Source organism: Armigeres subalbatus, chromosome 3, assembly GCF_024139115.2.
Source record: "Armigeres subalbatus isolate Guangzhou_Male chromosome 3, GZ_Asu_2, whole genome shotgun sequence".
NCBI classification, from domain to species: Eukaryota; Metazoa; Arthropoda; class Insecta; order Diptera; family Culicidae; genus Armigeres; species Armigeres subalbatus.
Window position 1 is genome coordinate 372,710,254 of NC_085141.1, and position 118,996 is coordinate 372,829,249.

The window sequence follows — 118,996 nt, forward strand, 5'->3', positions numbered from 1 at the left end:
ACTTGTTCGATAAAAGGATCGAGTTCGACCACAGGGCATGACCACAGGTATGACCCATGAAGCCGACTCCGATCCCTTGGACCACCTCTTATTTGCGCCTGAACTAGCCATCTATGAGTCCAGGCACCACCTTCTGTGTAGCTCCGAGACAATTTGAACGATAGCCGATAAAACGGCGTTCCAGCCAACTTCAACTTTACACATCCTCCGAACTAGGTTGTCCGGGGTAGTGTCCAGACCACATGTGGCAAGCATGTGGTCACACATTGCGCGAAAACGTGGGCACACGAACAACACGTGCTCCGCCGTTTCCTCTAAACCTGTGCACACCAAACACTCGGGCGAGGCCGAACAAGCCAGCTGCGTTACCTGCACTGTGATTTTGCAGCACGCTTAAACGCCGGGCACTTCGAACCCCCCATGGGGTGCTTGCTGTTCACAGCTTTGCTGGAACAAATCAAACAATTGGGAGGGTTCGTGCAGCATTCTGCCTTATGTCCCTCCAATCCGTAGCGTCGGCAGAGATTGCTTCTGTCAGGGCCTTTGCAGTCCCATTGCTTGTGCCCCGGATCCAGGCACTTGAAGCAAACTTCGGGTTGTTCGTATATGCTCACAGGGCATACCGACCATCCCACCTTGACGCTCCCTAACTTGACTACCTTGGAGGCGTCCGCTGCAGATAGCCGAACCAATGCTACCTGCGTCCCTGTCGGACCTTTCCGTAGCCGAACGGCTGCGGTGGGCGTCTCCACTTCACACTGTCACCGCAGTGCCGTGACGAGCTCTTCGACTTCGGTGATCTCGTCCAGGTCTTTATCCCTTAGATTCACCTCCGTCGTGAGTGCCCTCACCTTGACCGTCTCGCCTAGGACTTCCTCCGCCAACTTCTTGTAGGCGGCGCCCTTTTGCGAGACGCCCCGCTTCAGCTCGAGGATCATCTCGCCCGTCCGGGTACGTTTTATTTGACGTACGTCGGCGCCGAGTTCACCGAGCTTGACGTCACTCCTCATCGCCTTCTTCGCCTTCGAGTACTTAGCTTCGTCCGTCTTGATGACTAGGGCATCGCCCCTGGAGCTATTGGTGCCTACCCCAGACTTCTTGCTACCCTCATTCGCCTGGGCCTTCTTTTCGGCCCTTGACGTCTTCGGTTTCCTCTTGTTCTTGACCAGGGTCCAGGAGGCGTCATCCCTCTCTATTTCCCTGGTCTGGGGCAGCTGAGAGCTCTCAGCCTGCCGTAACCCCTTACCACCGTCTTTCCTGGGTGGACGGACCTTTCCAGGTCCTTCTTCCCCTGGTTTTGGAGGTACCTGGCCGGGGTTCAGCTTCCCAGCCCCACTACCCTTGTTCGGGGTAGTAACCCTCCGCGTTTTGGAGCGGCCCCCAGGGAGCTCATCCCCTGGAGACTGTCTCCCCCGTTTTTGTGTCTGCTCCGTTGGAGCAGTCACCCCCGACGTACCCGCAAATACTTGAGCCTCAGTCTGGGTAGACTTTGGCACCACCGTCTTCGCTGGCACGCCTTCGGTCGATTCGACCTTGCCCGAGTCCGCGAATCCTTGGGCCTCAGTCTGGGTAGACCTCGACTCCACAGATTTCACGGGTTCGCACTTGGCCGTCCCGACCGCCGTTTCCAGCTTGGCGTCCAACATCGACTTTCGAAGTTTCAGCAAGCTCCTCTTGAGTTCCTCACTGATATTATGCTTCGATGACGCAAAGTCGATGATGGCGTCCAGCTGTTCCGTCGCCACCTCGAAGGCCGAAAGCCCATCGCGTTTGCGGTTCATCGCTTTCACAAGCCATGGGCCGTCTATAACCTCTACCGGCGTTTTTATAGCCGAGAGGAAGGTTGAGTGACCCACGCTGGCGCTGCGCACTGAGCTGCCGACTATTGGAAAGAGGTCCACCACGCCAGAGCCCAGCATGACGCGGTAAGGGACAATTACTGTGGAGGGTGACCAGGTACCCCACAGGCTCCGTTAAAGGCCTAGCTTATTATTTCACCCCCCTGGCCATGCATCCCCTCGGCACGGGTCGCTTGACGCCTTGGGATTAGGGGTTAGGGACGATGGTCCCGGTCTAATTCGCAGTGGCCATGGGGAGGGGTCGTCAAGCCCTTGGACAAAGTCCCTGCTGCCCCCCTGTGTGTGGGTGTGTGTTTGTGTATATGTGTGAGTGTCTGTGCGCACCCACGTACCAAAATATAGCAAAAGTGTCACTCATTTTTCGGGCACTTATCCTCAACCGATTTGCTCGCAACAAGTTGCATTCGACGCAGACTTCTATCTCATTGTTTCCTGTTGAAAACTGGCCGGATCGGCCTATGGAATCGGAAGTTCTGGCCAAAATAACATTTTTATATTAAAAATCGAGTAAAAGTTTGTCACTCATTTTTCAAGCACTTATATTCAACCGATTTGTTTGCAGCATTCGACACAGAATCCTGTCCCATTGTTTCCTATTGGAAATTGGTTAGATCGGACTAAGGGCTCAGAAGTTATGGCCAAAACATTATTTTTCATTCGCACGAGAAAGGCACCATCACTGCTAGGTGGATTAATCTGGGTTTTTTTTTTCAATAGTTTCACTATTTTGACGTACAATTTATTATTTAAGTAATCTGCAATGAAACCTTGAAGATGTGCCAAATGTTGATTTTTGTTTTTCATGTAATTCGATGATAGTTGGTAGGGGAAAAATTCATTGGTACATGGACGATAAAAGCACAGATAAAAGGTTGATAGTCTTAATTATTTGATATCATAATAAATGAAAACAAAATGTGTGAACTTTGACATCAAGATATTCTTTATCAAATGATAAGACTTTCAGTCAGTCTAAATAGGCTATAAGACATTTGTTTGCCCTAGTCTTCCATACAAATACAACATGTTCTCCCCTTTTCTGAGAAACTTTACTCCTCAAGAATATTTTAAATCTCTTCATTTTTCACATTATTTGCAAATCTCGTGCTCATGCCGCCACACACAGTCGTCTCACTACAGGCCCGTGGGGAAACAGCCAGCAGGAGCAGGCAAATCGCGCGCTCTTCCATGCTGTGCATCTACCTCCATCGTGTACACCACGACCAGCTGTGCGACGTATATGTACGTACATTGCCAATATCAATTCTCACCACACAGTCTCTGCTCAGCTATCCACACTCTGCTCCACTTCGACGTGGATCTCGCTCAAGCCTTCAGTTCGCGTTTGTCAGCCGTTCGAGATGGATGTAATCGTCGGAAACAGTCTGTCGAGTAGTGTGTCGCCCGGGAAGACGACGTCGCCCCTAACCGGTAGCGGTGGTGGCGGTATTTCGTTGCCTCCGGCGGCGTCCCGGTCGCTGCGTGTGCGCACTTCGAGTACCAGTGGAAAGTACAACGACGGTGGACCGCTAAGTGAAATTCAATTGTGCCCCAGTGTGATGTCGGAAGATACCAAGAAGATGCTCCCGCCGACGACGGAAACCATCCAGACCAAGCCGTTCCCGATACGAGGTAGGTCCACTGATTGGCCGCGCCGAGAACTGACCTCGCGAGCGCCAGATAGTAATTGAGACGCGGCGCAGGCGAGCAACTTGTTGTAATCGCAGTGCACAATAACGCGTTGGGGGGCGATCGGTGCAAGAACGACCGAAGGGCAGTGCGAAGGGGAGAAGTTCAGTTGCATCGTACGATATTTTCCTCCATTTTTCGCTCCCCCTGACCGAGCGAGATGCTCAGCCATGGGGTTGGATCCATCACCATCTCGGCTCTAGGTCTAGTGCTGCTTTGTATGTAAGCCATCGATGACTACTACCGAACACTATCTCTACCTACAGTACAGTGACTGACTGCTGCTGCTGCTGCAATCAGTCTAGATTGCAATTAAAAGAAAATAACTATCACGCGAATCCATGACGATGATGGTGGCGGATAGTTGCCACAGTCGTCGTTGCCGGTTGGTTTGAAGCGGTTTTTATGCTTTTAATTGGGATCAAGTCATTTTTGGAAAGGGCAGATCATGGTGGTTGGAACTGGAAGTTATCCGCAGTATATGACTGCAAATCGTTTATGTTGTCGAAGTGTAGTTCCAGTCCTTGATTCTGTTGGTTGACAACTTTTTGATGTAGAAAAGTTAACTCTACCAACTATGTGAGCGACTACTCTTGACTAAATTGACTGTAGTCTACTAGTTCTCCCGAATTAATTTACTAATTTCGGTAACATTGCATTGGATAGTGATCGCTACGTGTATGCAATGTGGGTGTGATGTTTATCACATTTGGTCATGCCTATTCCGAATATTACGATATCGAATTTGAATGCTAAGTAAATAATATTCTCAAAATATTTACGATAGAGAGACCAACAAACGAAGTAAACTAATTCCATGCATCAGCAAGTTTCTATTCAGATGTAAATAGTCATAGTTTGGTTGTGAGTAGCAGAGCAAGAAAAGGGAACCATGGCCCACCACAACGGACACAAACACAGCGCGGCATTGAGGATGGGGATCAACGTGTGACAGTCTGATGGTGGTGGAATTGGCATTGAAATGAAGCAACGGGTAGTGGCGCAAAAATAGAACGTTTTGCTTCCCTTTTGCATTCCTATACGGAGGAGAGTGGAACAAAACGCAACACTTTGGCATTTATAAGATGTTTATTTGAAGCAATTCGTAATTTTATGTAACTCGATGTGTTCAATCTCTCAATGTAAATTGTGGTTACTTTTATTGATTTGTATAATTTCCCTGGAATTATTTTCAGAAGCGAAATCGAAATAACAATAATTCATTAGGTGTAACGTACTTAAATGTTCCTATAACTTTGCCCAACAAGGCATTTAACTAAAATGACATTTTGTAAAACGAAACATTATATTTTGGAGACATTCCACTCTCTAGCCTCAAATTTTCTATTTAGTGCAATGTTCTTTTGGATGAAAATATAGAATCACTAAAGCATGATGAATTCAAAAAAAAATATAAATGAAGCTTCGAAAAATTTGTTTTTGACAAAATAATCAAATGATATGCCGATTACATTTTATAACACTGATTTTATTCACCAGAAGTCGGTACTACATTAGGTTATAACACTGATTATAGTTCCTGAAATTCTAACATGGCCGAAACGTCGGGCAAAACAAAACTCATCATTTTGAATACATAAGACTGAGAAAACTAAAAAAATCCAGAACAAATCTTCCAGTCGACCTCCTCCTTTATCAAATTGAATATGTCAACAGTCTTAGTAGATAAAAACCGTTGTAATGCAAAAAAATGTGACTTCGGCTGTGAAGCTTTAAAAGTGCGTAATAATGAGAAGAATCTTCGAATCCCTAATTGGTTCATAAAATATTGTAGGCTTTGAAAAATTGAAAGAAAATTGTGAAAATCTTAAGGTGAAACTGTCCAGAATCCAAATAAATTTTAGCTCACATTTTCAACAAAAAAGCAACGAATAACTCACTTGTCATAAGACTTAAGTCAAGTACGGGACACTGAAGACGACCTTACTGTTGAGGTCGAAATACGTATCTGTCAAGATACAATTAAGTGGTGGAATTAAATGGGATTGTACAAACTCGTCTTATGACAAGTGAAGACATTCCACTAAAAAGCTCAAAATAATTTTCTTAACGAATAACTGTCATCTTTTTATTTTGGCTTCGCTGAGTCGCAGCAAGCGTAGAATAAAAACAGGACAGCTGCTCGTTGCTTCAGTATTGATAGTGGTGCCCTTGAAAACGTGAGATGGAAAAACATTGGATTTCGAAAAGTTCGTCCTTAAATTTATAATCTATCCAGTTTTCCGCGAGCGGTAATGGCCGCCAACTTGCCTGCGGGTTAGTCTCTGATTTGACGTTTGTGGAGGTCAACTGCACCCACCGCTCCGAGCATTCTGACCAATGTGTCATATAAGAATTCCGTTCGAATTCCGACCGGAATTCTACTTTATGTTCGAATACCGTCCGGAATTCTTTTCGCATATCATTCGGAATTCTGTTTGAATACCGTCCGGGATTCTGCTCGAATGCCTTCTTAAATACTGTTCGAATTCTTTTCGGGGTTTTGTTTGAATCCTGTCTGAGATTCTTTTCGAATCCCTTCCGGGATCATCTTCAAATCCCTTCCGGGACTCTATTCGAATCTTGTTCGAGAATTTGTCTGAATCATGTGTTCGAAACTTTCTCGGGATTCTGTTCGAATCCCATTCTTGATTCTGTTTTAATTCCTTTCGTGATTTTGTTCGATTCTTATTCGAAGTTCTGTTCGAATCCCATTCAGAATTATATTCAAATATCATTCGGAATTTTGGTCGAATCCCTTACGAGATTCTGTTTGAATCCCCTCCAGGATTCTGTCCAAATCCCATCCCGGATTCTGTTCGCATCTAATCCGGGTTTCTATTCGCATCTCATCTGGGATTCTATTCGCATCCCATCCAAAATTTTGTTCAGATTTCCGTGCGGTCGAGTCCCGACCGAATTTTTTTTCGTTCCAGATTATATAAGAATTCTGTTCGGGATTTTGTTCGAATCCTATCCGGGGCTTCTGTTTGAATCCGGTCAGAAATGCTTCTTGAATCCCATCCGGGATAATTGTCAATTTCATTCCGGGATTCTGTTTGGATCCAATTCAGGATTTTGTTCGAATTCTATTCAGGATTATGTTTGAATCACGTCCGAGTTTCTGTTTGAATCCCAACCAACATTATGTTCAAATCCCATTTGAGATTCCGTTCAAATCCCATTCGAGATTCTGTGCGAATTCGTGATTCTGTTCGGATCAAATCCGATTCTGTTCGAATCGCATCCAGGATACTGTTTGAAACCCATACGGGATTCTGTTCGCATTCCATCCGGGATTCTGTTCGCAACCCAACAAGAATTTTGTTGGAATTCCATTCGAATTCCGACCATGGCATCTCATTCTGTTCGTGTGTTTGTTTGTGTTTGAATCCCATCCGGGAGCCTGTTCGCATCCCATCGGATCGATTTCCGATCGGGATTCTGTTCAAACGCCGTGATTTTGTTCGTCTCCTATCCCAGGAATCTGTTTGAATTTCATCCGGGATTCTGCTCAAATTCCCTCCGGAATTCCGTTCGAATCTCATTCAAGACTACCACCCAATATCACCCAGGATTATTTTCGAATCATATTCGGAATCCTGTTCGAAACCTGCCCGGAATTTTGTTCGGATTCCGTTCGAATTCAGTCCGGATTTTTGTTCGAAACCCATTCCGTTCGAATCTCGTTCAGGACTCTGTTGAAATATCGCCTTGTAAATATTCTACTTGAATCCCATCCATAATTTTGTTCGAATACCGTTCGGGATTATTTGGAATTTCGTCTAAATCCCGTACAAAATTCTGTTCGGGTCCCATTCGGGATTCTGTTCGCATTAGATTCGGAATTCTGTTCGAATTCCGTACGCAATTCCGATTGAATCCCGTCCAGGATTCAACGTAATTGAATTGAATCCCGTTCAGGATCCTTCAACGTAATTTCTACGCTAATAAATCATGTGTTGAAATCCGCTTACAATGATCGGGTTTTGATTCAAGGGGAGTTGCTCAACAAACTTCTCGTAATTATTAGTTTCGAGTTCACGAAGAATTTGAGATGAATCCTGGATGGGATTCCAAAAAAAATCGAGATGAGTCTCAAACTGATCGGTTGAGATTCGAACAGAATCCCAATCGGAATTGCGAACGGGATTCGAACAGAATTCCGAATCTAATGCGAACAGAATCCCGGATGGGATCCGAACAGAATTTTGAACGGGATTTAGACAAAATTCCAAACGATGTCCGAGCATAATTCCGAACGGTATTCGAACAAAATCATGGATGGGATTCGAGTATAATACTTAAAAGGCGATATTTCAACAGAGTCCTGAACGAGATTCGAACGGAATGAAAGGAATCCGGACGGGATTCGAATGGAATCCGAACAAAATCCCGGGCGGGTTTCGAACAGAATTCCGAATAAGATTAGAAAATAATCCTGGGTGGTATTAGGTGGTAGTCTTGAATGAGATTCGAACGGAATTCCGGAATGAAATTCGAACAGATTCCTGGGATGAGAGACGAAGATGGGAGAATCTCGGAAGGGATCTGGAAAGGGATTCAAAAAGAATTTTGGATGGAATTCGAACAGAAATCCAGACGAGATTCGAACAGAAATCCGGATGGGATTCGAACGAAGTTGGCTTTTGAACAGAATCTCGGTCGGAGATCAATCCGAAACATATGATGGAATGCAAACAGACTCCCGGATGGGATTCAAACGTAAACAAACACACGAACAGAATGAGATGCCCACACAATTCCTGTTACTGGTGCGAACAAAGTCCTAAATGACATTCGAATAGAATCCCGGTCGGAATTCTAATGGAATTCAGACAACATTCTTGTTGGGTTGCGAACGGAATCCCGGATGGGATGCGAACAGAATCCCGGGTGCTATTCAAACAGTATCCTGGATGCGATTTGAATAGAACACCGAATTTGATCCGAACAGAATCCCGAATGGGATTCAAACAGAATCTCGAATGGGATTCGAACATAATGTTGGTTGGGATTCAAACAGACAGTCGGGCGTGATTCGAACAGAATCCTGAATGGGATTCGAACAAAACCCTGAATTGGAATCCCGGAATGGAATTGAAAGTTATCCCGGATGGGATTCAAGAAGCATTGCTGACCGGATTCAAACAGAAGCCCCGGATAGGATTCGAACAAAATCCCGAACAGAATTCTAATATAATCTCGAACGAAAAGAATTCCGGTCGGGATTCGAACATAAACCTGAATAAAATTTGAGCAGAATCCTGTTCGGAACTCGAACGGAAATCTGAACAGAATTTTGGATGGGATGCGAATAGAATCCCGGATGGGATGCGAACAGAATCCGGGATGGGATTTAGACAGAATCCCGGAGGGGATTCGAGCACGATTCCGGACGAGATTCAATCAGAATCTCGTATGGGATTTGAACAAAATTCCAAATGGGATTTGAACAAAATTCCGAATGATATTTGAATATAATTCTGAATGGGATTCGAACAGAACTTCAAATAAGAAGAACAGAATCCCAAGGGGAATTTGAACAGCCATTCTGGTAGGGATTCGAACAGAATCCCGGATAGAATTTGGTAAAATACTCGAAAAAGATTCTAAAGGAGTCCTGGAAGGGATTCGAAGATTATCCTAGAAGGGATTTGAAAGGAATCTCAGACAGGATTCGACCAGAACCCCGGAAAGGGTTCGAGCAGTATTTTGGAAGGCATTCGAAAAGAATCCCGAACGGAATTCGAACAGAATACCGAATTAGATGCGAAAAGAATAAACCTGAATGACAACCTTAGCAGGTCGGAATTCGAACGCAAATCTAAACTTAATCTTGGATGGAATGCGAACAGAAGCCGGGATGGGATTCGGATAGAATCCCGGAGGAAATTCAAACATAATCTTGTAAGGAATTCGAACAAAATCCCAAATGGAATTTGACCAAAATACCGAATGGGATTCGAATATAATTCTGAATGGAATTCGAACAGAATCAAGAATGGGATTCGAACAGAATCAAAAGTGAGATTCGAACAGAATCCCGAGAGGGATTCGAACACCATTCCGGTTGGGATTCGAACAGAATCCCGGATATGATTCGGACAAAATCTCGAATAAGATTCGACCAGAGGGACTGTTACCCCGTATTACATATATTTTCCCGGAAAGGATTGGAAGGCTTACAAACAGAATCCCGGACGGTATATAAACAGAATGCCGAATGAGATGCAAAAAGAATTCTGGATGGGATTCGAAAATAAACCTGAATGGCAACCTGAGCAGAATGCCGGTCGGAATTCGAACGGAAATTTAAACTGATTTTTGAATGGGATGCGAATAGAAACCCGGATGGGTTGAACAGAAGCCGGGATGGGATTTGAATAAAATCCCGGAGGGAAATCAAACACAATTTTGGACGAGATTCAAACAGAATTGAACATAATCGCGAATAATTTCTAACAGAATCCCAGACAGGATTCGGACAGAATCACAGAAGGGATTCAAACAGGATCTTGGATGGAGTTAGAACAGAATCCCAGAAGGTATCCCAACAAAATTCGTGAACAGAATTTGATTAATGGAATTTGAACATAATTACAAATGGGATTTCAAAAAAGGATTCCGGATGGGATTCGAACAGAATCCCTGAAGGGGTTTGAACAGATTCCCATCAGAATTGAGCATAATCCCATCTGGGATTCAAACAGAATGTCACCTGGGACAAAAAACAGAAGTCTATCTAGTACCTGAGATCCGTACAAAATCTCGGAAGAAATTTATACAGAATCCATGTGCTATTCGAACATAGTGACGTCTGGGCCTCGACAAAAATCTCGTCTTAGATTCGCACGGAAAATCTAGATGGGAAACGGAGTTCGATCTGGGATTCGAATAGAATGCCACCTGGAACATGGACGGAATCTCGTTTATTGATACGATTTCGTCTCGTCTAGAAAGGAATTCAGTTTTAAATTTAAACTGGTCTGGTATTCAACCGGAATGGCTCCTGGAAATCAAACGGAATCCGGTCTATGATTATCTTGATTAGGATTTGATTCTCACTTCTGGAATTTGAAAAGATTACAGACTGGGATTCAAACAAAATCTAAGCTGGATTACCGTTTAAAAAATACCGTCAGGGGTTCAAATGGAATCCTATCTGAACTTCGAACAGAATCCCACGAATTGTTCCTGGAACTCCTTCAACAGTTTGATTCACTTTCGCTGTCGTATTTTAAGAATTTTCGAAAAACATATCAAAACGAACAAAATAGATGCAAGAGTTATATGATCCTCCCTGGTGAAATTATAAAGCATCGACATGGTATAAATGACACTTAAATTGCTTAAAAACCGTGCCATTTCCAAATTTAGGGAGGGGAAATGACGGCTTTGGCAGGTTTTGTTCTACCCAGGTAACAATTTGATGCTGATTAAGCGCTTCTCTAGCTTTTACAAATCAGCCTTGATTTGAACAAAAGCTGCATAAATGGACTATAATCGTTTGTTCAGCTCTTAAACATCTAATTTTGGTGATTTTATTCAGCCATAAGTAGATTGAAAGTTCTTCGGGATGCTGAATTAAGGCTGTAGAAGCCCTTATTTTTAGGTTCCAGGAATATGAGAGCACTTCTTATCCCTGAATCTAGCAATTAATCAGCAATAATCCAGCAATTGTGGATCGTCTGTTTTTTTTTTTTTAAACAAACATAGGATCAGATGAAGCTTTAGAGTCGCTTAATCATGTTTAACTCAGCAATTAATCATCACTTATGTAGCATCACGAAAAAAAATTGTCCCGATTGTCATGTGACTCTAGATCTAGATTTAGGAAGGATATCTGTATATATACTGTTCATATTGCCTGAAATTGAAAGATACGAATTAATAATTATAATTGGGAATCGAACTTGATTACATTGATTGATAGTCACTTACCTTAGCATCTGCTCCACCTGGAATGGTACGGGTTTAATAACTTATAACTATATACATACCGTCATGTCTGAATAAAGGTTGGGAGGTATTGAACAAAGGTTGTATTGAAGCTGAATAAGCGATGTGAGTGCTTGTAAGAACACATGGATTAGCTGTCAAAAATATCAGAGCTGTTGTTTACAGTTCAGTGCTCGCCCAGATTTTCAACTATAGTGGATCTCCGGCAAAATCCAATAAAATGAAGAAAAATCCAGGTAAATATAAATAAAACACCTTCAAGGCGTGGATAAAAGTATTCTTTATTTATTTGTAGATACGTTTGACAGTTTTGCCGTAGTCGAAACGGTAGAAAATGGCAATCGATCGTTGAGTGATCAGGGAGGACAACATCGGTTTCATTATTTTCTGAAAACATGCTCTTCAAAACTTTCTCACATTTCTCACGTCTTTTTTTCAGATTTCGGTAATAAGTACCATTTCTTTTGAATTTTTTATGAGATTTTCGATTCATTTCTGGGTTTTATTATGATCCGCACAAACTTTTTGTTATTACATTCAACAGTTGAATAAAAGATTCATTGTGCTCACCATTGAATATTACAGATAAGCTGGATAGAAAGTAGTAGAGTAGATGGATAATCTTCTATTGAGTATCATATTCAGCATACGATGATAAGCTGAACAAGAGAAACGCTATATACTCAACAAGCTACTGTTCAACTTGATAATCAGCTATAAGATGAGCTATTAACACCATTAACCAACCATTGTTCAACTATTGCTCTCACTGTTCAGCTATCATTGTTACTTGGGATATTATTGTCAGGGGGTTTTTGTTGACCAAATTTGATGATATTCGGCCACAATATTCTTTGATATGCAAAGAATGTTTAGGCCAAATTTGAGCATAATTAGGGGAAACCGCCAAATGTTGAACGGCTAATTTTGACGCCTATTGTTGAACTCCCATAAGAAATGCACGTGCGTTCAACAATAGGCGAAGAAATTAGCCGTTCAATATTTGGCGAATTACCCTAGTTATAGAAAACCCGCTGACAATAATAGAACAAAACCTGCCAAGGCCGTCACACTTGACTCGACTCGAGTACAAGACACTGAAGACGACCTCACAGTTGAGGTCGAAATACGTATCTGCAAAGATAACAAAACGTAGTAGAATTAAATGGGAATGCTAAACTCGTCGTAGACGGTTGAATACATTCCACTAAAATAAGCTTAAAATATTTCGTTCTGAATATTTAAAGCTTAAGACTTCATCTTGCCTATAACCCGTCCATCTATATTCTATATTCTGACCTTTTTTTCAATTCTCCAACATCTTACCACTCTTATTTTATCGAATAAATCAATTTGCAATTCAATGATATGGAAATGCTAACACAGTGAACTCCCCCTTACTCGATATTTAAGGGACCATCGAGTTAGGGAAGTATCGAGATAGAGAACACATTTATATTTTTCGTCCAAAATATCAAACACTTTTGATAACATGTAGAAATAAGAAATATGGTTTAGGGTCATTTGACAGCATGCCTTCTTCTTCTTCTTCTTATTGGCATTACATCCGCACACTGGGACAGAGCCGCCTCACAGCTTAGTGTTCATTAAGCACTTCCACAGTTATTAACTGCGAGGTTTCTAAGCCAGGTTACCATTTTTGCATTCGTATATCATGAGGTTAGCAGGATGATACTTTTATGCCCAGGGAAGTCGAGACAATTTTCAATCCGAAAATTGCCTAGACCGGCACCGAGAATCGAACCCTGCCACCCTCAGCATGGTCTTGCTTTGTAGCCGCGCGTCTTACCGCACGGCTAAGGAGGGCCCCTTGCCAGAATGCCATTTAGCTGAATACCTTTTGTTCGAATAGTTAAAATTGATTTCCTTATTAAGTGAAGCGAGGAGTGAGATGTTCGAAATGAATAGTGAAAAGTGAGAATTGAGAAGTGAGAAATGAAATGTTTGAAGTCAGCACTTCTCACTTTTCTATTCTCACTTTTTACCTTTCACTTCTCACTTTTCACTTTTCACTAATTGGTCCTCTTACTTCACTTTTCTCATTTTTCATTTCTCACCACTCACTTCTCACTTCTCACCACTAACTTTGCACTTCTAACTTCTCACCATTGATTCCGCACTTCTCGCTCCTCACTTCTCTCTGTTCACTTTTCACTTCTCACTTCGAATTTCTCACATCTCACTTCTCAATTCTTTTTTTTATTTCAATTTTCACTTCTCACTTTTCTATTCTCATTTTTTATATCTCATTTCTCACTTTGCATATGGATGCCATATACAGATAGGGCTGACTTTCGATTCACGGCAGTATAAGTTTTTAACTTTTCGTCCAAACGGCATTCGACCAAACGGTATAAGGCCAAATGATCCGACATAGTATATATTATGCATGCGAACTGATTCTGACTACATCGAGTTAGCAAGGTGAAATGCTTTGGAAAATTACTTCGACTTAAAGAATATCGAGTTAAGCAGATATCGACTTACGGAGGTAACTTCTTCTTCTTATTGGCATTACATCCCCACACTGGGACAGAGCCGCCTCGCAGCTAGTGTTCATTGAGCACTTCCACAGTTATTAACTGCGAGGTTTCTAAGCCAAGTTACCATTTTTGCATTCGTATATCATGGGGCTAGCACGATGATACTTTAATGCCCAGGGAAGTCGAGACAATTTCCAATACGAAAATTACCTAGACCGGCACCGGGAATCGAACCCAGCCACCCTCAGCATGGTCTTGCTTTGTAGCCGCGCGTCTTACCGCACGGCTAAGGAGGGCCCCTACGGAGGTAACGCAGTATGGAAAATTCAAGGGACTTTCAATTTCATCGAGTAAGAGAAAATATCGAGTTACAGAACATCGAGTTAAAGAGAGTTCACTGTATCATCTTCCAAACTTAGACGTACATGTTCATGATAGAATTAGAGGCGAAAGTCTAGATTTGATAGTTCCGTTAGGATACGGCAGGCATGCTTATTATTCCAACGTATCGGCTTCTAATCCAAAATGTAGACCAACAAATTGCATGTCATCTAAATCTAATAAATTCTTTAGGAATGTTTAGTAAACGACGGGTATTTTTTAAATTTTTTTATATTTCGAGGGACATTATATTGAAATAAGTGAAACGCGGGACGTTTTGCGGGACACTTTTCATCGCGGGACAATTACTGAAAATGCGGGGCTGTCCCGCGAAACTCGAGATGTCTGGTCACTTTGTGTATATATTATGTTGCGTTTTTATTCACCAGGCTCATGTGCTATAAGGTGGTTATACAACAAAGCCACAAATCGGCCATCTTGGAAACCACGTGCTTTTTTCTAGTGATTTTTCAAGAGCAAAAATTGAGAAAACGACAACGCCCATGGGGATAAACCATCCGTAGATCGTTTGTTTACTTATGCTGAACAAACGACTTTAATTTCAGAATTGTACAAACATTACTACACTAGGATTGATCTTTTGATAATAGGAGTAGAAAGCCGTGTGGTGAATTTTAAATTCACCACTTGGCTTGATTGTATAATCACCATAAAGCATAACGAAACCGAATTTCTTTAGTTTTGTCCGCTGTTCGTTTCGATAACCGCGACGACGAACAATAGTCGCTTTGATGAAAACCGCTGAGCTTGATTCTGATGCATTATTTTTTGCAGTAGAGTTCGCTAATTAGGGTTTCTTATGGGCGTTTTTAATTGGGTTGAAACCCAATATTCGCTAGGGTAAAACGACCTATTATGAAGGGGTTAAGCGCCGTGGCAAAACAAAATTGATTTCGAAAATTCTTCAAAAATTAACTGTTTATCTTTTTTCACATTGTAGTAGTTGAATAGGATGCTCGTTAACTCTAGTTTCGTTTTTATCACAATAAAAACAAACTGCCGCAATAATAGGACGCAGTTGCCTATCGTTGCGATGTTTTTTGTATGTCAGTCCTATTATTGCAATATTGCATGTATTTCTTATGGATAGCGATACCACAATAATAGGACCTTAGCACTACCGCAATAATAGGCTCAAAGGAACCATTTTTTTAATGAAAAATGATGATTTTTCATCATTTTAAACAATTTTGTCAAACAAAAGGTGTTCTATTGGATAATTCGAAGTGTTTTAGCGGATCCGCAATTGTTTTGGATTAATATTAGATCCAGCATGGCCTATTTATACACTACCGCAACATTAGAGCATACCACAACGATAGGACGTTTACCCTAGTTGGTTTGAGACCGTGCTTCAATTAGCGAAAGATCGTTGTACTTCGTTGTCAACGATCTGCTTTAGAAAGTTGGCGCGAAATCTTATTTGGACGCCGCTCTCATACTAAGGAAAACATATGTAATATTCTACATTCCCGTAAAAATTGTCAATCTCAACTAAAAATAATATAAAGTTTACTGGATTGAAGATGCTTTAAATAACAAGCAGTATTCGGCGGTATGCCCAGATAATTTTTGTGATATTTCAACACATGTAAATTCGGCATTACTGGATCTTTACTTATGATTTCTTTCTGTCCATAACGGCTTTTACTTGCACTCAATTGAATGAACTTTTACTTTAAAGTACATCCCCCAGCAGTACGCACCATTTAGGTTACTGCAACTCATATGTGACCAGATTCAGTTACAATCAAGTTTGCTGCTCGAATCACGAGGAAGGAAGAATCGAAAATCGTTACAAATCATAGACAAATTGCAAATGATTGGGACGAAAAATCCAACTCTGAAGTGGATTGGTCGATGAGCGAAATCGTTGTCGGATTCCGTATCAAGAAAATTCCATATTTAGAATGTGCTGTGTCCAAATATTTTGAATATCTCCAGTTCAGGTCTTGAACACCGTCTGTATGCTTTCGGCTGATTCGGATGAGTTTCCAAGCAAACGTCTTTCCCGATTGGGACGAAGAACGATGTAGGCTGTTTGAGCCTCACTTGCAGCATTTGTACCCCGTTTGAAATGCCGAGGAAGTATTATTATTATAGCTTTATTTACGAGGTTTTCAGCCAGAGACTGGTTCACCTCTTAGCCGAGGAAGTAATGTTCCTCAAAAAACTTCCTTTCATTTACCAATAGACTTGTGGAAGAAGCGAAAGATCAGTGCTTTCTAATCCTACCAGGGAACTTTTTCCCATTTCTCGTTACCGATAAAAACTCAGTTTTTATACTACTACTAGTCGACCCTTCTCGATCTTGCTCGCGTTATTTTTCTCTACGACCTAACTGTCAAACGTTTTGTTGATTGCAGTATCGCCCTCTAGATCGATTTCAGTTCGAGCTTAATGGTTTTCTTTTGTTCAACTTTCCCAGCAAAATGTTTATATATATAAACACAGCTGGTACCAAGACGCATCGATTAGTGAGGAAATCTTGCAAATCAGTCCATCCGTTCGTGAATTATATTGCCTCAAAGGAAACGTAAACTCATTTTTATATATAGAGACAAACGCCGTTAAATTTTCAGAAGAGATCCGAACCACTTTTGGATGAAATTCATTGAACTTTGTGAGAGTGAAGAAATCCAAGGGATTTACGAAGAATTTTTCGAGTTAATTGCGAAGAATGTTCCGAAGAGAAGTTAAAAAATTTCGGAGAATTTGCAGAAGAAAATATAATTTATAAAAAAAAATTGAAAGAACTTTCTTTAGAAATTCTGGGAGTTTATCTAAAAATTACCAGAGAACTATCGAATAAATACCGGAGAGTTCCTGGAATTTTTTTTCCGAAGAATCTTTGAAAAATAGTGGGAAAAGTTTGAAAAATTTCCTAAGAATATCTGAAGAGCAATTCGTGGAAATTTTGAAGAATTTCCCGAGAAATTTCGGAAGAAATTCCCTTGAACACTCTGAAAAAAAATACAAAGAATACGCTGTACAGAAAATTATTCTCAAACTTGTTTCACTTAATATCTGGTCGAAATGTTTGGAAAGGTTTCCTCTTTCAGTGATAAGAATTTTATTACGACCGTTTTAGATTTGGTAACGTTGTGGCAGATGAACGACAAAAGAAGAAAGTTAATTTTGGACACCGATGTTAAAAATCCGCTCGTAGCTGAAAAGAAGCGCTCGTAGATAATAAACAATACAACGACCTTTTAATGTTGAGGTCAAAATCTGTATCTGTTAAATTAAAGGTGAACTTAAATGGCATGGTACTAACTCATCTTAATGCTAAGTGAAAAAGTACGTTGCATTTTGGAAGGTTATTGGCGTACCTGGTTGTGTCCTCTGCTCAGTGGTTTATTTTGTGCAGCTCTCTTCATCTGTCTAATCAGTTTGTGTAGCTGGTTAAATGGCTTAACTCTATAAACAAGTTAGCAACAGATTCAAACACTTTCTCTTTCCTTGCATGGCAATTGTTTTCGACGTGGATTTCTTGTGAATGTATATTACAGAAGGAAAGCGGGACATGTGTATCAAACAATGTTGTTATTAGCGTTGTTAAACCCGTGTTCTCGTGAGAAGTAACACATTGTCAGGTCTATGTGAATTCGTCTTCCAATAGACCGAAAACGGTAACAGGTATCAGTCATACGATAGATGAACAGGTAAATGAATCCTAACACTCATTGACTGTTTTGGGTTATTCCCTTAATTGCCTTTCCCTCATTTACCTGTGGACAAAAGGAACAACTGTAGCTTTTATAACCACTAATGCTCAAAATCTACCCGTCTTTTTCAGTCTACCCGAGCAGGAGAAACAGGCTCAATAATAATTGATTCTGTTATTGATACCATACTCTGTTATGAACTAGCCCTGCATAAGAGGTAAAATACCAAAAAATAATACCAAAAATTTATATGCTGAATGTGGTATTTCACCTCTTATGCAAGGCTAAATCATACCAATTTCTGTTATCGAGGTCGTCACTCCTGCTCGAGTAGCGCAGTGTAACGATTCAAAGCGGAATTCAATGTTGAAGGTAGATGCATAAAAAAGCCCTGATTAGGGTTCTTTCTAAAATTACGTAACGCTAAATTTGGTGATTTTGGACCCCCACCCTCCCCCTCGTAACACTTTTTGTATGAAAGTTTTATGTTTTTGTATGGATCGTAACGCTCGGCTTGACCCCCTCCCTTCCCCTTCAGCGTTACGTAATTTGTTAATCTAATATAATCTAATAGTTAATCTTGCGGTATTGATGCCTTTCTAGTTCATTAGATATATCTACAAAAAAAAACATTTCTATAACTCAAGTCAAGTATGAGACACTGAAAACGTCCTTATTGATGAGGTCGAAATACGTATCTGTCAAAGGTACAATGAAGTAGTGGAATAAATTGAATAACAAACTCTTATGACAAGTGAGATATTTCTAGCATATTTTGCGTATTAAGAAATAGTCATATTTTCAATGGGAAATAATGCGATTAAATTAGCCAATTCATGAGGGAACACAAATTGGCAACAAACCACTACATAAATCCGTATTTTTTGAATGAGTGTTGTGTTATTTCTCGGTGTTGCACTACCACAATTTAAATTTTCCGAAGGACGGAAAGAGACAGATGGCCAAAACTGGTACAGTTACCCTACTTGATTCATTCAATCAATTTTATTAACATATATGTTATACTTATTATAATAAGTGATGATTCCAAAGCATGAAAATAGTAGATAACTAGACCCAAACGAGGGAATTATATAAGCTTTATTATATCAGTTAATGAATCAATACTCGTCAATTAGTGTTGCTTTGCTAGTATAATGCTAAAATGTATTAACTAATCTAATGTTTGTTAAAAATGCAACTCTAACATACTATTTTAGTTATTTATTGAGAGTTGTAGAAAGCACCCAACCCATCATACCATTACATTGTTCTTGGAAAATAAATCCACGAATGGGTGGCGACTTCGTGTACGTGTGCGCAGCAGCACATCATCCGACGAGATGCGATGGAGAGATGGATGGTCCACCCCGGTTGCAACTTGACAAGTTCAAGGATATTTACGCCGCACGCCGCAAGTGCACCCGATCCATCCAGCCTTAGTATTACTTTTACACGGCACAATGCTGGCACGAGTTGGGAAAGTTGATGCAGCGCACCGCAGCTATATTCCGGTTGTATTTTCCGGATACGTTGCACACAGAGATAAAACAACGTTTTTGCTGGATTTAATCAAATTTACATTTCGATTTTAATTCAGAATTTTGTCTGAAAAACGGAATTAGTTAAAACGTGAAAATGCCATTTAAGTGATATTGTTCTGAACATGAACTCAATAGATTCAAAGTAGCATTCCTCTAGGTCTAGATCGCTAAGATTATTGTCCAACGGTAGCAATCTCACTCCCAGTGTACACTTGCTGAAAAGGAAAAGGCAACACAACACGATGCACTGTAGCAGGATGGGTATGGCACGCCTGGTAGTGATGCATTTTTCACTGAGATTGTGTTGGACGAGTACGCGTGCACCGAGAGCACGCTAGCTGCCACTACTTGTTTGTCCTCCGGTTTTCAGCTTTATCGTATCGCTGTTTATATTCTGCGTTTGTAGGCATTTATGTAGAATAGAAGCAAAAGTTGGAATTTTCTTCCTCTGGCTTCCCATCCAAGTAAATTGCGTTTGTGGTCAATAGATTGATGTTGAGTCGATTGCTCTATTACTTGACTTGAACAAATAAGTCTTATAATTGAAATCGAGTGTTTGAACAACAGTTTCGATCATGTTCACCACAGTATTCTAAGAATTGTAATTACGTTTAGTGAACATTGCGAAATATTAATTATTAAATATTAAATATTAACTAAAACTGGTCTTTCATTTAATAGTTGAAAATTAAATACTTGTTGGAACTTTGCAACTTCAACGATCGATGTTAAAATAATTCGAATAATTCCAATCATTTTTCCATAGGATTTGGTTGGCGTCAGCTTTCGTTAAAAATTGCTAATCTCTTAAAAATTGTTAAAATAAACGATCCAATTTCAGTAGATTGAAGAGTTGAAGACCTTGCCAAAAGATTTTTTTTTCGTTTTCTTCTATGACATTACATCGCCTACTTGAACACTACTGTTGTTTCGCAGCTTTGTGTCCATTATCATTAGGTACACACTTTCTCTTTATTAAGCCAAAGCCCTCTAATCTAAATACTACCCATAATCACCACTATGATCACTGGCGGAGCTAAGCTGAGGTACCATGGGGCTCGTGACTTACCATATTGAATATTTTCACTTAAATTGCAGGGTTGTTACGACTACGCGGATTTCGCGGATTTGGCGCGGATTTACATAACGATTTTAGGGTTTCGCGCGGATTTAGTTTTAGGTGGAAATTTTTAAGAAAGAATAGAAGCAAATCTAAATCTAAGGAAGTTTATTTGAAAATTATTTTTATGCCTATCTATGGGCTTTATTTTCTTTACCAAATGTTGTTGAGAACAAATTTACGTTTCAAGTTTATTAATTAATGGCATGCATTACACTCTCAAGCATTATTTAAACAAATGTTATGAGGAGAGATGCTCCACTTGTTGTCATTTTAATCCATTCTAAAACACGATGCACACAAACTATGTCTATTGAAGGACGTGAACACCCTTTTTCATCTTGTCAATTTCTTCGTAATTCCAAGATATTTGTCAGTTTCTGATTGGTTGTTTCTTTTACGATGAACCACTCAGCATATCATTTTCAAAAGTCATCAGGAATTCTTTCATAATATTGGAACAATTTATATTTCCTTTATAACATTCATCTAGTACGAATAAAGGTTTATACAACAATTGAAAACTCAAAGTTATTTCTGGGCTCTGTAGTGAATAGTGCTTGACTGAAAGATAATCGAGATAACAGTAAAATTTACCTGTAATCAATATTCTCGCAAATTACTGTTATCTCGATTATCTTTCAGTCAAGCACTATTCACTACAGGCTCTGGTGGGTTTTTTATGATATTTTCGGTTAACTCCTATTTTACAGGATTACCAACAGAAACCGAAGAAACTTCCTAAAAAAAATTCCACATGGACCCTATGATGATCCATGTATAAATTCCTTGCAAATAAATTTCCACAATAAAGAGGATTTCTGCAGCATTAAAAACCCGAAAAATTATAAAGGCATTTTTGGAAGAATTTCCTGGAGCGACTATTGAAAATCGAAAAGAATGCCGCATTGAATTTACAAAAGAGTTATAGCGATGATCACAGATATTTCTTTAATAAGTGCTTAAAAATAGAACCGGGAGTTTTTCCGCAGGAAGTCACCAAAAAATTTCTGCAAGAATTTCTAAAGCGATTTCCGTAGGAATTCATGAAGAGATTTCTGCAAGTAAGCTCTGAAGATATTCCGCAGATTATCTGTGGTGAATTTACTTGAACTCACGACAAAATTCCCAAATGAATTACAAATTAATGTTCTCGGAAGAATTTCCACAGACAATTTGGAGCAACTTCCGCACTTCAGCAGATCCAAGGGCAGTTGGATTTCTGCAAACATTTCCATGAAAATTTCCGGAAATTTTTGTGATGAATCGGCGCACGAAAGATGAATTTCTACAGGAATTCTCCGAGTTTTTAAATGAAATTCCAGTAAGAATGGTCAAAAAAATTCAGCTTGAATTTTTAGAAAAGCTTGTTACAAGAATTGAATGAGAAATAACGGACTAATTTCTGTTGGAGTTTACGCAAATTATTCAGCCGTATTTCTTTTGAAATTTCTAAAAATATTCCTCTGGAATTTTTGAAGGAATTTACGCTTGATTCTGACTTAAAAATCAACGGAGCTTGAGCAACTATGTTAGATTTTGTATTATTTGTTTCTTGATATGAATTCAAATATTTGTCTCACAGAAGTTTTGTTTAAAAACGGAGCTTCATTGTCTAATTCCTTAATATCTAAGCAAGTTTGTCTTGTGATCAATAACTACAACAAAGCTGCCTAATTAATTACTTTAAAAGAAATTGCGGTTTTGGCAGATATTTTAATATTTGCCACGTTTATCTTTAATCAATTATGATCAAATCTGGCCTTAACATTCATTTGTAATCAACGTACCTTGTGCCGAATTTTATAAAGTTCTATCAACAAAAAACGGAAAGTTGATGTCAACATCGCGTTTTAATTGAAGATTGACAAGAGAAATTTTACTCACCTTGGCCAGAACAAAACCAGTTTCCTTAATTTGTTCGAAACCTGTTTCTGTGTTGAGAGAATATTATGTTTGATTTGATTTTGAAGGAATTTCAACGACATTACAAGACCAAGCATTGTACGAAATGTGATATTTGTGTTATATCATTAAAAAAGTTGGACAAGCTTCAGAGGTAAGATGCTTATTTAGTAAAAAATAACAATATCGATTAAAATTACTTATGGAAGAGTGAGAAAACACCGAGTCTGAAAACGCAGAACGTGTCAGTTTTGCTGTTGGTGAAATTTTGTCAAAACAGTCGAAACCATTCTAATTTAAAGAACGGATAACTTGTGACAGAATGCATATCTGTTGTTTTTGATATAATCTGCCATAAGTAAAAGCTTCCTTCAGTAGCATTAGTTTGTCGCGGAACACGATGAATATTAAAAGAAAAAGACTCCTGCCTCAGATTCTAAATTCTTGCAAGTAATGAGAATACTGATATGAAAGCATGGCACAGGTAGCTATCTTCTCAAGGGATATTGTAGAACGTCTTCAAATCACAGAGGAATTGGCAGCTTTGATTCCAATGAGTATGGAGACTACCGGAAAAGACTGTAGAAAAATTCTTATGACTTCTCTGGAAGAACTTGGACTCTCCTTTAAAAACTGGCCTTATATCTGATGTCGCTGGCATCGTCAATCATGGGAAAGAACACTGTCATTCTAATATTTCTAAGAATGTGAATGAATAGCTTCTCTAGTAGATGACACCAAACATCTTTATTACTTGAATATAATGCTGCAAGGCACACGTCGAACTTTTATTTTCCAACATTGAAGCTTTTAAAACTAAATAAATACTTTGGCACAGTAGGTTTACTGGAGTTTTCAAGCCTATTCGCTGATTTTTGAGAACACAGTAACAAAACTTTCATTTTCTCAACTCCGTTTACTGTTATGAACAATGTATTTGAAATATTTGGAGATTATTAACCTCCAATGTAAAACAAGCCTAAATCTATACAAGCAACCTCGTCAGTAGTTCCGTTTCTATTTGCTCTTTAGGAAGTGATGCATGTTATAGAACCTGTCCCAATCTTCATAGGAATAGCTCTGGCCAATTGCTTTAGAATCAATTTTCACTACATCAATTAATGAACCTTTTCTAAATGGGCGTAATAGATTTTGACCTTGGGCTTTGAACAGCGATTGTAAAATCTCACCAAATCCTCATAAGAATCTCTTAAGAACTGTGTTCTTTATTCAGGACAACAAATCTGCTCAACACAAAAAAAACTGTTCTCTCTGGTAGTAAAGTCATATGAATGAAAAAAAAAACAGAATAAAAGTCGTTTAAAACTTTAAGATCAATCCTAGAGTGATTTTTTTTGCAATTATATAATACAACATCCGCCATTACGCATTTTTGTCTCAGGTACCCCCAGAGACCAGCAAAGGTACCCCCAGGGGTACATGTACCCCAGGTTGAGAACCGCTGATCTAATCCAAAAAGCAGTGCTTGTGCAAATAGTTTTGACTGTTCAGTTCTTGTTTAGATTCAGTACTTCTAGTGGCGAATAAGGCCATTTAGAAGGGTTGTAATACTTACTGCCGGTTTATTAGTCCTATTAGCATTTTGATACAAACAATTTCATAATTTAAAATTTTCATTTAAAATCATATTTGAAATCAGTAATAATTGTAAAAAAAAGAACTTGAAGAGAAGACGCTCAATAAATTGTTATATCAAAAATTGACATTACACGTGTGCTTGCTTAGAATTTAGATCTGGATCGCGCGGAATAGATTTCATGTCGCGGATTTGATTTTAGTCGGCGCGGAAAATATTTCAGGATCTCCATATTACGCATTGCAAGAAAAATTTGGAAGCCGAGAAAATTGAATCCGTCTCCAATGAATATTTTCCGGGCTAGTGATCAAAGGTGGCTAATGCTAAATTTACGATGTTTTGTTTTAATTTATGTTTTTGTCATTTCTACATTTAATTCAATCTAAAAAAAATAAGGACATTAGCATGTCCAAGTGCTCAATGAGCTCTCTCCTGGCCACTGCGAGATGTGGAGCTTGCCTAGGATCTGATGAAGTTGGTCAGAGGAAGAAAACATTTATGAAATGTTGGATGAATCAGCAAGCAGGTCTTTCCAGCCAGAATGATCGTGTGTCGCTGGAAGTTCACTGACCCAAATCATAGTGTTGGGTGAGATTCCTTACAAACCGAACACAATTGCCTCCCGGTTTGGCCAGGTGTAATTAGCCGTCGTATATATCGATCGCTATGAACAACATAAGAGTCTTGGGACATAAATCTGCTTGACGTTCTTTTGAATTTGATAAATATTTCTTTGGTGAACTGCTTTTAGCTGAGCCATAACACATTAAATTTTTATGCAATCAATATCAAATGTTGAGGGGCCAAACTATGGTAAAATTGGTAATTTGATGGCTCATGATTCCAGTTTTATCATAATATACATACATCAGTGCCACACGGGATCAATCCTGTAAATTACGAGTTACTTGACACCAGCAGGGTTCTGATGATTAATCTTTCCATGTTTATGCACACGTGCAAACACGTCGTTAAAATCATGGACTTCATGACAGTTGATTTGATATAAATAATGTTCAGTTCAACGCACACTATCTATGTACGATTTGTTCCATGCGGGAATTGCCCTCTGCGCGTTATTTCCGCGAAGCTATCCAAATTTTTCTTTTTCTCCGTAATAACAACCTTTTCAAAAAAATTTCTTGATGATTTTTTTTGAAGAAGTTTTTGGAGATATCAATAATATTTTTTCATGAGTTATTCAGAAAATTCAAAAGGATTTTCTCCGCATACTCCTTCAGGGATTCCTTTTAGAAGATTCTTTCAAAATCTCCTCTGGAAATTCCTTTTGTATTGTTTCATTGAAATTTTCACTCACCATACAGAATTTTTTAATGAATTCTCTCCAAAATTGCTTTTGGAGATCTCTTGAAATTTTATTAAAGCTAAAATAGTTTCAGAAGAAAAGTTTAAAGGACTTTCCGATGAAATTGCTGAATAAATATTCATCGAAATTTCTGAAAATATTATGGAAGAAACTAATGAAGGCATTTTCAATAGAATTCCTGAAGAAATTTTGAAAAAAAAAACTTTTGAATCAATTGTTGATGGAACTTCTGATGGAGTTTCCGAAGAATTTCCAAAAGAATTCCTAAAGTAATTTTCAAAGGACTAGTTCTCGAAAGATATCAGTTAGCACTTCCTCTAGGGGTCCAAAATGGAAAATTTACCCTACCTAACGAGCTCTTAAACTAAATTTCTGCGATATTTAGTCGGTTTTTCCTGGCATGCAGCCTTAATCCTAGAGTCATAACAAGGCTTTGTTTTACTACAGTCGTGAACAATAGTGACAAGAAAAGTTCCAAAATATCGAGATTACAGTCGATCATGCTTCTTCGGATAGTCTTAGGACTTCCAGGAATTGGAAGTCCCTGGAGAAACATTTCAAAGAATTCCTAGAGGCTTTGCCAATAAATTACTGAATAATTTCAAGATGATAAAGTACAGTAAATTGACAACAACGTTGATAACGCCTGACAACTGTATGATTAATCACTGTTTAACTTCTCCAATACAGTTCTTACTGCTGACACCAAATCACAATAGATATTCACGTATAGATACTAATCTCCTCCAAAAACAATATTATTAAATTGAAATGTTACCGCCAGCCTTTGCGTCCAATAGCGAATTCTCACGATTGCTAGTCGGAAATGAGCTGAATGTGGTGTTGAGGTTTTGTTTTAGCGGCGTGTAGCAAAGCGGAATAATCCACCACTGACTGCTGAGAAAGTCCTATGCTGTCACCGAACTGGTAGCTATTTTGCAATAGCCAAAAACGCAAAAAAAAGTGAATGCGTCATTATATTGCCTGCGGGTTTCTTCGGAGGGATTTCCTTCCATAAAACATTCGCTTTTTGCTACTCTTTCGCGATTTTATTCACTTTTTGCTCTGTCACTTGGACATAGCAACTGGTTGCTATTTATGATGGAAACTGTGATGCATGATGCAAAAGGCCATCAATGCTTTTGATAAAAACCCAGATTATCCAACTAGTGTTGTTGATCATTTTGTGTGCACAGATTTCTGTTTTCAAGCAGTTTACTTTGGCTCAATTTCTTTAGGAATTTTCATAGTAGCGTAGCTATAGGAGAGCTAGGGTAAAATCTGAAGGGACTGACAGTTTGCATGAATTAAGAGAAGAAACATACAGATTTCATAAAAGTAATAAAAAAAAGGACAAATCATTTTCTGAGATTTTCTTTGAATGAAGAAATTTTAAAAGGGCACAGGGTGCTTGAAGGTTACCGAAGAATTTCTAACAAACCCTGATTTATCAATAAAATGATAAATTCTTCAAGTTTAAGGCTTCCAAGTTTTTTCCAGAGATTTGTGAGTATTTTTCACTGAACCACGCGTAAGATCTCTAGCTTTCTAATATAATCCTATAAAAAGATACATGACATTCCTGAACGAATTATCAAAGAAATCTTTTTGAAAATGTGAAAGCCAAATACAACGTATCGTATGCCTGTATCAAATCTAGAAATTTCGATTTTCGAAAATTTCAAGCAGAGGTAACTAAAATTTCAGTGACAAAGTACATGGAATTCTTTCGAATGGATTTATTAAACTCTGCGCTCTAAAGGACAAGCCTTCCGGAAGAAAAAACAAATTTCAGTAGAGTTTTCACGGGTACCCCACTCAGTACGGAAGTAACGCACAACTGTCATGTCTATTATTCCAGCTTTGCTACGTCGCAGCATGCGTGAAATATAGTTGTGCGTCGCTTCTATTTTGAATGGGATGCCATTGAAAACTCGAGTGAAATTTGTTTTGGATGCTGGAAGGCTTGTACTTAAGCTCCTCAAGTTCTCTAAACTTAAAACTAAGCTTAATAACCAAATTGTAATAGTTTCTGTTAGTCGTCCCTAGCTTTTATATAAACGAGAAACGGAGATGATTCCGTTCTGATAGTACTTAGTAAGTCAACTATAAAGTATAAAAAGTTCTCTGTGTTAAATGGATGGATTTGCATATGCGCAGCACATGTTTGCGAGATCGACTAATTGATATTATTTTGTAAAAAAAAGACCCACGTGTTGTGGAGGGACTCAAACCATCCTAGTAGGAGATTGAGGGTTCGAGTCCCTTCATAACACGTGGATTCTTTTTTTGAAAATAATATCACTTTGTCTTTTTCGGAAACAAAAAAAAAACGTATGGTCGATAATAATATGTAATAATATGTAATTAGTAATTAATAATTAAATATGTAATTAATAAAATTTTCTTTGTTTTGACTCTAGAAAAAACTATTGAATTACTATAAAAAAGTAATTAAAATATAGAAAAATTAAGAAAAAAGTTAGCCTCCTCTTCGTTTTTTTACCGTCATATGAGTCTTCCCAGTAGCCTTGCGAACAAAGGCGTAGGATTGCGAATCCGGAGATGGCGAGTTCGATTCTCGGTCCGGTATAGGATGTTTTCGGGTTGGAAACTTTCTCGACACCCTGGGCATAGTGTATTTTACCGTCATCTGAGACATTAAGGATAAGTGCAAAATTGAGAAAATGTAAATCGTGTAAAAACAGGATCCAGTGTACTAAGTTAAAAAGCAGGCCAAGTTCCAGTTGGAATTTAGAGCCATCGAAGAAGAAGAAGAAGTCTTCTCAAATGATTTCACCACCCAGGACCTTGTCGAATGATCAACTCCCAGGTTTTCCTGATCCATCTGTGTGATTTTGCTCGATGGCACAAATCAACTTTCACGGATCTGGTCTGGCGTTGATGAAATCTCAACATCCACGCAAATAAGGGGAAAAAAGTCGGTTACTGAGAAAAATCTGACGCATCCTTCCGTATTTCGAAGCAATCTCGCCCCCGTCAGAAAAAAAACACTTGGATTTAAGGAGGAATATTTTCCTAAATTCTGGAAGCAATCTATCCTCGATTTTGAGAAGGTTCTTTTCCGGATTATGTGAGAAATCCTTTACAGATTCCGTGAGAAATCTATCCCGGATTCGAAGAGAAATACTTCCCATTCCAAATTTTGAGCGAGATCTTTCCCGGATTCCTCGGATTCTGGGAGAAATCCTTCCCGGATTCTGAGAGAACTCGTTCTCGAGTTTGAAGAAAAACCCCTCTTGGATTCTTGAAGGAACCCCTCCAGGATTCATAAAGAAATACATCCCCGAATGTGTGAGAAGTTCTTCCCGAATTCTGAGAAAAATGCTTCCCGGATTCTAAAAGAAAACCTTTCGGATCCTGAGTGAAATCTATCCCGATTTCTGTGAGAAATACTACCTGGATTATGTGAAGAATCCTTCTTGGATTATGTGAGAAGATCATCCCGAATTCTATGAAAAACACTTTCTTAAATCTGTGTGAGGTTCTTCCCGGATTCTGTCAAGTATCCATCTCGGATTATTTGAGGAATCCTTTCCGGATTTTGTAAACAGTTCTTTTCGGACTTGATGAGAAATCGGATAACTATACCAGTTTTGGCCATGTTCCTAATTTGGCCAGTTTCTTGCTTAACTCCGAAAATAAAGCAATTTCCGAGGGTTTTATCAGCTGTAACAGGAGATATATCTCTACGCTCTGGAAACTGATAGATATTTTTTTTTGGAAAATATGCATTTTTCAGGGTTGGTCAGATTAGGCACTAAGGTGGTCAAAACCGGTACACTTCCCCTCCTTGATAAAATTTTGATAAAATATTGAGTTACGAGTTACGATTGAGTTACCAAATTTCAGTAAACAATTTTCACGTGATCTCGATTAAAAATTTGCTAAGGCTGGCAAAATAATCCTCGCCGGATCTTGGGAGTAATCCGTTTCAGATTCCAGGAGAAATCCAATCCGGATTCCGCAGTGGAATCTATTTCGGATTTCTAGAGGAATCCATTTCGGATTCTGAATGAAACCTATTTCGGATTCCAGGAGGAATTTTTACAGGACTCGATAAAAGATATTGGAAGCAGGGCTGGTAGCGATCAATGCCGCTCAAAATAGTGACTTTAGTGACCAACGTTGACGAAAAAAGAGACCAAATAGTGACTTTCACTTGCAGAAAAAGTGACCAAATAGTGACTTTCAGACAGTGTTGAGAAAAATTAAAATCTCAAATCGCAGTACGATTTGAATCAAGCGCGAAATCTTGCGATATCCGGATCATTCAATTGACTCACCGTATTTTTTTTTTGGTAAATAGGTGCATGAAAAACTCAAGCGCTGATTTTTCCATTGACATTGCTTTCAGTTGTAGAAAAGTGTCAAAAATGGAATATCATCATGGAATTTAAAATTAATAACTAGGTAGTGAGTTACAAGTTGTTACACAAAATAATGTTTATAACTGAAACAACTATTTTGAACCGAATTCAACAGCATTTAATGTTAGTTTCAGCTCAATTGTTGTCTAACAGCTTTGTGGGAGGATCGAGTGTGCCATGGTTGGTGACGGAGGTGTTTTTTTCTACAATCCGTCATTTATCAGTTTTTATCTCGAATTTTTGTATTTCAATTTTCAAGTTTTTTGCGCTAGTCTTTTTAAAATTATTATGAGAAGGTGACAGTGTGTGAAAATGAAGCGGACAAGTAAAGAAGTACACATCATTCCTTCAAGCGTGTTCAAGATGGACTGGAATTTTTATTGGATCAGAGTCTCCGAAGTGTCTCTGAGCATCCGTTATCTCTGTACGTCATCAAGAAATTCGATGTAATGTTCCGGAGCTTGTTGGCTAAGAAGGCGTCCTGTTTAACTGTTCTTCATCTCAGCACCGGGCAGACATTAGAAGGCATGGATATAGCTGAACGAAAATTTGGTGGGTTTATTCCAATTTATCTTTAAATTAATTAATTGTTTTAAACTAGTTAACCATTTAATTTTTTATGAGACTTTGGTGAGACCATCGGGAGTAACGATGCTGATGGTAAAACTAATTTTTGTTTTACCTGTTTTTTACGCTAAAGTGGTAGAACAGGACATGGTTTTTGCTCCTTCAAATCAAATTCCAAATTGTTTCTTGTACGTTGGTTTCAATATTATCGTAAATTATCATTACAATTTAATTGATTTTATATCAGTTGATAGGTTTCATCAAGAAATAATATAAAGTTAATTGTTTCAAATTGGTTTTTATAAAAGAAACGAAAATGGATTGAAGACATATTTCTTCATGTCATTTTACTAATTTACTGTGGTAAGTTTTAAAAACTTGTTAAAATATTCAAATAATGCAATTCGGATTGGATCAATAATCATCAGCTGATTCTTGTACTACTTTTTGGAGTCTTGTTCTACATCAGTGTAATAAAATGCGAATCCGTTCAAGTATTTATCATACCAGCATCGCAATGTTTTTTTTCCACAAAACATTTTATTTTTCATGCAGTTTTCTGGTGATTGTTGATTCCATTTACTAGGTTTTTACATTTAAAAGGAATTATTCAATATCTTGTTCCACAATTGAAATTGATTGATTCGCCCATTCCTTTCCGCGGTAGTAGAAAAGAGTCAACATTCAAAATATATTTTTGGTATACTGAAAGATAAAGAGATGAGATCACCAGCGAATAAAAGTGGGGAAGATATAAATGGTAAGATACAACTATTCAAAAATATATGTATAATGAATTCAACTAAATGCGCGCTGGATTCAAAATATATTATATATATTTTGCATTCGGAAGTTTGATTATGATACCATTATCCATTTGATAAACGGTAGCATAATCAGGCGGGGCTTACTGTTAGTGATAGTGACCTCGGAGTGGACATGAAATACCAGGCACTCTGAAATGGGTCACTGGAGCTGCAGTAGAGCTAACACTTTCTAACTCCCGGATTAAATCTGACTGTTTTAACAGACAGCTTTCTTCCATAACATCACTGCCAGACAGTGGGGGTTAGTTTGTACACACACACAATTGTTGTCTAACAGCTTTGTATATGAAAAGGACACGTTATATGATAAATAATTAATATTTAATTAATTCCTAGTCATCGAATTATTCCGATTCACAAGGCTAATGTATCTATGGAAGGTTTCTCGGTCTCTAACTAACTTTTAAAAGTTTATTTTTTCAACTACTTCCTCAAATATGCTTTCCACTAAAAATTATCTGCGCGATTGAGCACTCGCGATGCGACGCGAGTCGCGACAATTCGAATTATGTCATTAGTAGTGCGCATCATGCACACGTGGATGTACTATCATGCGCACTAATCTAAATAAGTAGCGACGTCTTATAACTGCAGATATTTTAATTTTATTGAAAACAAATTTCCGATTTTCTACCATACACGGAATATTATGGCATGAATGGACTTCTTCGTAACTCTAAAAGTTACCGTCAGAATTAACAAAAAGTTCAAGCAATAGTAAATCAGCTGAATATCAGTGGCGTCACGTAACCTTTCTTTTTACCTGCGCACTGATACAAAAAATGAAAATTTTGATATTTTGACAGCCCAGATGGAAGATAAAATTATCAGAGTCGTTTAATCTAATCGTAATCTACACGCAAAAAATGTTACGGTGGAAACTACCATTTCGAGGGTTGATTTAAGAATATACACCGACGATTTTCAGCAGATAACAAACCCGTTTGATTTTACCATGCGCGCAGTAAAAATCAACTGTGGTCCTGGTGGAATGTTGTTACATGAACTGAATCAGTGGTGAATTTTTCCGAATGCATGGTTAATTTAACTGAAAATTTGTGGTTATATTAAAAACATGGCGTAGTCTACAAAATAGTAATTATTACCATGATTTTTTTTTCTGTGTAGTTATTCTACGCATTTTTGCACTCCAAGTCCTTAAATTCAAATACAGTGTACAGGTAGATTGAGGTTGGGGAAACGCCACTGCTGAAAAAAAGTCAAATGTAATCGGAACGGATGTCATGAGGAGAGTGAGCTCAATGTTGTCTTATGCTCCATTTACAAAAATATAAAAAAAATATTATGGAAGGATCAAAGATATTTGTTACTAAAAAAGGGCAAACACCTGACAAGTTTATTTTGGATATGTATTAATGAAAATTTTAGCAACAATTATCGCTCACTATTGATTAATTCCAAGAAGTTCATTTAGAGTTGAAAAGATCCAATCAAAATAGTTCAGTTTACGCTAAGGAATTTGAAGGTTTTGTAAAAGATTTGCAGTAGATTGCTTTGAGAATAGGTCGTATGTGCAAAAGAGAGGTTCTCTTTGTTCACGCTCTCTTTCGCTAATAGAAAGGCTAGTTATGATTTTTTGCTACATTTTCACATCAACACGCTAGTCAAAGCTATTGTTTTCAGATATTTGCCAAAAAACTCGAAGTAAACTTTTGCATAGTTTTGTAATAATCGAAAGAGACAGGAACCAAAGAGAGGCTCTCTTTTGCACATACGACCTATTCTCAAAGCACTCTAGAGTTAACCTTGTGAACTTGCGAATGTATTTGGATTCTTGATCCACTTGAACCCCTTCTGTTTACCTTACAATATAAAAATTCACAAAAAGTGCCATAGGGGCAGTATGGGCAATATGGACATACGGGGCAATATGAGCCACCCTCAATTTGAGCTTATTAACAAGTTTTATCATGTAAAAGAGTATGCTCCACATATGCCTAAACGTGAAAACCGCATTAAAATTCAATTCAAACATGAACTGAACATACACATTAAAATGTAAATTTTCGCTGAAAAGGCAGAATTACTATAAGATTTGAAGGTTATAAATAAGGTTTTGACACAAAACTGATTAAAATACAGGTCAAAAATTCATCATAATCAAAAGATCTATTATCATTTAATTTTATGCATACATGTTTGTACTGATACAAATTTGAATTAATTTTTTTTTTCAAAACCACTCTCTATTGGGCAATATGAGCATACCTGCACAGAGCAAAATGTCAGGCCTTAATATGCGAACAAGTTTATATATTTCAGCTGTCGAATACAAGAATATTATCATCTATGTTAGATTCATTACGGATAAAATACACCATCACATTACTGCGATTGGAACAGAAAAAAATGACCATTGACCAACAGAAATGTCTGTTCAAACGGTGAAGAGTGGAAAATCGGTTCGAACCGCTGTTGTGTAATTTATTAATCTTATTTTGTATGGAATACTCTTCACTGTTGAAGGAATATCATATTCATCCATATTACGACACTTTTCTCTCCCAAAAAACGTTTTGGATGGGTGGCCCATACTGCCCCAAATGGTGGCTCATATTGCCCCGTATAGTCGGAAACACACATTAAAATCAATACATTTTCAAAAGTTCATTTCTACAAATTCCAAACGGATTTTTCATCATACATCGTCATTTTATGAAAGGTAAACCTCCCTAGTATAAATCAACTGCATCTGAATGATGATTTTTTGAGCTTTTCAGCGCTTTTCAGAACGATTACCTTAGGTGGCCCATATTGTTCCGATTATCCCTAGAACCTCTCCAACAAACCACAGCTGAAAAGCTTTTTGCATTTGCTACTTGCACTGGTATTTACAGTACGAAGAAGTTAAAGGAGTTATTTTTGTATGGGTCCAACATTTCATTATTAAGCGAAATTTGACGGCTTCACTTTTCCCCATACTTGCACGATGTCCGGATTTTAATCAAACCTGGGTTTCGGGCCCTAAAATAGTTGAAAATAGTGACTTTTTGCGAGAAAAAGTGACTTTAGTGACTTGAGCTCGAAAAAAGAGACTTTTTAGTGACTGACCTGAAAAAAGTGACCAAGTCACTAAAAAGTGACCCGCTACCAGGCCTGTAGGAAGGAATCCTGATTGGATTTATTTCTAATTCTGGGAGAAATACTTCCAGATGGTAGAAGAAAACTTTCCGGACTGTGGCAGGAATCCTTTCTATATTCTGAGAAAAAATCTTCCCGAATTCTGAGAGAAAACCTTTTCAGGTTCTGGGATTCAGTGGTTTCCGGATTCTAAGAGTAATTCTTCCTGATTCTGAAACAAATCCTACCAGGTTTCTTGAAAATATCCCTCTAGGATTCCGAGAGATATCCTCCCCAATTTTGAGAGAAATCCCTACCGGAATTTGAGAGAAGTCTTTCTCCAATTCTGTGAGAAATACTTCCCGAAATCTGAGAGAAATTCTTCCTGGAGTCTAAAAAAAAATCCTTCCCGGATTCTGTGAGATGTCCTTCCCAGATTGTGATAAATCCTTTCCGGATTGTAAGAGAAATACTTTCCGAATTCTGAGAGAAATCCTTCCCGAATTCTGAGAGAAATCCTTCCTGATTCTAAGGTAAATCCTTCCCGGTTTCTGAGAAAAACGATTCTCGGATTCTGAAAGAAGTCGTTCATAGAATCATAGAATTCTGAGAGACATCCTTCCTAAATTTTGAGAGAAATCCCTGTCGGAATCTGATAGAAATCTTTCTCGGATCCTGAAAAAAATACTTCCCAAATTCTTCGATAAATCTTTCATGATTCTAATCTAATCTCTAATCTAATCTAATCTCATACTTGCGTAGCCAATACTTGAAAGCATCCTGGAAAATGACGGTTTCTGAATTCCGACATTTTTCTTTTCATATGGCCAGGCCAACTACGCAGTATGTACCGCAGAGATGACTCCTAGATATTGAGCGACTTCAGGAATACCTAAAGTCACTTAATAGCTTGGAATCGAGGGGAAAGGATGAAAGCGTGGACCTCCCGTACCAAACGCTTCCAATAATATAGATACCTAATATATAATAAAAATCGTGTGCGTATTTATGTATGATGTAAATCAGTTCGTTTATGTGTGTATATATGTATGTGTGTATATGAGTGTGTATGTGGGTTTATATGTGTAGTGAATGTGTGTGTGTGTGTGCTTTTGTGTGGGTGCGTGCGTATTTAAATAAATTTACAGTTTATCAAAACCTTACCTCTGCTCAATAATTCTTACGCTGAACCAAGAGCCAACACGCACTGAACTAATTAACTTTATGACCGGCCACAAAATCACAAAATTTCGGCAAATCGCGCGATCGTTCTGATGTCCGAAACAAGAGCCAACACGCACTGAACTAATTAACTTTATTACCGGCCGCGCAATGCAAATCACAAAATTTCGACAAATCGCGCGATCGTTCTGCCGTCCGAAACAAGAGCCAACACGCACTCCTTCGAGAAATCTTTCATGATTCTGTGAGAAACTCTTCCCGGGTTCTGTGACAAAACCTTTAGGAATTCTGTGAGAAATCCTTCCCAGTTTCTGTAAGAAACCATTCCCGGATTCAGAGAGAACTACTTTCCGAGTTTTGAGAGAAATTTTTCTTGGATTCTGAAAAAAATACTTCCTGGATTCTGAGACAAATCCTTCCCGGATTTTGTGAGAAATCCTTCCCGGATTATGTGACACATTTCATGCATTTATTCAGACTAAGGCCGAAGTGGCCTGTGCGGTATATAAGAGTCTTCTCCATTCGGCTCGGTCCATGGCTACACGTCGCCAACCACGCAGTCTACGGAGGGTCCGCAAGTCATCTTCCACCTGATCGATCCACCTTGCCCGCTGCGCACCTCGCCTTCTTGTACCCGTCGGATCGTTGTCGAGAACCATTTTCACCGGGTTATTGTCCGACATTCTGGCTACGTGCCCGGCCCACCGCAGTCGTCCGATTTTCGCGGTGTGAACGATGGATGGTTCTCCCAGCAGCTGATGCAGCTCGTGGTTCATTCGCCTCCTCCACGTACCGTCCGCCATCTGCACATCTGTTCTGTGACACATCCTTTTTGAATTCTGTGAGAAATCCTTTCCGGATTCGGTGAGAAGTCTTTCCAAGATTCTATGAAAAATATTTCCCAGATTCTGTAAGAAATCCTTCCTGGATTCTGGGAGAAATTTTTCTCGAATTCTGAGAGAAATCTTTTCTGGATACTGGAAAAATCCTTCCCAGATTCTGAGAAAAATCATTCCTGATTCTGAGAGAACCCCTTTCTGGCTTCTGAGAGAAGTACTTCCCGGATTATGTGAGGAATCCTCCCAAGATTCTGTGAGAAGTTCTTCCCGGATTCTTCGGGAAGTCCTTTCCGGATTCTGAGAGAAAATCATTCGGATTCTGTGAGACATCATTCCCAGATTTTGAGAGAAATCGATGCTGAAATTTGAGAGAAATCATTTCCAGATTCTGAGAGAAATCTTTCTTGGATTCTGAGAAAAAACATTTCCGAATTCTGTAAAGATTCCTTTCCGGAATCTGTAAGAAATCCTTCCAGGATCCTGTTACGTGTAAATCCTTATTCTGTGAAGAGATCTTTCCGGATTCTGAGCAAATTCTTCCTGGCTTCTGAGAGAAGCCCTTCCTGAATTCTGTGAGAAATCCTTCCAAGATTCTGTGAGAAATTCTTCCCGGATTCTGAGAGAAAACCTTTCGGATTCTGAGGGAAATCCTTCTCAGGTTTTGAGAGAAATCGCTGCCGGAATCTGAGAGAAATTCTTTCCGGTTTCTGTGAGATTGCTTACAGATTGCTCCCGGATTTTATGACAAATACTTTTAGGATTCTGTGAGAAATCTTTCCCGAGAATCCTTTCCGGATTCTGAGAGATTTTGGAAGAATCCTGGCCGGATTTTGGAAGAATCCAGTTAGGAGGAGGAATCCAATCCGAATTTCGAGGATGAATCCGATCCGGATTCTAGAAGACATTCACCCCTATATTGAGAGGATTTTATCCTGAATTTTGGGAGGAATCCTTTCCGGGTTTTAGGGGCGAATCCTATCTGGATTGTGGGTGGATTTTTTCTTCTGATTCTGGGAAGAATTAGGAGTGGAATCAGCCTTGGATTCTGAAAGAAATTCTTCCAAATTCGAAAAAAATCTAGTCAATAAAAAAATACGAAGGAATTCATCCATGATTCTTAAAAAAATCTTTTTGGATGTTATTGGACTATGTGTTGATTCTTATTTCTTATCATTTATGAAGCATCGCTTGCGACCACCTCCCCCTCCCCGCGGTTGAATTTATAATCATTTATGAAGCATTTTGGTGATTTTACAAAAATAAAAAGACCAATGAAGCTCATTTTGAGGGTTTCCGGACATCTTAGACGTGTTCCGGGATGGTGCTTCCGAGAAAAATGGCCTTTTTTGATCATTTATGAAGCCTCGCATGTGAGATCTCAAACTTGATTTGATTTTTCAAAAAAAGACAAATGAAGCTCATTTTGAGGGTTTCGGGACAACTTGGACATGTTTAGGAATCTTCCGAAATGGTGCCTCGGGGAAAATGGCTATTTTTGATCATTTATAAATCATTGCGACATTTCAAACTTCATGATTTTACAAAACAATATCAATGATGCTAAATTTTGAGGGTTTTTGGATAAGTTGATCATCTCCCGGAATCTTCCGGAACAGTGCCTCCCTCCGGGGAAAATTACCAGTTTTTATCATTTACGAAGCCTTGCTTGGGATACCTTAAACTGCATGGTTTTGCAAAAGAAGATCAATGGAGCTCATTATGAGGGTTTTTAAACAAGTTTGACATGTTCCGTTATCTTCCGGAATGGTGCCTCCGGAGAAAGTGACCATTTTTAATAATTTATACAGCCTCGCATGCGACATCTCAAAATTTCATGATTTTACAGAAGCAATGGAATTAATTTTGCGTGTTTCTGGACAAGTTGGACATGTTCCGATGCCCCTGGTGGAAATAGCCATTTTTGATCAGTTATAGAGCCTTGCTGACGACATTGTTAGTTATTTGACATATTTAACATGTTTCGGAATATTCCGGATTACTGTTCCTCCGAAGAAAATACCTATTTTTATCATTTTCAAGCCTCAGTCTACAGTATGTCAAACTGCATGTTTGAGTGATTTTTCAGGAGTCTGAGAAGAATTCTACCCGAGTTTTGAGAGGAATTCTTTCAGTATTTCAGAAGCATTCCATCCTAGATTATGAAAGGAATGCTCATGTTTAATATCCGTATGCTTTATGATGATCGGGTCGTTTGATTGAAGCACGATTGAGTGGTTAAGGGCGAGGGGCAGCCAAAATAGAACTCCTCTCTGCGCCTTTTAATGGAATGAATATTTTTGTTTGTTAGAAATATCCTACAGTCAAGGAAATAAAGAGTTTCTAGTGATTTTATTTAGCGATTTTCTTTGCTTGCGAGTCCCGTTCCAGCTCTAAGCTGAACATTGACAACAAATGAAACAAGACTACTGAAAACCTTTATCTAAAAGTAAGGCCTACCAATCTTAAAGTAACTTTTCGTGAGCTGGAAGATTCTGTTTAATCAGCCTTCATTTGCTGTCTAACTGGAAAGTAACACCTTAAGTACTTTTTGTCGCACCGTGGGTTAGCACATGGTGTCTCGCTTTTCATATCGCATTACATACCTAAATATATCAATGTAATTAGGAGAATATCTTTAAGAAGAGACTCACTCGTAACATCTTACCCATATCGTAATGAGCCTTGGTATCATATTCTATAAGGTAAACCTGCTTATGTAGCAGCCAGCTTTTGATAAATTGGCTGCTTCATCACCAGGAAACTAAGCTGATGCAATATTTATTACGAGCAAACTGCTCCTAGTAATAAGAAAATCTCCAAGCTCCTAGCCACGCATGAAAAAATGAATTCTGTCACAGGAGTAAAATTTCCTTCCGTTTATTAAGATAGCTGCCATCAATTAGAATTATGTATAGCTACTCGAAGAAAAGTATTACTTACAACAGTATCGGTGGGGTAGGGAAAGGGTTAATATTCATATTTTTCTGACTTGGATATAATCTCAATATTAAGGGACATTTTAATTTTAATTTCCTGAACAATGTTCATCTTGATTATTAAAAAAAAGTCCCAATTTATATGTAAAATAAAAAGAGACTCGTTACCATCCCCAATGTCACCACCGATGACGGTTGTCGTAATTGATCAACTAATTTGATATTTGATTGGTATGAATACATCGTACCAACGGAAGCCATATCTGTTCGAGATGAGGAAGAAACCACTAGTTGCAATAATCTCAACCAGTAGTCTTCCACGCAATCCACTACCCAGGGCATGGTACAACGCTTATTCATCGATCATCAGTGCCAGAGCAAACGATGTGCGGGAATCACGCAAAACAAAACAAAACAGAACCCCAGGCTGGCTATCAGTGCGATGTTGTTGTTTGGTTATCGATAAAACCCCGTTTCGCAATCGCCTAAACCCGCCGATATGCCTGGTCGAATCACCCGCCAGGCAGCAAAACCCAAACAAAGCCACTGTCTCGGCTATGGAATGAGGAGACGACGATGGGTTTCTATAACAAATAGCCTATATATTGTTTAGATAGATTTACCATCCGCCGGGGAGGTAAAATTGTATATGCTCAGTAATTAATTAGATAAATGTCATTAACTTTATTACTGCTGAAGAGCTATACAAATTAAAAATAAAGTAATTGACCGTTTACATGATCATATACAGGAGTAGAATAAAAAAATTCCTCGCTAATTTCGGATTTATTATTAGGTGATTACTTATCTGCCTCAAGTCGTGGCCAGCTAATGATAACAACGATAACAAGCTCTTGAAATAGCCCGAATCGTGTTGGTATGGGATTACACATATTGCGCCGAGATTGGTCTGCGTGTGGTACCACCTCCTCTCTATGAGCTCGCTGTTATCCGTCTTCGCACTTGTCGTCGACGAGACGCTGCTTGATGAAGGGATGAGCGACAAATTAGTGCCATGCCAACCAACATTCTTTCAATGTGAGCCCGTCGATAATGACGACGCGGACGGGTCCAAGTGCGAATGCGATAATTGATTACATTTTGGAACCGATAACCCCCGGATGTAGAAACGGTAGCTCTGACCTTGATGGTGCTTATGCGACCCTTGGACTGGCACCTGCAGCCTACTGCGACTATACAGAGTAGACTGCTGCACTCTAACCTGTTTTTAAAATTGATAAATCGCATTTGACGTCAGATTTTGGTTTTTCAGGGAAAGAGGATCTAAACTTTGGAACTTTGGAAACCAACAAAAAACAATGATTACTTTCTTGTTACCATTCAACCTTTTTCCCTCACTAGCGAAACACAGACTGTTTTGGTCCTTAACATTTTAGCGCATCCCACAGATTTTAGCATTTCATACTTGCTACAATATTTATTTATTCATACTTCTCAAAAACCTAAGACTTTAGTGTTTTATTTTTGTCTGTGCTTTTATGTTTAAGTGCCGAGAAGAGAGAGGATATTGCTATGAAATCTTATTTTAAAATTGACAAATAAAACATTATAAAATTATTATTGAACATGCCTCTTTAAATACTAATAATGACATAATAGACTGAATACTCGAATGTAATTCGTTCAAGAGCTGAATGCCTCTTACAAAAAATGAGCTTTCATAATTCGATGTTCTATGTCGTTTGATGTGAAACTTTCTGCCTCGCTGACTTCTTAGTGGATTTAACTTGGAGAGTAAATATGGAGGATTTCAGTTTAACAAATTTATCAAAATTACAGCCCATTAGGAAATGTAATGTAAATGAGTCACACTGGCATATCGATTAAGTTTAAATATAAAACGAACACAACAATTCGACGCTACTTTAAGTCGATTTTTGTTAATTTAGATAAGTTTAGCTGAAACTTGAGTAATGACAAAACCACAAAACAAAAGGTGTGGATAGATAAGAGTTTTGAAAAGCATAAGCTTGATTTGAGGATTGAGTGAGACAATATGCTTTGATTTTAAGTGTACATAATGTTTCATATATTTTTCCACATTGTTTCAGTATGAACGAATCCCATTCAAAATTGCGCTGAATAGTAATTCCCAAGCTCAGCACACTATCAGAAAATTCTATTTTATCATTATCTAGGAAAATATTGGGTTCGCTTATCATATTTCTGCAAGGCAGTTATTTACCAAGGCTTCAATTTCGCTTAGGTCAGGATTAGGGTGGCTCAAAAAACACTTTTACAATTTTGTTGATGGGCCGCCCTCTTATTCGGTTCTATTTGATGCCCTGATTATCCGGACAAAATTTCAGCCAAATCGGTCAACGTTTGAGCGGTGCTAAACTCCTCGGAAGTTTATATGGAAAAATGCATGCAGAAACAACCAAAAACAGTGATTTGCAGTTGAACGGCACAATTTACAATCAAGAACCATGATTCTAATTCAGTTCTTGTAGGATTAAATACAGAATGTTATGCTGAAAACCGCGAGAAGATTAGAGTTTATTAAGCAAAGATATTAGCATTTTACTGGAGTGCTGTAGGGGTGAATTTATTTCTTTTCAAAGGTGAAAGAAACGAAATTTGCTCAAACCCCACTTCAGAGAAATGCTAATAACTTACCCGGGCAAACTCTAATCTTCTCGCGGTTTTCTGCACAACATTTTGTATTAAATTCTTCAAGATCTGAGTGAGTATCATGGCTCTTGATCATAAATTGTGCGGTCCAACTGCAAATCACTGTTTTTAGATGTTTCTGCATACTTTTTTCCATATAAACTTCCAATGAGTTTAGCACCGCCCAAACGTTGACCGAGTTGGCTGAAATTTTGTCCAAAGCATCAGGGCATCAAATAGAGCCGAATAAGAGGTCGGCCCATCAAAAAAATTGAAAAAAAGCTTTTCCCATACTTAACTTAACAACAATTACTCCATCACAAAAAAAATAGTCATGAAATGATGTTTTTGTTTACTAATTTTAAATTGTCAGTGGGGCCCACCGCGCGCTAACTCCAGAGATGTTAGCCACCATTTTTTCCCATTGGAGAGATAGGCGATGACAGTAGGGTGGTTTTAATACCAGAACAATGATTTAGAGTGTGGGTTCCCAAAACCGTGAGACGCGAAAGATAAAACGTGATTCATACTTTCGTTGGATGATTAGAGTACAACAAATTTACGAAGCCAATGGCCTTCTTTTGTTTGTTAAATACAATGACAATTTCTTCGAAAAAACTTTCCAAATCTTACCCAAATGCAATCCAAAACTAAGCGGTGTTGAACTTCATTACTAAGAAGATTTAAGAACAACATAATAAAGATGAGAAATTCCATGCTAATCCAAATTCAATCCAACGCTAATTTTATCCAAATCTAATTCAAATCCAATCCAAAGCCAATTCAATCCAAATTTAATCAAAATCCAATTCAAATCCAATCAAAATCGAATCCAAATCCAATCATAATCCAACCAAAATCCAATACAAATCCAATCCAAATCCAATCCAAATCCAATCCAAATCCAATCCAAATCCAATCCAAATCCAATCCAAATCCAATCCAAATCCAATCCAAATTCTAATCTAAATCCAATCCAATTCTAATGCAAATCCAATCCAATTCTAATGCAAATCCAATCCAATTCTAATGCAAATCCAAACCAAAATCCGATCCAATCCAAATCCAATTCAAATCCATTCCAAATCCAATCCAAATCCGTACATTTAATCCAATTTTTAGTTTCGCAGTACACTATTAACCATTTGGCATCAAGTAGTACTGCTAGCCAATAACTCCAAACTAATCTTACGCATAATAAATTCGAACTTCTGAATAGCTTTGTAAAAAACCGGCAACTATATTAATTTTTCAATTTCCAAGATATCTGCTCTTTCAGGTAATCTCGCTATGGCTACTTTAGTCAGTACATTCCAAGATAAATTTCTAGATAATATTCGTTCGTCCGTCAAGGTGCTCCCATCCCTATCCCGCTACAATTGGGCTCGCGGCACGAAGCCTGTGCGGGATGCGTTGAGCTTCTGATAGAACTTGCGTGTTTCTTGAGAACGGCACAGCTGTTCCATCTCCTCGCACTCCGCTTCTTCCAGGCGGCGTTTCTGCTCCTGAAAAAGGCGGGTCTGCTGTCTCCGCTTCCGTCTGTAACGTTTCACGTTCTGCCGGGTACCTTGCTGCAGCGCGACCGCCCGCGCTGTGTCCTTCTCCTCCAGAATCTGTCTGCACTCTTCGTCGAACCAATCGGTCCGTCGACTTCGTCCCATATACCCGATGTTGTTCTCCGCTGCGTCGTTAATGGCTGCTTTGACTGTATTCCAGCAGTCCTCAAGAGGGGTCCCATCGAGCTCACTCTCTTTCGGCAACGCTGCCTCGAGATACTGCGCGTATGCAGTGGCGACATCAGGTTGCTTCAGTCGCTCTAGGTCGTACCGCGGCGGTCGTCGGTACCGAACATTGTTGATGACGGATAGTTATGAGATATTTTGGGCAATCCAAACTGTCATTGAGTTCGGGACTTAAGTTCTACAGCTGCAAAAACATCTTTTGATATGTTGGCGCTGGTATATTCAACTTTTTTTTTAGTCTTTATTAACGTGATTTTTCAAAGATGAGAAGTTCATCACTTCGGTATATTCAACTGTAATAATCACATACATATAATAGCTTTGAGAAAATTTGGGTTGTTGGTTACGATATATTGAAGCTTTGAGTGACGGAAACCCAAAGTAACCATTAGCACTATATTTTATTTTTTCGGCAATATAAAGCTATATAAGCCAGGCTCTATATGGCAGTATCAAACATTTTCGCACTGTGACAGTGTTATAGTCGCATGATATATTCTGGAAAATGTACGGCTGTGCCTGTAGATCACATGTTCTGAACCCAAATACGGTTTTGATGACCCAGGATATCCCAAAATCATCAAAATATGTCTCTTGATTTTCAAGAATGTATTATGCATATGGATGAATACATATCCAAACTTAAAGCGACGAAAAAAGCTAGAGTGGTGGCTGTGGATAGCAAGTTCTGAACTCAAGGACAGTTTGAATAACCCAGGATGCCCCAAAACCAGCTTACCATGTCTCCTCGTCTCCTGGGATATGTTATGGATATGCTTGAATACATATCCATTTTAGTGACGAGAAAAGCTAGTGTCGTAGATCGCAAGTTCGGAACTCAAGGACAGTTTGGATGGCCCAGGATATTCCAAAACCATCTGACCATGTCTTTTGATCTTTAGGAATATGTTATGGACATGGTTGAATACATATCCAAGCTTAGAGTGACGAAAAAAGCTCGCATTGTAACTGTAGATCGCAAGGATAATTTATTACATCCCAAAAAATATTTTTCAACTTGATATGTCAGTTCTCCATTAAAAATCACGAAAACAAATGGAAAATATCAAATTTACTGCGTGATACCGCTTAGAAAAATTGTGCCTGAAAGGGTTAAACGAGAACTATTCAAAATATATTACTCATTACCGATATATGATAAATTTTAATGTATTTTATCAGAAAAATGTGAACAATCTAATGTAAATTTAGAAAGAAAAAAAAATCCAATGATATGAAAAAACGAGGGGTGAGTGGAAATGATTCCATGAATATCTAACGAGGTGTCCATCTGTTTAAAAATCTCAAATCGGTTTCAACATATTACTCGGCAAATCCATTCGATTGCTTTTGGACGTTTGTATGAACCATGTGTAAATTTATAGTAGCGCGATCTAAGCGAGAATTACTAATGGGAGTTTAGCTGCAAGGCAAGGCTATTTAACGCAATTTTAACTGTTTGAAACTAAAAAAGTTGCGGATAGTTGCAGCTATAATGCATACGATTTCGTTACATCCAAAGCAACGATTCTGTTGATGTTTCAGGGTGGAACTCGTTGAAACTTTTTTGTGAGCTCTAAATTACTTTGGATTTAAGGATTTTTATCGAACAATATTCCAACAAACTTGAATTTTATGTTTCTCGAATACAAAGTCTAATTCAACAAATTCGCGTTTGAAAAAACATTAACTCAAGACAAAATTTTCAAAACGACTTATCTGCTTTTGTAAACAAAGATTTAAACGACGATTTGATGAATCTGATAGCTATCCACGCAAACCAACACCATCAACACGGAGCGGAATCCTTCACCTACCTATTGAGGGTGTTGGCTTGCGTGGGAGAGCGATCAGATTCGCCAAATCGTCGTTTGATTCTTTGTTTACAAAAGCAGACAAGTCGTTTTGAAAATTTTGTCTTGAACTATTACTTAATATTACATCTTTCACTTATGAGTTTTAGATTCATGCAGTATAAAATTCATAGAAACGTGTTAATGGAACATGCCACATTAGGGAAAATTTCTGATTTATTTATTTCTAATAATACATATAAGTTTTTGGGCATCTCGTATAATGAACGGAAGATTTCATTCAAGTTGGTTTGAATAAAAACCCAATGCACCTTTTGCCCCACTTTATAGCCCCGTTTTCATAGAAAACAACCATGGCCAAAGGTGGGTGATGTTCGATGGACCATCACAGATAATGATAAATGTGACGGTGATTGACCGGGTTGGTAAACAAACAATTAAAGACCGAGTACGGCAGGACCCGCCGATAAACGTGGCAGCGCTCGAGTGGAATCCGGTTACAACTTGTGAATAGTGACGCAACAAAAGGTGATTAAGAGTTGTTTGTTATAAATGTGGCTATTCTGAGTGGGTTTAGTCACACGGCATAATAACACAGTTTAACGTCAATCGACTGGAATATTGGAACCCGGGCAAGGCATTGGTCAAGGTTCGCTTCAAATTCCACAATTTGATGGATTTTTTTCAGAAGCTTTGTTGGGATAGCAATGTTCAAGGTACTCGAGTCAATGGTGAGCTAGATCGGACGACTTAGTCTTCATTAATGACTTTAAATCCTGTTTATGTTTTTGAATGTGATACTGTAGATCTGTTCAAACAGCTTTAAAAAACCGAAACTAACAGATAGATTTTAACTTGGCACGATTTTGTCCTATATTCATACCATAAAAAAAACCTACCAAAAGTAAAACAATTTTGTAGGACATACATCGATATCGAGTTAGTTTATTGCAGTTATGTTCACAAATTATGAAGTGCCAAAGCTTATTTTTTATTATTTTTAAATAATTCGTTGCGTTTGGTTTGTAGGATTCGCAATATGTATTGCCAGACTCCCTTTCCGATTATTTAATTTATGGCTAACACCTTGCCCCCACTCAGTCAAACGAAAGCTTTTAATAAATACAATAAAGTGCAATCTGTGCCATAATCCTTCATTTGCCATTCGCGACGAAGCACCACGCGAAAGCGAAAGTCTTATCAGGCGCGACAGGGGCAAATACGCAAATCCTTATCGGAAAGGAGGTCGGATGTTCTTGGATCGGTTCGGAAAAGATTGACAAATCTCTTACGTCTGGCGGGAGCGAACGCGCGGTGCGGTGTTGTTTTGTTATTGTTTCTGATTAGAGTTTGAAAACAATCCGGGAGATGATGGGATTTACACACATACGTATGTTTGCCCCGATTGATTTCTTCTAGGTATAATACTTCACTGGGGCTTTCCTTAGCCGTACGGTAAGATGCGTGGCCACAAAGTAGGACCATGCTGAAGGTGGCTGGGTTCGATTCCCATTCGGTCTAGAAAATTCTCAGGTGGAAATTTTCTCGACATTCCTGGGCATAAAAGTACCATCGTGTTAGCATCTTGATATACGAATTCAAAAATGGAACTTGGCTTAGAAACCTCGCAGTTAATAACTGTGGAAGTGCTGAATGAACACAAGCTGCGAAGCGTCAATGTCCCAGTGGGGAATGTAATGCCAATATGAGAAAAAGAAAAACTTCACTCTCTCAAAAGCGCTTTCTGATCTTAATCTCTATTTAGAACATTTTATAATATATTTAAAGATAAACGCTCATCATTATAAAATATTATTTGCTTCAACGAATAACATTTTAGGGACAGACATTTCGACACTTGTTCTACTTCTCTAAAAGTGGGCACGAATCAACAAGTAGCGATAACGTCACGATTGCAATTCGTAAAAAAAGAAAAATAAATCGCTATAAGAAAATCCCAAAATATTGCCGAACCATGACCTCGAATATGCGATAATTATTTAATTCGGCACCGCACACTGTCCCGGCCAACAGCTGGTTGTTGTCAGGGAAAAGGGAGAACAACAACTGTTCGTGAGATAACAGCGAGAAAGAATACTAAAAATATACGATGGTTAACCTTCTTGGGACTCTCTACATTTTTGTTTATGCAAAATAAAAAACAACTTTTGAATTTGGGCAAAAAATCAATGTTTTTTGTGGGTTGTGTTATCAATTACCTACCTCACCTAGAATTGTTTGATTTGAGCAAAATATTTGGTTTTTGAATGGACAAGCATTCCATTAGTTCCAACCTGTGCTTGTGCATCGAATTTACATACCGCGAATGGTTTATTTACTTCGAACCAACAGATGCATTTCGCACCTTTTATCTGGACGCATCATCATCGCAGGTGACCGCCTCTAGATGTGTGTCTATAGGAAAAGTAGCTTTTAGTTAGCACTTTGCGATCACGCGCCTCGTCAGCACTGGGGCGCGTGGTTCGGTCGTTCGTTGTTGGCTCTGCCAGTTGGATTCAAGTTCCACCCGGGCGGGGGAAGCATTTATCGATAACAACATGCAGTAAGCGTCCTATAGAAAGCTATACTGCCTGTAACCGCATAATTGTCCCATCTTTGCTGGGTTCCTATTCATATGGGACAGATATCCGATTACAGGCAGTATATGCGTCGGGAATGCCTCAATAACGTGACGATTGAATGGGAATGGGACACCCACATGATGATTCGATAGGGGAAGGGGATATCGGAAGTTGGCCTATATGTATAACAGAAAATCCTATAGTGATCATTGAATGGAATTTTGTTATTTATAAGGCATTTCGATAACTCAGAAATTGGCATTTCTGATAAAAAAAAATATTTAAAGAGGAGACGTAAATATTTAAAATCAACACAATAAAATATCTTGAAGATCAGACTATTTTAGACTATACTCTTTAAATCAAGGGGTGGTTAAGAGCCGGTGTCTTGTTTCAAGATATTCCTCACCCACCCCCTGTGTGATTCATCTCAACAGCTACCAAGAAAACAATTTGCAAACTGGTTTGATTTCGTTGAGATGCTATGGATGGGAAGATGGTCTGAAGTGCGTCGGTGGTGTCGTGAAAGGGCAAGTGGTTTGCTCATCTTTCGTAATAGTCGGAGTAATAACACTAGGAAAAATGGTCTAATATTTGCAAAAAAGTGATGAAAGAAGGAGTGATAAAGTTTAAATTTAATAAAAATCACTAAAAAAAAGTTTTTGCGAAAAAAATGGGGGTTTCAAGCGCCTTCTTTGGAAGCCTCCTTTCGAGAGGCTTTGGAAGCCTCCTTTCAAGAGGCTTTGGAAGCCTCCTTTCGAGAGTCTTTGGAAGGCTCCTTTCGAGAGGCTTTGGAAGGCTCTTTTCGAGAGGCTTTGGAAGACTCCTTTCGAGAGCCTTAGGAAGCCTTCTTTCAAGAGACTTTGGGAGCCTTCTTCCAAGAGGCTTTGGAAGCCTCCTTTCAAAAGAATTCAGAAGCCTCCTTCCAAGAGGCTTTGGAAGCCTCCTTTCAAGAGGCTTTGGAAGCCTCCTTTCAAGAGGCTTTGGAAGCCTCCTTTCAAGAGGCTTTGGAAGCCTCTTTTCAAGAGGCTTTGGAAGCCTCTTTTCAAGAGGTTTTGGAAGCCTCCTTTCAAGAGGCTTTGGAAGCCCCCTTTTAAGAGGCTTTGGAAGCCTCCTTTCAAGAGGTTTTGGAAGCCTCCTTTCAAGAGGCTTTGGAAGCCTCCTTTCAAGAGGCTTTGGAAGCCTCCTTTCGAGCGGCTTTGGAAGCCTCCTTTCGAGACTTTGGAAGTCTCCTTCGAGAGACTTTGGAAGCCTTCTTTCAAGAGGCTTTGGAAGCCTCCTTTCGAGAGGCTTTGGAAGCCTCCTTTCGAGAGGCTTTGGAAGCCTCCTTTCGAGAGGCTTTGGAAGCCTCCTTTCGAGAGGCTTTGGAAGCCTCCTTTCGAGAGGCTTTGGAAGCCTCCTTTCGAGAGGCTTTGGAAGCCTCCTTTCGAGAGGCTTTGGAAGCCTCCTTTCAAGAGGCTTTGGAAGCCTCCTTTCAAGAGGCTTTGGAAGCCTCCTTTCAAGAGGCTTTGGAAGCCTGCTTTCAAGAGGCTTTGGAAGCCTCCTTTCAAGAGGCTTTGGAGGCCTCCTTTCAAGAGGCTTTGGAAGCCTCCGTTCAGTAGGCTTTGCAAGCCTCCTTTCAAGAGGCTTTGGAGGCCTCCTTTCAAAAGGCTTTGGAGGCCTCCTTTCAAGAGGCTTTGGAGGCCTCCTTTCAAGAGGCTTTGGAGGCCTCCTTTCAAGAGGCTTTGGAAGCCTCCTTTCAAGAGGCTTTGGAAGCCTCCAAGAGGCTTTGGAAGCCTCCTTTCAAGAGGCTTTGGAAGCCTCCTTTCAAAGGCTTTGGAAGCCTCCTTTCAAGAGGCTTTGGAAGCCTCCTTTCAAGAGGCTTTGGAAGCCTCCTTTCAAGAGGCTTTGGAAGCCTCCTTCAAAGGCTTTGGAAGCCTCCTTTCAAGAGGCTTTTGAAGCCTCCTTTCAAGAGGCTTTTGAAGCCTCCTTTCAAGAGGCTTTTGAAGCCTCCTTTCAAGAGGCTTTGGAAGCCTCCTTTCAAAAGGCTTTGGAAGCCTCCTTCAAGAGGCTTTGGAAGCCTCCTATCAAGAGGCTTTGGAAGCCTCCTTCAAGAGGCTTTGGAAGCCTCCTTCAAGAGGCTTTGGAAGCCTCCTTTCAAGAGGCTTTGGAAGCCTCCTTTCAAGAGGCTTTGAAGCCTCCTTTCAAGGGGCTTTGGAAGCCTCCTTTCAAGGGGCTTTGGAAGCCTCCTTTCAAGAGGCTTTGGAAGCCTCCTTTCAAGCGGCTTTGGAAGCCTCCGTTCGAGACTTTGGAAGTCTCCTTCGAGAGACTTTTGAAGCATTCTTTCGAGGCTGTGGAAGCCTTCTTTCGAGAAGCTTTGGAAGCCTTCTTTCGAGAAGCTTTGGAAGCCTCCTTTCAAGCGGCTTTGGAAGCCTCCTTTCAAGCGGCTTTGGAAGCCTCCTTTCAAGCGGCTTTGGAAGCCTCCTTTCAAGAGGCTTTGGAAGCCTCCTTTCAAGAGGCTTTGGAAGCCTCCTTTCAAGAGGCTTTGGAAGCCTCCTTTCAAGAGGCTTTGGAAGCCTCCTTTCAAGAGGCTTTGGAAGCCTCCTTTCAAGAGGCTTTGGAAGCCTCCTTTCAAGAGGCTTTGGAAGCCTCCTTTCAAGAGGCTTTGGAAGCCTCCTTTCAAGAGGCTTTGGAAGCCTCCTTTCAAGAGGCTTTGGAAGCCTCCTTTCAAGAGGCTTCAGAAACCTCCTTCCAAGAGGCTTTGGAAGCCTCCTTTCAAGAGGCTTTGGAAGCCTCCTTTCAAGAGGCTTTGGAAGCCTCCTTTCAAGAGGCTTTGGAAGCCTCCTTTCAAGAGGCTTTGGAAGCCTCCTTTCAAGAGGCTTTGGAAGCCTCCTTTCAAGAGGCTTTGGAAGCCTCCTTTCAAGAGGCTTTGGAAGCCTCCTTTCAAGAGGCTTTGGAAGCCTCCTTTCAAGAGGCTTTGGAAGCCTCCTTTCAAGAGGCTTTGGAAGCCTCCTTTCAAGAGGCTTTGGAAGCCTCCTTTCAAGAGGCTCGGAAGCCTCCTTTCAAGAGGCTTTGGAAGCCTCCTTTCAAGAGGCTTTGGAAGCCTCCTTTCAAGAGGCTTTGGAAGCCTCCTTTCAAGAGGCTTTGGAAGCCTCCTTTCAAGAGGCTTTGGAGGCCTCCTTTCAAGAGGCTTTGGAGGCCTCCTTTCAAGAGGCTTTGGAGGCCTCCTTTCAAGAGGCTTTGGAGGCCTCCTTTCAAGAGGCTTTGGAGGCCTCCTTTCAAGAGGCTTTGGAGGCCTCCTTTCAAGAGGCTTTGGAGGCCTCCTTTCAAGAGGCTTTGGAGGCCTCCTTTCAAGAGGCTTTGGAGGCCTCCTTTCAAGAGGCTTTGGAAGCCTCCTTTCAAGAGGCTTTGGAAGCCTCCTTTCAAGAGGCTTTGGAAGCCTCCTTTCAAGAGGCTTTGGAAGCCTCCTTTCAAGAGGCTTTGGAAGCCTGCTTTCAAGAGGCTTTGGAAGCCTCCTTTCAAGAGGCTTTGGAAGCCTCCTTTCAAGAGGCTTTGGAAGCCTCCTTTCAAGAGGCTTTGGAAGCCTCCTTTCAAGAGGCTTTGGAAGCCTCCTTTCAAGAGGCTTTGGAAGCCTCCTTTCAAGAGGCTTTGGAAGCCTCCTTTCAAGAGGCTTTGGAAGCCTCCTTTCAAGAGGCTTTGGAAGCCTCCTTTCAAGAGGCTTTGGAAGCCTCCTTTCAAGAGGTTTTGGAAGCCTCCTTTCAAGAGGTTTTGGAAGCCTCCTTTCAAGAGGCTTTGGAAGCCTCCTTTCAAGAGGCTTTGGAAGCCTCCTTTCAAGAGGCTTTGGAAGCCTCCTTTCGAGCGGCTTTGGAAGCCTCCTTTCGAGACTTTGGAAGTCTCCCTTCGAGAGACTTTGGAAGCCTTCTTTCGAGGCTGTGGAAGCCTTCTTTCGAGAAGCTTTGGAAGCCTTCTTTCAAGAGGCTTTGGAAGCCTCCTTTCAAGAGGCTTTGGAAGCCTCCTTCCAAGAGGCTTTGGAAGCCTCCTTTCAAGAGGCTTTGGAAGCCTCCTTTCAAGAGGCTTTGGAAGCCTCCTTTCAAGAGGCTTTGGAAGCCTCCTTTCAAGAGGCTTTGGAAGCCTCCTTTCAAGAGGCTTTGGAAGCCTCCTTCCAAGAGGCTTTGGAAGCCTCCTTCAAGAGGCTTTGGAAGCCTCCTTTCAAGAGGCTTTGGAAGCCTCCTTTCAAGAGGCTTTGGAAGCCTCCTTTCAAGAGGCTTTGGAAGCCTCCTTTCAAGAGGCTTTGGAAGCCTCCTTTCAAGAGGCTTTGGAAGCCTCCTTTCAAGAGGCTTTGGAAGCCTCCTTTCAAGAGGCTTTGGAAGCCTCCTTTCAAGAGGCTTTGGAAGCCTCCTTTCAAGAGGCTTTGGAAGCCTCCTTTCAAGAGGCTTTGGAAGCCTCCTTTCAAGAGGCTTTGGAAGCCTCCTTTCAAGAGGCTTTGGAAGCCTCCTTTCAAGAGGCTTTGGAAGCCTCCTTTCAAGAGGCTTTGGAAGCCTCCTTCAAGAGGCTTTGGAAGCCTCCTTTCAAGAGGCTTTGGAAGCCTCCTTTCAAGAGGCTTTGGAAGCCTCCTTTCAAGAGGCTTTGGAAGCCTCCTTTCAAGAGGCTTTGGAAGCCTCCTTTCAAGAGGCTCTGGAAGCCTCCTTTCAAGAGGCTTTGGAGGCCTCCTTTCAAGAGGCTTTGGAGGCCTCCTTTCAAGAGGCTTTGGAAGCCTCCTTTCAAGAGGCTTTGGAAGCCTCCTTTCAAGAGGCTTTGGAAGCCTCCTTTCAAGCGGCTTTGGAAGCCTCCTTTCAAGAGGCTTTGGAAGCCTCCTTCCAAGAGGCTTTGGAAGCCTCCTTCCAAGAGGTTTTGGAAGCCCCCTTTCAACAGGCTTTGAAAGCCTGCTGTCAAGAGACTTTGGAAGCCTGCTTTCAAGAGGCTTTGGAAGCCTGCTTTCAAGAGGCTTTGGAGGCCTCCTTTCAAGAGGCTTTGGAGGCCTCCTTTCAAGAGGCTTTGGAGGCCTCCTTTCAAGAGGCTTTGGAGGCCTCCTTTCAAGAGGCTTTGGAGGCCTCCTTTCAAGAGGCTTTGGAGGCCTCCTTTCAAGAGGCTTTGGAGGCCTCCTTTCAAGAGGCTTTGGAAGGCTTCTTTCAAAAGGCTTTGGAAGCCTCCTTTCAAGAGGCTTTGGAAGCCTCTTTTCAAGAGGCTTTGGAAACCTTCTTTCAAGAGGCTTTGGAGGCCTCCTTTCAAGAGGCTTTGGAAGCCTCCTTTCAAGAGGCTTTGGAAGCCTCCTTTTAAGAGGCTTTGGAAGCCTCCTTTCAAGAGGCTTTGGAAGGCTTCTTTCAAGAGGCTTTGGAAGGCTTCTTTCAAGAGGCTTTGGAAGCCTCTTTTCAAGAGGCTTTGAAGCCTCCTTTCAAGAGGCTTTGGAAGCCTCCTTTCAAGAGGCTTTGGAAGCCTCCTTTCGAGCGGCTTTGGAAGCCTCCTTTCGAGACTTTGGAAGTCTCCCTTCGAGAGACTTTGGAAGCCTTCTTTCGAGGCTGTGGAAGCCTTCTTTCGAGAAGCTTTGGAAGCCTTCTTTCGAGAAGCTTTGGAAGCCTCCTTTCAAGCGGCTTTGGAAGCCTCCTTTCAAGCGGCTTTGGAAGCCTCCTTTCAAGCGGCTTTGGAAGCCTCCTTTCAAGAGGCTTTGGAAGCCTCCTTTCAAGAGGCTTTGGAAGCCTCCTTTCAAGAGGCTTTGGAAGCCTCCTTTCAAGAGGCTTTGGAAGCCTCCTTTCAAGAGGCTTTGGAAGCCTCCTTTCAAGAGGCTTTGGAAGCCTCCTTTCAATAGACTTTGGAAGTCTTTACCAAGAGACTTTGGAAGCCTCCTTTCAAAAGGATTCAGAAGCCTCCTTCCAAGAGGCTTTAGAAGTCTCCTTCCAAGAGGCTTTAGAAGTCTCCTTCCAAGAGGCTTTGAAAGCTTCTCTTCACGAGGCTTTGGAAGACTCTTTTAAAAAGGCTTTGGAAGCCTCCTTTCAAGAGGCTTTGGAAGCCTTCTTTCAAGAGGCTTTGGAAGCCTCCTTTCAAGAGGCTTTTGAAGCCTTCTTTCAAATTATACACATCTCCCTATCGCCCTATCGCCATATAGGTATAGTTAAGTGGCTAATCTTTGCATTTTAACAGAAGCAGCATCACTAGCAGCAAGCAAATGGTGCTCTAAATAGCTCTACTCGCCAACCGCAATACACTGGAGCCGTTTTTAACGCGGGGGATACGTTCCGCGTAAATCAATACTGCGTAAATCCCAAAAATCTTGTAAAAACGACTTCACTAAAAATTGATTTTTGGCAATTCCTGATCATAATACCTGGTTTACAGTTGTCATTTGAGTGATAAAACGGCCTACTTTTCCATACCAACAGAATGGGTGCTTTAATGACCATTATGCAACTCAAATGGGTTAGATAATATTCATTATAGCACTCATTTGGGTGCTATAATGAAAAACCTACATTGGGACAGTAGTTACATGGCTACATTTAGCTGAATTAGTTTGGGTGAGTGTTTAAATAGTGTACTCTAAGCGTCTCGTAATGAATGAAATGGTTTGTTGGACATAACATCACAATTTTCCAAAGGCAATTGCATCCATCGCTTCATAGCTTTTCAAGCTATGCAATTTGGCACGATAAGATGGAATCTTATTGTTCTCTGCCGCAACATAATTTATTGGCATGAATGATCATGTGGAGTAAATTCGATTGAACAATTTTGGTATAGATTTATCATATTAAAGACCATTTTTCGTCATTGCAAAAAATAGCGTGTGTAACTCGTTGCAAAACTCGATTTTTTCAGCACTCGTAGTATTTATCCAACTCGGCAAGCCTCGTTGGATAAACGTACAACTCGTGCTGAAAAAATCATCTTTTTGCAACTAGTTGCACAAACTACTATTTCGTGGTTTTCACGTGTTTCCTAACCTTTTTGAAAAACGACTTTTATTTTTTAAAAATATCGGTTTTCGCTATTTTTAGGCGTAACCAAAGGTCTGTCGACCTGTTTCAAATATGGTGCATGCTCCTTGTGCTACATAGAATAGAATGTGTAGAAAGCACATCTTCTAGGTCATCCAAAACATTTCTTGAGTAAGGCCTTTTGATCTACACGCGTAACCAAAGGTCTGACGACATGTTTCAATTCCTGCAGCAAGGCATGTCGATCTATACGTGTAAGCAAAGTTAGTTTCAAATATATTTTATGCTCCTTGTGGTACATGGAATAAATTCCGAGACGGCTGTGGCCAAATGACCTTCGGGACTGACGGCATTGGCTCTAATGACCCAGCATCGTACCTCCATTAAATACTCTAAGTGTTTTCCCTTGAAACAGACTTAGAATATTTTTTGAAAACCGCGTAAAAACGACTTTTGCAAAAATCAACTTTTAACGATTTTCACGTGATTTCAAGACTTTTTTGAAAAGTCGTGTGAAAAATTAAATCCGCGTAAATCCCAAAAACCGCGTAAAAAGAGACCCCAGTGTATACCTACTTAGAGATACATATTATGAAACGCCCCAAGCACAATCAGGGCCGCTAAGAGAACTAGAATGTAAATGGAAAATCTGGATAAAAATCAAAATAAAAAAAAAACATTTTTTAGGTCGGAACTCAACATTGTTTAAAAATTCTGATTGATTCACCTTGTTTGTGCATTTTTCGTGCATAGGAAATACATTCAAGTTTTTTTTTCACACGGTTTGGTTTTAGTCAATTAAGACCTTTTCGTCAATGAAACTGTAAATCATTCTAACGAAAAAAATCAAAGAAAGTTAAGGTGGTATTTAAAAAGCTGTGGGAGTTCAGGGGCCCTCCTTAGCCGTGCGTTAAGACGCGCGGCTACAAAGCAAAACCATGCTGAGGGTGGCTGGGTTCGATTCCCGGTACCGGTCTAGGCAATTATCGGATTGGAAATTGTCTCGACTTCCCTGGGCATAAAAGTATCATCGTGTTAGCCTCATGATATACGAATGCAAAAATGGTAACCTGGCTTAGAAACCTCGCAGTTAATAACTGTGGAAGTGCTTAATGAACACTAAGCTGCGAGGCGGCTCTGTCCCAGTGTGGGAATGTAATGCCAATAAGAAGAAGAAGAAGGAAGTTCAGGCAAACCGAGAAATTCATCAATGCCAACCGTGTGAAAAAACTGGACGTTCTAAAGAAATTTGAGTGAGATTTTATTAGCGTTTTAAATCTTATTTTGGCCATAACTTTTGATACCCGGAGACGAGCCAGCCTCGGGCTGCAAGTCTCCTTAATAAAGACAAAAAAAAACTTTTGATACCTACAGGGTTTTTACGAAGATCCTGGAATATTTCCCGCGCCAAATCCGCGCGACCTAGAACTAAATTTTAAGCGTATACACGTGAAATATCAATTTTAGTTACAAAAAAAAGCTTCAATTTTGCACATGTTTGTACCAAATTGAAAATAGGACCAAGAAAATCGCAGTTAATTCAACAACCCTCAACGACCATCTAAGTTTTCACCACTAGAAATACTGAAGCTAAGTAAACAAGAACTAAACAGCCTAAACTATTTCAATACGCACCGATTTTTTAATGGAATTAGTGGAATTCGGCACAAAGATGCATTGATATACAAGAAATGTTTAGGCCAGATTTGATCATAATTGATTATAGATAAACTTGGCAAATAATTTGAAAAAATCTTCCGGAAACGTGCTTCATTCGTGCGAAGATTCATCCCGGAAATTCCTGTGGTAAGTCTCCCGGGATTTATCCTGTATTTTTTCATGTAAATGTTTGCAGCAATCCTACTGCTTGTGGAACTTCTGTGGAACAATTTGTTAAAAATTCAAGTAAATTATTCAAAAACAACCTGCGGAAAATCTTTAGAGACTACATGCGGACATCCCTTCATTAATTCCTGCGGAAAACGATTTGGAAATTCATGCAGAAATTGACTGCGGGTGACTTGCTGCGTAAAAACTTCCGAACTACATTTCGTCAAATTCGAGGCGCAATTTGTTTTTTTTTTTTACAGATATTCCTGTGATTACAGCTAAGAAAATGTTTGAGAAAATCGTAACGTAATTCTTGCGAAAATTTCTCTGGGAATCTGGGAAAAAAATCTTCCGCACATACATTCGAAATTTACATCATGAATTCCTATGGAAGTCGATTTATAAATTTCTGAGATTTACTTTGGTGAATGCCGGTGGACAATATTCCAGGAATTCTTTCGTAAATTCAAGGCAACATTACTGCAAACTTTTTTGCAGTAATTGCTGCGGTCAGTGCTTCAAGAATTTCCGCAAAAATTCCCCCCAATTTTCTTATATAATTTTTCGGATTCTAAATGCTGCAGAATAACTCTTTAGGCTGTAGACATTTATTTATTACATTCTTCATATAATCCTTTTGAAGATCACCTTTAAATATTTGAACAAATTTAAGCGGAAGCACTTACACGTCGAAGACGAAGGCGCATAATGACTGGAAATCGTACGTACTTTGGACTCCGTAAGACGCTACGATCGAATAGAGTTCGCCGCCGTACCAAACTGACTATCTACAAAACGCTTATAAGACCGGTAGTTCTCTACGGACACGAGACCTGGACGATGCTCGTGGAGGACCAACGCGCACTGGGAGTTTTTGAAAGGAAAGTGTTGCGTACCATCTATGGTGGGGTGCAGATGGCGGACAGTACGTGGAGGAGGCGAATGAACCACGAGTTGCATCAGCTGTTGGGAGAACAATCCATCGTTCACACCGCGAAAATCGGAAGACTGCGGTGGGCCGGGCACGTAGCCAGAATGTCGGACAGTAATCCGGTGAAAATGGTTCTCGACAACGATCCGACGGGAACAAGAAGGCGAGGTGCATAGCGGGCAAGGTGGATCGATCAGGTGGAGGACGATTTGCGGACCCTCCGCAGACTACGTGGTTGGCGAAGTGCAGCCATTTGTAATTGTAAGCATCTTGTGTTGTTTGGTTTTAGTATTTTTAGAGCCCCATTGTAGTTTAACTTATTATGCATTGCATTGAGGTGTGTGGAATTTTCCCAAACTAATGCAAATTATTTGTAAACAAAAAGACGCGGTCCACTTGAGGTCTAATTATATAGTACTGTCATTAGATGTGACAATGGGTTTAGGAGATTAAAAATGGGTCAACGCTTTCATGGATAGTAGAGAAGTCGAATAGCAAAAGTTTATAGTTGTTCATTCAATCCGTTCGCCAAGCGTTCTAATCTGTTGTTGAAATAATGACCTGGTCGCAATGTTCACCCCGATGTGAAGCATTGTCGCCCTCGATGACGGTAAACTAATTTCTCGAGACGCGCATCTTTCGAGTAATCACCAGCCTCCTAGGATTGCGTCACGTTCATTGACGTAACTGTACACACTTCATATTTTTTTCATTCATAGAATCGGTATTTTTAAAATGCCGTGCCAAAAGCGTTCACAAAAGCGCCAAAAATTCAACCCACGAATATAACATACGTACGAACATAACACATGTCTCGTCTAGTTTAGTCGTCGGTCGCGCCGTTACTCAACATTAGCAATAATATACTACGTCGTTCTTCACCAATATTTTGCGTGTCTTTGAAAATTCTCGCTTAATTGGAAAATGAAACGCATTCTAATTGTTTACCGATCCCATCAACATCAATTTGTGGCTTATGTGACAGGCGTCGACAGGTCACGCGACCGGACCTTTGAGTAGATCCAGTAACCACCACTCACCAGCGACTAATAAAATCGATGGCATGTCCGCATACGGAATCCTTCCATGACCTATCTTGTTTTGTTTTCTACGCATTGATGTATGATGAACGAATAAAACAAGAAAATTCTTAATTGAACTGATCATTCATTGAAACTCATATTAGCTCATATCTGTGATTGCGATGAATACATTTAAATTTCGGCGACGACGCGGCGCGACGCACAGTGCTTTGATCGTATGGAATCACGGGTCAAAAATCATAATAAAGAGCCACGCAGAATAGGTACGTTTGCGTACGTTTTGACAGTTTTCCCAGGGAAAAACTGTCAAAACGCACGCAAACGTATCCATTGTGCTTGGCCCATAAGTGTCACGAAGGTTTAATTTTTCTTCTTCGAAATATTAAACTGTGAAAAACAGGAGTCTTCTAGAAAACTTGTTCATACATAGTTGGCTTGTCAGACGATCAGGCCATTTTCCGCCAGCGACGATTTCAAACCGCGACAGTCGACCAAGGGGATTAGATGTCTAGTCTACTTGATTTGATTAAATTTGAAATTATTTGTTTTGCTTTTGTCCAAAGGATGGGGCACTGTGAGCCACACCGGTAAATGTGGCTGCTGAGAAAATTGATCGCGGTTGTCATGCAACCAAGTTATTCTTATTTTGAGGATTGTGAGACACACCCCAAACCGATTATTGACGAGGAAAGTTGGGATTGGGTAAAATGACCAATATTAGACTTCGAACGAACGAATAAATAAACTTTCTAGATATAACAATTTTTTTAGAATATAAACATATTCTTCTATGAAATTCCATTGCATTGGTAGACATTGGTTTAGATTTCAACTAGAATCCCATAAGAAGAGTACCGTCATGAGCCACATTTGACATGTGTCTTACTCGATTAGAACGCGATTTTGTATGAGAATGGCAGAAAAATCTTGTCGGAATTCTGATAGCGTCGCCGATTTTCCGATTCGACGGTTAGGTTCCGTGAATGCAACAAAATGAGAAAATAGCCCAAGCTCATGAACCCTAGCAGATCTACTATTGGTAAATTCAATATCTATTTCAAAAGGATGTTATCGATCATTTAGTAATCTACGTTCGATCATTTAGTAGTGTTTCGGTAACTCATTCCAGAAGCTAAATTTTAAAATGTGTTGTATGGTGAACTTCTAGTGCGAAGGTTTTTCTACAACTCTGCCTAACCGGTCGATGTTTGGTTTCCACTATTAACGGAGTTAAGGCGCCAGTTGCAGCAACTCATACTAAATGATAACAAAATTTCAATCATTTAGTATAAGTTACTGCTATTAGCGCTATAGCTCCGTTATTAGTGAAATTCAAAGAACAAGTTGTTAGACAGAGTTGTAGAGAAACCTTCGCACTAGAAGTTCACCATACAACACATTTTAAAATTTAGCCTCTGGAATGTGCTATTGACAAACTACTAAACGATAAAACGCAGATTACTAAATGATCGATAACATCCTTGGAATACAATAGATCTAGGGAGCGGCTTTTTTGGATTCTAATACTAATTCATCATTTCTGGTGCCCAAGTACTTGTTTAAAATCCTTTGGAAACACCTGTTCTAGGAAGCGCCAGACAAATTTGACACAATAAACAGGGCACCATCAAAGTCGGTTCGACGAAAGTCAAACAGATAAATACGTGACTGAAAACGTGTCTACCATGAATCAATTTTAGTGTACTCGTGACTCAGTTCACGACACGATAGCAATGAGCGGAAAAAAAACCACCTCCTTTTCTCCCACGCCGGCCGGCGCGGGCGGTTCCGATCCGATTCTTTGAATCGATTACGACCGTCAGCGAGAATTAGGTAAAGTGCACTCCAACCATCGGTCTCGGTTTGTTTTGACGTCCGAGCTCAGGTTTCACGAGCTGTATGGCTATACCTGTAGGTACGTAGGTTAGAGGATGATTATTTAAAACGATATTCGTGCATGTTTACACGCGTTGTCAGTCGACACTATGAGGTTGATTTGTTGATGATTCGCTAATTGCTCAGAATAAAATGTGCTGCTAAAAACATCAGTGAAGGTGAACTGATTAAAAGGGTTGAAAATAGGTGCTTCTACCTTACATTGCTTTCATTCTATATTCACAGTATAAATAAAAGCATTTTAAAAAGAATCCATAGAAACAATTAAGTTTGTTTTTCGTTAATGGTCTTATAACAACTAGATCAGGCAAAAACTGTTATAATTAGAATAATTGTCCATCTTCTTTCTATATAATAAAAAGTAAATGGTCTGTGTTCGTATCCGAATAACTTGAAAACGGTTGAATGGATTTTTTCATTCCTTCAGCAGTTAAACCCGTTATAGTTTCAGACGGGTTTATATGATATTTCCTTATGTGAAAATCATTAGTGAAATTGTGTGAATCATGAAAAAATAAAATTAAGATTCGTATGGAAATTTCGCATGGGCACTTAACAACGCGCATCTATGCAGGACAACGTCTGCCGGGTCGTTTCATATATTGTGGATCGGTGGCAAATGCTTGTTCAATGTAAGAGCAAAAATGCAAAAATGGATAAATTGATCAAAGAATCGCGGTTTAAATAACTACATAAGTGGATCATGAGCGCTAAGTTGCGGGTTTGTGATAGTTATGGTAATACCCGGAGGAAAAGAAGAATGGCCTTGGGTTAAAAGTGTCACGAGTAAACGTGTGCGATTCACGTGTTATTCCAAAACACGCACCCTGTGGGCACTATCATAAACAACACCACCGCCAATTAATACAGATAAGATATAGGAATTTGCGTGCACGAGGGAAGGCGTGAGCGCAGTAACGATGATATTGAGGAGCACACGTGTCGCCCAAAGTTTTACCTCCTAGACACAATCCGTTCATGTTGGAAGATCGTGCACTGAAAGTTTATGATCGTTCGTAATTTGCACAGCAGTAGAAATGATTCAAAATATGGTAACGGGAGGTAATGTTTAGGGTCTGTCTCATTTGGAGAATTAAACTTAAAAGTGACAGTTCGAAAATTAGGAAATCACCCCGTTATAAGAATGGCTGGTGCTACCCAGCAATTCCAACAGGACATCGATGGAAAATGATTCGATATCTGTCAAAAGTAATTTTGCTCTGCGAGCAGGGTTATTTGATAATTATTGAAATGTCATTTTTAAGTTTAATTTCAGTTTAATTATCCAATTGAGACAGACCCTTAGAATAGGATGAAAAATGTTGACTCTTCACGGAAATAAATCAATAATTCAGCGGTAAAATATTTATCACCGCCGCTTTAGAAAAGTGCATCGAGCTCAATTTAGTTACTAGATTCGCTGTATTCATGTCCGTTTTTCAACTGATAAATGCAATAAGTTTGCGTGAAACATCACTTTGACTTGTTTTTTGGCAGCCATTGGTCTGAAGTTTTTCCCTTGTCTTAGTCGATTACGTCATTGGATCATTGAGTTTCGTTTACCATAATTAGACACTCGGCCTAAGATCACTGATGAGGGATAACTGTGGATAACATTATAACAACCCTTTCTACTGTACCTGACGCTTTTTCGTCCTACTTTTAATAGCGCCAGCTTCTATCCGCCAACAAAATTTTAAAATCTGTTTGAATGTGTTTAATTGAATGTTGTTGTGCGAATGTCCCTTGGTTGGTCCTGAGGGATGCTGGTATCGACCCCTCCTTTAACCAGTGGCTTTCTTTCCTAGCTCTGACATTATCACTGACAAGCGATGAACTGGAAATTCTTTCGAAAGTCACGAATAAACAGAAAAAAAACGATTTCATAGAAACAAACACACTAAAATCTTTGGATTTTCCCAATATTTCTGAAATAACAATAATTTTCTGCAATCTAGACCTCGTGGCCATGCAGTTAGCGGTGCCGGTCGTCTGAGCATATTGTGTAGTATGTTTTGTATTATGAGTGAGGGTTTGACTTCCGCTCCAATCGTTTCAACTCTTAGATAAGCGAAACATTCCTCACTGGTCAAGTGGGTACTCTGTTGTCTTATGTAAGTGTTTAATCTGATTCTTAACAACCGTTGGATGCTTCGATTTTATACTTTGTTGAAATCCGTTTTATTCATTCTTCTGATAAAGATCATTGTCATGTTTTAGTCAACTTTTTATCATTCTCACTTTTTAGAATATTTTCAGGTGCTTTTCATTTCGTAATTTAAACAAATCCTTATTTTTTTTAAATTCTCTAGACCTTCCAGATTATTCAAATGCTATAGATTCCTAAGATTTCTGCGTTATCCAGAGTCTGGGCAAGTCAACTAAACTTACTTATGGATCCTGTACACCTCCGGTGGTGCAAAGGGCCGACTTGAAAGATCTCCATCCTGAGCGTTTCCCGGCTATCGCTTCAACCTGTTTCCAGGTTAGATTTCGGTCGACTTCTTTTATTTCTTTATTGAGGCTTCGCCGCCATGAGCCTCTGGGTCTGCCTCTGCTGCGATGTCCTGCTGGGTTCCAGTCTAATGCTTGTTTACAGATTTCGTTTCCGCCCCTACGTAGAGTGTGGCCGACCCAGCCCCACTTCCGATCCCGAATTTCTGTTGCTATCGGCCTCTGGTGACAACGACGATGGAGCTCGTTGTTTGAGATCCAGTTGTGAGGCAACCAGGCCCGAATTATATACCGAAGGCATCTGTTAAGGTCACTCCTGACGGAATCCAATTTTCAAAGTACTCGCGTTTTCAAGGGCACACCATTCGTTACGGAAGCAACGCATAACTGTCATTTTTATTTTTTCAGCTTTGCTGCGCATGCGTGAAAAATTAAAAATGACAGTTGCTTCCGTATCGAATGGTGTGCCCTTGAAAACGCGAGTACTTTAAAAATTGGATTCCGTCAGGAGTGACTTTAATGAACACCTGCAACCACTGAGTGTTCTCCACTGATACACACCATGTTTCGCTAGCGTATAACAGCACAGATTTCACGTTAGAGTTGAAAATTCGTATTTTGGTGCGTTTACTTATCTGCCTGTTTTTTCAGATATTTCTTAAACTCGCAAATGCAGCCCATGCTTTCTTAATCCGTGCGCATATGTCGATCTTGGTACCGCCGTCTGACGCCATTTGGCTACCAAGATATTGGAAGCTTTCAACATTCTCCACTGGTTGCCCGGCTACTGTGAAACTGGAAGGAGTCACCGTGTTTACATCCAACGATTTGGTTTTGTTGACGTTGATGACTAAACCTGCCGAGGAAGAGCGCTCGGCAAAGTCGTTGAGCTTACTCTGCATATCAGAGTGCCGTTGCGTGAGGAGTGCAACGTCATCCGCCAATTCGAAGTCGTTTAGGTGCTCCATGGTTATATAGGCTGCTATAACAGCCAGCGGTTTGGTTCACGGTCAATCGCATATACCAGAATCTCATCGATTACGATGAGGAACAGTAACGGTGATAGAATGCATCCTTGTCTCACGCCAGCTACGACCCGGATAGGGTCGGACAGGACCCCATTGTGCAGCACTCTACACGAAAAGGCCTCGTACTGTGCTTCGATGAGGCCGATGATTTTCTCAGGAACCCCCTTGCGTCTCAGGGCGCTTTTTCGTAGTCAATGAATACCAAGTAAAGGGACTCTTGGAATTCGTTGACCTGCTCCAGAATGATGCGGAGCGTGACAATATGGTCCACACAGGATCTTCCGGCACGGAACCCGGCCTGCTGCCGCCGGAGAGTCGCATCGATCTTCTCCTGAATCCGGGCTAGGATAATTTTGCATAGAACTTTGAGAACGGTACACAGCAACATAATGCCTCGCCAGTTATCGCATACAGTCAGGTCACCCTTTTTGGGCACCTTCACTAAGATGCCTTGCATCCAGTCGACCGGGTTTCTATTCTATTGATTAGACGGATATGTTATAGAAGCGGGCTTGGTAGTCATATGACTACTGCTTCTGCCTCATACGCAGGAGGTCCATACTCCTACTTTGTATCTTTCTCTATATTTCTCATGTTCTAGCAATCGCTAGAACTGGAAATGGACTTCCATACCGTTTCCATTACTATTCCTATACCTTCAACTTGAATATTCTAACAGTAATCTGCTAGAATTGGAAATGAACTATAGAACTCGTTTCCTACATCCAATTAGAAATTCCATCAGTTGCTTTCTCCTATCTATCACATTGGCAGCTCGTTAACCAAGTCGGACCTCTGCCTCTCGAACCTAACCCAAAAATTCCAACAAATTCCGCATGAACTCGTGGCAAGTGCAGAGGTATATTTGGCTTGCAGTGGGCGAGTGATTGCATCATCATTTCCTCCCCCTTCCCTACATTGACTTGCATTCTGACGTGGCAGGCGCCAGTATGACCTAACAAATGAGATCACCAGTACCTGTACATTGAAGATGTGTGCTAGTTCCAAGCAAACATCTGTTGGTTCCCTGTGCAAGAACAGCTGATCTGGTCATAATGGAGTAGCAACTACGAGCAGTCAATCGAACTCAAGCTCAAGCTCTACTACAAATGATACGAAGGCTTCGCCCTTTGGCAGAGAGGCCCGTGTCATCTGCGAACAAAGATTTTTGACACCCTGGTGCTAATGGTAATAACAATATGGGCCCCAGTATGCTGCCTTGGGGAACACAAGCTCTTACAAGTAATCTAACAGATTTCGAATTTTGATGGTCTAGTGAGCGGGTAGCAGTGAGCGATCTGATAAATAATTTTGGACCAGTTTAATAATGTACAGAGGAAAATTAAAATTCATCAATTTAACAATCAAACCTTCATGCCAAACACTGTCAAATTCTTTCTCTATACCGTGCACGCACCATACTTTGTAAATGTAAATAAGATACCAAATTCTCATGAGATGGCTTCAACAATATTATAATTATTGGATCCATGTGTAATCAGTTGTCAGCGAATGTAAAATTTACAAAAAATACAGTTTTTCGGGTAGACCGTCACTTGTCATTTGTGCTAAGAACACGCCATTTTGGTCATTTTCACTGTTTTCAGTACAAGTTTCGACTATTAAAATGAAAAATGTGTCATTTAACAGCGAAAACATGCATGCACTGTTATGATAACATGTATATTGTGATGACAAGTTATAATTATGTTTCGAAATTCAATTTAAACGCATTATATTACAAAAATAACCGCAAAATGCGCAAAGTTAGGAGCTGCGCAAAGTTGGGTGCGTGCACGGTATCAAGAAGAGCAACTCCAGTCGAATGATTGTACCCGTTTGGCATAAAGTCGTTTAGCATTACGGCTGTTTGGCATAATGACCGTTCCACGTAATGGTCATTTGGCATAATTGTTAGCTTTGTGATTGATGAATAACATTAAGCCATTCAGCTTCGTTGATTCTACCATGAAACATTGGACGCATGATTGTATGACGTGGCAAACGAAGAATATAGAAGGTTCCTGTAAAACAGAAATATTTCAAATGATGACTAGTGACTAGTTTTATTTTCCACGTAAGGAACACATGCCAATTATGCATTTCTCCTTTTCATTAGATCTTCTTTTTCAATGGCTCTATATTCCAACTGGAACTTTGCCTACTTTTCAGCTTAGTTTTCTATAAGCATTTCCTCAGTTATTAATTGAAAGCTTTTCTATGCCTAACATTGCATGGATATGTATTAGGGTGGTTCAAAACATCGATTTCGCTCCACAGTGCTTATCTGATTCTTTATCATGTTCTAAGTGTCCCCTGAAAATTTGAGCTCATTTGGATTAAAACTGATTTAGCACAAGCCGTTTTAAGTTTGCATGCAAATTAGTATGGGGAAAATTATTTTTTCATTGTACTGTTAATGGCGCTTCCCCATTGAGCGCAGTTTAAAAGAAAACCTACATAGCTAGAAGGAATACTCAACAGCTTTCACCCAACGGAAACCGCATGTTGATTAATTGCCCCAATAATTAGTAATCGATTTTAAGACAGGATGCGAATCTTTAGTCATGATCGTTAAACTTCTTTGAGGGCATCACTGAAATGTGCAGTGCAACATAGTAGCCTGAATTTGTGTGTGCTATCTTTCGCGCCACGAGCAACAATGTTGCCTGTTGAGGAGTTATGCAATTAGCTCCAGAAAACCACGGAATAGATTAAATTCGATTACTAATTATTGGAAAGATTAATTAAGATGCGGTTTTCACTGGGTGAAAGGTGTTGAGTATTCCTTTTAGCTATGTAGGTTTTCTTTTAACCTACGCCTAATGGGGAAGCGTCATTAACAGTACAATAAAAAAATAAATTTCCCCATACTAATTTGCATGCAAACTTGAAACGGCTTGTGCTAAATCAGTTTTAATCCAAATGAGCTCAAATTTTCAGGGGACATTCAGAACATGATAAAGAATCAGATAAGCACTGTGGAGCAAAATTTTTTGAACCACCCTAATATGTATATTGTGTGGAAAGTACAATGGATATACTATGCCCAGGGTGTCGAGAAAGTTCCCAACCCGGAAACATCCTAGACCGGACTGAGAATCGAACTCGCCATCTCCAGATTGGCAATCCTACGCCTTTGCTAGCAATGCTACTGGAGATCCCGATTTGAATATGATTTTGAATAGGAATCTTATTTGCTCATACATGAAGACATTACTTCTATTTGTCTGCATTGGCAGGTTGTGCAACGATGGTGGAATTCGCCTGGTCCCAGATTGTGTGTTAGGTTGGTGTGCCCCGTACGCAGACGGGACAGCACCATTTGTTCACGGTGGTTGGGCAGGTCCGTTCCAGGGAGAGTGGAACCTTTTACCATCCTGCAGATGTTGCGTTCTTTGTGCCATTCGTTGGCCCAAGCGGTACTCACCTGCTGCTTGATCCATCTTTTTGCGTCGTCGGCTGGAACGCTGCGGGTGATGTAGGGGCTTTCCCTGCCGATGTTGGCCAGAATGTCGGCACTTTCGTTGCCGGCAATGCCGGAGTGGCCGGGGACCCACATCAGGGTGGTATTGCTGCTGATGTTCTCCTGTATCGCTTGGATGAAGGGGTGTCGGTTCGAAGCGGAGGGCAAGGCGGAAAGCACACTTGCCGAGTCGGTCACGATTAGTAGTGGTTCGCTGCACGGCTGGGAAACAGCTTGGAAGATGGCGGCGAGAAGACGGAGCATGTGTTGGGCAGCCTGTGGGATTGGGATGAGCCGTCGCTGGAATCGACTCCAATTCCCACTTTTCCGGCGGCTCTGGAACCGTCAGTGAACCTGATGATGTGCGTTCGGTACTTGTCGTTGATGCGTTGGTTGAAAAGGCCTTGAGCCAGCTGCCGATTGGGGGCCCTGCGCAGCTGGGCCTTTAGGAAGGTTTCGATTTTCGGGGGCCTGGCAGCCCAGTCCCTTGGGCCAAGGCGATGCAGTCCGGCGTATTTGGGAAGTGGTTGTTGGGTGGTGCGATGAAATAAGTCGTCGGCCCTACCGAGAAGGTGGCAGGTGCTGCTGGAGGCCTTGGTTTTCTCCAGATATCCGACTGTTCTGGAACCCAGTGCGGCGGCGAATTTATATCGGAACGGAAGCACTCCGGCTTCGGCACACGCAATGTCCGCTGGCGTGGATGGGAGCAGTCCCGAGACGGTTCTGACCGCGCGATTGCAAATTGGGGCCAGAGATAGTGTGACTTGGTCCGAGTTGAGCGATGTGGCTTCGATGCCATACAGTAGGCGGCTGGTAATGACGGCGTTCGCCACCTGAAACCGCAGCGCTCGGTCGCTTCGCGTTCTTCTCTTCGAAATCAGCTTCAGCATATTCATCCTGGCTTTGCACGCCTCCCGGGTCTTCTTACAGTGTTCACCGAAGGTGAGGCGGCGGTCCACCGTAACACCCAGGATCTTGACGGCGTTCTTCGTCGGGATGGGGGAGCCATTGAGGTTGATGTTCTTGAGTCGGTGGCCGGAACTGCAGATATGCGTGCGTACACACTTGGTGGCAGACATTGTAAAGCCGGCGGATTGGCACCACCTGGACACGCAGCTGACGGCCGCCTGGAGTTTCCTCCTGATTGCCTTGACGTGCTTTCCAACTGCGAGCAACAGGATGTCGTCGGCGTAGACCAGAATGAAGATATCCTTCGGCAGGTTGGCGAAAACATCCTCCATTGCCACCAGGAACAGGGTGACGGCTATAACGGAACCCTGGGGTACCCCGGTTTCCTCCTTCACGGTCTTTGAAGACTGGTTCCCGAGTAAAACTCGGAAGGAACGATCCAGTAAAAAGTTTTTAACGAAGTGGAGGAGGTTGCCGGTGACACCCCAGAGGGCCAGCTTCTTCAGCACACCGGGGGTCCAAGCCCGACTGTATGCTGATGAAATGTCCAGTGAAGCTAGTTCGGTATGCTTACCCTGTATCCTGGCGTCCTCCATTATCTGGCTCAGGGAAGCGAGATGGGTACTTGTGCCACGTCCAGACCGGAAAGCATGTTGCTGGTCGTCCAGTCGGCCAGTGGTTTCCAGATATTGCGTCAGTCTCCGATTGACCATCCGCTCCATTATCTTGGACCCGACGTTGGTAAGCGCGATGGGGCGGTAGCTTCCTGCCTCGTTTGCCGGACCTTGGTGCTTCGGGATGGGAACAACGAAGCTGGCTTTCCACTCGGAGGGAAGCGTACCGTTCAACCACTCCTTTTTTTATATCTTTATTATAGAGGTTTGCAGCCCTGGGCTGGCTCACCTCTTATCGTAAAAAAAAATCATACATACATTTCATTTCACAAAGATATTTGTTGTTTGGATTCTTTTCCAAAAGGCCCAGAGGGGTGCCTTGGCAAGTTTTTTCTTCTTGGTTTTAGCGGTCCAGAAGGGTACCGTAGCAAAATTTTAAATTCTAGTTTAAAGGGAAAATTTGTTATTCTAGGGTTTTGTGCAGGAGCATTCTGGTTCCAGTGGGTGGTGCGTTTTCCGAGTGGGTGTCCTATTTCGTTGCTTGGTCGATTTGGCTGGCGGTTTTGGATTGTGTTCCGTTGTGTAGAGAGTGGTCCGGGTACTTTGCTGAGGTCGTCGTAGATTTTTGGTGTTTTCAAGTTTCGTGGCGTAGTTCATAGGGAGTCCTTTTGGGTTGCTAGTGGTGGTTCCATTTCGGTAGGGGCTTCATTTCGGTAGGGGTTGCTTCATCGAGCAAATGCCTGAATTGAAAGGTGGAGCTATGTCTTCTTTCGCCTTCTGCCAGGTATTTCAATGAATCCGAACGAAGGGATCATGTCTCCAGTTGCCTAAAACCGAGCAAATGCCTGAATTAAATAAAACAATCACATTTTCTTTTGCTTTCTGTTAGACAAAAGCATCCCTTGAAAGAAGGAATCATTGGCTAAGAGTAAGTGCCTAAAAAATGAGTGAGAATTTTTATTGTAAGAAAATGTATTCTAGACCTTACTCCGCATCCCATATTCCGATTCGGTCAATTTTCAATGCGAAACAATGGGGCAGGATTCTGCTTCGAATGCAACATGTTGCGAGCAAATCGGTTAACGATAAATGCCTAGAAAAATAAACGAGTGAGATTAGTTTGCACACACACATACCATTATGGGTCTACGGGCCTCCTATAAAAAGTTCGTTTTTGGAGCGAACATATAGCCTTTATGTATACTTTGTATACGAGAAAGGCAAAAAAGAACATATTTTACATTAGTTCCGAAATTGGTGATTTCACAATCATTATGCCAAATGACCATTATACCAAGCGACCTTTGTGCCAAATGACCTTCCAGCCAGTCGAATATCCTTCAGATTTGTTGAGTCGAATTAAATTCGTAACTCTCAATAACTGATGAGTGTTTGAATGCCAAATTGCTCATCAGCAAATATAGGATTGTCATCAATATGAACCATAAATCTTTTTAAAATAATATTTTCAAACAATTTGCTTATAGAAGAAAGTAAACTGATTTGGCGATAACTAGAAGCCTGGAAGCTGGATTTTTGTCCGGCTTCAAAATTAGAACAACTTTTCTGTTTTCTCATTTATCTGTGATGTTGAAAAGGTTTAAAACATTTGTTGAATAAATTAACCAAAAATGATAAAGAGCTCTCAGTAAGGTTTTTTTTATAAGTATGTAGAAAATACCATCGTCACCAGCCAGGGCTTTCATATTTTTATTTTTTTTAAGACATAGATCTCACTTCTTCCAAACTAGTTCCCAACGAAGGAAAGGGCTCCTCGTGACCTGATCCTCAATAGGACTAGTAAGAGAAGTTCCATAAAGTACGTCACGCAAAACATGGCGATTTTCAAATCCTTCTTTCCTCCTTCGTCACACTTTTTGCATTAAAACATTAAAACAAATTTTTGTATGACCTGTCACGCTGCTCGGAACCCCCTCCCCCTATGAGCATGACGTTCATTTATTTAGTTAACATCTAACGTGACGTACTTTGTGGATGGCCCCTAAGACCAAGACTAAAATTATGGGCACTCTCAAACTTCTGAGCAAGTTTTTGAGCCTTTTCGCCGTTTGTTAATAACATTTTATTTCCGTTTTCAAGCGCTGGAATTGGCTTTTGAGGTTTTTTAAAAGAATTTTCGTTAATTTGCATACCGTTCGACTCTGCTCATGTCTGTCTGTCCGTGTGTATGTATGTGTGTGCACAAAAGCTAAGTAAAACATTAGACAACTTTTCATATAGTAATCCTTAATCGATTTTCTCGCAACAAGTTGCATTCGAGAGGTGGTAAGGCCTTGTAGATCACTATTGAATTTTGTAACGATCGGCTGTTGCGTTCAAAAGTTATTAAGAAAATGGTTCATTGAACCATATAAGGTTGGTGTCTTTGCTAAATGCGAGAAAGGCAGTATCACTTTTCGGTGAATTAAGTTGGGTTTTTTAAATTCATTTTGCAAATCTCGTCAAATAACTTTCAAAGCGGCATCGCGAGTTTTCTGGTATTGCCTTCGCCTCATATTTTTTAAGGCGGATCAGTAGCTGAAGATCGTCATCAATAATAATGGAGTTGAATTCAATTTCACATTTACGAATTGCAATGCCTCTGGTTTCGATAATTAAATTTGTCAAAGGAACGAGAGCATTATCAATATCACTTTTGATATCGAGATGAATTGCTATCGATATTCGTTTTTTAAAAATCCCAATCAGCTCTATGATAATTAAAAGTAGAGCTGATTGGATTATAAATGGCCTCTTGTGAGATTTCAAACGCCACAGGAAGATGATCAGAGTCAAAGTCAGCATGAGTTACCAATTGGCCACACAGCTGACTTGAATCCGTTAAAACTTGATCACCAACCATCAAAATCAGACTAAGTCAATTGTCGAAGGATTTCGACTGGAAGAAAAAAAAAGTGGGTCCATTTTTGGATATTGAATAAGTTTCTTCTCAAATTTATTTAAGGCAAATCGATTGTTCTTTAGGACGATGTCTCTGAAGGTAACTCTTGAATAGCATGCCAAAGATATCCTACTATTTGTCAAAAGGATCGCTGCCCAATGGTAGCTTCTTTTCCTGTTGACTTTAAGCATAAGAGCTAATGTACAGAACCTGTTACTCTCCTCTGACGTACCAAATAACATAGAAAAATAGAAATTCTGGTTGGAATTTAAACGATTTTCTGAAGAAAGTTTTAATAATTTTAATAATTTTTTATTCTATTCTATTAAATATTGTGAAGATTCATTTTAAAGAAGCACCTTTTCAGTGACTTTGGTGTACGAGACAATGCGCTTGGAGAACTCTATATATATCTATTATGGTACAATGTTTCATAATTGATGAAAGCCTCGTTTCATGGTAGCCCTACACTGTCTACACCTGCTGCCATCTGTTGCTCGGTAACAATAATAATCATTTCTCTCACTACTACCACTAAACACAAATTGTAAACAAATTGGAAGATAGAAGTAGTGGTGATGCTTTCATCACCATATCGAACATGGTATATCGCTCTCCGATTTAGATTACTCATTCTCGCCGATGATGGCTTTGGTCCGTAACCAGCAATAAGGGAGCATCGACTCTCACAGAGGTGCATCCAAAAATGACGAGTTTTTACCCGAAGACATCCCAATAAAGTATTGATTGTTTCAGTACAGTTTTTTTTTTTTGGATCACATATCTTATCTTCAAGTTTGACAAATATTTTACTGAATGACATCATTTAAGTCGCCTCCCAGAAAGAAAACCAGAAACAATCTCTCCGATCCAAACCGGTACCTCGTGTTACCGACTTCATTCATTCTCTCTTTCGCGTCGGAGGCAAAGAGTTGCGATTCAGTAAAGCGTTCTGTCGCAGAAATCTACCTCTCGCCAGTATATCGCACTTAATTGAGAAAATTGTGAAATTAAAACTTATGGTTTTGATGCTTCAATGGATTCAATTTGAAACGCGTTGTTGTAGTGACGATTATTGATTTTCCGGTTTTTGCCATTCGTTTGAATGGATTGGTAGTTAGTTTCGCTAATTTGCATTTTTTTGTCTGTGCTGATAAGCAAATAAGACTGTGACTGCATTATTGCCATAAAAAGTCATAATAATAAGTGTCCGTTAAGGTGATTCGATTACGTATTGCAACACAAACTGTATATGCAGAGTAGGCCACGAGTGCATCAGCTGTTCCATCGCGCCTACTTAATCGATAGTGATTTTAGCTCAATGAGCACATTTTTGCATTCGGAAAGTTTAACATAAAGTCAATCTGGTATCAACCTTATAATGGCGGCGCCTGCGGAGGATAAAAATAATGACAACATGAAATCGCTGGGGTGGAAGTTTCTGCACAAAGAAACCTTCGGTGTTGGTAGGCCTCGTTATGTGACTGATTGCGGGTGATAAAGATTGTCTATCTATCAAGTTCATTTGTATATCATTTAACTTGTATCAATGCGTATACGTCGTAAAGCCGTCTGGAAATCAGTGATCGATATTCTATCTTGCTTTCGCCTTTTGTCACTACTCTACCTACGACCCAAATCATCACAGGACTCTCTCGTTAATCATTCTCCTTTTTCGGTTTTCCACCTTTCTGCTTCTTTTTAGGTGAACGTGCCAACTATGTAAACAGCCCACATGTCATTGCGATGGTAGGGCTGCCTGCCCGCGGCAAAACTTACATTTCCAAGAAGCTGTCCCGCTACCTGAACTGGATCGGTATCAACACGAAGGTATTCAATCTGGGCGAGTACCGGCGACACGCCACCGATGCCTACCGAAGTCATGAGTTTTTCCGACCGGACAATGAAGTGGCGATGGCCATCCGACAGCATTGCGCCGAAATGGCCCTGCAGGACGTTTGCCAGTGGTTGGAGAATGGCGGTGAAGTGGCGGTAAGTGAATGACTGTATTGGACTGACAACGCCGTTCAGAAAGATGATAATGATCTTTGATGATGTTGTCCAGTGGGGCCGGGGCGATGCTATAGCACGAAGTAACAACGTTTGATTAGTTCAACACAAACTACAGCGCGATATGTTTGTTTTGTACATTAAAGGTGTAATCAGAGGTTGCTCGTTTGTATAACGATGTTCGTCATTACGAGAACGAGAAAGTCACAGGTTTCAGGCAAAAGTTTGCCTCCGATGAGAGGTGTTTAATGAATCAAACTCTTCAATGGGTCTACGTTCCAACTGGAATATGGCCTGCTTTTCAACTTAATTGTTTCTTGGCATTTTCATTTAGATAAAGTAGACATCCGCCAAACTAGAAAAGCATACAACCTGAATATTATAGACATGCAAGTTCAATGTTGCTAGTAGGCTGGCGTGCTTGCAGCCGATGAGGATACTAGGAGTGACTGAGTAGGTGTACTGCCACACTAAATCTTCATACTTTGCTTCGGACGGTTCAGGCTAGTCACGGTTCTCCTATCGCTCAGAGTAAACATTTGGCTTTTGCTTTCTCCCGAGATATTTCAGTGGATTCGTTGAGATCTCGACTCCTGTCGAGTTACTTTGGTGTTGGTCTAGGTTAGACAAAGAAGAAATGGTTCGCCATCATCGATGCCTAAACGTTCCACAGACGTTTGCTCGACCAGAGTCATGTCTGATCAGCCCGTCTTTTGAGATCTAACATAAGTTTCCATCTAGTTGTGCGGGATTGCGGGCACGGCCCTCTGCGTGCGCGTTCGTACACCACCGGCACCGTGCCACAACATACCGAGGGTGCACATAATGTGACCCGAAAAATGCCTAACTATGCCTGGTCAGTTTGAAAGCCGGATGGAGGACCGAGGCAGTTCTGACTTGCAAAATTGATAGCCAGAATTAGGCATAGGGGTACCATGGCATTTTTGCATAATGTTGTTGGACCCAAACAGGGTCGACTTTCTGCCTAGGTGGCGCACCGCGTAGAAGTGTTCTGGTTTGTGGGATAATCTTTGAATTCTTAAGAATGTAACGGCGCCTAGACAAATGATGCATCACATAGATATCATGAAAGGTGATTGCTGCAGACAGCAGGACAGTGGACATGGAAGTTGATGAGAAACCTGAAATATTACAAGCATTTACCAAAAAATATAACCACAGCCACTGTAACGGTCAGAATTTTGTAAATATTAAATGTGTTTCTGTATATATATGAATGGGCGAAAATGCCATTCAAAATGTTTAAATGTTTAACTGTTCCTTAGCATAGGCAACAAGCCATAAATTTTTGCCCAATCTTTCCTTGGGCGAGTTTAGTTGTCGCCTCGAAAGGCTGGAAAGGAATGGCAGCAGGTCCAGCGTACCGAGTTATCCTTCGGAATTGTGCAGTCACGAATATGCTCGAAGAAATTTCGGGAAATGGCGAATCTCAGGATTGTCCGGGATTCACTTTCCTTAATCTGAGGGAACATAGATTCTGCCATTTCGTCTGTGAACAGCCAGTGTATAGGAAGTGTGCGCGTTTGTTAGTTTATTCGTTTTGTCTAATAAGTATGTTAAATAGAGTGACGTTAAGTGCATAAGAATAATTAAATATTTGTGCGTCCTTAGATTAGTAGTAAAGTGTGCGTAGTCTGGATTTGTATGAGATAATTAAATTAAAGCCAACGATATAAGGTAGTGTGCTCGATATGTACTGTACTGTGCTTGTGCTTAGTGTTCTGTTTAGCCGTTTTGGCTATTTAATTCGCAGCAACCGTACTCGCACCCAAGCGTACGAATTCCTTCCCCTCTACGGACGAAAGCCTTCCCAGCAACCGTTAACCCGCTGGGTGTCAACAAATCGTCCGGGCGAGGCCTGCGGGACCTCATCGTGGACAGGGTCCAGAAATCGGTTCGTTTCTTCGTACCACCAACCGCCATCACAAGCTGCCACCGCGGGTCGCCATCGCTGCATCGTCACTGCTAGAGCGGGCAAGCCAACCGCCATCAACCAAACAGGCGACATCGTCGCTGCTCGAGACGGGCACATTGACCTGCCCGTAGGTCTACGACTGGGTCGGTAAGCCATCCAGAATCCGGTGAGTCAATCCAGTGGAAGTTTTTTTTGTGGAGTGGGGCGTCCGCTGAGGGCGCCTCGTAGTCGTTTTTTTGTCCAGTCAAAAGACTGAAGGAATGTGCCCATAAAAGCCATTCACAAGATTTGGTGACCGTGAAAGCGTGCGTGACGATTTGCCGCCGCTAAACCTTTCTTGTCACCAGGAGCGCAGACTAGCCCCACGTTGGGCGCCATTTGTAGCTAGCAGGGCCGATCCGCCCTTAAACACGTGGCTTAAGCGCCACTCCACGGGGGAGACCACGTGTGCAGATTTATTGCCCGGACGAGACTCTCCTTAGGGCGAGTCCATTTAATCTCCTCGAAAGGAATTTTACGAATCGTTTCAGCCAGCTAGCGAACCAACGACCGAACGGGTTTACCCTATTTATCGCAACTTCCTCATACACCCAGAAGGCACTCAGATATTTCGGTGAGGGATCCACCCATACTCAAATGCGATGCAACAGGCTATGCTGCTCGCAACATCTCATCATCGGAGATCCACCGATCGTCGCGCAACAAACAACACATAGAAAGTGGACTGACTGCCCCTTACGTCACACTCCCATATGGTGGAGGACGGGACTCGAAACAAACAAACGCGAAGTGACGTAAAACACATATAAATCAATCAAACAGCAGGGAATTGGGACAGAACTAACATTTATTATAAACAAGAGTCGAAATAGCTTTTAGGTTTACATGTATTTGGTTTCATTGCTCATTTTCATTCATGTTCAGATTGTGTTCGTCCTCTCTACTCTGTCCCTACTATGTGTGCGTTCTCTCTCCCTGTCTAGTTCTCATGTACTCATGTGCAAAATGTTCTTGATGTGACATCACATTTCTAGCAGCGCATCGGTGGGGCTAGTCTACGCTCCTGGTGACAAGAAAGGTTTAGCGGCGGCAAATCGTCACGCACGCTTTAACGGCCACCAAATCTTGTTAATGGCTTTTATGGGCACATTCCTTCAGTCTTTTGACTGGACAAAAAAAAACGACTACGAGGCGCCCTCAGCGGACGCCCCACTCACAAAAAAACTTCCACTGGATTGACTCACCGGATTCTTGATGGCTTACCGACCCAGTCGTTGACCTACAGGCAGGTCAATGTGCTCGTCTCGAGTGGCGACGATGACGCCAAGCGCCTGCTTGGTTGATAGCGGTTGGCTTTCCTGCTCAAGCAGCGACGATGCAGCGATAGCGATACGTGGTGGCAGCTTGCGATGGCGGTTGGAGATACGATGAAACGGACCGATTTCTGGACCCTGTCCACGATAACGTCCGCCAGGCCTCGCTCGGACGATTTGTTGACGGATCGTCCGGCTTCCAGCGGGTTGACGGTTGCTGGGAAGGCTTTCGTCCGTGGAGAGAAAGGAATTCGCACGCTTGGGTGCGAGTGAGGTTGCTGCGAATTAGATAGCCAAACAGCTAGACAGAACACCTCAGCACAAGCACAGTACAGCACATATCGAGCACATTACCTTATATCGTTGGCTTTATCTTAACTATCGCACACAAATCCTGACTACGCACACTTTACTACTAATCTAAGGACGAACAAATATTTAATTAATCTTATGCACTTAACGTCACTCTATTTAACATACTTATTAGACAAAACGAATAAACTAACAAACGCGCACACTTCCTATACACTGGCTGTTCACAGACGAAATGGCAGAATCTATGTTCCCTCAGATTAAGGAAAGTGAATCCCGGACAATCCTGAGATTCGCCATTTCCCGAAATTTCTTCGTGCACATTCGTGATTGCACAATTCCGAAGGATAACTCGGTACGCTGGACCTGCTGCCGTCCCTTTCCAACCTTTCGAGGCGACAACTAAACTCGCCCAAGGAAAGATTGGGCAAAAATTTATGGCTTGTTGCCTATGCTAAGGGACAGTTTAACATTTAAACATTTTGAATGGAATTTTCGCCCATTCACATATATACAGAAACACATTTAATATTTACAAAATTCTGACCGTTACACCACGCACATTGTTTGTTGTTGATACAACCCACATTGATATATATTGAACGAGCAAAACAGAATCCGGATACAATTTCGAAGCCTGTTGGATATACGTTCGCATTTACGTCCCATACCGGCCACGGTAGCACCTTTGTAATCATGGCGACATAAATCCTTTACTTTTAAAAGCTACCAGAAGACTTCCATTTTCTGTTTTACAGTCTACACTAGCCATGGAAGTTTTTCAAAGAGAGATATGGTTGGACAGACTGGTAGAGCTTGGTATTAAAGTGCTGTTCTTGGAACTTGAAGATCGAAGACTGGGGCACGGAGACTCCCAACAGATTGTACTGAATCCGTAGCAGGTCTCTAAGGTTTAGAATCTCTAGTTTCTTTGCAAGATACGGAGAATCTTCCTCTTAATCTCACTTTGTTCCATTCGCAGTTCCAATGTTGTCGTGGGTATGCTACGCTTCAAGTATGTGTGTCGTTAAAGGAAGCTTTTGCTTTACCACCTTGTAGTTCGACCAAAGAGCTGTGTGAACCATTGACCTCTTGTTATGGTTCCTCCCGGTTACGCAGGTAACATTAACACGTAACGTTCTCTCGAACGCTTTTGCAACGAAAGCGTCTGAAAAGTAAATTAAAATATAATACATTTTTCGATTTTTATATTGTTTTAGTACAAACCTGTAGACGCTTAATATCACTAGAATACTGCAATTTTATTCCGGAAAAATCATGCCTTTTCTGCCTTTTCAAAATCCAAGATGATAAATTTAGGATGTAGTTCAATCGCAAAGTTTCAAACGCGTAGTTGAACTTTCTTGCGTTTTGTTTTTCAGTTCAGTCAGTTACAAAAATCATTATGTGATGTTTGTGGTCACGGATACATTTCTGCCAGAAAAAGCTTTTGAGTTCATCTGTACAATGAACAATGAGATCTATATTAACGACCACACTCATATTTCCTCCAAGTGTATTCCGTTTTCGATGCGTCATCATCTTTTGGGATTTATTATACGTTCGAGTTTCAACCATTGGACTGACATCGTGGGCGCATCGGTGTAGCTGATTAAAATATGTTCGTCACCTTATTTACGAGTAACTACACGACATTCAAAAGCTCCTCTTATCTTTGCAATATTTCCTCCTGGCGCAGACTCAATCTGAAAAATGAGAATTGTGTTATTACTATTTTTAAATATTTCCAACCCCATAATACCCATTATACCTCTTTGTTCAAATAGAGCAGATGTTTGTTGACGCTGAACATTTGCTTTCACACACGAAAAGGCACCAACACCGCAAGATGGATTAATCTGGGTTAGTCCAGTTTGAATTCCTTTTTTATGGTTTCCATATCATTTGGAAGCAACTGCTATTGAGTACGCTGTGCTTGTGTCCAGTTGGTAAGGGCATATCGTTTTGCCTGACAACTCATCCGTAGGCTTCGCACTAAGATCTCCTTAGATGCAGACGGGCCAAGATCTAACTTTAGGCTCTGAAGGGTCCCGTTTTGTAATGATAAGTTGCTTAAAAATTGCAATTTCTGCACTTGCTTTTCTAATCCACGGAATATTCAAATGTATTAAATGTATTATATACTCACCCTTATTCTTGTTTACGTACGAACGCGCTTTCGAACAAAAGCCTATTACGTTTTCCTATTTATGCCAGCAAAGTCAAATGGGGAAACGATTCGAACGAACTGTATTCGCAAGGCATATTTAAAAATGAAACAAGCTAATTTATTTGCCGATCGGACTAGAACGAACTCAGTGCAATTCAGACATAAACAAATATTTAACTGTGGTTCGCCGGGTATGTTAGGTTAGGATTATCTTTTAAGTTATTATAAAACCATCCACAGCTCTCGCACGACATACTCAGCAAAAGTTGTAGTAGGTAGCCCTTATAAACTTTATTTCTAAGTTATGGGGTACAAGATTCTTTTTGAAATCGTCTAGAAATATAAAAGACAATTGAGCCGCTGCCACTCCGCCGGCCTGCATATCATTAATAAAATTAATCTAACAACGAAAACAAAAAGGCAAATTTGTCTTCTATTTTATATATGCCAGATCTGAGAAATTAATTCAGTTTCTAACTAAAAACTTACCCTCAACACTTTAGCTGTTAATACTTTATTTTGATCAATCATGGTATCAATATTAAACACCCATCCGCTCCCGCAAGCAAAGACCCAAACCCCGGTCCAACGAATCCGACAGCGAATTCACTCAATCCAACACCATCAAAAGGTAGTAGAAGACTTCACTTACATATTTACTGTGTCAGTCCGCGCGGGATCGACGCTCGAAGCCCCGTCAGGATTTTCAATTATTGAGTATATGTAGGGCAACAATTTACCAGCCGAGATTTCAAACTTCTCTGGAAAGTCGCTGGGAGTCAAATGAATGTTGTTTGCATGCTCGTTAACGGCTGCTTCGTGTGGACTGACGATGGTCTGTCTAAGATTGTGAGAGCCGACGAAATGACGACCTATTTGAGCGACCTTCTCTGAAGTAGTTATGAGCGATCTATAAACGATCAATTGTTTTCTAATAGTATCAAAGGTGGAATGGGCCGAGGCTTGGACTTTAGAATTTCCTATTGGATAAATAACTATTTCTGAGGTACACCATTCTGGCCTGGATGATTTCTGTCAAGCGATTGCAACGTGTCTTAAGCGCAGGCATCCCATTACGTTGGTACTGCCTGCGAGTCACATTTCGTAATTGGATCAAATCTTTGGTGAGTACATCAATGGTTAGAGTGTTACTTACCTGCCGAGCCATTGGAGCGTGTAGTTTACGAGCATGGAACAGCGCCTCTTGGATGGTTTGCAGCTGCTCGTCGATTTCCTCCGGTGTTGCCGAATGTTGCTGGTAGTCCATGTCGACTCGATGATAGTTTTGCCGAGTCTGTTGATGTCAATTTACCGAGGAGCCCAATTCCGCCACCACCGCGAAGTGTTCTTACCTAAACTTCTGGTAGACGACCAGCTGCGATATATGGTCGTTCATGTTTGTCATGTACAGGTCGAAGACTGCATGGAATCCGAACCGACTCATACGAGTAGGGGAATCCGGGCTCAGGATCATGATGTTGCGGTCCTCTGTTTCGGTGCACCAGATGGCGCCATTTCGATTGTCGCGACTGTTGCCTCAGGTTTGAGGATTGATATTCAGGTCGCCGGCAATGTTATACTGATCTTGTCTCCGCGTTAGCTTGATGGTGTCCCTCCGAAGGTCCGCCGATGGTCAATCACCGGCTTTGGCAAGTCGGGCAGTACACCGCAACGAGCGTGATTGTGCCGACAAAAGTGGTTGTTGCTAATATTGCAACGAAAGAGACAAATTTCTGGTTCTTTAAACGATTTATTGAAGCACAATCAGTTTCAGTGACGATGACGACAGTAGCGTTAAAAAATCCCTGACAAATGACATAATTTGATACGTAATATGAGTATTTCATGTTGTTCATAATAGATTTAAGGTTTCATATTTGTATATAAGTATCATTTAGGGTAATAGCATATGTAATAGTATAGGGTATGTAATTTTAGGGTGACTTACATTTAGTGTCTCTTTTTAGTTATTTAGTCCTTTAATCGATGGTGGGTGATCTGCTTTAGATCCTGATACTGTTCACTTCTGCCTTTGCTTGGAGTTTCCGTATGGATTCGTTTGATAGCTGTGCTTACTCGACGTAGTATTAGATTAGATTTAGCTATATTGTACCAACATGAGACCACCAATTCATGCTATGTGGTTCATTTAGAATAAATAATGCACTGTAGGATATTATTAAGTAGTACATAAGCAATAATTTCAAGTAGAATTAAGAAAAATAGTATTTTAAGTTGGTTTGTGAACACACTCTCTGACTTGCAATTATTTATCTGCTCTTCCCTGCTGACGTTTATCGGTGTTTATATCTCAAGTGTTTTTGTACCTTAACTAACATTTTGGTGATGCGACGCGTCCACTTTTAATGGTCTGTTGACACGAGCAGGTACGTATCATTACGGCGGATGGATGTACGGTGCGAAGCAACGAGAAGTTGTGACACTCCCCCCCAAGTGCTTCGGAATCACTGGTCCGATGTACTTACGGTTGCACCGACGTCCAAAACTGCGAGCTTTACGGATGGTCTCTCCAGGATTCCAGTTGCGGTCTGCACTACAGCACGACGTACTTGTCCATCTTCGGACCGAATTACACGAACCACGCGGCCTTTTGGCCAACAATTCCTTGGCATTGTATCGTCTACAACGATGACGATGTCTCCCTCAGCTATTGGTTTCACGTTACGAAACCATTTCGTCCTTCGAGTTAACGTTGGCAGGTAGTCAGCTACCCAGCGTCGCCAAAAACGGTTCGCGTAGACCTGCGACATCTTCCACGTGTGTTTTAGTGCGTAACTACTATCATCGAATGCGATCGGGGGCTTAGAACCATCTGACGATCCCATCAGAAAGTGATTCGGCGTGAGTGCTTGAGATAGCTCATCATCTAGGGGCAATTCTGTCAACGGCCGTGAGTTGATAGTTAGTTCAACTTCGGCTAACATGTTTCTCAGAAGTTCATCGGTAGGTGTGCGTGGGAGTTGGGTGTGCTTCAGGTTTTTCTTTACCGATTGAACGAGGCGCTCCCAAGCTCCACCAAAGTGTGGAGAAGCAGGTGGATTGAACGACCATTTGGTGTCAGAAGTGATGAAATGTTCCATAAGTTTTTCCTGATTCAACTGCAGCAAGGCTTTTTTCAGTTCCCGACTGGCTCCTATGAAATTTGTTCCACGGTCGCTTATTATTTCCAGAGGGCTTCCCCTTCTTGCTATGAAGTTCCGGATGGCGATGATGCAGGAGTCCGTCGTGAGGCTATGGGCGAGCTCAAGATGTATTGCTCGCACAGTCAGGCAAGTTATCAACACTCCCCAGCGTTTCTCTGTCCTCCGACCGACTACTACATGTATTGGTCCAAAGTAGTCTATACCTATGTACGAGAACGGTCGACAGAAAGCCTTTAGTCGTGAAGGTGGAAGAGGAGACATTTCTGGTACGGCTGGAATCGCTTGACGGTTCTTGCAAACTTGACAACGAGAGCGCACACGGCTGTATGTTGAGCGAATCTGAGGTACGTAGAACCTACGACGAATTTCATTTAGCGCTGTCTGATGATTTATATGGAAGAACTGTTGGTGAACACTGGCAACAATGAGTTCGGTGACTGGGTGACGTTTGGGTAGGATTATCGGGCGCTTTGTGCATTCATCGACGAGTTCGCAAGCGTCGATTCGGCCCTTCATTCGTAGTAGTCCGTCTTTGTCCAGAAATGGACTAAGTCCATATAGCGAGCTACTTTTTGTCAACACATTCTTCCACGGAATGGATTTCGGCTTTTTCAGTTGATATATCTCTGCGCCAAACTCAGCTTCCTGCACCTGCTTTAGAATAAACAATTCAGTCTCCTTTAGTTCTTCTTGAGTCAGTGGACCGGTGATGATATTCTTTTTCGCTAACTTTCGGCGAAGGTTGGTTGGGTAACGTTTCACGTATGCTACGCGGCGTAGCAAGCTCTTCCAGCTCGAAAAATCCTCCCACCGGAACAGCGCGGTGTGTACGAAATGATGCAGAACGTGCGGACGTCTTTCTTCTTCAGTTTGACCATACTTTGTCATTGTGATGGGCCATTGCTCTTCTGATTTCCATAGAAATTCTGGACCACGGAACCATCGGCTATCAGGAGAAAGATCCGGCAGCTTCTGCCATTTTGTGGCTTCATCAGCTACATTCATTTTCGACGCAATCCAGTGCCACTCGTTTGGCTCAGTTGTCTCCAACAGCTCACTGACTCGTACCCCGACAAACTGACTATATTTCCGATGATCAGAATTAAGCCAGCAAAGGACATCACGTGAATCTGACCAAAAGAATCTTTGTGTAGGTTTTCGCTTGTGAGTCTCCATAATTTCGTTTGCTAAGCGGGCTCCAATAACTGCTGCTTGAAGTTCCAGCCTGGGAATCGACACGTACCGCAATGGAGCTACACGTGTCTTCGCGCCGATCAGGGCGCATTCCACTTCGCCTTTTTCCTCAAACCGTAGATAAGCAACCGTCGCAAATCCGTTTTCCGACGCATCAACGAATACGTGAAGCTGCATAACATTATTAACTCCCAGACCGGTACTTATCCGGTAACACCTGGGAACGCAGACGGTTTCTACATTTGGGAGAACTCGTAACCATGTCTTCCACTTTTCGCACTGCTCGGGCTTGATACGATCATCCCATTCAACACCGCTACGCCAAATCTCCTGAAGAAGTATTTTCAGAAACATGAGTAGGTTTGCCAACAGTCCTAATGGGTCGTATATCATCATAAGAGTACTCAAGATCTGCCTTTTGGTTGGAGTTTCCGTATGGATTCGTTTGATAGCTGTGCTTACTCGACGTAGTATTAGATTAGATTTAGCTATATTGTACCAACATGAGACCACCAATTCATGCTATGTGGTTCATTTAGAATAAATTATGCACTGTAGGATATTATTAAGTAGTACATAAGCAATAATTTCAAGTAGAATTAAGAAAAATAGTATTTTAAGTTGGTTTGTGAACACACTCTCTGACTTGCAATTATTTATCTGCTCTTCCCTGCTGACGTTTATCGGTGTTTATATCTCAAGTGTTTTTGTACCTTAACTAACATTTTGGTGATGCGACGCGTCCACTTTTAATGGTCTGTTGACACGAGCAGGTACGTATCATTACGGCGGATGGATGTACGGTGCGAAGCAACGAGAAGTTGTGACAGTGGTAGTTGGCAGCAGACGACAGTTGATGTAGATGCAAAGGGCGAAGGCCACACCAAGATGAATACACAGCTAGGTGCAAGATGAATACAGTAGTAGGTGCTCCAACCCAAGATGAATACACAGCTAGGTGTTGCAGTCTGCCCAATTTATGGACGAGAAGAAGGCGGGGGTGAAAAATTCATTTTCGGTGCATAACATAAACAAACCGGCTGGCTCTCCCATACTAAAATCCAAGATGGCTGAATCGTGAATTTGGCAGATTGGAATACCCACCTATTAACCCAGTTGGACACATCTGGAATCAGTCTGTGGGTCCAACGACCTTTGACTGCGGTGTCCCATGCTCTTTGCCATTTAAGCAACGAAGCTGCTCTCTTGACACGTCGCACTTGCACCGAGACCCTTTCGTTGTAGCACTCCACATCTTCCTCTAGGAGTATGTCAATCGGCATCATTCCAGCTATAACGCACACCGCCTCATATGATATGGTGCGATATGCGCTCGCGACACGTAGGCACATCAGCCGGTGTACTCTGATCAATTTCTTTACATTGTACTCGGCTTTTAGTGCTACGGCCCATGCCGGCACGCCATAACGGATGATAGACAATGCTACGCCAGCTATCACGCACTTGACTATGCACCGCCGATCTGTTGGACATCATTCGTGATAAAGATTTTATCGCCAATGAAGCCCGCTGACATGCATAATCGTCGTGGCTCGTAAAATTGAGCTTATCATCGATCATCACGCCCAGATGCTTGAGAGACCTCACGGAGTTAACTGTGCAGGTCCCTACTCTTATCCTCGCTTGCTGCAACCCATGGCGGTTATGCACTACCACGACTTCCGTCTTGTGGTGTGCGAGGGATAACCGTCTCGAGTTGAGCCATTCCTCCATTCTGCCAATCGCGTATGAAGCCTTCAGTCTAACTTCGTCGAGAGTGCCACCTGCTACTTCTAGCATTACGTCATCCACGAAGCCTTCTAGAAGCCGCACCCGCAGACACTACGATCGACTTTTGACCAGCATCAGTGTCGTATAACAGCACCCTGTTCTGAAAATAACTTTTCAGTATCCTGCACAGTGCACAGGTAATCCGGAACTCTCAATCGGTGCAGGGAGTCAGCAATTGCTGGCCAGCCAGCATTGTTAAACGCGTTTTTTACATCAAGTGTAATCAACGCGCAGTACCTAATACCTCTTCTGTTTAAACCACTCGCTATCTTGGCCGTATCCGTTACCGCTCGAATTGCTTCGATGGTAGAACGGCCCTACGGAAGCCATACTGGTTGCTGGATAAGCCACCAGCACATTCTGTATAGACCGACAAACTATTCAGAATGACCCTTTCTAGCAGCTTTCCAGCTGTGTCGAGTAGGCAAATTGGTCTGTATGCCGAAGGATCCCCCGGCTGTTTGCCAGGCTTCATTCATCCATGCATCTCTGGAGGCAGCTCCTGAACATATCTGGATTGGCAAGAATGGCGTGTTTAAGGGCCAGGTTTGGAATACCATCCGGGCCTGGCGCCTTATTGAGCTTAAGTTTTCTTGCGGCTACGATAAGCTCTGGTTAGTCACTAGCGGTACCACGTCAACTGACTCGTACGGTGTAGCGGGCCAGTCCGATGATTCATGTTTCGGAAACAATTTCTCTACTATACCGGCTAACATCTCTGGGGATCTTTCAGGAGGTGTGCTATTGGTCCTAGACATCACTATCCTGTATGCATCTCCCCACGGGGTGTCATTTGCCATCCTGTACAGCTGTTCGAAGCAGGCTCACTTGCTACATTTTATCTCGTAGTTCAGAGCTCTGCTCGCTGTCTGGAATACCCCACGTTTATCGAGTCGCTCAGCGTCTGTTCTAGCACGTCGCAGCCTTCTTTTAGCTCTAAGACAGGTTCTACGAAGGTCTGCAATGGTGTCAGACCACCAGTACACTGGTTGTCGATTTCCTGGGTGCTGGGTCTTCCTTGGCATCGCCACGTCACAGGCACGTGTAAGTACCTCTGTCAGTTCGTTACCGCTCAGTCCTGTAGTCCTACTCTCCCAGCGCAGCGCCTCCTCCAACAGCTCTTGATTGAACTGTGAGGTGCGCCATCCGGGACCAGTTGGACCACCTTTTCTCGTCGTAGTTTTCCGGGTATACTCGACCATAAAACGTACTTCCTGATGGTCGCTAGAAGTATGACCCTCGAGGACCATCCATCCTGGTTCTTCAGTCCATCCTGCGCTGCAGAAGGTGACGTCGATACATGAATCACCGCTCGGTCCTCTAAACGTTGGCACTTGACCTTCGTTCAGCAGAATTACGTTTAATCCCGCTAGAGACTCTAGCAGGATATAACCTCCGTTAGTAAACCGGGAACCCCAGTCCACTGCCCACGCATTGAAGTCACCTGCTACAACTACTGGTTTAAGGCCAGTTAGTTTCGCCGCAAGAATATCAACTACCCTAGTGTACTGCTCTATACTCCATCTATGTAGGAGGACAATAGCAGCTACAAAAGTAAACACCGTTTACCTTTGTTATGACGAAACCCTCATCGTAGGGAGAAGATATTATCTTCTGGATGGGGTATCGCCCACAAGTCCAGATTCCCACTATACCGGACTTGTCCGCAATCCAGCTGCCGTTACAGGCAGGGATGCGGTATGGGTTGGACAGCAAGGCAACATCAGCTTTAAACTCGATAACCGACTGTTGTAGCAGCAGCTGGGCCGCCTCGCAGTGGTTCAAGTTTAGCTGTGTTACTTGCACGTCTGGACCCTTCTAGAGGCCGGACAGGTCTGCGCACCGGTGAGATGCCTGGGTCACGTAGTCTGGCTTTAAGGAAACGGCCATCTCTTTGGGTGGAGTGCTGAGTCAGATGGACGATGGGTGGTCTCATCGGATTCAACTCAAATTGGCTGTCAGGATTCGGTAGCTGTATTCCCTGTTGTTGGTGTTGATGATTTTGTTCTTGTTGTTGTTGCTTGTGCTTTTGTTGGAGGCTTTGCAGATTTCCGATATTTGGTGCATTCTGTTGGTTGTGGATTTGTTTTTTTTTGACCAGGTTTATCGTTTCACCTTTTTTGAAATTGATGAACAATTTTGCAGCAGGAGCAGAGAGAGCTGCAATTGGGTGGTATGTAGATGCTGAGAGTAGCTGTTTGCCTGTAGCTGTGTTGTTATTGTTGTTGTTTTTGCTGTTGTGAGAAGTTGTGACCTTGTTTTGGCTTCTGTTGAGGATTGTTGGTGGTGCTTTTTTATGGTGTATTTTACTGTGAGTCGCTATTTCACTCAACGCATTATCGGTATAGGTGTTTCGGGAAATTTCATGCTGCCGGTATTCTTCCAGTTTGTTCCAGTCTGGGCTCCAGCTACATTTGTTACTCAAAGTAGACCAGCGCACAGGTCTAGACCGATCGAGCTGGCTGCTGCTTCGAACTGGAATGAAATGGAGCATTCGATTTCCCTTTCCAAAAATTTTGCAAAATTCAGTTGCATGTTTTTAAAAATTATAATTTGAATATTATTTGACGTATGAGTTCACCATTTTTTTTATTTTTTAAGGTACCTATTCTTTCGAATTTCTATTGTTAACCCTTTTTTTCCTACGACTTTTTCAAAGATTTCAATAGGAAGGAATTACCTTTGGGAAAATACTTGAACATTTGTTTGGCATAGCTAAAATGAGCGGAAAATGAAAAACCCTGATTAATCCACCTAGCGGTGATGGTGCCTTTCTCGTGCATTATAAAAATAGTATTTTGGCCATTACTCTTGAGCCCATAGTCCGATCTGGCCAGTTTTCAATAGGAAACAATGGGAGAGTATTCTGCGTCGAATGCAACTTGTTGCGAGTAAATCGGTTAAGGATAAGTGCCTGAAAAATGAGTGACATTTTTTAAATAAATTTTTCTATAAAATGGTGGTATTTTGGCCATAACTTCCGAGCCCATAGTCCGATCTGACCAATTTTCAATAGGAAACAATGGTAGAGTATCCTGCGTCGAATGCAACTTGTTGCGGGTAAATCGGTTGAGGATAAGTATCTGAAAAATGAGTGACATTTTTTTACTCAATTTTTCTATAAAAAAGTGGTGTTTTGGCCATAACTTCCAAGCCCATAGTCCGATCTGACCAATTTTCAATAGGAAACAATGGTAGAGTATCCTGCGTCGAATGCAACTTGTTGCGAGTAAATCGGTTGAGGATAAGTACCTGAAAAATGAGTGACATTTTTTTTTGGGCGGGTGCGCACAGACACACACATACACACAGACATCACCTCAATTCGTCGAGCTGAGTCGATCGGTATATAACACTATGGGTCTCCGGGCCTTCTATAAAAAGTTTGTTTTTGGAGCGATCATATAGCCTTTACCGTATACTTAGTATACGAGAAAGGCAAAAGTGTTTCAATTGTATATCAATAGTGACTTGATTGTTCTCAATAGTACCACTATTTTTCACAAAATTGATTATATAAGTAGTATGATACCATGAAGATATGCTAAATACTGTTTTTTTTTTGTTAAAACAATTCGATAAAAGTTAGAAGGTGCAAAATTTGGTGCAGCTCTACAGCTACCATGACAAGGAAAGGGTTAATAAGTTTTTCAATTCCCCTGCACATTAATCAACATCTAAATAACACAACTTCTATTTTTCAATTGCAGGTATTTGACGCTACCAACTCGACCCGCGAACGTCGTCGCATGATAAGGGAAATCATCGTACACAAAATGGGCTTCAAACTGTTCTTCGTCGAATCGATCTGCGATGATCCAAGGATCATCGAACAGAACATCATGGTAAGGGCTTTGTACTCCTTGTTTTCTCTTAATTCAACGATTTCATTTTCGATTGTTCATTACATATTATTTTTTGTTCTTTTCAACATACCAAAATTTTTCCAAAAACTACACTACCCATTTCCGGTTTGATTCGATTTGTGATCGTACTCTAACTTCGAACTATTTGTATTTTGCGTTTATCCCCGATATCCAAATTCCCACCAGACAAAGATCAGCGGTCTTGAGTTCATGCCGCCGCTGGTGTCCTTTAACGGTGCTGAGGTGATTATACTGTACTCGTAGAATCAGGCCACTCGTGTACCATTTATTTATATCCGGGTGCAGACAACTTGTGCCTCATTTTCGAATATACCGTTTTTTGGATTGGCATGCGAAAGCAAACCAAAATAAAGTAATAGCGTTATAGTTGCAGTTGTCTTGACCCGTTTTTTTTGTACGTGTTTAAATTGTTCCCATATTCATGGCCACACCGTGTGAATACCACCTAGCTGTGTTCCATTCGTGTACGTGTATGTTCCCTCGAAATTTAGTCGCTTCAATCATCAAACAATGGTTGCTATTTAAAGTTAACAAAGTCAATGGAATTTTGTACCACTTTTAGTAGTTCCAGTCAACACAGGATCTTATATAATTGCATTAAATTTCTATCATTCAATTGAGCGCCCCTAGACAGGCTATATCAGCAGACAAAACACTGCTTTTTTCATAGTTGACAGCTTCGAAATTCTCTTTTATTATTCCTGATTCTGGTTAACACAGTTAGAAAATGTTTGCACAGGTGCCCCAGGAATCGAGAAACCGGAAGACTTTATTACATGGATTTTCGAATTACTGTTTTTTTCTTGAACATATTCCTTGTACGTTTGTAAATCCTTCAAAATTTAACTACCCGATTTCTGGAAAGCTAATAGATATTCTAAATTGGCACGTTCATAAGTGTTTGTATTTTATATTTGATTTTTTTTTTCATTAGGTTCTTAGCATTATGAACATGACTTCCATTATATGCCTTCCTCTAGATTTTTTTCGATATTTGCTTTCATTCCGAAACAGAGCTTGCCATTCTTTCTATCGGTGGATGGTTTTCTTTACTCTATCAAATATGTTCCATTCGTATCCCAGAGCCAATATTTCAGCCCATATTTCCCAACCGCCTGTTATTCCACGCCCTTTGTGCTTTCACACGAGAACAATTCGATACGTATCGTACTCCTTCGTAAGACTAACACTGCAATACCCGTTTTGTTTCTATTTGTTCCTCACAAAAAAAACTCGACACGCCACGCCTTCAGGAAGTGAAAGTCAGCAGCCCGGACTACCGCAACATGAACATGGACGAGGCCCTTAACGATTTCCGCCTCCGAATCGAACACTATCAGGAACGCTACGAACCGCTGGTCGAGGAAATCGAAACAAACCTGTCGTACATGAAGATCTACAACACCGGCGAGAAGGTGGTCGTTCACAAGCACGAAGGCCACATCCAGTCGCGAATCGTGTACTACCTGATGAACATTCACATTACACCGAGAACGATCTACCTGACACGGGTGAGTACCGGATGGGTGATGCCTTTCAAGAAGTTCAAACGTTTTTTAACATCGATGATTTTTTTTCAGCACGGTGAAAGTGAACACAACCTCAAGGGACTGATCGGAGGCGATTCGATACTGAGCGACCGGGGACGTCGCTATTCGCAGGCCTTGGCAAAATACATCGAAGAACAGCAAATAGAGGGTCTGCGGGTTTGGACCTCGTGGCTGAAGCGCACAATCCAGACCGTCGCGGACGTTACCGCACCCCAGGAACGCTGGAAGGCCCTGAACGAGATCGACGCCGTAAGATCCTCATAGTTGCACTTCAGAAGATTTTCATTTATACCATGAGAATGTTTTTTTATTATTGCAGGGCATCTGCGAGGAAATGACCTACGAACAGATCCAGTCCAATTTCCCGCAGGAGTTCAAGGCGCGAGATCAGAACAAATTCGCCTACCGTTACCCACGCGGCGAAAGTTACGAAGACTTGGTGGTCCGGCTGGAACCGGTCATGATGGAGCTCGAACGACAGGGTAACGTGCTGGTGGTGTCACATCAGGCCGTCCTTCGATGTGTGTTGGCGTACTTTTTGGATAAAACGGCAGGTAGGCTTGCTGGGAATCACTTTAGGACATTGCCTAGATATTCATATTTTTATGTTTATTTCAGATGAACTCCCCTATCTTAAGGTACCGCTGCATACGATCATTAAGCTAACGCCGGTAGCATACGGTTGTAAGGTTGAACACATCAAGCTACCGATCGACGCGGTGGATACTCACCGTGCAAAACCAGAGGTAAGTTTGGTTTGAAACGTCACTAAATGCACGGTTCGGTTTTTTTGGTCCACACACGCCGTTTGACCGCACTGTTGGTGTTGTTGTTGATTGAAAGAATTACATAACATATCTCTTTGAAAATTTACTCTAGTGGTGGTGGAATCCATTAACATATGTAGATTAACAGAGGTAAACATTTTTTTAGCGACATAATTTGAACTACCGTAATGTGAGGTACTTTGAAACAACTTTTTGTCTTTCTTGTATACTAAGTATTTCCGTATACTATCTATCCCGACCCTAGTTACAGATGGATTCATTGTAGTTTTATGACACCCTTGAAGAATAAATCGATGTCTTCAAGAGCATTATAAACCATAATTGTTACTCTTGGTCAGGCATTGAAAGCGTGAGTGAAGCGGACGAGCATTGATCTAATTCAATCTTAGCATCCTATGCCAGTGAGTGAACAGCCTTGCTCAGGTGGATACCAAACAACGATTATGAGCGATCGTTGCTGCGTAAACAACAAGCAACAGAGTTCACCAAGCCAAACTTGGTAATGGTATCCAGAGAAGCTATGACTGGAGCATTTGTGTTACGCTTGTTCTACTGGAATAAAACCAAAACACATCAGGTGTTCTGCTTTATTCACTCTGCTTTCAAGCTGCTGAGATGGAGGAGAAAAAGTATTAAAGCCATCCCTCATAGCGGACTTCATTTTCCTAATATCTGAAAAGATTTTTCTAACAGCGTGTGGTAACAACACTCATTGTTAGGTTGTTAAGTGATTTGCCTCGCTCAGCTTTCTCCCATTGGTGAGCGGTGAAGATCTTTAAACACTGAATCAACGAACGCCAAATTTCAATGATCTAGAAAGCATCAGCGATTGGGCCGCAGTAGAGCATCAAGTTGGCATGAATTTAGTCGGTTTTTACTCATGATCTGATTTTTTTCAATGCCTGCTCTTGGTATCAAAGGCGTACGATTGCCAATCTGGAGATGGCAAGTTCGATTGTCGGTCCGGTCCGGTCCGGTCATATTTTTCAATACATTTTCCTGATTATTATATATATAGTGTAAGTTTTGGGAAACCGAAAGACTCGCGGTTTGGTCGAAGTTAGGGAATACAATAATACAGTAGGAAATTAAGGGAATTTAGGATGCTTAATTAATTACAATGCTGATGTTCACATAGTTGACATTCATGGCGACGTTTCATACTGTAACGGCATTAATAAACATTTTCTTGGTTAACAACGACGAGAGGAAGATATACGAATAGGTTTGAAGGTAGACAATCTAATGTCAAATTCGTTTTTAAACCTGGGTCAGTGCCAACCCAAACCCTGAATAAAAAAACGTTTTCAGTTCCATCTGTCATTGGATATGGTGGTGTGCGTGGCATCGTGTTTGTTTTGATTCAAAACATATGATTAGCATCAGAGTCTCTCAATTCTCGTGTATACATGGATGAGACAGTGTGCCATGAGCTACAAAAGCTCACGTAGCACCGATTCAGTGCGACGAGAGAAGCTAGCGCGCGCATAGAATAACTGAGTGAGCGTGTCTCAATGTACGTCTCATGAGACTCATCTCATGTGCTAGGAATACATAACTGGCGTTACTTAGGCAACGATTTTATTGAATGAAAATTTCCCGCCCAAGCTGTTTTACGCACCTTTGCTGTTGTTTGCAAAGGTTTGCCATGGCAAACAGCACATGAGCTGATCGCATTGAGATGTCTCAATGCGACTCACCAATGTTAATTTGAGGTACACAAGCTTCGTGAGACTCGCGTGCTCTAAATTTTATGTGCGCGTAGCAGTCGTTGCTCAATCTCATCCTTTTTTGTACGCGTGCAGGATGTCTGATTACCATACCGGACTTTACCAGGGCACTGGCAGTTTATGGGCCACAACGAATCAGATCATGATAAAAACGATCAAGTACGCGCTCTGATTTTCGCGAATTACGAAATTTACTTTTGGATGGATATATCTACCCCGGATTCTCTATTCCTTTCTGCTTCTTCAGGAATTCCTCCACTAGTTCATTCAGACTTTTGCTCGAAGTTTCCTTTCAGAATTCCTCCGGAAATTCTTGCAGGCATTTACTCGAAGTTTCTTCAGGTATTTCTTCGAAAATTTATTCAGGAATTGCTCCGGAAGTTCTTCCAGGAATCCATTCAGAAGTTCCTCCTTTGAAAATTTCTGCAGGAATTCTTCCCAAAAATCCTTCAAAAATTCTTCAGGAAGTTACTGTAGAAAATCATTTGGAAATTCATTCACGAGAACCTACCCAAGTTCCTCCAGGAAATCCTCCGGAAGTTCTTCTAGGAAATCCTTCGGGAATTGTCCGGATTGGAGGAAGTTTCGGAGGAATTCATGAAGGAACTTCTGAAGGAATTCCTGGAGGAACTCCCGTAGGAACTTCTGAAGTAACTTCCGTAGGAATTCCTGGAGGAACTTCAAGAGGAACTTTCGGAGGAATTCCTGGAGGAACTTCCGGAGAAATTTCTGGAGGAACTTCCGGAGAAATTTCTGGAGGAACTTCCGGAGGAATTCCTGGAGGAACTTCCAGAGGTATTTCTGGAGGAACTTACGGAGGAATTCCTGGAGGAACTTCCGGGAAAAAACCGGGAGGGACTTCCGAAGGAATTTCTGGAGGGACTTCCGGAGGTATTTCTGGGGGAATTTCTAATGGAACTTTCTGAAGGAACTTCTAGAGAAGCTCTGGAGAAAATTCCGGAGAAATTTTCGGTGGAATTTCTGAAGGAACTTTCGGAGGAATTTATGAAGGGACTTGCGGAGGAATTTATTGAAAGACTTCCAGAACTCCGGTACTTCCGAAGAAATTTCTGGAAGAACTCTCAGAGGAATTCTAGGACGAATTTTCGGAGAAATTCCATTTCCGAAGGAATTCTTGAAGGGACTTCCGGAAGAATTCCTGAATAGACTTTGGGTGGAATTTCTGTAGGGATTTCCGGAGAAATCTTCCAGGAGAAACTTCCAGAGAAATTCTTGGAAGAAATTTCGTAGGAACTCTTGGAGGAATTTCCAGATGAATTTCTGGAACTTCATATGAATGAATGCCTGAAATATTGCTCTAATGCATTCCTGGAAGAATCCGCAATGGAATATGCATACAAGACTTCAATGAGGCATACCTGGAAGAATTATAAGAATTGTTTGAAAAAATTCCGTATGATTTTTTGAGGAACTACTGAAATATATAATTAATGGGGGAATTTTCGAACAAATTGCAAATGAATTATTGATGGCCCATAATATTTCCGTTTAAACAAATTCTCCTGGGATTACTGAAAAAGTCCTAAGAGAAATCAAAAATAATGCAAATGTAGACAAACATCATAGGGAATAAAAAATTCCCGTAAGCGATGCGTATTCTTTATTAATTGCCCAAAAAGCTTCGTTTTTACTCTGTTTTTTACCCTTCGGCTTGTTTATTCCACCCATATGGTTTTGGCAGTTGAAGTGCAGTACAGGTGAACCTGGTGCGAAACTGTGAAACAACGCAGTGCGAACCCGACAGCTTTGGGGTTGGAACTAGTGCGAACCTAGTTCCAACCTGAGCGAATAAAAAACACTTTGACAGCACTTAGGTTGGAACTTTTTAAAAACGGATTCGACATAAGAATCAATATTCGAGTAACGCCTAACAATATACCCTTTGTCATCAACAGAGCTTGTTACTGACGCCTCACAACAAACCTTTATCAGAACCCGAACACAACATGATAAGAATAATTTGCCTTGGATGATCTGATATTTCCGATAATACGATGCTATTTTTGTAATCAGAGTTAGATTCTCGAATATGTCCATAACAGCAGAAACTACGATAGCATAAAACCGAAATTTGCTGTAGAGATAATTCAAAATAACGGAATTAAAAGCTAGCAACAAAATTGGCTTCTTTTTTGTTGCTGACAAAAAAATTCGGATCTTTGTCATCATTAGGGGAAGGAGGGGCAATATGCCCTAGCTAAGCATAGACTGCTTTTATGCCTTAGCTATAACGATTTTCATGGATGTTTCTACCTCACGTAACAGTTAAACAATATAGCTAGCTGATGCCATATAAAAATTAGAAAAAAATCTCAATCATATTGGTAATATTCACATATCAAAAAAGTGGTGATATATCGTTGCCGGAAAACTCATGAGGCAAAACGCCTTTTAGCAGGCAGTTCTTAGGAAACAACGTACCATGCGTCGACACATCAGCATTCTGGTATGGACAGTGCGTGGAGACGCGGGTACATTGTAGGATAGTTCCACTAGGGCGTTTTGCCTCGCCGAAATGTTAAATGTTTCATCAAAATGTGGAAAATTTCAGTTTTTCTTACATTCCTATCTATTATTTTGACACTTTTTTCGCCTAACCTACATAATTTTACGTCTAGTTTTTTTAAGGCTATCTCAACCATGGTAAATATAAGTTAATAACTGAAAGACGTTTTGCCCCGGGGGGGCGTTTCGGGGCCTCTTCCCCTATCTCCGACAAACACAAAGCTTTGTCGTTGGCTCTCTTTTGTTGCTTGTTTGGCATGCGCTTGCAAAAAAAATGATTCCCTGTAGACAATAGTGCTGTCCAATGAGCAACTCGAAGTAGCTCGAAGTTGTTCCCGTCCTGCTCGTTCTTTTTTGTCAAAAAATGGGCATGAGAAGGACAGGGAGAAACTTCAAGCTACTTCAAGCTCTCATTGGACAGCACTAATGATCACAGCCTAACATCAGCAACTTTCGAAAATGTGGGGATAAAGGACATACATATATTCGACGTCACGACCCGCCAACACTTCCCTAATAGGCTTTGGTTGCTTTCCTCGGAGATGTTCACTTAAAGCAGATCTGGGGCCACGACCAAGTTTTTTTATGTACAGGTTATCCGACTTGTCAATATAGGGCACTGCACGGACTGCTTTGTCTCTTTCTCGCTGCAAAGAAATTAGAAAACAACAAGGCCAGTAAACGTCAAAATTTATGAGGAACGAAAGAGAAAGAGATGTTTCCGTGCAGTGCCCTATACCCAACTCAGCCATCTTGGATTTTTGTATAGAGCTTGCTGACGTTAATCATCTTTCTCTTGCACGCGCACGGTGGGATTGGATTTGTTTTCATCGGGAAACGCTTCCGAAGCGTTTCCCGATGAAAACAAATCTATCCATTTCGTGTGCGTACAAGGAAAGATGATCAAACGTCAGCAAGCTCTATGGAATTTATGCTCGTTTGTTTACGTTTTGCACTGAAAATGTATGTTTCCCCCCCCCCCGCGCTGGTTATTCCCATCTACTGACGAAGTCGGATAACCTGTTACATAAAAAATCTTGGCCACGACGCTCCTCGCACGCCCACATGGCAAACACAGAGATTGCTTTCTGAGAGCCCCACTCTGAAAAGATGTGCATGAAAAACGTTGAAAATGTCGAAACCAGTGGAGTCATCCGTTGTTTGACCCATCTGTAAAAAATCTTCTCTCCTCGCTGACGTGCCCAAATTTGCTTGCAAATAATGGGGGTACGACCTCCGCACGAAAGAAGTCTGGTATTCTATGAACCTCCTACTACATGGACAGATCAAATGTTACAGAGGAACTGTAAGAGTCTAAGAAGTTAGCACGATTGGCAACAAACGAAGATATGCTTAGCGTCATAAGCCCATGGTAGATACTCATGAAACGAGATTGAGTGTTTCGTTCAAGCAGCTTATCTAAGTTTTCAAGGACCAATGGATTTAGAACCTCAGAGCGGATTCGATCTGTATTCGAGGACCGATAAAATGGTTGTTCGTTACAACATTATAAGATCTTCAAGGCGCGCTCCCCACCATGTTCCGGTTATTGTTCGCATGAAGTTGATCCGTATATGGAATTTTTGTGTCAGATACACAATGTGGGGCCCTCCTTAGCCTAGCGGTAGGATGCGCGGCTATAAAGCAAGACCATGCCGAGGGTGGCTGGATTCGATTCCCGGTGTCGGTCTAGTCACTTTTCGGTTTGGAAATTGTCTCGACTTCCCTGGGCATACAAGTTTCATCGTGTTTACCTCATCATATACAAATACAAACATGGTAACTTGGCTTAGAAATCTCGCGGTTAATAACTGTGGGAGTGCTGAATGGACGCTAAGCTGCGAGAGCACCCCTCCATATGGTGTTAACCATGTTTCGCATAAAGCAAAAGCATCGAATTGTAATTTGTTAACAAAAAATTGGAAAATGTCTAATTTTGGAAGAATACTTCGAGTTCTACCGTAGAATCGAAATCATATGAGCCTTATCGATGAAGTTAGCCATCGCAGGATACGAATGACTCGAGAAGAGGCATTTTGAAGCCAGCTGCTTCAGGAGAGGAGTCAGAATAGGAAGAACAGTTTTGACCATGTTTTTAACGAAGTCGGACGCATAAAAGAAAATGAGGATGAGCTCCACGATGCCAGAAAGTGTGAACATTGGAGCGCTCGGAGGTTGTTCTGCTCGCTCTCTATGCTCTATTTCTGGCTGAGAAATCGCAAAATTGAAGCATCTCATCATTGTTCTTAATGAAAGAGAACTAAAGAAAACCTTCGATAATTCAAATGGATGATTCAACTCATCCATGAGTTTTTAGGTGCTGAGTTGGGTGCGTTTCAACTCACGCTTGATTTGAATCATCCATGAGTTTTGAGATTTTGAGTTTTTACCAACACTGACGCTGGCTTTGTTTTACTCATTTCCTCGTTGAGCCTTTGAAAACAAAGGCCCCATTTCCAACTTCGAAGTCAGAGCTACTTTGATCGTCCAAAGGAAGAGACGAGTAGATGGTGTCAGAAACTACTGATGAAGCGGCCTTTCTCAACATTTTGGCGTAGCTACGTCGAGAACGCTGCTGAAGATAACGCTTCTGGTGGATTCGCCGCTGTATGTACGTCGGGCTCTTGAAGCTATGTGGAGGGCCTTCGTTGCAATAGACACATTTCGGTGGCGTCTTGCACGCGCCATCCACATGCTTCTCTCCGCACGATGCCCCAGCTGCTTGCAATTAACACAATTCATCACCTTCGGTACATACAGCCGAACAGGTAGACGAAGTTTGCCTATCACTACGTAGTCAAGCAGTGCGGACCCGGAAAAGGTGACGCAGAAAGAGTCAGACGTGGAATAAATCCGCTTCTCTCCCTCCTGCGACACCGAATACATTTGTTTGCAATCCAGTATCGCAACAGGAGGCAAAGAAACGTTCTTGAAACGACCGAAACCTTGTTTCAAATCGTCGCATGTCATGCTTCCCTCCGTCACCACCCCGCGATCTCACACACTGCTGACGGTGAATAAACCTTATATTCGAGAGTGAAAAGCTCACAGGTGGCAATCTCGTTGGCCTGTTTGCGATCACTGAACGTGACGCGAAGCTTACTGGACCCAACCAGGTCAATGGTCGTGACAGACGAGAATCGCTTTTCCAGATCTTTGCTGATCTGACTTATATTCAACCGCTTGCCTTTGGGTCGGAAGAAAACAACATACGGCGCACTAGAGTAGTGAGGGCAGACCTTGAGGCGGGGGGTCGTGGGTGAAACATTGGTTTTGCTAGTGTCCATTTTATTTTGGCATTATTTGACAAGGGATACGATGTACCCCCGCCATCATCGCCTTCGCGCATTGTAGACTTTAAACGCAGGAGCAAGGCACACACAATCACTTATCAGAGGGGAAAAAAATAACACAAAACTAGCATAGCATAGCATAGCATAGCAGCATAGCATAGTTACGGTGTACTTCGTAGATTGGACACTAGTGATACTCATGTTTTTCTTTTGAAATCTTTATTCAGATTGCTATCAGAAATCAAGGTGGGGGTGGTCCTTGATTTCAATCTAGGATAAAAATCACAAAAGCATGAGGATTACTACTCCTGGCCACGCCCATCTTCACCGTAACTTGGGAGGGGAAGGAAGTGTTGGTGTAGTACTTACTTAACGAGAGGCACCAGACTCAGCGGAGTTGGATATTGGGGAAGGTATTCGTTGGGTCAGGATTTGCCTGTAGCTGATAATATGACCGTGGTAGATCTTACACCGTAACACACCACGCAAAGGTGTCTACCCAGCATTACGGGGGGCGAAAAAAAATAACACAAAACTAATTACCAAACACACAGGGAAAACTGGTGATAAAAAACAGACGTGGTTCAAATTATCAAAAAGATGGGAAGAAAGGGGTTACAACGAGAGAGAGAGCTCAAAAATACACTTAACTTAGCCTTAGCCACTTGTATCAGCGCACACCGAGCAACCGCGATCGAGGCTACTGCTGCGGGTGTCGGGACGGCAGCGCCTGTGTTGGTGGAGGCGCACGATCAGTGATGATGGTTGTGGAACTGTCGGCGTTGGGCGTTGATGCCTTCGCCTGCGTAAACGATGGACGCCGATGAGTTTTGCAAAAAAGTCTGTTTTTGCAAAAAACGACGAAAACTTTAACAGTGTTTGCTATAAATAAGCACACTTTCTCTATAGCACTTCGATATTAATTGTTTCGGTAAAAAAAAACCTGACGTTGAGGAAAAAACCCGGAAGAATAATCGACCGTACGCGAACTTTGCAGCTGTCTCGCACGAATGCTCGTCGTGAAATCTCTGGATGTGGTAGTGGATGTCAATCAGCTTCTAGAGCGTTGTTCAATCCTGTTGAGTAATCGCCGCCTATTCGGACGTATATGTTATCAGCTTTACGAACAACAACTATTAGCTGCCCAATCCGAGAATTGTACAGGAGAAATTATGCCCTTGTCCTGAAGCCGTTGCAATTCATCATCTACTTTCGGAAGAAGCTACCGGTCGCTTCGGGCAATAAACCGGACGAACGTCTTGTTTCAGGTACAACTTGATTTTCGCTTTAGTGCATCGACTGAGAGTGGTCTTGAAAACCTCTGGAAATTTCTCTTTGAGTGTTTCAGTGAATTCTTAAGGACGTTGATGAACAATATTGACTAGACTTTTGATTGATACTGACCAGAGACCAAATAATTCCATTTAAGTCTGGATTGTTTGAAATGAAGATGCGTCCAGTCTTACTCATGCTTCCAATAGTGATTTCAATACATAACTCTGCCAAAAGCTTGAGATTATCTCCGGAAGCTGTGGTCGCTGCTTCGTCAGTTTTCGGAGTTGGTGGCTGTCCAATTTTGATCCAGTTTTCTTCAGAAATAACTGTTATATCGGATGCGGAATCATGTTGGAGCTGTACTGGAACACCGTAACGCGTTTGCTTGCTACATTGCGAACCGAAAAAAATCCCTTCGTCTTCATACTTTCCTTGGGTTTGAAATGACTGTACGACTTGGGCTTGATTTTTTTCATTTGAGCAATACCCTTCTTTGTGACCTTTCTGTTTGCATTTATTACAGGAATGACTAGAGAATGGGCAAAAACGAATGTAATGCATATCGCCACATTTCCAGCATGGCGTTTTTGGGGTCTTGAGTTTCTTTTGAGATGAGTTGTGCTTTTGTGAAATTGCGTTGATGTGTTTGCTGTCTTTGCTCTTCACCATTTGAGTGTCTTGCTTCAAGTTGACTATACGATGGCATTCTTCAACCAGATTTTCTAAAGTGATAGCGCCTGGCCCATCTGGCCTTAGCGGTATTGTTTCTTCAGATTCTAGCTTGGAAATGAGCCTGGCTCGAACATTGGCATCTTGAGGTGATTGAAGACCACAGATGAATTGAAGAGCCTTGAACTGGTCGCTAGAGAGCTTTGACAATTGAAATGCTTCGCAATGCTTGTTCACTTTGGCTGCATACGAGGTAAAATCATCTGATTCAGTTCTCGAATACTGCAAACATTGAAATCTCGCATGGAATATTGACTTCCGACGGCCGAACAGTTTCTTTAATTTGCCAACAGTTTCATCTAGAGTAAACTCTGTTGGGTGTTTTGGAAGAATACTGTCCACGACCCAATCATGAACCGTCGTCCAAGCGTTTACCATCCTCTTTGAAAACATCTTCGTATCTTGAATACCACGAATCGAAAAATAGGCCGTCGTCGGGATCGAATTGGAACTCCTGAATCCCAGAAGCGAGCGATTCTATAATTTTCTCACTTCCGTCAGCTGATGCGTCGCACCGTTCCAGTGCCGTTATCCGCTGCTGTTGCTGCACGATCAGATCCGTCAGTCGCAGGATAGCGTTCTTCAAATCGTCGTCAGGCATTTCCGTCTATGGTTAATAAAAAAAAAAAGTTCTGTTGAGAGACATGAGATTAACTCCGTTTGTTAGTACTCCTCGTCGCCAAAATATTGTAGACACGAAATCAAACAAAGGTACGGAACTATATGATCAAGCTTTATTTAATGCTTCTTGTTTGAAGGTCTACTTAATAATGAATAGAAACAATATTTCTTTCATTTTCTTCTTCTTGGAAATGTCAGGTCAGAACTGCATCACCTACTTCTCTGCTACAGTTAGGTTATGGGTCCTGTACACCTCCGGTGGTGCAAAAGGCCGACTTTAAAGATCTCCAACCTGAGCGATGTCCAGCTATCGCTTTAACCTGTTGTCAGGTTAGATTTCGGTCGACTTCTTTTATTTCTTTATTGAGCCTCTGAGTCTGCCTCTGTTGCGATGTCTCGCTGGGTTAGATGTTTAATGCTTGTTCACAGAATTCGTTTCCGCCCCTACGTAGTGTGGCCGACCAAGTCCCACTTCCGATCCCGAATTTCTGTTGCTATCGGCCTCTGATGACAACGACGATGGAGCACGTTGTTTGAGATCCAGTTGTGAGGCTACCAGGCCCGAATTATATACAGCAGGCATCTGTTGATGAACACCTGCAGCCGTTGAGTGTTCTCCACTGAAACACACCATGTTTCGCTAGCGTATATCAGCACAGATTTTACGTTAGAGTTGAAAATTCGTATTTTGGTGCGTTCACTCATCTGCCTGTTTTTCTTAAACTCGCAAAGACTTGCTTTCTTCATCCGTGCGCCTATGTCAATCTTGGTACCGCCGTCTGACGCCATTTGGTTACCAAGATATTGGAAGCTTTCAACATACTCCACTACTGTGAAACTGGCAGGGGTCACCGTGTTTACATCCAACGATTTGGTTTTGTTGACGTTGATGACTAAACTTGCTGAAGGGGAGCGCTCGGCAAGGTCGTTGAGCTTACTCTGCATATCAGAGCGCCGTTGAGCGAGAAGTGCATCGTCATCAGCCAATTCGAAGTCGTTTAGGTGTTCCATGGTTATAGGCTGCCATAGCAGCGCGCGGTTTCGTTCACGGTCAATCGCATCTACCAGAATCTCGTTGATTACGATGAGGAACATGTTACATGTTGATAGAGTATCTTTATGTTGTTTTCAAATAATTGTAACGTGGAGCTTGTTACACTGGCGCCCAGCTAAATAACCCACATTGACAGAAATGACTATTTGATAGTATGGCAAGACTCGATTCGGTTGTTTGGTGTGTGTGAACCATTGGATTTTTCGCAAGAATCATTTGCAATCCAATTTAATCGTAGGATCAACAGAGTTAGTTTAGTGTAGCAAAGAATCTGATTATAGGACAATTTACCACGACTCATTGGCGTTCAGACAACTTTTGGTAGGATTCGCTACCCCGTTATTGAGGTTTAGAATAGATTTAGTTTTTTGAGATTTGTGGCCTAGGTTAAGTATCCAGTCTGCTAGTCCTCTAGTCAGATTTTTCGTCACTAGCTATCGCTTCTCCGATTCATGAAAAATTCTGTGCTGTTGGATAAGGTTGTGTTACGGTTGGTTTTATTTTGTTCGAATAGTTGTAAATATTCGATCGAGTCTGTATCGTTTGTGCTATATTGTGTCTGTTTTATTTGTTGATTCTGTGTCTGGACTCAAGAGGAAAGCCTGAAAGTAGGCAATAAAATGTTTAGTTGTGATTTGTCCCAAGTTTGTTCCAGACACAGACATCGAATCGTTGATGCCAAATGGCATTAATTGATTCGAGGTGCCCAAATAGGATAAGAATCCTATACAAAGGCTCAGCTATGAATACAGCAAACTAATTGCTGTAGACAAAATGCGCAATACGCAATAAAAATATATTTGCGGGATTTGGCTGATGGACCAAAATCTCATATGAAACCTCGTCATTTCCCGTAGTGGGCACCACCTAGCCGTCTCTCTCAGGACACCGAGAGAGAACGTGCATTATTTTAATTTGTTATTTGTTTCATGTTGCTTGAGCATCTTTATGTTATATAACATAAAATTTGTTACACTAGCGCCCAACGTGGGGCCGGTTACAGGTGATAGAATACATCCTTACCACACACCAGCTACGACCCGGATAGGGTTGGACAAGACCCGATTTTGCAGCACTCTACACGAGAAGGCCTAGTACTGTACCGCGATGAGGCCGATGATTTTCACAGGAACCCCCTTGCATCTTCTCGTAATTAAGACGGTCGAAAGCTTTTTCGTAGTAAATAGATACCAAGTAAAGGAACTCTTGGAATTCGTTGACCTGCTCCAGAATTATGCGGAGCGTGACAATATGGTCCACACAGGATCTTCCGGCACGGAATCCGGCCTGCTGCCGCCGGAGAATCGCATCGATCTTCTCCTGAATCCGGGCTAGGATAACATTGCATAGAACTTAGAGAACGGTACGCAGCAACATAATGCCTCGCCAGTTATCGCATACAGTCAGGTCGCCCTTTCTGGGCACCTTCACTAAGAAACTTTGCATTCAGTCGACTGGAAAAGTTGCGGTGTTCCAGATATTACGAAATAAACGATGCAGTATTTGAGCGGATGTCATGGGGTCAACTTTGAGCATCTCGGCTGATATGTGATCGACCCCTGGCGCTTCATTTCTTCAACGAAGGACCGTTTCACCGTGGCATCTTCCATTCGGCTTGTGTTGAACCGTAGTCCAACTCTCTCCTCCTGCTGACGAATCCGCACAATGCGCAAGCGTATTTCGCCGATGAGGAGGTGATGATCAGACGCGATATCGGTACTATAGTATACGTTTATTCCGTACATCAAGAAGACTCCGTTTCCATTTTCTGTTGATGCAAATGTGGTCGATTTGATTTTTTGTAAAGCCGTCACGGCACACCCACGTGACCTTGTGAACCGGTCGATAAGGGAAGAGAGATCCCCCGATCACCATGTCATTATTACCACAGAATTCTGCGAACAGCTCTCCGTTTTCGCTCATTTCTCCGAGACCATGGCGTCCCACAATGCGCTCATGGTTCGAGTTGTCGGATACGATCTTCGCATTGAAGTCGCCCGTACAGATCTTGACATCACCCTTCGGAATGCTATCTACGACGGCATTGAGTTGGCTCTAGAAGTCCTCTTTGTCTTGTAGATTGGCAGCATCGGTTGGCGCATAACATTGGATTATAGTAAGGTTTCGGACTTGGCGGACTTGGGCACTTGATAGGAAGCCAACTCCGCGATGCTGGAGCGTTCTGTGTTCTCCAAAGTTTGGCCAACGGACTTCACTCAGTCCCAGGATATCAAACTTCATGCGGCGTGCCTCAACGGCAAGTTGTGCCAATTTACCCTGCTATTCGTGTCCGTTGTTTCGCGCTAAGAGTCGTTGCCGTAAAATCAGTCTTTCATTATCGGATTCTCGAACAAATTGATGTTTCGGGAACAGTAGGTTGTTGGCCCAAGGTTCCCAATCCACTGCGATGGGGCTGTCCGGTCACGGACGGGTAGCGGGGAACTGTCGGTATCTTAACCTCGACAGCGGCACCTTCCCTCTGAAGGATGCCTGGACGAGCCACCAGTTGGCTCGGTAGGGGATGTGGACTGTATTCAATGCCCTTCGGCTGAAGGGCCTCCAAGTCCGTACGATAGCGACTAACGAAAATTATTTTATAACTCTTGAAGCCTTGAGAAAGGCTGTTTGGTTCGGCTTGTCAAAGAAAAATAAAGCGGTTAAACAAAAACAACGATGTATTTCGCGGAATGGTTTACAAGGAACTGAATGCTCTGCAAGCGAGTGTACATTTCTTTTATACATGTTACTGAATCCTAGCTGCCTCCTGATTGGTCGGCCAATCAGCGTGCGTCATGTTGCCAAGTCGTCATTGCTGTCGGTGCTCTCGTCTTAGGCTTCTTCTTCTTCTTCCTCGCTGCTGGCGTCCAATTCATAACGGTTCTTTTCGCTCGGCACACACCAGCAAGCCAAGAAAGCAAGTTCAATTATCATTCGAGTGGGAAGTGCGTGTTCATTTAGATAATGTTAGCAGGAGGGCGACCGTAAAATCCGCGGCCGACTCGAGGTTAGTAGGATGGGAAATGGGATTCTTGGTTTATAATTTTGGGATTGGTTAGTTAGGAAAAAACGTTTAACTACATTCGCCTTGTGCGCGAACAGGGGCTGCTATCTTACGTATAGCTTCCGGGGAATAGCATTTCATACTCAGCCACTGGATGCCAGAACAGACGCTGTTGCAGCCGCACCTCCTTGGTGGACAGACGCTCGATCAGTCGGGTCAAATTTGTTTAAAGTTACACCCAACAGCAGGACTAACGCATTGAGTGCGTTACAAAATAATATTTGAAATCATGAACTACGTTCATGAAGTGACGAAGTTAGTATTTTCATACCATGACAACATACTTGATTGCTGAAATCAAGAAATATGTTCTCATTTCGGAGAACGGATTTTTACCCGTGTAGTCCGGTAAATATCCGCTAGCATAAAGATGGTACCCAATGGGGCGGGAGGTGGCGTTGTACACCGGACATGAATACATGATCCGAAGCGGAGAATTTCGCTGCAGCATAGCACAAGCAGTGAAGCTCTACGGAAAGACAGTTTTCAATCTCGGAATTTTCAGGAATGCAAACCTGGCTGGACAGATAGGTTTTTTTTTCTGGAAATCCACAAGAAATCGACCCGAAGTAGCATGGGAAATTTTGGGCAAGATGCCAACTGTTGTCATTGGCGACACACACCACTAAACAATTAAACCATTAGCTTATAATCCTCCTAGTTAAACAATATTTTAGAATTCTAAAAAATAGGTAAATTTCTGGTCGCATGTCTACACTTTCATTAACATTCGCTCGGTGCACGCAATTTGCATTTAAACCGCTTAGACAATCACGTGTCTCATCTAACGAATGTGAGTTCTTGTGTAACTAACAAACGCAACGCACTCCTCAGTTGGTGGTAGAATTTGCTATTGCTTCAACATCGAACACGCACCTACATATGTCAGAAGTGTATGTAATCCAAACTCGAACAACAATCCCGCTTCATATTTTATTCCAGATACCCGAAGACGACACCGCCGGCGGCAGTAGCAATGTCGTCACGCCGGATGGTTCGCCCACGAATGGGAATTGCTCGCGATGAATCGCCGAAGATCATCCATGAGAGCGAAACTAATTGGCATTCGCATTTTAACAAGAAAAAAAAAACATTTTAGTTAGAGAGGGAGACACTATTCCACATTGTCTTATTAGCGGATCAAAACTGCACTGAAAGTCCGATCGAGTTCAATCAACCTGTGCTAACAATCTTAGTGTCTACTGATAATGAACCATAAATGTTTAAGTGTCTAATATCATGTGTCGCTGCACATTTTTTATTAATAATTCTTAGGTGTTAGGTACTTATCATATCATTTTTATTAAATATTCAGAAAGTTGTTCAAAATTTGATACAGTAATGTTGATTAATAAATGGAAGCTTCAAGAAAAAAGTAAAATCTGTGGTTTCAAAATAATTGTCACTTCTCGGTGAGAATGGACCATCGAAGGGACTGACGACGCTTCGATCCCTTTGATGCGCTGCTCTCATCGAAGGGGCCGAACCGAAATCTAAACTGGATAGTAACATAATTCTGATCTAATCTGACCAACATCATCTTTGTTATTTGTTACTCGTAATTCGCAGGTACCCGGCTCGTTGGACACCAAATTCGTCACCAACAAGCTCAGTGCTTTGGCACTTTAAAATCCGCACCAGGGCAGCCCGGATCGTCATCTTTTGTTACCCACGTTTTATCACACCATTTGTTTCGTGTTTTGTTGGCATTTCTACGACGTTGGCCATTGCGGACGACCACGTCTGTTAACTTTTGCGTTTTATGTTTGTTTAGTTTAGAGAAAAGTTTATGAAACTTCGTGATAGCACGATTGATACAAAGTACTTCAGCGCATTCGATTTTATATAGGTTTTATTTATATTTATAAGATCAATCTATAAATATTCCTATTTTCGCTATCGCCTTTCTGTTTGTTTTACAAATAAAACTTCCAATTTGTGTTTTTCTATTCATCATCAGTAACAAGACTTCAATCGAATTGTCTTAATTCTTCCCGTAAAAGTCCATTAAACATATGCATAGTCAAATATAAACGATGTAAACATTTTTGTGTACATTTACAACAAGGTTCCATTTTTCTATGACTTAGTAATTTACTTAGTAAAAATAAGAATTATGAAGACAAGACATCTGAAATAAGTCTATGAATGTACCGTTTAATGTAAAAGAACAAAATACGAACAAAGAGTTGTAAAGCAACTAAAATTATGAATCGAGACCATAACTAGGGCGTAAGTACTTTACTGTATCCTTTACTGTAGTTGAGCGTAGAACTGAAGATGACAACAGTTGTAGGACTAAGAGAAGTATAATAATTGAAATAAATACCCTCTGAGTGGAGAAGAAATCTCGACGAAACGAGAAAAGAATGTGTTGTTTTTGCATGGTATTTGTCTCCCGATATTGATCCCAAGTAATAATCAATTGGAAAGAAACTCCTTGTTATTTTGTACAATTTTTGTTCTTGGATCAATACAATGAACAGATAATCGTTCAACTGTCTAAGTCGAGTTTAGTACTTTCCATTCAATTCCACTACGTTATGTTATCTTTACAGATATGTATTTCGGCCTCAACTGTGAGGCCGTCTTCAGTGTCTCTTGGTCGACAAGTCGAGTCAAGTACAAGACACTGAAGACGGCTTCGCAGTTGAGGTCGAAATACGTATCTGTAAAGATAACAAAACGTAGTTGAATTAAATGGAAACTACTAAACTCGTCTTAGACAGTTGAAGACATTCCACTAAAAGAGCTTAAATAATTTTTCAGATAATCGTTAACAAATTGTTTCAGGAGACGGGATTTGGAGCGGTTACCGACTTGATTGAACCTTACATAGATTGATTGAGGACAGAAAAAGGTTTCAACTAGTAATCTGTCTGAATTCCAAGTTGTACGAACATCCTCGAAGATAAACCTAATCACCACCACTATACTATCAGAATAGGCGTGAATGTCAAAGAATTATGTAACATTTACCGTAAATACAAATATATGAAAAACAAAACTCATATCCGATATCTTTTTCGTTCATTGTAAAATGTATTTAGAAAATTGCACCTTCATGAATAAATCTACTTTTTGTTTTTCAGTTAAGTCAGTTAAGTCAGACTGGTAGGGTCTACATAATTAGATAAGTATTTGAAGGAAAATACATTTAAACAACCCTTCGAGAATTACAAGATAGTATGGAGGACAGCAGGGACTATGTCCAAGGGCTTGACGATCCCTCCCCAGGCCATCTGCGAGTTGTGGCGCCTGCCTAGGATGTGGTGGGGTTTGACAGTGGGGCCTGTTAAACCTCTATAAAAAGCTGCATGTATCCGCAAGTAGGCTCCGCCAAAGCGACCGTGTGCCGCTCAAAGCGCACAAGCCCAAGTCCTGGTGTTAGGTGGGACGCTAAACAGCCCTGACACGACGGCCCTGCGACGAGACAGGAGGTTTGCGCAGGCCCAATAAGCCGCCTTTAAAAACAACCATTACGAACGACATAGAAGATAATACGACTCGATATAATAGGCAAAGACCTAGGCGACGAATAAAGGATCACGATTGGAAGCTTGGAACATGGAACTGCAAGTCGCTAGGCTTCGCAGGTTGCGACAGGATAATCTACGATGAATTACATCCCCGCAACTTCGATGTCGTAGCGCTGCAGGAAATCTGCTGGACAGGACAGAAAGTGTGGAAAAGCGGGCATCGAGCGGCTACGTTCTACCAAAGCTGTGGCACCACCAACGAGCTGGGAACCGGCTTCATAGTGCTGGGAAAGATGCGCCAACGCGTGATTGGGTGGCAGCCAATCAACGCAAGGATGTGCAAGCTGAGGATAAAAGGCCGTTTCTTCAACTATAGCATCATCAACGTGCACTGCCCACACGAAGGGAGACCCGACGACGAGAAAGAAGCGTTCTACGCACAGCTGGAGCAGACATACGATGGATGCCCACTGCGGGACGTCAAAATCGTCATCGGTGACATGAACGCACAGGTAGGAAGGAGGAAATGTATAGACCGGTCATCGGACCGGATAGTCTGCACACCGTATCGAATGACAACGGCCAACGATGCATAAACTTCGCAGCCTCCCGCGGAATGGTAGTCCGAAGCACCTTCTTTCCCCGCAAAAATATCCACAAGGCCACATGGAGATCACCTAACCAAGAAACGGAAAACCAAATCGGCCACGTTCTAATCGACGGTAAATTCTTCTCCGACATCACGAACGTCCGCACTTACCGCAGTGCGAATATTGAATCCGACCACTACCTCGTTGCAGTTTGCCTGCGCTCAAAACTCTCGACGGTGTACAACACGCGTCGAAGTCGGACGCCGCGGCTTCACATTGGGCGGCTACAAGACGGTAGACTAGCCCAAGAATACGCGCAGCAGCTGGAAGTGGCACTTCCAACGGAAGAGCAGCTAGGCGCAGCGTCTCTTGAAGATGGCTGGTGAGATATTCGATCCGCCATTGGTAGCACCGCAATAACGCGCTAATAACGCAATCCAAAGGTGGCGGCAGCACTACGAAGACTCACTGGTGACCGCCGATAACGATACCAGAATAGATGCTGAGTAATGGCAAATCAAAGATCCCGCATCCTTCCCAATCCCCAGACCTCATTCCAATTAAAACCCATGGGATCCTTGCACAAAATGCTCGAAATTACACGATACAGAACTCAAACCATTGAATATCATGCAAAAGTGACGGTAGATCTTCCCGGAAACAACCCAAGAACTGGCAAAATCAATAGGAAGACATCTTCAGAGCGTAATTGTAGCAAATAATGGGCTTACGAATAATTATTTTGCTAATGTTGTGAGAAATATCATCCGGATTTGCTGAAAAACGAATTTTACTTAATCAGCTTGCAAATGTTTGTTTTTATTTCATATGTCAAACGGCGTATTTGACATTTCAAAACAACTAATTATGTTCTGTTTCGTACAATACAACGGTCGAAGGGCAGGGTACGGAAATCATCGTGCTATCGTGATACCAGCGTGATTCTGGGTGACAGACATATGATTTTGTGCTGTACAGTGATATTTTTTTTTCTTGAGCAAGGGTAAACGGAAATCTGCAACCAGACACCTGAGGAGGTAACTTAGGTAGTGTGCAGTGTTGTAAAATGTCATTTGCATTCGTTTGTATAATTTTCCCAGAACTTTTTCCAGAAGGTAGCTATCAATTCATGATGTATGACGAACTTATAGCGCTTAAATGTGCCTACAACTTTGTCTAACAAGACATTGCTGTAAATATGTAATCTGAGGCGTGGGAGGCAAAATTTTATTCAAATGACTTTATGTCAAATGACACGTGACATTTTGGAGAGTTTTCACTCTCCAGCCTAAGATGTTATATTTAGAGCAATGTACCCTTGGACAAAAATATAGCCCTACTCAAGCGTTATGAGTACATCTAAAATTATGCAATAAATTTGGCTTCTAAAGAAAGTTATGAACAAATTAGTCAAATGACTGTGTGGGGATGGGTATGTCATGTAACTCTTACCCGACCCACTAAAACCAAAACCCTTTCGCCAGTCTGTACCCCCGGCCCGCAATTAAGCAATACATCAGGGGGGGGGGGACTATTGAGAACGCCCACGCCTATGCTAACGCACTTGACGTTAATACACACAACATCGACTTCAAGGGTGGCTACCTCACCACCCGTCGATCGCAAGCTATGATAGTAACCTAGCGGTCCGTATCATAATCTCACGTTGGAGACGAGCACCCCGACAACAACCACCGCGCATGAACCGCAATGACCTCTATATCTACATACTGAGGTCCCCGCAGCCCACCCGCGACATGTTGGTTGTCGGGGTGAGCAAAATGTTCACTACATCACAGGTGCCCTTACTGCACTCGTTGGTTTTGTTCAAGACGCCACCACCGCTGCAGTTTCGACATAATCTGTTGAGATGCTGTGTTCACCGCATTCCATATAGCTTCCTCCCGGCACATCCTCTCGACGAGGTTGTCCGGGGTTGTATCCATACCACTAATAAGCAGCATGGCATTGCGCTCTACCTCGCTCTGCCGATTCTACCTCACCTACACATTCAGGACACTCCGCAGAATCTGCGAAGCCAAACCTGTGTAGGAATTTTCTAAAGCAACCATGTTCAGACAACACCTGTGTTAGGTGGAAGTTGACTTGACCATGCTTCCTATCAACCCAGTTGGACACATCTGGAATTAGTCTGTGGGTCCAACGACCTTTGACTGCGATGTCCCATGCTCTTTGCCATTTAAGCAACGAAGCTGCTCTCTTGACACGTCGCACTTGCACCGAGTCCCTTTCGTTGTAGCACTCCACATCTTCCTCTAGGAGTATGTCAATCGGCATCATTCCAGCTATAACGCACACCGCCTCATATGTTATGGTGCGATATGCGCTCGCGACACGAAGACACATCAGCCGGTGCACTCTGATCAATTTCTTTACATTGTACTCGACTTTTAGTGCTACGGCCCATGCCGGCACGCCATAACGGATGATAGACAATGCTACTCCAGCTATCAGCCTACGCACTTGACTATGCACCGTCGATCTGTTGGACATCATAAAGATTTTAACGCCAATGAAGCCCGCTGACATGCATAATCGACGTGGCTCGTAAAATTGAGCTTATCATCGATCCTCACGCCCAGATGCTTGAGAGACCTCACGGAGTTAACTGTGCAGGTCCCTACTCTTATCCTCGCTTGCTGCAACCCATGGCGGTTATGCACTACCACGACTTCCGTCTTGTGGTGTGCAAGAGATAACCGTCTCGAGTTTAGCCATTCCTCCACTCTGCCAATCGCGTATGAAGCCTTCAGTCTAACTTCGTCGAGAGTGTCACCTGCTAATTCTAGCATTACGTCATCCGCGAAGCCTTCTATCTTCACACCGGCCGGGAGACTTAAGCGTAATACTCCGTCGTACATAATATTCCACAGAACCGGTTCGAGGATCGATCCCTGCGGAACCTCCGCAGACACTACGATCGACTTTTGACCAGCATCAGTGTCGTATAACAGCACCCTGTTCTGAAAATAACTTTTCAGTATTCTGCACAGGTAATCCGGAATTCTCAATCGGTGCAGGGAGTCAGCAATTGCTGCCCAGCTAGCATTGTTAAACGCGTTTTTTACATCAAGTGTAATCAACGCGCAGTACCTAATACCTCTTCTGTTTAAACCTCTCGCTATCTTGGCCGTATCCGTTACCGCTCGAATTGCTTCGATGGTAGAACGGCCCTTACGGAAGCCATACTGGTTCAGAATGACCCTCTCTAGCAGCTTTCCAGCTGTGTCGAGTAGGCAAATTGGTCTGTATGCCGAAGGATCCCCCGGCTGTTTGCCAGGCTTCGGTAATAGCACCAATTTCTGCCGTTTCCATCGATCTGGGAAGTTTCCTTCATCCATGCATCTCTGGAGGCAGCTCCTGAACATATCTGGATTGGCAAGAATGGCGTGTTTAAGGGCCAGGTTTGGAATACCATCCGGGCCTGGCGCCTTATTGAGCTTAAGTTTTCTTGCGGCTACGATAAGCTCTTCGTTAGTCACTAGCGGTACCACGTCAACTGACTCGTACGGTGTAGCGGGCCAGTCCGATGGTTCATGTTTCGGAAACAATCCCTCTACTATACCGGCTAACATCTCTGGGGATCTTTCAGGAGGTGTGCTATTGGTCCTAGACATCACTATCCTGTATGCATCTCCCCACGGGGTGTCATTCGCCATCCTGCACAGCTGTTCGAAGCAGGCTCGCTTGCTACATTTAATCTCGTAGTTCAGAGCTCTGCTCGCTGTCTGGAATACCCCACGTCTATCGAGTCGCTCAGCGTCTGTTCTAGCACGTCGCAACCTTCTTTTAGCTCTAAGACAGGTTCTACGAAGATCTGCAATCGTGTCAGACCACCAGTACACTGGTTGTCGATTTCCTGGGGGCTGGATCTTCCTTGGCATCGTCACGTCACAGGCACGTGTAAGTACCTCTGTCAGTTCGTTACCGCTCAGACTCTCCCAGCGCAGCGCTTGACAGCTCTTGATTGAACTGTGAGGTGCGCTATCCGGGATCAGTTGCACCACCTCTTCTCGACGTAGTTTTCCGGGTATACTCGACCATAAAACGTACTTCCTGATGGTCGCTAGAAGTATGACCATCGTGGACCATCCATCCTGGTTCTTCAGTCCATCCTGCGCTGCAGAAGGTGACGTCGATACATGAATCACCGCTCGGTGCTCTAAACCAGCGGTTCTCAACCTTTTTCTTGAGAGGTACCCCTTGGAACTTTTGCATTAATTGAGGTACCCCCTCTCGAAATTAGGCTTCCAATCCTTTTGAAAGAATAATACCGAGCCCTTTGAAGGGAAGCTCCTTTAAGCTTTTGAATCCCTTTGAAGTAGACTTCCGCGCCTCTTCATTAGAGGCTTCTGAGCCTCTTCTAGAGTGGCTTTCGAGCCTCTTGAAGGCGGTTTTTGAGCCACTGAAAAGGAGGCTTCCTTTGCAGCTTAAAACGACGCTTCCAAGCTTCTTGAAAGAAGGCTTCCGAACCACTTGCAAGCAGACTTCTGAGCATCTTGAAAAAAAGATTCTGAGCCTCATGAATGGAGGTTTCCAAGCCTCTTGAAAGAAAGTTTCCGAGCCTCTCGAAAGGAGCCTTCCGAGCCTCTTGAAAGGGCGCTTCCGAGCCTCTTAGAAGGCGGCTTTTGAGCCTCTTGAAAGCGTGCTTTTAAGTCTCTTGAAATGTGGCTTCCTACCCTCTTAAAAGGAACCTTTCGAGCCTCTTGGAAGGAGGCTTTTGAGCCTATTGAAAGGAGGCTTCTGAGCCTGGAAGGAGATTTTTGAGTCTCTTTGAAGGAGGCTTTTGAGCCTTTTGAAATGAGACTTCTGAGCCTCTTGAAAAGGATATCGAGAGGAGGCTTCCGAGCCTCTTGAAAAGAGGATTTTGAGCCTCAAGAAAAGAGGCTCCCAAGCCTCTTGTAAGGCTTCCGAGCCTCTTGAAAGAAGGCTTCCGAGCCGCTTGAAAGGGATTTTTGAGCTTCTTGAAAGGAGGTTTCCGAGCCTTTTGTAAGGCTTCCGAGCCTCTTGAAAAGATGTTTTCGAGCCTCTTAGAAGGAGGCTTTTGAGCCTCTTAGAAGGAGGCTTTTGAGCCTCTTGAAAGGATGCTTTTGAGCCTCTTAGAAGGAGGCTTTTGAGCCTCTTGAAAGGATGCTTTTGAGCCTTTTGAAATGAGGCTTCCGAGCCTCTTGAAAGGAGCCTTCCGAGCCTCTTGGAAGGAGGCTTCTGAGCCTGGAAGGAGGTTTTTGAGCCTCTTGAAAGAAGACTTCTAAGCCTCTTGAAAGTAGGCTTCTAAGCCTCTTCAAAAGAGGCTTCCGAGCTTCTGGAAAAGATATTGAAAGGAGGCTTCCGAGCCTCTTGAAAAGATATTGAAAGGAGGCTTCCGAGCCTCTTGAAAGGAGGCTTTTGAGCCTCTGGAAAGGAGGCTTTTGAGCCTCTAGAAAAGAAGTCTTTTGAGCTTCTTGAAAGGGAGGCTTCCGAGCCTCTTGAAAGGAGGCTTTTGGGCATCTTAAAAGGGATTTTGAGCCTCTTGAAAGGAGGCTTGCGATCCTCTTGAAAATAGGCTTCCGAGCTTCTTGGAAAGAGGCTTTTCAGCCACTTGAAAAGAGGCTTCTGAGCCTCTTGAAAAAAGGCTACCGCATCTCTTGAAAGGAGGTTTCCATGCCAAGCTGCTTGGAAGAAGGCTTCAGAGATGCTTAGAAGGATGCTTCTCATCCTCTTGCAACGAAGCAACCGAGCATTAGTGAAAAAAATTCATTTTGTTCATTCGTCGTTTTGCTCGTTCGAGCTTTTGTTCTGCAGCCCTTTATACATTGTGCTGGTTGTGGAAGGCAGAATTCAATTGGGATTTATTGATCGCATTGCATATTATGTACAATATAAATTTTTGAAATAAAAAAACACAATTATCAAAACTATATCAATGAGTTTTGATAGGAATTGTAATACGTCCGCCGATACGCATATTTGTCCGAGGTACCCCCTAGGGCCAGCGAAGGTACCCCCAGGGGTACATGTACCCCAGGTTGAGAACCGCTGCTCTAAACGTTGGCACTTGACCTTCGTTCAGCAGAACTACGTTCAATACCGCTAGTGACTCTAGCCGGATATAACCTCTAGCGTTAGTAAACCGGGAACCCCAGTCCACTGCCCACGCATTGAAGTCACCTGCTACAACTACTGGTTTAAGGCCAGTTAGTTTCGCCGCAAGAATATCAACTACCCTAGTGTACTGTTCTATACTCCATCTAGGAGGACAGTAGCAGCTACAAAAGTAAACACCGTTTACCTTTGCTATGACGAAACCCTCATCGTCGGGAGAAGATATTATCTTCTGGATGGGGTATCGCAAAAAGTCCAGATTCCCACCATACCGGACTTGTCCGCAATCCAGCTGCCGTTACCGGCAGAGATGCGGTATCGGTCGGACAGCAAGGCAACATCAGCTTTACACTCGATAACCGACTGTTGTAGCAGCAGCTGGGCCGCCTCGCAGTGGTTCAAGTTTAGCTGTGTTACTTGCATGTCTGGACCCTTCTAAAGGCCGGACAGGCCTGAGCACCGGTGAGATGCCTGTTGTCTGCCTCCGGAGGACAGATCAGACATCTCGGTGCAGCCTGGCAGGTGCGAGCCTGGTGGTTTTCGGCTCCGCACCTACGGCACAGCTTACTACGGTCAGGTCCCTTACAGTCATACACACTTAATTTTTTTTACCGGGATCTCAGCAAAATGTTGAACTTTTACCGAGAATCGCACAGCCGTGCCCCAGTAAACATGTTTTTGCCGAGATTTCTGTCAAAATTGCTGATAATCAGCAAATAATTTGCCGAAAATCAGCTAACAAACGCTATTTTTGCCGGAATATCAGTTATTTATTTTGCTGGCGCACGGCTGTACGGATTTTTGCCGAGCTGCAGAAATAAAAACTAAGTGTGTAGGACTTATGACCGTGGCCAAGGCACCTGTAACAGGCCCGATTGGGTTGGCTTGTGCTCAGCGAGCACACCGACCAACCCACCTTCAGTTTTACCTTATCAGCACCTTCTAGGCCTCAGTCATAGGTACTTGGAATGAGGCAACCTGCATTCCCGCAAAGCCTTTGCGTAACCGAATTGCGGATTCCTGGATCTCGACATTGCACTGTTCCTTCAGTGCGTCTACCAGGTCTCCGGCTTCGGTTATTTCATCCATGCCCTTGCACTGGATGTTCAGGATTGGGCACAGGGCTCTAACCTGGACCCTGTCACCCAGGACCTTTTCCGTCAACTTTTATACTCGGAACTCTTCCGAGTAGCATCCCGCTTCAAGACGAGAATCATCTCGCCTTTGCGCGTTCTTCAGATGCAGTTGACATCCCTTCCTAGACTAGAGAGCTTCTCGGTGCCTCTCAGGACTTCGGCATAGCTTTTATCGTCAGCCTTCACAATGATGGCTTCGCCTCTGTCCTTCCGCTTGTCGCTGCCATTGGAAGGCGCGCCCTTTTTCGCACGGGCTCTACCCTTCTTAGCGGTGACCGGTTCCGTGCCCTTGGTCGCACTCCTTGCGACCTGCTGACGGCTACTTTTCGCCTTTTTAGGATTCACTACATCCATGGTAGCCTGTCCATGGTAGGTCTTCCTCCCGGCGATCCTCTGGTATCTTCCTAGGTGGAAGAGGTGGTTACATATCATGTACAGTGATATTGGTATCATATATGTGTCACAAGTATTAACCTTCTCTTTCCCACGACCTTTTTCAAAGATATCAATAGGAAGGAATCATCTTAGAAAAAAATGCTGGAACAAAAGTTATTTGGCATAGCAAAAATTAGTGGAAAACGAAAAAAAAGTTTTTGATTGTAAATCAATAGTTACTTGATTGTTTTCACTAGTTTCACTAGTTTTATTCAAAATTGATTATATCATTGTTGAAATAATTCGATGAATGTTCGAAGGTGCAAATTTTGATGGAGCTCTACAGCTACCATGGAAAGGGAAGGGTCAAATACATATTATGACATGGTGAAAAACGGTTATTGGCTGAATCACGACATATTTTAATTTAGGACTTCTCGGGTACTTATTCAAAAGGACGTATGTGATTTTGTAAACGAAGATTCAAACGTCGATTTGTTCGATCTGATGGCACTCCCAAGCAAACCAACTCCACCAACAAGTACCCGAAGGCTTCTCCTACCTGTCTGTGGTGATGGTTTGCGTGGGAGTGCTATCAGATTGGACAAATCGACGATTGAATCTTTGTTTACAAAATCACATACGTCCTTTTGAATAAGTACCCGAGATTTAGCTACAACAGACGCGACGCGCTTGAATGTGAGTTGTTTTATAATAT

General features: G+C 41.7%; 1 protein-coding gene across 5 annotated transcripts; it reads left to right on the top strand.

Annotated features, from left to right (window-relative positions):
* Positions 1–3,185: 3,185 nt before the first annotated feature.
* Positions 3,186–109,535, top strand: LOC134226479 (6-phosphofructo-2-kinase/fructose-2,6-bisphosphatase). Of its 5 annotated transcripts, none has more exons than XM_062707286.1 (8): positions 3,186–3,491; positions 73,898–74,184; positions 89,793–89,927; positions 91,223–91,480; positions 91,550–91,768; positions 91,839–92,073; positions 92,138–92,265; positions 109,390–109,535. In XM_062707286.1, exons 1-8 carry the CDS (start codon positions 3,221–3,223, stop codon positions 109,438–109,440), a joined length of 1,584 nt encoding a protein of 527 aa, XP_062563270.1. In that variant the 5' UTR covers positions 3,186–3,220; the 3' UTR covers positions 109,441–109,535. The 5 variants fall into 5 exon arrangements, with proteins under 5 accessions (XP_062563270.1, XP_062563268.1, XP_062563269.1 ...); XM_062707284.1 differs by having other exon boundaries at positions 109,366–109,512; XM_062707285.1 differs by lacking the exon at positions 109,390–109,535 and adding an exon at positions 108,166–108,764.
* The last annotated feature ends 9,461 nt before the right edge of the window (positions 109,536–118,996 follow it).

Excerpts from the sequence above, each read along its gene's own strand:
- LOC134226479 (XM_062707282.1), top strand. The coding sequence starts at position 3,221 with ATGGATGTAATCGTCGGAAACAGTCTGTCGAGTAGTGTGTCGCCCGGG. Across the intron at positions 91,481-91,549 it reads GAACGATCTACCTGACACGG|CACGGTGAAAGTGAACACAA; the intron begins GTGAGTACCGGA and ends ATTTTTTTTCAG. Across the intron at positions 92,266-107,538 it reads CTCACCGTGCAAAACCAGAG|ATACCCGAAGACGACACCGC; the intron begins GTAAGTTTGGTT and ends ATTTTATTCCAG.